Here is a 144,179-nt window from a genome sequence, read left to right on the forward strand (position 1 = left end):
GTTCACTTTCCCATGTCTGATATTGGTATAAATACACCTACTTTCTTAGGTTAGTCTTTGCATAACATATCTTTCTCCACCTTTGCTCTCTACTTTTTTGTATACTCATAATGAAGGTACCTTGCTGTACTCAGAAATACATGAGCACGCACATGTATCTCAAGCCCAAGGATTGGTGGCATACCCTTTATAATAAGCCCAAAACATATCCTGTGCTCAATGTGAGCCTCACCCCAACTTGGCACTGAGCACCATTCTGGTGGCTTAATCTTGCAAAATCCTATGAAAGAAATAGGAGAGAGATCCAAGATGGCTGATCACTAGCAGCTCGGGATTGTAGCTCCCAGTGAAAGCACAGAGAATGAGAGGACGCCACACTTTCAGACAAATTTTTGTTGCTCACGCACCAGGAGATTTCCAGCGGAGGAGCCCCACGGGTCGCCAGCGCGACTCTTGTGGCCGGCGAGGCGGTTTTGCCGCTGCCTTGGTGCGGCAGTTCTTGGTGCAGAGTCAGAAAAGCACCATCAATCATAACGCTGCTGTTTTGGCCGGCGCAGTGCGTTGCTCAGATTTTAGTGCTGGGAATCAACAAGTTGGACGTCCACTCAGAAACCCAGTTATAAAGATGGTAATTATAAAGACCACAGATGGATAAATCTATAAAGAAGGGAAGAAAACAGCCTAAAAAGACTGAGAATACCCAAAATTAGAACGCCTCTCCCTCTACAGGGGATCACAGTTCCTCATCAGCAAGGGAACAAGGCCTGATAGAGAACGAGTATGTTCCATTAACAGAAGCAGGCTTCAAAAGGTGGATGATAAGAAACTTCTGTGAATTAAAAGAACTTGTTCTAACCCAATACAAAGAAACTAAGAACTTTGAACAAAGGTTTGATGAAATGTTAACAAGAATACACAATTTAGAGAGGAATATAAGTGAATTAATGGAGCTGAAAAACACAACACGAGAACTTCACGAACTATGCACAAGTTTTAACAGCCGAATCAATCAAGCAGAAGAAAAGATATCAGAAGTCGAAGACCAACTTAATGAAATAAAACAAGAAGACAAGATTAGAGAAAAAAGGATAAAAAGGAATGAGCAAAGTCTCCAAGAAATATGGGACTATGTGAAAAGACCTGATCTACGCTTGATAGGTATACCTGAATGTGACGAAGAGAATCAATCCAAGCTGGAAAATACGCTTCAGGATATTATTCAGGAAAACTTTCCCAACCTAGCAAGGCAGGACGATATTCAACTCCAGGTAATACAGAGAACACCACAAAGATATTCCTCAAGAAGACCAACCTCAAGACACATAATCGCCAGATTCACCAGGGTTGAAATGAAGGAGAAAATACTGAGGGCAGCCAGAGAGAAAGGTCAGGTTACCCATAAAGGGAAGCCTATCAGACTCACAGGAGATCGCTCAGCAGAAACCCTACAAGCCAGAAGAGAGAGGGGGCCAATATTCAACATCCTTAAAGAAAAGAACTTTCAACCCAGAATTTTACATCCAGCCAAACTAAGCTTCATAAATGAAGGAAAAATAAAATCTTTTGTGAACAAGCAAGCACTCAGAGATTTCATCACCACCAGGCCAGCTTTACAAGAGCTTCTGAAAGAACCACTACACATAGAAAGGAACAACCAGTATCAGCCTTTCTAAAACATACCAAAAAGTAAAGAGCATCAATATAATCGAGAATTTATATCAACTAATAGGAAAAACAGCCAGCTAACATTAAATGGCAGTATTAAACTCACATATATTATTATTAATTCTAAATTTAAATCGACTAAATCCCCCAATCCAAAGACAGACAGGCAAAAAAAGCCAAAACCCATGGGTATGCTGCATCCAGACCCATCTCACAAGCAAGGATACACAAAGACTCAAAACAAAGGGATGGAGAAAGATTTATCAACCAAATGGAGAGCAAAAGTAAATAAATAAATAAAAAGCAGGAGTTGCTTTAAAGCAACAAAGATCAAAAGAAGCAAAGAGGATTGGAGGATCCAAGATGGCCATTTAGGAACAGCTCAGGATTGCAGCTCCCAGTGAAAGCGCAGAGGGTGAGTGGACGCCGCATTTTTATTGCCCACAGACCAGGAAATTCCCAGGAAGAGGAGCTCCACAGGTCACCAGCGTGACTGTTTCGGCCAGCGCAGCTGTGCCGGCCGGCACCGCTGCTTTGCCCTGCACGGCTGCTTTGTCGGCGCCCCGGAGCAGCGGTTCTCTGTACAAAATACATCAGTCCGGGTGCCCTTTTGGCTGGTGATTGGAGCCACGGGAAGTCGCCCATTCGTCTGTTTAAAAAGGGAACTGAGCAGAGAACCAGGACAGTAGATTCCAGGGCAAAAAAAAAAAAAAAAAAAAAGCGCCACAAACCTCAGTGCCTCTGTTTAAGCCAGCGCAGTGAGTGGCCGCAGGGGAAAACAAACAGACCCCAGCGCCTCTTCAACAGGTGACTGGAACACCAACTTTAAAAAGGCTCTGAGGCAGGGAGCCAGGCGATCAGGCTCGGCTGGTCCCACCCCCACAAAAGAACAGCAATCAGGAACTCTGGATTGAGAGTTTCACAGCAAGCACAGCTGAACCCAGGACGGTCCAGCTCTGTGGGGGAGGGGCGTCCGCCATTACCAAGGCAGCCCTCCACGACGGAGGTAGTCGGCCAATGCTAAGGCAGCCAGCCATTGCCAAGGCAACCCGCCACTGCTGAGGCAGCCCACCATTGCCAAGGCAACCCGCCACAGCAGAGAGGCTCTGCCTCAACAGAGGTGGGCCACCATCACCAAAGCAGTTCTAACTACACCCATATAAACAGGACTGCAGGGAAGTTCACTTGGCAGGTGGGCGGAGCCCACAGCAGCTCAGCAAAGCCTCTACAAGCAGACAGTGACTAGGCTGCCTCCTTGCTGGGCAGGGCAGCTCTGAAGAAAAAAAAAAGAAGGCAGCAGCATAACGAAAACTCATAAATAAAGCCCTAAATCCCTGGGACAGAGCACCTGGGAACAAAAAGCAGTTTATGAGTTCTGCTGCAGCAGACCTAAACGTACCTGCCCAGCAGCTCTGAATGAACAACAACAGAGCTCACAGCTCACCATTTGAGCTCCTATAAAGAAGACACCGTCTCCTCAAGCAGCTCCCTGACCCCTATATATCCAAAGAGACATCTCATAAAAGAGAGATCAGATTGACACTAGGCGGGTATCCTTCTGGGACAAAGATAGCAGAAGAAGAAAACTGGTAACAACCCTTACTGTTCAGCAGCTGCTGCAGGTGAACCCCAGGCAAGCAAGGCCTGGAGTGAACCTCAGCAGACCTACAGCTGAGGGGCCAGACTGTCAGAAGGAAAACCAAGAAACAGAAATAACCTCATCATCAACAAACAGAACGTCAATCTGAAAGATTTGAGACCCAATCTGAAAGCCAGCAACTACAAAGTCAACAGGTGGATAAATCCTTAAAGATGGGAAGAAACCAGCACAAAAAGGATGAAAGCACCCGAAACCAGAACACCTCTCCGCCTACAAGGGATCACAACTCCTCACCAGCAAGGGAACAAGGTTGGAGGGAGAACGAGTGTGATGAAATGACAGAATCAGACTTCAGAAGGTGGGTAGTAAGAAACTTCTGTGAACTTAAAGAACATGTTCTAAGCAAATGCAAAGAAACTAAGAACCTTGAAAAAAGATTTGACGACATGCTAACGAGAATGGACAAAATAGAAAGGAATATAAGTGTATTGATGGAGCTGAAAAACGCAACACGAGAACTTCGCGAAGCATGCACAAGTATCAACAGCCGAATTGACCAAGCAGAAGAAAGGATATCAGAGGTCAAAGATCAACTCAATGAAATAAAACGGGAAGGCAAGACTGGAGACAAAAGGGTAAAAAGGAATGAACAAAGTCTCCAAGAAATGTGGGACTATGTGAAAAGACCTAATCTACGTTTGATAGGCGTACCTGAATGTGACGAAGAGAATGAATCCAAGCTGGAAAATACACTTCAGGATATTATCCAGGAAAACTTCCCCAACCTAGCAAGGCAGGCAAACATTCAAGTCCAGGAAATACAGAGAACACCACAAAGATATTTGTCAAGAAGAGCAACCCCAAGGCACATAATCATCAGATTCACCAGGGTCGAAATGAAGGAGAAAATACTAAGGGCAGCCAGAGAGAAAGGTCGGGTTACCCACAAAGGGAAGCCCATCAGACTCACAGCAGATCTCTCGGCAGAAACTCTACAAGCCAGAAGAGAGTGGGGGCCAATATTCAACATCCTTAAAGAAAAGAACTTTCAACCCAGAATCTCCTATCCAGCCAAACTAAGCTTCATAAGTGAAGGAAAAATAAAAACCTTTGGGAACATGCAAGTACTCAGAGATTTCATCACCACCAGGCCAGCTCTACAAGAGCTCCTGAAAGAGGCTCTACACATATAAAGGAACAACAAGTACCAGCTCAACTAAAGGGCAAAACACCCAGCTAGCACCAAAATGGCAGTATCAAATTCGCACATAACAATATTCACCCTAAATGTAAATGGACTAAATGCCCCAATCAAAAGACACAGACTGGCAAATTGGATAAAAAGCCAAAACCCATCGGTGTGCTGTATCCAGGAAACCCATCTCACATGCAAGGATACACAAAGGCTCAAAATAAAGGGATGGAGGAAGATTTACCAAGCAAATGGAGAGCAAAAAAAAGCAGGAGTTGCAATTCTCATCTCTGATAAACTAGACTTTAAAGCAACAAAGATCATAAGAGACAAAGAGGGACATTACATAATGGTAAAAGGATCAATGCAACAAGAAGAGCTAACGATTCTAAATATATACGCACCCAATACAGGAGCACCCAGATACATAAGGCAAGTTCTTAATGACTTACAAAGAGACTTAGACTCCCACACAATAATAGTGGGAGACTTTAACACCCCATTGTCAATATTAGACAGATCAACCAGACAGAAAATTAACAAGGATATCCAGGACTTGAACTCAGACCTGGACCAAGCAAACCTAATAGACATTTACAGAACTCTCCACCCCAAATCCACAGAATATACATTCTTCTCAGCACCACATCACACCTACTCTAAAATTGACCACACAATTGGGAGTAAATCACTCCACAGCAAATGCAAAAGAACGGAAATCGTAACCAACAGTCTCTCAGACCACAGTGCAATCAAGTTAGAACTCAGTATTCAAAAACTAACCCAGAACAGCACAGCTTCATGGAAACTGAACAACTTGCTCTTGAATGTTGACTGAATAAACAATGAAATGAAGACAGAAATAAAGATGTTCTCCGAAACCAACGAGAATGAAGACACAACGTACCAGAATCTCTGGGACACATTTAAAGCAGTCTCTAGAGGAAAATATATAGCAATAAGTGCCCACATGAGAAGCAAGGAGAGATCAAAAATTGACACCCTATCGTCAAAATTGAAAGAGCTAGAGGAGCAAGATCAAAAAAACTCAAAGTCTAGCAGAAGACAAGAAATAGCTAAGATCAGAGCAGAACTGAAGGAGACAGAGACACAAAAAACGCTTCAAAAAATCAATAAATCCACGAGCTGGTTTTTTGAAAAGATCAACAAAATAGACAGATCACTAGCCAGATTAATAAAAAAGAAAAGAGAGAATAACCAAATTGATGCAATAAAAAACAATAAAGGGGATATCACCACAGATTCCACAGAAATTCAAACCATCATCAGAGATTATTACAAACAACTCTATGCACACAAACTAATAAACCTGGAAGAAATGAATAAATTCCTGGACATTTGCCTCCTCCCAAGCCTAAACCAGGAAGAAGCCGAAACTCTGAACAGACCCACAACAAGGTCTGAAGTTGAGGCAGCAATTAAGAGCTTACCACCCAAAAAAAGCCCAGGGCCAGACGGGTTCACAGCCGAATTATACCAGACATCCAAAGAGGAGCTGGTACCATTCCTTCTGAAACTATTCCAAACAATACAAAAAGAGGGAATTCTTCCCAAATCATTTTATGAGACCAACATCATCCTGATTCCAAAACCCGGCAGAGACTCAACAAGAAAAGAAAACTTCAGGCCAATATCCATGATGAACATAGATGCAAAAATCTTCAATAAAATACTGACAAGCCCATTGCAACAGCACATCAAAAAACTTATCCACTATGACCAAGTAGGCTTCATCCCGGGGATGCAAGGCTGGTTCAACATACACAAGTCTATAAACGTAATTCACCACATAAACAGAACCAAAGACAAAAACCACATGATTATCTCAATTGATGCAGAGAAGGCCTTTGACAAAATTCAACAGCCCTTTATGCTAAAAACCCTCAATAAGCTAGGTATTGATGGAACGTATCTCAAAATAATAAAAGCTATTTATGACAAACCAACAACCAATATCATACTGAATGGGCAAAAACTGGAAGCATTCCCCTTGAAATGTGGCACCAGACAAGGATGCCCGCTCTCACCACTGCTATTCAATATAGTATTAGAAGTTCTAGCCAGAGCGACCAGGCAAGAAAAAGAAATAAAGGGCATTCAAATAGGAAAGGAGGAAGTCAAATTGTCTCTATTTGCAGACGACATGATTGTATATCTACAAGACCCCATCGTCTCAGCCCAAAATCTCCTGAAACTGATAAGCAAGTTCAGCAAAGTCTCAGGATACAAAATCAATGTGCAAAAATCACATGCATTCCTATACACCAATAACAGACTTAAAGAGAGCCAAATCAAGAACAAACTTCCATTCACAATTGCCACAAAGAGAATAACATACCTAGGAATACAACAAGGAACGTAAAGGACCTCTTCAAGGAGAACTACAAGCCACTGCTCAACGAAATAAGAGAGGACACAAACAGATGGAGAAACATTCCATGTTCATGGTTAGGAAGAATCAATATCGTGAAAATGGCCATACTGCCCAAAGTAATTTACAGATTCAATGCTATCCCCATCAAGCTACCAATGACCTTCTTCACAGAACTGGAAAAAAACACCTTAAACTTCATATGGAACCAAAAGAGAGCCCGCATAGCCAAGTCAATTCTAAGCAAAAAGAACAAAGTGGGAGACATCACACTACCGGACTTCAAACTATACTACAGGGCTACAGTAATCAAAACAGCATGGTACTGGTACCAAAACAGAGATATAGACCAATGGAACAGAACGGAGGTCTCGGAAGCAACACAACATATCTACAACCATCTGGTCTTTGACAAACCAGACAGAAACAAGCAATGGGGAAAGGATTCCCTGTTCAATAAATGGTGTTGGGAAAGCTGGCTAGCCATGTGCTGAAAGCAGAAACTGGACCCCTTCCTGACACCTTACACTAAAATTAACTCCAGATGGATTAAAGACTTAAACATAAGACCTAACACCATAAAAACCCTAGAAGAAAATCTAGGCAAAACCATTCAGGACATAGGTGTAGGCAAGGACTTCATGACCAAAACACCAAAAGCATTGACAACAAAAGCCAAAATAGACAAATGGGACCTAATCAAACTCCACAGCTTCTGCACAGCAAAAGAAACAGTCATTAGAGTGAATCGGCAACCAACAGAATGGGAAAAAATTTTTGCAGTTTATCCATCTGACAAAGGGCTGATATCCAGAATTTACAAAGAACTAAAACAGATTTACAAGAAAAAAACTAACAAGCCCATTCAAAACTGGGCGAAGGATATGAACAGACACTTTACAAAAGAAGACATACATGAGGCCAACAAACATATGAAAAAATGCTCATCATCACTGGTCATCAGAGAAATGCAAATCAAAACAACATTGAGATACCATCTCACGCCAGTTAGAATGGCGATCACTAAAAAATCTGGAGACAACAGATGCTGGAGAGGATGTGGAGAAATAAGAACACTTTTGCACTGTTGGTGGGAGTGTAAATTAGTTCAACCATTGTGGAAGACAGTGTGGCGATTCCTCAAGGACCTAGAAATAGAAATTCCATTTGACCCAGCAATCCCATTATTGCATATATATCCAAAGGATTACAAATCGTTCTACTATAAGGAGACGTGCACACGAATGTTCATTGCAGCACTGTTTACAATGGCAAAGACCTGGAACCAACCCAAATGCCCATCAACGATAGACTGGATAGGGAAAATGTGGCACATATACACCATGGAATATTATGCAGCCATCAAAAACGATGAGTTTGGGTCCTTTGTAGGGACATGGATGAACCTGGAAACCATCATTCTCAGCAAACTGACAGAAGAGCAGAAGATCAAACACCGCATGTTCTCACTCATAGGCGGTTGTTGAACAATGAGAACACGTGGACACAGGGAGGGGAGCACTACACACTGGAGTCAGTTGGGGGGAAATAGGGGAGGGACAGTGGGGGGTGGGGAGCTGGGGAGAGATAGCAAGGGGAGAAATGCCAGATGTAGGTGATGGGGAGGAAGGCAGCAAATCACACTGCCACATGTGTACCTATGCAACAATTTTGCATGTTCTTCACATGTACCCCAAAACGTAAAATGCAATAAAATAAATGGGAGAAAAAAAAAAGAAGCAAAGAAGGATAGTACATAATGGTAAAAGGATCAATGCAACAAGAAGAGCTAAAGATCCTAAATATATACGCACCCAATACAGGAATACCCAGATATATAAGACTTATAAAGAGACTTAGACTCCCACACAATAATAGTGGGAGACTTCAACATCAATATTAGACAGATCAATGAGACAGAAAATTAACAACGATATCCAGGATTTGAACTCAGATCCGGAACAAGTAAACTTAATTAACATTTATAGAACTCTCCACTTTAAATACACAAAATATACACTCTTATCAGTACCACATCACATCTATTTACAGGCTTCAATGAAATATTGGTTGGCTGCTTGTTTATTATTTTCTTCCCTCATTTTTTTTTCATGTCTCTATTATTAAGCACAATTACAGCCATACCCATTTTTAGACTGCATTCTAGCCTGGGCAATAAAGCAACACCCCCGTTCTCTCTCCCTCTCCCTCTTCCTCTTTCTCTTCCTCTCCTTCATTGTTTTTTTTTTTTCTTTCTTTTTTCTTAGAAAAAAAAAAAAGAAAGAAATACGGGACATGCAGCAAGAGCAATCTTCTTGCAGTACTAGAACCAGGTCCAGTGACCTATCCAGCTGGCAATGGCCCCAGCTAGTCTTAGGCATTGGAGAGAGATTTAGAAAACTTAGAGGCAGGCTCTTGCACAGGGACTGGAGCCCTGACTTGTGGGTAGCACTGAAGAAAGCTATGACTCTTAAGGGTAGCACATGCTGTAGTTAGGCTTAGTCTTCACTCGCTCTGACAACCTTGGTCTTTTTTTTTTTTTTTTTTTTTTGAGACAGAGTCTTGCTCTATCACCAGGCACCAGACTGGCGTGCAGTGGTGTGATCCCAGCTCACTGCAATCTCCGCCTACCGGGTTCAAGCAATTCTCCTGCCTCAGCCTCCTGAGTAGCTGGGACTACAGGCGCACATCACCACACCCAGCTAATTTTTGTATTTTAGTAGAGATGGGGTTTCACTTTGTTGGCCAGGATGGTCTTGATCTCCTGACCTCATGATCCGCCCGCCTTGGCCTCCCAAAGTGCTGGGATTACAGGTGTGAGCCACTGCACCCGGCCAACCTTGGTCTTTTAATTCTCTGGCTTCTTGGTCTCTCAAATCTCAAATGCCTCAGCAGCTTTGTGATGCCTCCAAATAGTTTTTGTCTTTTATCCAGTTGCTCTCAGTAGGAACACTGGTATGCCAAGAGCTTGTCTGTCATCACCAAAAGAAGTTTCTCTAGTAAGATTGTTGTTTCTCCTCCAACGCGTAACAAAACCCAGGTTGACTGCAGGCATCCTTTTTGTGAACAGAGAAGAATGAAGAAGTTCCCAAATATCTTTTCCTCATCACACAGGGATGTGTTGTTTCAGGATTAGTGGCATTGGAGGACGAGGAATGAAGGTAGCTTTCAAAACCTAGACACAATAATCATAAATACCGAATTACCCTGGAAAGCCTTCCTCCCCAGACACCAGCTGGCTGTAACATCTCCACACGGAGTCCTCTGAGCAGGGTCCAGGTGCCACTGCTGCCAAGTGAAGTCCTCAGTCTCATCTTCCAGTGTCACAGGTCCCTGAATCAGCACATGATGGCCCAATCTGCCGTGGTTATCCCTGGGTGATGAGGAAAAGGCATATGAAAACGTCTTACCCTTGGGTGCTGAAAATGTTCAGGGCTGAAAGATTTCTCATCTCTTTTAGACCCTGGAGGAGACATTTGTTCTCTCACTTCCCAAATGAAATGGCCAGACTCTGTCAAAATGTAAATGCACATCTTTGTTGTACCGCACCTGAAACTGCCCTTTTCTCAGTCTTCAAAGACCCCCAATCCCAAGCAGGGAGCCTTAAATGCTGAATCACATCCTTTTACAGGGATCAAGTTACCAAACCAGACCTGATTTTCACATTTGAGAAAGAACAGCATTGGATGTGTGAGAAAAATCTCTAAACTTGTGTCGCTAAGTGAGCAGTAGAGACACTGGAGATGGTGGATGGAAGGAAGGTTCCAGCTTGTGAGGGGGAGATATTGACCCCTTTGGCATGCCATTGACATGCCATGTCTTCCTTTAAAAAAGTAGTCTCTGGTCGTTACGGGACATGGATACGAGTTCCTCAGATGAAAGGATATCTCCACGTCTCCCTCTCTTCCTTGCTTAGCTTTGAGAAAAACCCTGCCACCCTTTCTTGTCCCAGGATCTGATCTCTGCCTCCTTCAGGTGGAGCAAGACTTTCTAGGTCATCCTCCCTTTCCCTAGCCCTTTTCACTTTCCCTCCCACCACTAGTTATCAACTCCATTCCTTATGTACGCAGACATTTATAGATCTGTCCTTTTCCAAGTTTGCAACTTGTACTTCTACTTCCTTTTCTCATTCTTGTGAAAAGGCTCAGGTGTTTTCTCCTTGTTTTATACAACCAAATTCCACCCCACCCCAAAACTCCTCCTTTCAAGGATCTCCATCTGATGGCCCTATCAGTTGTTTCTTTCTGTTCCCCCAAATTGAAGTTACGGTGTTGTCTTAGTCTACTCGCCCACTGCTACAAAGAAATAACTGAGACTGGGTATTTTATAAAGAAAAGAGGTTTAATTGACTCACAGTTCCACAGGCTATACAAGAAGCATGGCTGGGGAAGCCTCAAGGAAACTAACAATCATGGCAGAGAGCAAAGAGGAAAGAGGCATATCTCATATGGCTGGTGCAGGAGGAATAGAGAACAGGGGGAGGTGCTACACATTTTTAAACAACCAGATCTCATGAGAATTCACTCACTATCACAGAACAGCAAGGGGGAAATCCACTCCCATGATCGAATCACCTCCCACCAGGTCCCTCCTCTCACATTGGGGATCACAATTCGACATGAAATTTGGGTGGGGACATAAATCCAAACCATATCAGGTGTCTTTGTTCTCTAGTTGTTTGTTGCTGATGCAAAGAAAAACGATTTCTATAGTTTGAGCCTATATTTAGCAACTTTGCTAAATTCACTTATTAATTCTAACGATTTATCTATAGATACTTTGGGTTTTTATATGTACACATCATCTGCAGAAATTGGAAGTCTTATTAACTTCCAGTCATTACTCCTTTTCTTTTTCTTGCTTTAATGCACTGCCTCAGACCTCCAGTACAATGTTGACTAGAAGTGAGCATACCAGGTGTCCTTGTCTCATTCCCAATCTCAGGAAGAAATCTTTTCCCTGTTACCATTGAGTTTTGCCATGCTTTTTTAAAACACCACCTTCATTAGGCTAAGGAAGTTCTCTTCTATTCCTAGTTTGCTAAGAATTTATATTGTGTTGAATTTTCTCAAATCCATTTCTCTTTAGAGAAAATAATAGATTATGTAATTATTCAGAAAATGAATTTGTATATTCATATACATTTAACACAATATCATCAAAATAATAGATTACATGATCTCTAAGATCATATAACCTATTTATAACATTGACTAAATTTTCAAATTTATTGGCATATTTTTCATAATTCTCTGTCCTTTTAATGTTTATAGAATCTGTAGTGATGTACATTTATCATGGACATTTGAAAACTTGTGTTTTATTTGCAATCAGTCTAGAGTTTCTTGCATATGTTAATCTTTTCAGAGAACTAGCTTTGATTTTTGCTGTTGTTTGTCTTCCAGAGGTCATGAAAACAAATGTGACAGAGGAAACTCATAAGAAGTTAGACACATATGAGACATGAAGAAAATGCATAGGATGTGTGAAGTATAGGTAAGTAAACAAGTTGCTTTTGAGACAGGCAAAATTGATAAGATGTGTTATAGTTAGCAAGTAAGTAACTCGTAAGATGTACTAAAGATAAATAGAATATGGATGAATCTGGAAAGCATTATTCTCAGCAAAGTGCCACAAGAACAGAAAATCAAACACCACATGTTATCACTCATAGGTGGGTGTTGAACAACGAGAACACATGGACACAGGGAGGGAAGCATCACACACTGGGGTCTGTTGGGGGGGACTAGGGGAGGGACAGCGGGGTGTGGGGAGGTTAGGGAGGGATAACATGGGGAGAAATGCCAGATATAGGTGACAGAGGGATGGAGGCGGCAAACCACCTTGTCATGTAAGTACCTATGCAACAACCCTGCATGATCTGCACATGTACCCCAGAACCTAAAGTACAATTAAAAAAATGAAAGTCAGTAGACTTAAAAAAGAATATGATAGAACAAACAAGGGTATTACTTATAGAGACAGGAACACCAACTCATAAGGTATCCTGCCACCTTGGTTATATTATACTTAAATTAACTACCAACTCGTGACAGTCAGTATTGTTCCACTGAACACAGATAAAACCCATCACTGTTCAGGCTAATTGATAAGCTATAAGCTTAGGTAAGCAAGGTATGCAATTAACCTTGAGCACTTTCAGTCTGATTGGGCCCCCTTTTCAAACCTCTACTCTGGTCCTCATAACCAATAAGGCTGATGGAACAAAGACAGACAGAGGCAGGGTTTATGGACATTGCATAACACAGCACTCAGGAAATGTGGTCCTTCATCCTGTTTATACCCTCTCCTAAGTCTGTTAACTTACTCCATCTCTTTGGTTCTTGGTGTATGTTTGTGTGTGTGTGTGTGTGTGTGTGTGTGTGTGTATACATATGTATATTTATTTACATGTATATATGTATATTTTCATTTTTCAAAAAAATTGATTTAATAAACCATGTGACTCAAGCATTTTATATATTTTTATTTATTTATTTTTTTTTTGAGGCAGAGTCTCACTGTGTCACCCAGGCTGGGGGCAATCTTGGCTCACTGCAACCTCCGCCTCCTGGGTTCAAGCAATTCTCCTGCCTCAGCCTCCCAAGTAGCTGGGACTACAGGCATGTGCCACCACGCCTGGCTAACTTTTGTATTTTTAGTAGAGACTGGGTTTCACCATCTTGGCCAGGCTGGTCTTGAACTCCCAACCTCAAGCGATCCACCTGCCTCAGCCTCCCAAAGTGCCGGGATTGCAGGCATGAGCCACCGCGCCGGGCCTGACTCAAGCATTTCAATTTGGTCTGTGAGCCTTTCTATTCTGAGACTTCTGGGGTAGCTTGCGTGGTCGCATATTGAAGACTATCATTGTATCAAGGGAATTTCTCACATTAACAGACCCCAATGGATAAAGAGAAAAGGGATCACAATTCATAGTTTGGACTTTACCTAAAGAAATAGGACAATAATATGAAATAATTGGCTAAAATACTGGGGGCCCGGTATTGAACTGGGTGGTGACAGGGCCAATCAAAGGGGCTGATTTAGGAATCCAGGATAGTTTTGAGAGCCCTAGGAACAAGGTGAAGAAGGAACATAATTAATTTTATTTTAGACATTTTAGTTAAAGCAATAAGACAAATTAAGTAACTGACATAAATAATGTGGGGGTGGGACTTAGGACTGGCCAAGGGGCACAACAGAGCTGATTTGGGGGAGGTGTCAGGGACACCTCTTGCAGTGGGGCCTCTCTCCCTCTGAATATATATAAGTAATAATGACAAAGAGATTGTATTAGTCTATTTTCACACTGCTATAAATACCTGAGACTGGGTAATTTACAAAGAAAAAAGGTTAAGTTGGCTCACTGTTCTGCAGGCTGTACAGGAAGCATGGAAGCATCTGCTTCCAGGGAGGTCTGAGGGAGCTTTTACTCATGGCAGAAGCCAAAGACGGAGCAGGCATCGTATGTGGCAGGAGCAGGAGGAAGAGAGGAAGGAGGTGCTACACACGTTTACACAACCAGATCTCACCAGAAGTCACTAACTATACAGTACCAAGGTGGGAAGGTGCTAAACCATACATGAGAACTCCACCCCATGATCCAATCACCTCCCATCAGACCCCTCTTCCAACATGGGATTACAATTTGACATGAGATTTGGATGGGGACACAGATCTAAACCACATCAGAGATGGAACACAGAAGTGACATTCATTGAACACTGTGTCCAGAACACAGGCTGATCCCATCCCATACACCTGTGATCACTGCAGGGTCTTCAGGGCAACTCCTCTTTGGGCAGAAACCCCAGTGATCACCTCCCACTTCCACCCAACTCCCCATTGCCACCAACACAAGGTCATGCATCAATGAGACCCCAAGACCCTCTAACGTCTGACACCACAGATCCCCATCACCCCCACAGAGTGCACCTCATTCCAGCAGTCTTCCTACCTTGACTGCCCAGCATTCTTGCCCTCTTCACTCATTAGCACCATGCCATGCTTTGCCACTTGCCTGCACTGCTCTTCACCCAACCCCATTTACCACTGTCATTCACACTGTGCCTCATATCACTCCCAATTTCCTCCACTCTGTCCACTCACTACCACTGTACTCCCTCCTTCTCTCCCCAACACTACTCATGTTTACTTACACTCAACTGTTTCTTCTCCATTCACTCCGCTGGATATTTCTCCCATTTCACCCTACTCTTCCCTGTTCACCACCCTTCTGCCCCTCTTTACTCCATTCACTCCCCCACACTTTGCCCTCCGTTACTCTCCTCTCTCTCTTCCTCCAATCCCAGTCCTTTTATTCACATGCTGATGTTCATCTCCATCCCTTCCCCTGTCGGTGCTTCACTCACCTCCATTCACCCATATGTGGCCCATCAGCTTGCCATTTGTGTCCCAGGAAGCAGGAGTTCAAGATCCACCTCAAATGGTGAGATCTGACCCTCACTCTCACCCCACTACAGGATAGCATTCAATGGACCTGAAACCCTAGGAAGAGTCTCTATAAGTAAAAAGGCAAAGTAGCTTTATTTCCAGTGTCCTTGGGCGTCTTTCAAGGAGACTGCACCAGGAGCAAGCCAGTCTGCCCCACATTTCCTCTCCCTGTAAAGGCACTGAATGTAACAAGTTTACCTTACATAGTTCCTAAAGTGAGCCCATGGTTTGTTTCCTTGCAGGATTACTCAGGGAAAAAAGAAGGCCCAGAAGGGCACAGGGAGGGTCTCAGGTCTAACTCCGCACCTGTTTTGATAAAGCCAAGCATTGCCCATCCCTAGTTTTTCCATAGCTTAAGTTGTCCAGTTCCAGCAAAAAGATGGCCCCAGTGCAAAGCCACAGAAGCATGTGGGCCACAAATACAGTAATTCACAAGTAGGACTTCTCGTTCTGAAGTAAACGTCCTATTATGTGGTCTTTGGCTATGTCCATTCAGACCATCACTCTCAATCTGTCTCTCACCTTGGAAAATATCATCAGCACTAGTGTGACCTTAGAGGAGCAAGTCATTCAGCCTCTCTATGGATTCGTGTTTTGTAGCACTTGTAAAAAGTGTTTGTATGATGTAATAAAAATCATTTTGTTAAGATATGGAAAGACATCGGCAGGCTTTAATACAGTATTTTTTCACAGATGTCACTGTGCATACTAAATAAGAAATATGGGGGCCAGGCACAGTGGCTCAAGCCTGTAATCCCAGCACTTTGGGAGGCCATGGCAGGTGGATCACAAGGTCAGAAGTTCGGGACCAGCCTGGCCAATATGGTGAAATCCTGTCTACTAAAAATACAAAATTTAGCTGGGCGTGGTGGCACACACCTGTAGTCCCAGCTGCTCGGGAGGCTGAGGCAGGAGAATTGCTCGAACCCAGGAAGGTGAAGGTGGCAGTGAGCCAAGATCCCGCCACTGCACTCCAACCTGGGGAACAGAATGAGACTCCATCTCAAAAAAATAAATAAATAAATAAGAAATATGTTCCAGTCTCAATTACTTTAGTTACCTAATGTGGTCCCACCTGACCTGAGAATCACTTTATTTGGCAACCTCAAAAAAATAATGCCTATGTGCCTCTGGAAATGACTGAATATCTGTTGTTCTATCTGCATGGTTATTCAATTTATTCACTAAAAAATAAACATTACATTGAGCATATCTATATTAAACGTTATAAAATCCTGTACCTAGACTGTGACTTTACTATAGCAGTAATAGAACAAAATAGCTTTTTAAATGTTTTATTTTTTGTAAAGGTGGTACATCCACATAGTACAAAAAGTACATCCACATTTCCAAAAGCTATGAAAGGATATAGCTGTCTCCCTTTCAATTCCATACCCACAGCCACCACTGCTCCTTCCTCTCCCTAGGTAATCAGGGTTACCAGGTTCTTGTGTCTCTTTCCAGAGATAACTTATGCATTCACAATCAATTATGTACTTACCATTTTTCTCTTTTATATACAAATGGCAGCATATTATACTCACTGTCCTGAACCTTGTTTTTCCTACCTAATAATGTAACCTGAAGGTTATTCCACATCACTACATAAATGGTATCCAAGTTCTCCTTATTTATTCATTTTTGTCTACCCAAGAGTATGCTGTATGAATATACCACAATTTAGGGAACCAGAACCCTGGTGGTGTCATTTAGACAGCTTCCAATTTTTTTTCACAAACAATGCATTAATGAATATTTCTGTATGTTCATCATTTTCTACATATGTGAGTATATACATTCCTAGAAGTGGAATTGCTGGCCCAAAAAACAAATGCATTTGTGGTTTTGATTACTTTTGAATCATTCCTCTTTGAATGAGAAGAGTTTTTCCTGGACTTGATATTTGCTGGAGGTTCATGTGGGAAAAGAAACCAGGGCCACATTCTAAGCAGATCAGTTTTTTTTTTTTTTTTTTTTGACAACAGACTTTTTCCCCCCACACCTGTTAGTTCTTTCTGACTTTACTTCTCCCAAGTCAGCAAATAGGGGCAGCTGTAGAGCTCTTCACAAGGAAAAGTCCCTTCTCTTCCCCCAGCACCCCCATAACTGTTGCTCCCATCAGTAGACTACCTTGTGCAAATATGGCTTGTCTGAGTGACTCCTTCTCAAGGCCCCAGCCTGTTTCTCCTCAGATCCCAAATGGTCTAGGAAACATCCTACCTCCTACCTGCCCACGCACTGTTACCAGTGTTATATCTATGGTTCTGCACCTCGGGATATATTCTGAACCTCAGCCAAGAGTCCTTACCAGTGCTGTCTCACATCTGCAGCCTTGAGCATGCTTGCTCTGAAATCTCCTGCACCAGCGATTCATTTCCTCTGCCTGTGGCAGCCCTCTCATCAGGGTTGCAGCTGCCTCCTAATTTTGTCAGATACAGAGATTACACTTCTGCTTTTTCTCCTGTAGCTTTTGGGTAATGACTGAGATGAAAAGAAGAAAGGCTGACTTTACTCTCATATTTAAACCAGAAGTCAGAACATACTTTTAAAATGTGAATTAAATTGACACAACTTTCCGTCGGTGTCCATAACAGACACTGTTAACTCTCTAATGTGCCGTGAACTTTGACTTTCGAGTGTGGCCTCTTCCATGGGCTTTCTTTCCTGTATGGGTTCGCTGATGTACAATAAGATTTGATTTTTGGGTAAAGGCTTTCCCACATTCTGTACATTTATAGGGTTTCTCTCCAGTATGAGTTCTTTGATGTACAGTGAATGTTGACTTTTCTCGGAAGGCTTTGCCACACTCAGGGCATGCATAGGGTTTCTCTCCTGTGTGCGTTCTCTGATGTATTATGAGCTGTGACTTCTGGCTAAAAGCTTTCCAACATACAGGACATTCATAGGGTTTCTCTCCTGTATGAATTCTCTGATGTATAATGAGCTTCGACTTTTCTCTGAAGGCTTTGCCACATTCATTACATTTATAGGGTTTTTCTTCTGTATGAGTTCTTTGATGTATGATGAGATATGATTTCTGCGAAAATGCTTTTTCACATTCATTGCACTCATAAGGTTTCTCTCCTGTATGACCTCTCTGATGTAGCATGAGGTAGGACTTCTGAGAGAAGGCTTTCTCACATTCATTACATTCAAAGGGTTTCTCTCCTGAATGAGTTCTCTGATGTACACCAAGGTTTGACTTTTGTGTGAAGGTTTTCCCACACACATCACATTCATAGGGTTTCTCTCCTGTATGAGTTCTTTGATGCACAATAAGGGTTGACTTCTCATTGAAAGACTTCCCACATTCAGTACATTTATGAGGTTTCTCTCCTGTATGGGTTCTCTGGTGTATAATGAGAGTTGACTTATCACTGAACGTTTTCTTACACTCATTACATTCATGGGGTTTCTTTCCTGTATGGGTACTATGATGTATAATTAGATCAAGCTTCTGTATGAAAGATTCTCCACATTTAGTGCATTCATAGGTTTTCTCTCCTGTGTGGGTTTTCTGATGGACAATGAGGTTGGACTTCTGAGTGAACGCTTTTCCACATTCATTACATTCATAAGGTTTCTCTCCTGTGTGAGTCCTGTAATGTATGATGACAGTTGACTTTTCTCTGAAGGCTTTTCCACATTCGGGACACTCAAAGGGTCTTTCTCCTGTATGAGTTCGCAAGTGTATAATGAGCTGAGATTTTTGGCTAAAGGCTTTCCCACATTCGGTACATCCAAAAGGTTTCTCTCCCGTATGAGTTCTCCAATGTACAATGAGGTGTGACTTCTTGCTGAAGGTTTTCCTACATGCAGTACATTCAAAGGGTTTCTCCCCATTTTTAATTCTCTGATGTAGACTAAGTCCTTTCTTTCGCCTAAGGCCTTTCCCACACTCTCTATAGCCATAGGGCTTTACTCCAGGATTTGTTTTCTCATACTCAGTATGAAAGAATAATTTTGCACATCCATTATCATATTTACTTTCTGCAGAACTTCTACTAAATAAGTCTAAATTATCCACCATATTATTTCCAAATGATTCATGTTTCTCAGGTCTTTGTATTGAAGCAACAAGGTTTGTACTCAGATGAATTATGTTTCCAAACTCATGACAGTCACGACCACTCTCGGTGGTAATTGTTTTCTTGTCAGAAAATCCAGCTTGCATCAGCAGACATTTACCTTGGTCATCCTGATGCTGCCTCTCAATCTGTTCATTAACTTGACAGACTTCTAGAAAGAAGTACAATAAACCACCTTTATGCTTTGACATTATGGAAAGGACCTTCTTTAGAATTATTCTGCTATATGAAAGCTGATACTATCATCTCATTTTATCAGAGTTCCCAGAGAGAGAGTTTTTTACTGAACTCAAACCTGCTGGTTTTTTTGTTACCAAGAACAATCTTACCCTGATACCTCAGTCTTTCTTACCTCTATTTATACATCATACCTGACTTCCATCAACTCTGAGAAATGTATACCCTTAATCTTCAGTTATCATATAAACCCTTTTTTTTTAAGAGACAGAATCTCAGCTCTGTTGCCAGGCTGGAGTTTAGGAGCAAAATCACAGCTCACTGCAGCCTCGACCTCTTGAGCTCAAGCAATCCTCCCACCTCAGCCTCCTGTAGCTAGGACTGCAAGCATGAGCCACCACATCTTGCTAATTTTTGTATTTTTTTGTAGAGACAAGGTCTCACTATGTTGCCCATGCTGGTCTCAAATTCTTGGTCTCAAGCAATCCTCCTGCCTCAGCCTCCCAAAGTGCTGAAATTACAGGCATGAGCCACCACACCTAGCCAGTATCATATGAAGTCTTAACTGTACCTGACTTACAGAATTTCCATCTAGGTGGAAATATAACAGCATGATTCCAAGACTCATGTCTTATAATAGTAACACTGAATCCACATTCTCAATGAATGAAAGAAAAATCTAGAATGATTAGGATGACAAAAACAAAAAGCTAAAAATATTTGCCCAATCTGGATTCACCTGTGTATCCATCAGAGCTTGCATTCACAGTTCTTCAACACCACCTTCTTTGCTCCTGTCTATACTATTTCCACTAAAAAGTCTGCCTATTTTGAACTCCAAACCCATTCTCATGTTCCATCACTCACATAATCCTGCCTTCCATATTTTGCTATATTCAGAATCTAGATAACTTTCAAGAGGCAGGTCAGTCTTTTCTAAAAAGCTTACTCTGATCATCCTATATAACTTAAATATTTATTAACTTCTAAAGTAGTCAGTCATCTGTATCACTCATTTAAACAGTTAAAATTGCAAAGCTTTGCCTTTAATTTCATCAATTGCAAGCAGCACATTATTTCACAACATTTTAACATTTCTGAATCCAGATACACCTTACAATCAATGTCATAGGTTAATTGGTGGCAATTTTTCTTTCTTAGTGGTATGTCTTTAAATCTATGGTATCTTGAAGTCAATAAAATATGGCAAGTATTTTTTGTACATATGGTGAATTTTTAATCATTTTTTATAGTTTACTTTTCTTCTTAGTTTTCCTCAAATTTTTATATGAAAATTTTCAAGCATAGAAAAAAAGTTGAAAGAAGAATACAATAACTACTCATATTACCACTTAGATTCAATAGTGTTAACATTTTGCTACAGTGATACTGAATTATACAGCTGTGGTTTTTCTTCCTGTGACTTCCTTTCCTTAGCTAGTTAAGCATTAGTTCTTAACCAGAGATGAACAACAAAATCACATGAAGAGCTTTTTACAAAATGCTCTCCATGGGACCCAAGCTCCACCAAAGATTTGCTGAATCTGAATCTTCTTAGGTAGTAAGAAGCAGTATAGCCCAGGGTCCTGGGCTCTCTAGCCCAGGAGAAAATCCTGGCTCAACCTTTCACTTGGTCTATGACTGCAGGCAAGGGATCTAATCTATTTGTATTTTACTTCCCCACCCACAAAGGAATTCTAACAGTGCCCACCCAAATGGGTGTTGAGAGAATTAAATTACTTATAACAGGGCTTGCATGGTACAGAGGAAGTGCTTTAAATTGTTTACTACTATTACTACTACTACTATTATGATTTTTAAGAATCACTACATCACTATAAAGAGTGTCTTTATATATTTAATATGTTCTAGAATAGTAAATGAAAAATGGTGAATGGTGAATAAAACTGTGCATTCACTGTTACCTGAGGCAGAAAACAGGGAAAAACTAGGTGATGGTGGAGGCCATTTTGAGCCACGGGAGAGGGAAGCTGAAGGGTTTTTTAAGTGGGGGGGGGGTATGTTGGGGGAGTGGTATGAGTTTCATCACTTTGCATCTTTTATAGCAAAGAATGAGATGAGATCACTTTCTAAAAGAGAGGGAAAAACAAATTGGAGTGGAGGTTTGAAGGAAGCAATAAGCTGTTATAAGACATGGAATCAAACCTAAGTGTCCATCAAAGAATATCAATGGATAAAGAAAATGTCATCTATTTATACAATGGAATACTGTTCAGCCATAAAAAAGAATTTAATACTGTCATTTGCAGCTAAATGGATAAACCTGGAGGACATTATGTTAAGTGAAATACGCCAGGCACAAAAAGACAAATACTATATGATCTCACTCATCTGTGGGAGCTAAAAGAGTTGATCTCATAGAAGTAGAGAGCAGAATAGTGACCAGACACTGGGAGGTAAAGAGGGGAGGAGAGGATAGGGAAAGGTTGGTAAATGGGTGCAAAGATACAGTTAGGTAGGAGGAATAAGTTTCAGTATTACATTGCACAGCAGGGTGTCTGTAGTTAACAATAATATACTATATGTTTCAGAATAGCTAAAAGATTTTGAATGTTCTCAGCACAAAGAAATAAACATTTGACGTGATGAATATACTAATTTGATTATGACACACTGTATACATGCATCAAAACATCACACTATACTCTATAAATATGTATAATTATGTGTCAACTAAAAATAAAACTTATTAAAATTTTTTAAAAACTGTGCATAGGAAATGAATAAATACATACTCATATAGGCTCATGTTGTAAAAAATGATGGGAGAATAAACCTTTCAATTTTAATAAAGGTTACCTATGAGGAAGGAAGGAAGGGAGTGGAATGGAAAGGGAAAGAAGCTGGACTTTTCTGAGTATACCATGTTTTCTATATTGGACTTTGGAACCAAGTAAGGATTCCTTAATAATGGTAAATATTCTTTCTTCTGCATTTCCTAATGACCATGCTGAAAAGTCTTGATTCTCAATGGCACCAAAATGATTACCTCAATTCATTCAACTCACTATATACAAACAACAGTCTCAAGAAGAATACTAGCAATACTACCATCAGATGTAAGATTAATAAATTAAAAACCTTTAAGTCCAAAATTTGATTTGGAAATATTAATTTGAATATATATTTTTTCTGTAAAAAATGTATACATAACAGTTCCTACCTCTGTCAATGAAAAGGCCTCAAAACAATTCTCTAACCTCTAAATCGTGGGCTTAAAATATTATTTTCCACTAAAAAGAACCAGGGCCCCTTGGAGAAATGGCCAATTCTAGGTCAGAGGCAGCAAATATACAAAAGGAGCCTGGGACATGTTTTAACACCAGAAAGCAAGGAAGCTACCAAAGACTCAGGAGTCAACTTGAGGGAGTTTCCACTGGCCAAAGATGGGACAGCATCATGTGCAATATGGATAATAAGACAATGGATTAAAACATAGAAATGTATACATCCATAAGTCCACAAATGATTCACAAAAAAGACTGGTCACCTTTGGATGATGCTACAAAATCAATTCATTACTTTGAAAACTAGTAAATAAATGGAAAAGCTCAATCACTGAGCCTGGCTTTTCTGTATAATATGTAACTCATGATAGCCAAGTAACAGACGAGAAGGAATTTCTCTTTATAGAATTATTCCAGATAATCAACAAAGAAGGAATAATAGAATATCACCATTTTACAATCACAAATGAATTAATGGATTTAAGCAGTAATCACCAAACCTGAATCTGATCCAGCCTCTACATCAACTAACAAGAAACACAGAGAATTATGTTAAATTCTGCCATGAAGTATTTAACAGCAAAATCCAGAATGTGGAAAACAAAATGACAAATGACCCTTTTTATAGAATGACAAATTTACTTAAAAAAGAAATATTAGGGTAAAAAAAGAGAGATGGAGGGGAACCATCTATAGACTGTAAGAGACAAGAATCTGAGTAGCTAAGAGCACACCCAGCAGCAGATCCTGATTTCTAAATACCATTCCCCCTAATAGGAATCAAACATCCTTGGAGAAGTTGCTGATTCCAGGTCTGAAAAAGAGAATATACAAGGTAAATCTGGAATATACATTTGTGCTAGAAAGTGAAGGACTGCTCAAAGAATGATAGGAACATGTCAAAAGGACAGAGGAGCCAGCCTGAAGAGACTCCTACTAGCCAAATTGAAGACAATTTGAACATGAAAGTGAATAATGACTGCAATGGATAAGATATTGAAAAAATGAAAATTAACTATCTTAGGCCAGGTGTGGTGGCTCAAGCCTGTAATCCCAGCACTTTGAGAGGCCAAGGTGGGCAGATCACCTGAGGTCAGGAGTTCGAGACCAGCCTAGCCAACATGGCAAAACCCCATCTTTACTAAAAATACAAAAATAAGCCAGCATAGTGGCACATGCCTGTAATCCCAGTTACTCGGGAGACTGAGGCAGGAGAATCACTTGAACCTGGGAGGCAGAGGTTGCAATGAGCCGAGATTGTACCACTGTATTCCAGCCTGGGTGACAGAGTGAGACTGTCTCAAAAAAAAAAAAAAAAAATCAACCATCTTGGTAATAACTGATTCAGACAAGAATCATCAGTGAATGTTAAAAGCATTGGGTAAAAGTTTTTGAGGAACAGGGTATTCACACAGTTTGGCAGGTCCTCAAAATGTTAAACATACAGTTCCTTTTATACCACATGGTATAATTCCAATCCTATGTATCTACCCAAAAGAAATAAAAACATATATCACCACAAAAACTTGTACATGAATGTTCACAGCACCATTATCCATAATAACCAAAAAGGAGAAACAAGCAAAATGTCCATCAATTGATGAACAGACAAACAAAATGTGTTCTATCCTAACAATGGAATTTTATTCCTCCATAAAAACGAATGAAGTACTGATACATGGTACAACATAGATGAACCTTGAAAACATGCCAAGTGAAAAAAACTAGACATAAAAGGCCACATTTTGTCTGACTCCATGTAAATAAAATGTCCAGAATAGGCAAAACCATAGAGACAAAATAGGTCAGTGGTTGCCAGGGAGTGAGGGGAAGAGGGAAGGGAGAGTGACTCCTAGGGAGTAGGGGCTTCTTTTCAGTGTGATGAATACCTTCTAGAATTAGGTAGCGGTGATGGTTGCAGAACTCTGTGAATATACTAAAAACTACTGAATTGTATACTTTAAAAGGGTGAATTTATTGATATGTGAATCATATCTCAATAAAGCTACTTTTAAAAACTAGATAACTAAGATGTTTTAAGAAAGCAAATCTAACAAATATCTAAACTGAACAAGAAGACTGGACTCAGGTTGTTCAACCTCGAATTAGAGCATTAGAGTCCAGACTTGTGACTAATATGGGCCTGGCCTCAGATAAGTCAGTGACAGGTGAAAGTCATGAAAGTGGCAGGGCCAGGGGGTCGTGACATTTAAAAGACACTCCTATGGTACAAAAGAATTGTGCAGAAACTTGAAGGTAAGCACCAACTTAAGGAGAGTGATCTGGTGTATGGGGACAGAGGGAGTGTCAGTGTTGTATCTGAGGTGTTCATGTCCCTGTCCTCCAACAGTGCCAAGGGCCAGAACCTTTTCCAAAGATATTCCTGAAAGCCCTGTCAGAGGGCCTCACCTCTGACTAATAGGGTGGAACTTCATGTCCCCAGAACCTGGATCAAAATTCCACATACCTGGAAAGCTCCAAAATGGGATTTTTCCTTCTACCAGGCATTCTTCTACCTCCAACTTGAGGATGAGGTCTGGTTTAGTAACCTGCTGCCCTGTTGATGAGAAATGACAGTGATACTTCCTTGGCTTTCACAGCCTCTGAGACAGAAGAAGTTACATTTTGGGGGCAACACAAGGAACCTATTGCTTGACATAATGGTAAAGTCAAACCATTTAACCTGCGTTTTGAGCTCACAAACACTTTTTCAGGAGAGAAAAGGGGGAAACAGAGAAAGGAAATACCCTCCATTGGAAGCAGTAATCATAAATAGCAAGATTACCTAAGGAAGCCACTCTTACCCACAAAGACCAAGTTGCTGTAGGTCTCCAGCATCACATCTCTGTACAGGGTCCTCTGCAGTGGGTTCAGGTACTGCCACTCCTCCTGGGTGAAAGCCACAGCCACATCTTCGAATGTTACTAGCCCCTGTAATGGTACATTCCTTTTATTTTAACATGCTGACCACTAGGTGATGAGGATAAAATGCAGGGGAACTTCTGATTGGCTTCCTGGTTCATCATGATGACTCAATACTGGATGTCTACTTCATATCAAGTTAGTGATCTACTTTGTGGGAGAATCACAAATCATGGTAAAAAAAACTATTTCATTAAGTAAGAGAATATTTGAGACAATGTCATATCAGCACAAGCATAGACAAACAGTCCAGTGGAACTAAAAAGAGAATCTAAACATGTGTAGACATCTGATTTATGACAAAGTTGGCATAGTAAAGCAGTAGAGAGAAGATGACCTTTTCAATAAATGTGGATGGGTTATTAGGTATCTATATGGGGAAAAATGAAATTTAACCCCTCTAGCCATACATAAAAATTAGCTACAGGTAAATTGTAAATCTAATGTGAGAGGTAAACAATAAAGTTTCTACAAAATAATATAGGAAAATGTTTTCATAAGCTTTGGAATAGGGAAGGAATTCTATAACAAAACATGAAAAGCACTCCTCATAAAGGAAAAGACTTGTGTTATAAGATCAAAAGTACTACAATGAAAAGGCAATAGATGGGGAGATTACTGGCAATATTCATGAGAGATAAAGGTATTGTATCTAGAATATATAAAACAACCCCTTCAAATCAATAAGAAACACACACAAAAGAATGGATAAGAGAAGTGAATAGGTACTTCATTAAAAAGGAAAACCAAATGATCTATGAACATAAGATAATGTACTCAACCCCATTAGCAATCAGGTAAGTGAAAAATCAAGCCACATTGAAACACCACTATGCACCCACAAGAAAGGTTATAATTAAACAAACTAAAATAACATAATATTGTGTTGAAATGAGAACTCTCACACACCATTAGCAGGAATGTAAACTGGTATAATCGTTTTGGCAACAGTTTGGATTACTTACAAAGGTTAATGGTTTGCATACACCATGACCCAGCAATTCTACTCCTAGGTACATATCTTAGAGAAAATCATGTACATGTGCTCTAGAAAACAAGTATAGGGATGTTCATAGCAGCACTATTTCTAATATTAAATCACAGATAAAAACCCAAATGTCCATCAACAGTAGAACGGGTAAACTGTGGCACAGTCATTCAATGGAATGTTGTATAGTAACGAAAATGAATGAATTGCATATTGTGAAGCAGGTTCACCCTGTACTCAAAAAATATGGAAGAAACTCTTTTTAACCTTGGGTGAGACAAGTATTTCTTAGATGTGACAGCAAAATTCAAAAGACACTTATTAAGAGATTAAAAAGATACAGAATGGAAGAAGATATCTGCAAATCAAATATCTGACAAGTAACTTGTATTGAGAATATATATATATAAAAAAAAACTTCAAAGTTAAAACGAAGTGGGCCAAAGAGATACTTCACCACAGAAGATAAACAGATGGCAAATAAGCACACAAAAAGATGCTCAACATCATTAGGCATGAGGGAACTGTAAATTAAAACCACAATGAGATACTACTACACACCTATTAGAATGGGGAAAAAACTGACAATACTAAGTGCTGGTGAGGATATAGAGCAACTGCACCTCTCCTGTCATAGGCAGGAATACAAAACGGCACACAACCACTTTGGAAAACAATATTCCAATTGTTTATGAAGTTAAGCAAATACTACCATATAACCCTGCAACCCCACACCCATGTTTATTTACCTCAGTGAAATACAAACTTATGTAAACCCAAAAGACTGTACATGAACATCTATATAGCAGCTACATTTTTTAATCATCAAAACCTAGAAACATATCAAATGCTTTCCAACCATGGATAAGCAACCTGAAATTCTCCATATAATGTAATACCACTTGGCAATAAAAATGAGAGAACTAATGATTTATGCAACAGCTAAGTGAAAGAAGCCAGACTCAAAAGGCTGCATACTGTATGATTACATTTATGGGAAATGCAAAAAACTAAATGCCAAGACTGAAAATATATATTTTACTTGTCAACAATACTACTTCTCTGGTCAGCAATACTGTACATTTTGTCACATTTCAATGTGCTGGGAGTGTGACATGAAGGTGAACAACAGAAGCTTCATCGCTGGGACCCTCTGAGACCTCACCCTATGCATCACTCCCTTTGGTTGGTTCTACTTGTATCCTTTTGCTATAATAAAACTGAATCTTAAGTACATACTTTTCTGAGTTCTATGAGTCATTCTACCAAATTATTAAACCTGTGTATACTGAGAACCCTTAAGTTCAATCAAGTGTGGAAGAGGAAGTGGCACCACTCACCATCACCTCTAGTGACCCACTAGCAAAATTTTTGCTTCCTGTTCCCGCAACATTATGTTCTGCCGGCCTATAGGTCTTAGCTTCAGAGAGAAGAATGCTGCCACCAGGAGACACAACAATGATTCCATTAAACTGGAAGTTACGATTGCTACCTGGCCACTTTGGGCTCCTCCTACCTGTGAGTCAACAGGCTACAAAGGGAGTAATAGCCTTGGCTGGGGTGATGACCCATACTATCAAGATGAAATCACTCTACTACTCCACAACAGAGGTAAGGAAGAGTATGTGTGGAATACAGGAGCTCCCTTAGGGCGTCTCTTAGTGTTACTATGCCCTGTGATTAAGGTCAGTGGGAAACTACAACCAAATCCAGGCAGGACTACAAATGGCCCAGACTCTTCAGGAATGAAGGTTTGGGTCACTCTACTGGGTAAAAAAAAACACAACCCACTGAGGTGCTTGCTGAAGGCAAGGGGAAATACAGAATGGGTAGTAGAAGGTAGTTATCAATATCAGCTATGACCACGTGACCAATTGAAGAAATGAGGACTGTAATTGTCATGAGTATTTCCTCCTTATTTTGTTAAAAACATGTTTGTGCATGTTTACACCTGTACTAAGAAAATATCTTCATTTTATTTCCTTTTTCCTTTGCCATGTGACATAAGATTTACTGACTTCATGTCAACACTTAAGTGTTGTTAACTTTATGTAATGGCATTTAGGTTAAGAATTAGTGCACTTCCAGTTGTATGAAGGATAGCTGTATTATGTTAGCATAACACAGTACAAATAAATCTTCAAATAAAGACAAATAAGATTTATTTGTGATTTCAGATGTGTATATTTTCAAGGTGACAAGGAATAGACTCACAATGGTTAATACTGAGTGTCAACTTGATTGGACTGAAGGATGCAAAGTATCATTCCTAGGTGTGTCTGTGAGGGTGTTACAGAGGAGATTAACGTTTGAGTCAATGGACTAAGAGAGGCAGATCCACCCTCAGTCTGGGTGGGTACTGTCTAATCAGCTGTCAGGGCAACTAGAATAAAGCAGGCAGAAGAAGGTGGGAGGAGCTGACTTGCTGAGTCTTCCGGCCTCATCTTTCTCCCATGCTGGATGCTTCCTGCCCTCAAATATCAGATTCCAAGTTCTTCAGCTTTTGGACTCTTAAACTTACACCAGTGGTTTGCCAGGCCCTTTGGCTGCAGACTGAAGGCTGTACTGTCACCTTCCCTACTTTTGAGGTTTTGGGACTTGGACTGGCTTCCTTGCTCCTCAGCTTGCAGAAAACTTACTGTGGGACTTTACCTTGTGATTGTGAGTCAATACTCCTTAATAATATTCCCCTCATATATTCATCTATCCTATTAATTCTGTCCCTCTAGAGAACCTTGACTAATACAGAAGTCATTGCAACATAATATACATAACGATTATAAAATGAAACAACATGTCAGAGTTTAGACCAAACATACCAGCCAAATCAGTAAACGTGATTAGGCCTTAAGAAGGCTTATTAAAAAAAGATCTCCAGATTGACACAAGCAAGATCCAGCTGTATGTTGTATACAAGAAATACAACTAAAACAAAGTGATTCAGGAAGTCTAAAAATTCAGATAGGCAATGGTCAACCAGACAAATAAATGGAAACAATAAGAAAGCAGAGGTTGAGATCCTGACATTATCCTTAGTCTAAAAATAAAAGGCATGCAAACAAATTGTGTATAAGGATATTCAGTAGGTTGATTTTCCACACAGTGATGTGGGTGCAGCAATTCTGACTCTACTTTCTATATATTGTAGACTCAACAAATGAGTGAATTATTGATGCTAGGAACCAATGCTCTCACTGTTAAAAAGGAAGGGAGATGCAAATATGCAATGAGGGATGACTAAGATTTCCAGGATCCTGTATGAACTCAAAGTATGTATATATGTGTGTGTGGTGTTCATGTGTACACATATATATGTAGATATACAGATGTAGATATATATGTGTATACACACATCTTTGTCCACTGAAAGGGCCTAGAAGTAATGATGCCCCAGCAGCAATGAGCACAGCTAGTACCCAAATTTTGGTTTCTAAATATAATTATCCATTAACAGGAACAAGAGCTCCTTAGAGAAATGGGTGATTCCAGGGCTAGGCTGGAACATCTTGTGCCAGAAAATAAGAACATGCTCAGCTTAGAAATGGACCAAACCTATCAAAGTCTTAAAATTCCACTGTTAGGACTGATATAGTTTGGATATCTGTTCCTCCAAATCTTATGTTAAAATGTGATCCTGGTCAGATGCAGTGGCTCATGCTTGTAATCCCAGCACTCTGGGAGGCCAAGGTGGGCAGATCACTTGAGGTCAGGTGTTCGATACCAGCCTGGCCAACATGGTGAAACCCCATCTCTGCTAAAAATACAAAATTAGCAGGCCGGGCGCGGTGGCTCAAGCCTGTAATCCCAGCACTTTGGGAGGCCGAGGCGGGTGGATCACGAGGTCAAGAGATCGAGACCATCCTGGTCAACATGGTGAAACCCCGTCTCTACTAAAAATACAAAAAAATTAGCTGGGCATGGTGGCACGTGCCTGTAATCCCAGCTACTCAGGAGGCAGGAGAATTGCTTGAACCCAGGAGGCGGAGGTTGCGGTGAGCCGAGATCGCGCCATTGCACTCCAGCCTGGGTAACAAGAGCGAAACTCCGTCTCCAAAAAAAAAAAAAAAAAATACAAAATTAGCTGGGTGTGGTGGCACACACCTGTAATCCCAGCTACTCAGGAGGCTGAGGCATGAGAATTCCTTGAACTCAGGAAGCGGAGGTTGCAGTGAGCCAAGATCATGCCACTGCACTCCAGCGGGCAACAGAGTGAAAGACTGTCTCAAAAATGTGATCCCCAGTGTTAAAGGGAGGGCATGGTGGGAGGTGCTTGAGTAATGGGAATGGATCCTTCATGAATGGCTTGGTGCCATTCCTTTGGTGATTAGTGACTTTTTACTCCGTATTTGTTCAGACGAGATCCGGTTGTTAAAAAGAGTCTGGAACCTCCCTCCCCCACTCTTGCTCCCACTCTTGCCATGTGACATACCTGTTCCGTCTTTGCCTTCTACCATGAGAAGCTTCCTGAGGCCTCACCAGATACAGATGCTAGTATCATGCTTCTTGTACAGCCTGCAGGACTGTGAGCCAAATAAACCTCTTTTCTTTATAATTTTTTTTAAAGAAAATGTTCAGAAAATTATAGGGGTGTGTTGAAAGGACACAAAAGCCAGCTTAAAGGGACTCTCACTGGCCAACTCAGGGACAACTGAGCATCGAAATAAATAATGACAGTAATATCCATTGAATAAAATAAAAACCCATAAAAGTAAAATAAAAATTTTCTATTCTTGATTATAAATAAATAAAGGAGATAAAAAAGCTCTGCCTCATAGGAAAATGACAATAAATAAAGAAGAAATAATAAGTTAGAAAATTGTTATTTGGCAACCATCACAGTAACTGATTCAGGTAAGATTCATCAATGGATATTAATAGGTGAAAAGTCTGATGAAGAATGGGACATTTATGTAGCCTTAAAGTATCATCCACAAATTACTTATTAATTACAAAGGAAAAATAGTAATGTTACAGTAGAGAAACGTGGCTAGTGAGAGAAACAAGTGATCAAAGTTAATATCATCAAAAGTAAGACAAATTGGGCTGGGTGCGGTGGCTCACACCTGTAATCCCAGCACTTTGGGAGACCAAAGTGGGCAGATCACTTGAGGCCAGGAATTCAAGGCCAGCCTGGCCAACATGGTGAAACCCCATCTCTACCAAAAATACAAAAATTAGCCAGGCACAGTGGTACACACCTGTAATCCCAGTTACCTGGGAGGCTGAGGCACAAGAATTGATTGAACCCAGGAGGTGGAGGTTGCAGTGAGCTGAGATGGCACCACTACACTCCAGCCTGGGCAACAGAGTGAGACTTCATCTCAAAAAAAAAAAAAAAAGAGAGAGACAAATTGACATCATATGCCCTGATGTGATACAACAAGGATACATCGCTTATATTGTTTTCCTGTCAGAAATTTATGATCTCAATCAAACCATGAGGAAACATCAGACAAACCCAAAGTGAGGGACGTTCTACAATATGGATGGCCTGTGTGCTTTAAAAATGTCACAGACATGAAAAACAAAGAAATGCTGAGGAAGTCTTCCAGATTAAAATATAAAGACTATACACTGCATAATAGTATTATATCAATGTTAACTTGCTGAGCTGCTGAGTGTGTTCAGTGTAATTTAATGATATAGAAGAATGTCCTTGCTCTTAAGAAACTGAGGAGTCCAGCTCCAGGGCTAAAACTCTATGTGTGATTTTTAATGCCTGACCAATGACAATTACAAAGACTTCAACTGTCAGGCTTTATAGGAGAAATCTGCCCCCATATCAGACTTGGAATATACTGCCAAGACATTATAGTCTCTAAAGAGACTTAGAGTCCAGGACTCAGGCCCCTCTGGCCAGCCCTGCTCTTACAAATATCTGTATTCCTAGGCCAGGCACCTTCACTGGAGAATGATGATCATTAACTCAAATTTCTTGGTTTGTTCGTGCCACTCCTGCTGATTATTGAGCCAGACCAGAGTAGCCCTCCTCAGGAAGTCAGGTCAACTGGTCCACAACAAAATCCAAAACATAGCTGACAAATTCTCAGGCATTAAGAAAAAAAAAAAAAAAAAAAAAACAGCTACTGCCAAAATAATAAAAATTAATTACCAACATCTACAAATGCATTTTTGCTGATATCTACAATATCAATAAAAATACTAATCAGGCACCCTCCCCTAAACAATCTGGGCAAGAGCCTTCCTCCAAAATCTGGGTCTGGTTACTCAATAATGGGATCTCAGAATAAGAGATTGATAGGCTTCTCACTAAAAAATTAAGAGACAGGTACTGGGCTGCACAGGGCTCAACATACAGCCCCACTAGGGTCTGCACAGTGATGACTAATATAAGACTATCTGAAGTGGCTAGCAGGAGTAAGGTGTCATTATGCCACTGTGTCTGCCATTAACTATCAAACTGTCACCCCTAAAATAAATGCATACATATGTGTGTATGTAGAAATGCAAAGAAAACACATGGACACACACACACACACACACACACACACACACACACACACACATTTATACAGAAATAAAGTAAAAACAAATGTGGGAAAAGGTCAAAAACTGCTGAATCTAGATGAAAGGTATACAATTATTCATTGCACTTTTCTCGAAACTTCTCTACAGGAAATAGCTAGCACATGTGGGAATTTGGTCAACCTCATTAATAAATAAATGAAAATGAGAAATCAACCATCAATTATATGAATGGCAAGGTTTAAAAACACTGATAGGGCCGGGCGCGGTGGCTCACGCCTGTAATCCCAGCACTTTGGGAGGCCGAGACAGGTGGATCACGAGGTCAAGAGATCGAGACCATCCTGGTCAACGTGGTGAAACCCCGTCTCTACTAAAAATACAAAAAATTAGCTGGGCATGGTGGTGCGTGCCTGTAATCCCAGGTACTCAGGAGGCTGAGGCAGGAGAATTGCCTGAACCCGGGAGGCGGAGGTTGCGGTGAGCCGAGATCGCGCCATTGCACTCCAGCCTGGGTAACAAGAGCGAAACTCCGTCTCAAAAAAATAAATAAATAAATAAAAATAAAAACACTGATAATACATGCTTGTGGGGACAATATTCAGAAACAAGCATTCTGTTGCACTCTTGGTGACAGCATGACCTTGTTAAGCCTTTTTAGAAGAGAATTTGGCAATTCTTCTTAAAAATTAAACCAAATTTCTTTATTTCAGCAATTCCAGTTATAGGAATCTGTCCTACAGAAATGTCTCCACAAGAATACAGACATGCACATTCATTCCCTTCCTAACTTTCATGATACAACAAAAGTGAAAACAACCCAAAATTCTATCAATAAGGGACCAAATAAAATAAAAATGATGGTTTATGCTTAAATTATAACTGTTATGGGTTGAATTATGTCCCTCCAAAATTCATACGTTGAGATCCTAACCCCCAATGTGACTGTATATATAGAGAGAGCCTTTAAGAAGGTAATTAAGGTTAAATAAGGCCATAAGGGCACGTCCCTCACCCAAGAGGACTAGTGTCCTTATAAGAAGAGAAAAAGATGCCAGAGCTCCCTCTCCCTCTCCCTGCACCCAAAGAAGAAAGGCCATGTGAGGCCACAGTGAGAAGACAGCCCTTGGCAAGCCAGGAAGAGCAGCCTACTGGTGCCTTGATCCTGGACTTCCAGCCACTACAGCTGTGAGAACACAGATTTCTGTTGTTTAAACCACCCAATCTCTGGTATTCTGTAATGGCAGCCTGAAATGACTAATACAATAATCTTGTGCAATTGTTAAGAAGGAAAAGGTGACAACACTTTGGTTACTCATTTGATGAGTATTTGTTAAATTACCACACTGAGTGAAAACCACAAGGTAGCAAACTGTATATTTACAAGCCTTCCTTGTTTCAAAGAAATGGACATTAGATAGAAATGGTAGATTTCTAGTCCTGACATGATGGCAGACACTGCCCTTTCCCTGCTCTTCCCCACTAAGCACAACTACAAACCCTGGAAGTGATGCAAGAGACAACCAAAGGAGAACTTTGAAAGGAGGAAAGTGGAAAGCACACAGGTTAAGGACCCGAGGACTTAAACAGTGGCAGGACATCTTATGATGCCCCCCATCCCAACACTGGAAGGCAACCTAGGCCCGTGTCTCTAAACCCCCAACCTAGCAACAGAACACAGCTCAGGTAGTCTCTGTCTTCCCCCAAATCAGCAGGAGTCCTTTCAACAACAAGCCTGTGACACCAGCAAAAGAGATTAATCTGGAGCCTTGTTGACAATAAGCAGCCAGCAGAAGTGCTTTTCTTCCCCACTGAGCCTGAGACTTCCCTCCCCTATCTAGACACTCCCTCTCCACTTCAAGACATCTGGCAGTCAGACAGAACAGCAGGGATACCCACACAACAAGCGCCCAGCCAGGAAATGCTCTTCATCTCTGCTGGCCAAAGAACCAGCTCTCTCACTCAGAGAACAGACACCGTGCAGATACAGCAGGGGGAAACTGGACACAACAGGCACCCAGCCAAGGAAGCACTGTTTGTCCCCTGTGTAGTGAATTCCTGGAATTTTATGTTGCCTTAGCATCCACTTTGAATATAAGTTGGACTTTCTTATACAAGAAGCAGGACTCAGTCATCCTTGACACGGTCTCCAGTTCTCCACCTCCACCCTGTTCCTCAATGTGGTTGACTCAGATATCAGCCTTATACAATCGCCTACTGCTGACCACCTCCCTAGGGGACAGCTAGACACAACCTACTTGACTAGCCCCTCTTCCGATCCCCACACCCCGCATGGACTGCACAGCTATGCCGCAGTGACCACCTCCCAGTGACAGCGTGACTCTATGGAACTTGCGCCTGCTTGCTCTAAACTCACCAGTTAAAACTCTCCATGGGAAAGCTGCTTGGGTAATGCCCTAGATCCCAAAAAAGGCTTCATCCCACAGGTCTGTCCTCCCATGCCCCTCTCTGTCCCCACTTGCTGGCTGAGCATGTGTGTCGGAGACAGCTTCCTGTCTCCCACTGGCTCTGCGAGGTGTGCTGCCCTCTTCTGCTTGGACCTGTAAGGAATACGCTGCCTCCGTGACTTCCCGTGTTCTGTTGAGTTGCCTCCTCTGCATCTCACCTGCCCCACAGATGCCCCACCTGAAACTAACTTCTCTCCCGGTCAGGGCTCTCCTAGAGAGTAGCTATCTTGGTAGGAGTAAAGTGGACCCAGATCAGACCAGAGGTACAAGGGTATCTGCCAGAATAAACAGGTTTCCTGGGAGAGGGACACCTGGTCGTGGGTCAGACACAGGCACTAAGCCGCCCACCAGGATAAAGAAGAATCCTCTGAAAGGCACATTTGTAAACACCCGCAATCACATTCCCTGGAGCCCCACCAGGATGGGGTTAGAATTTAAAGCCAAGCACATGATTAAAGGGTTAGAACTTTCAGGCCCACCCCTAGACCTCTGGGGAGGTAAAAGGGGCTACAGACTGAGTTAATCACCAATGACCAGTGATTTAATCAATTGTGCCCTTGTAATGGAACCACCATAGACAGCAGGGTTAGGGAGCTTCCGGGTTAGTGAACACACTGTGTTGCAAGGGTAGCACATACAGAGAGGCCATGGAAGGAAGCTCTGCACCCTCCCATATACAGTTTTACAGAACTATTCCATTTGATTGTTCCTGAGTTGTAGCCATCATAATAAACTAATAATCATAAGTGCTTTCCTGAGTTCTGTGAGTTGTTCTAACAAATTACTGAAACTGAAGGGTACATGGGAATCCCTGAATTTGTAGTCAACCAGGCAGAAATGCAGGCAGCCTGGGCATCTGAAGTGAAGTAGTCTTGTGGGAATGAGCCCTTGGCTTGGAGGTTCTGCACTAATTCTGGTACATACGTAGGAATTTGGGGAGGACACAATTCAGCCCAGTAACAATTTACAAAGACTTAAAGCAGCCAACACAAAAATGCTCCCAGGATTGCAAGTTCTCCTGAGACAAAAAAAATCTCAGCAAAGAAACAGATGTTATAAAAAAGAGAACAAAATGGAGATTATAGAACCAAAAAATACCGCAAGCAAATAAAAACTCACTGAATGAGATCAGTAGTTTAGTGGTGATGACAAAGAACAGAATCAGTGAACCTCAGAAAAGATCAATAGAATTTACTCAATCTGAGAAACAAGAAAAAAAATAAACTGAAAAAAAAAATGAACAGACTTTCAGGAACACATGGGACTATATCAGAAGATACAAATTCATATCACTGCTATTCCAGAAGGAGATGAAGAGAAACAGAATGTGGTTACTAGAGCATTCGTAGAAATAATACCTGAAAACTTCTCAAATTTGGCAAAATACATAAACCTACAGATTCAAGAAGTTGACCAAATCCATAATTCATGCCAAGGCATGGCAAAATTAAGGTTCTGAAAACTACAGAAACAGAAAAAATTTTGAAAGCTACCAGAGAAAAACAATGCATTACCTACAGGTAAAAAAATCAAAACCAAAAATCAACAACAACAACAAAAAAACAATTTGAATGATAGTAGATTTCTCATCAGAAACCATGGAGGCTAGAAAGAAGTGGCATATTTTTCAAGTGTTAAAGAAAAAATGTCTACCACCAATTCTATATCTGGCAAATTTTTCCTTCAGGAATGAAGGGGAAATTAAGACATTCTCAGGTGAAGGAAAACTAAAAGAATTTGTCTCTGGAAGACCTACTCTTAAGAAAATGCCCAGAGGAAGTTCTTCTAACACAAGGGAAGTGATAAAAGAATGAATCTTGAAGCATCAAGAAAGAACCAGGAACAACAGAAAGAGCAGAAAAATGACCAATTCGACATAAATGCATAGGGAAGAGAAAGGGAATCAGAGGAAGGAGTGGAAAGAGAAAGAATGAGAGACAAACTTCCCTAGGGACATTTAGCAAACTGTGAAGATGAGTCCCCTCCTCTCCAGAGGGTGATTTAACCAATCATGTTTTTAGTGTGTAAGATGGAGTCTCGCTCCATTGCCCAGGCTAGAGTACAGTGACGCAATCTTGGCTCACTGCAACTTCCGCCTCCCAGTTTCAAGCAATTCTCCTGCCTCAGCCTCCCGAGTAGCTGGGATTACAGGCGCCCGCCACCACATCTGACTGATTTTTGTTTTCTTAGTAGAGACGGGGTTTTGCCATGTTGGACAGGCTGGTCTTGAACTCCTAATCTCAGATGACCCACCTGCCCTGGCCTCCCAAGGTGCTGGTATTACAGGTGTGAGCCACCGTGCCCGGCCAATCATGCCCTTTTATATGTGCCCGGCCAATCATGCCCTTTTATATTCACATCTTTTTTACATTCCTGAGTAGTTTGGATTTTTATAGGGTGCAACTGTTCCATCTGCAATGAGAAAGAGTTCCATTTCTTTTATAAGACTAGCAGAAGAGAAAAAACTCCCACAATGAAACTACAATAAAAAGATATATGAGCGCACAGCCAACCCTCCCACTGCTTGCGGAATCTGCCTGGCAGTTCAGCAGTATGGCAACTATGGTTTGTCAAAGGACCACAGTGATGATGGTAAAAAGCAGCAGAGGTGGCAGACATGTTTGGTGTGGTGCCTTCTGGCTGGTGCTAGGCAGCTGGAGCACACAGGTACATACCTGGGATCTTGGTCCTGTGGGCAGTGTGGTATTGAGGGAATACATTCTCTTTCCAGGTCCACAAGGGGGTATAATTTCAAAGGCAAGAACTTCCCAGCGCCATAACCTTGCCCCCCACTCCATCTGGGGTCTTAAAGGTCTTTGTTTTAATTTTCACGCACGTGGGAATAATCAAAGGTCAATCACTCCAGCAGAAGTTTAAAGGAACTCCTTTCATTGGCCAGGGGCTTGGATAAGGTGGAAATTCCTCCCAGGTTAAAAGTCCCCCTCTTCCTCACCTCCTTAGATTCCCTCTCTGGGGTCCCCTTCCACTCAGTGTGGAAGCTGCTTTCCCTCTCCGGGATTCCATACTTGGGTCCCCTTCCACAATCCTCACGGAAGCTTTCTCTCTCTCATCTTTTTCTCTCTCTTTCTCTCTGCCTAAATAAATCACTTTCTGCAAAAACTCTTTGGGGTCTGATATTTACTTGCGAGCGTACTGCGCCGTGGTCTCCTCTGCCATTCTTGGGTGAGTGAGAGACCACAAGCCTGGAAAAACATCCTCCTAGGGGAGCTGAGCACTCCCCTGTATCCCAAAACCGGGAAACAGTGCGTCCCAAGCAAGGTGGCAGAAGCCCATTCTACCCTGTCTTTCTCATTGAATACAAGAATAGAGCTTGGACAGAGGCCGGGCGCAGTGGCTCACGCCTGTAATCCCAGCACTTTGGGTGGCCAAGGCAGGTGGATCACCTGAGGTCAGGAGTTTGAGACCAGCCTGGCCAACATGATGAAACCGCATCTCTAATAAAAATACAAAAATTAGCCAGGTGTGGTGGCAGGCACCTGTAATTCCAGCTACTCTGGAGGCTGAGGCAGGAGAATCACCTCAACTTGGGAGGCAGAGATGGCAGTGAGCCAAGACTACACCATTGCATTCCAGCCTGGGTGACAGAGCGAGACTCTTGTCTCAAAAAGAAAAAAAAACTTGGACAGAATCCATGAACTAGCAGTTTTATGACTCTGAAAAGTAAAAAAAATAAATAAATAAAAAATAAAACAGCGGGTAGATTATGGGAAAAGGTCAGAATTTAAAGTGCCACTAAATGGACTGTGAGTTTGCCACTTATTCTCTGCTATCTCCTGGTCCAGGATCAAGGCATCATCAAACCAAGAATACAGCACTGAGACACACACACACACACACACACACACACAGAGAGAGAGAGAGAGAGAGAGAGAGAGAGAGAGAGATCTCAAGAAGCAGCCCTCTAGATCTGGCTTGAAGAGTGGTCAAGAGAATGGGGCACAGTTGGGGGAAGTGTGCAGCATAACATAGTAAGTGAAGTCTCAGTTTTCTGTCAGGAGGAGGGACAAGGAAACCCACAGGGAATCAAGAAGTACACGGGAGATCATGGAGAGGAGTCCACCCCATAAAATCATTTATCCACTCCTGGGCTCACCCTCAAGCTGTACATGGATGGATCAAATCCTACACAGAAAAGTGAACACTTTGAGAACTGAACTAAGGAACAAATCACTGCCTGCCTATGTCCCAGAATGGCCACAGGGTTGCACACAGACAGGACAGGTCTGAATGGCACTGCACAGGTTTGAAAACTGAATTGACATCGAAACCACAAACCACAGAAGGCTGATTAGAACTTGCAGCCTGAACTCAACCAGGCTGCCTGCCTATCACAAACAAAAACATCAACTTTCTCCTCAGGATTTCAATATAACCCCATCTCATAACATCATCTTCAAAATGTCCAGGACATAATTCAAAATTACATGGTACACAAAGAACCAATCAAATCTCAATTCACATGACAGAAAACAACCAACAGACACCATCACTGAGATTACACAGATGTTGGAATTATTTGAGAAAGTCTTTAAAGTAGGTATTATAAAAATGCCCCAAGAAGTAAGGGCAAACACTCTGAGAACCAACAGAAAAATAGAAAGTTTCACCAAAGAAACAGAAGATATAAAGAAGAACCAGCCAGGCACGATGGCTCACGCCTGTAATTCTAGCACTTTGGGAGGCCAAGGTAGGCAGATCGCAAGGTCAGGAGTTTGAGACCAGCCTGGCCAATATGGTAAAACCCGTCTATATTAAAAATTAGCTAGGCATGGTGGTGCACACCTATAGTCCCAGCTACTTGGGAGGCTGAGGCAGAAGAATCACTTGAACTCAGGAGGCAGTGGTTGCAGTGAGTCGAAATTGCACCACAGCACTACAGTCTGGGCGACAGAGTGAGACTCCATCTCAAAAAAAAAAAAAAAAAAAAAAAGAACCAAATGAAAGTTTTGAAACTGAAATAAATCCCCACTTGATGGACTCAACACAACAGAGATAACAGAGAAAAGGGTAAGTAAACTTCAAGGTAAACCAATAAAAATTACCTAATCCAAAGAACAGAGAAAACACTGCAAAAATGTGAACAGATTCTGGGACCTATGGGACAATACCAAAAAGTCCAAAATTTGTATCATCAGAGCTCCAGAAAGAGAGGAGAAAGAGGATCGTACAGAAAAATACCTGGAAGAAATAATTCCTGAACACTTCCCCAAATTTGGCAAAAGACAAAAATCTGTATGTTCAAGAGGCTCAGCAAGTCCTAAACAGGATAACCCCAAAGAAATCCACACTCAGAAATATCATAATCAAAGTGCTGCAAACTAAGGACAAGTGAAAAACAGCATATTATTTACAGGAGAACAACTATTTAAATGACTGTGCATTTCTCATGAGAAACCAGGGCATATAGAATTGGAACAGCATTGTGAAATTTCCAAAAGAAAACAACAGTATACTGAAAAATCTATATGCTGTAAAAATCTCCTTCAGAAATGAAGGTGAAATGAAGACATTCTCAAGGAAGGAAAACCAAGACTGTGTTGCCAGCAGACTTGCTCTGAAACAACTGCCAAAGGCAGTTCTTCACAACAGGCAATTGATACCAGAAGGAAGCTTAGATTATAAACAATGAAGGCAGAACATCAAAGTGGTAAAAATCTGGGTAAATAGAATAGATTATCCTCTTGAGTTCTTTAAAATACATTTGACAGTTGGAAGAGAAATAACATTTTCTGGTAGAATTTTCAATGTATGCAGAAGTAATATTAACACATAAGACAAAAAAACATAAAGGGGAGAGGGAAAAAGGACTTATAAGATGGTAACATTCACATACTCCACTTAAAGAGGTAAAATATTGATTCTAAGCATATTGTGTAAACTTAAATATACACAGTAATTTGCAGGGCAATCACCAAAAAAACTATGTAACTCTGTAAATAGATATAGTAAAAAACACAACAAATAAAAATATAATCTAAGAAAATGTTCAAATAACCCAAAAGAAGGCAGAAAATGAGAAACAGAGAAACAAAAAGGGAGAAAAACTAGAAAACAAATAATAAAGTGACAAATACCTAAATCCAAGTGTATCAATAATTACATTAAATGTCAATGGACTGAATATACCAATTAAAAGAAAAGAAATTCTCAAAATGGATTTAAAAAATATTACCCAACTGTTATGGACTGATAGATTCATATACTGAATCACCAAACCCCAATGTGACTGTATTTAGAGACTGGGCCTTTACAGAGATAATTAAGGTTAAATGAGGTCATAAGGGTGGGGCCCTAACCCAGCAGAACTGGTACACGTATAAGAGAAATGGACACCAGAGCTTGCTGTGTGTGTCTGCAGAGGAAAGGCCATGTGAGAACAAAGCAACAAGGTGGCCATCTGCAAGCCAGAAAGAGTGCCTGCGGCTAAAATCAAACCAGTTAGTACCTTGATCCAGGACTTCCCAGCTTCTGAACTATGAGGAAATTAATGCTGTTTAACCCACCCAATATGTGGTACTTTGTTATGGCAGCCCAAACAGACTAATATACTCATCTACGTGCTGTCTAAAAGAATATACTGGCCAGGCGAGGTGGCTCATGCCTGTAATCCCAGCACTTGGGAGGTCAAGGTAGGTGGATCACCTGACCTCAGGAGTTTGAGACCTGCCTGGGAGACATGGCAAAACCCCATCTCTACAAAAAATTAGCCAGTTGTGCTGGTGTACACCTGTGGTCTCAGCTACTTGGGAGGCTGAGGTGGGAGGATCACTTGAGCCCAGGAGGTCAAGGCTGCAGTGAGCCAAGATCATCCCACTGTACTCCAACCTGGGTGACAGAGGGAGATCTGGCAAAAAAAAAAACAAACTTCAAATACAATAATACATATAGGATAAAAGTAAGAACGGAAAAAAGTATACCATTGAAATGCCAATGAAAGGAAAACTGGAGTGACCATATTTAAGAACAGCCAAAGTAGACTTCAGAGCCAAAACTCATCCAGGATGATTAATGACATAAGGATACAAAAATTCACCAGGTGGGCACGGTGGCTCATGCCTGTAATCCCAGCACTTTGAGAGGCCAAGGCGGGCAGATCACTTGAGGCCAGGAGTTCGAGATCAGCCTGGCCAACATGGCGAACCCCTGTCTCTACTAAAATACAAAAATTAGCTGGGTGTGGTGGTAGGCACCTGTAATCCCAGCTACTTGGGAGGCTGAGGCAGGAGAATCACTTGAATCTGGGAAGTGGAGGTTGCAGTGAACAAGATCGCACCACTACACTCTAGCCTGGTAACAGCAAGACTCCATCTCAAAACAAAAAAAAATCAATTCACCAAAAAGATACAACGCTCCTAAAAGTGTATGCCTCTAACAACAGAGCTTCAATATATATGAAGGAAAACTGATAAAACTGACAGGAGAAATAGGCAAATCTGCAATAATAACTGTATACTCAATATTCCTTTCTCAGTAACTGATAAAACCAGTAGACAGAAAATCAGCAACAATATAGAAGTAAACACCATCAACCAACTGTATGCAATTAAGATATAAAACACTCCACCATAAAAGAACAGAACATACATTCTTTTCTTTTCTTTTTTTTTTTGGAGACAGAGTCTCACTCTGTTGCCCAGGCTGGAGTGCAGTGGTGTGACGTCAGCTCACTGCAACTTCTTGAACCTGGGAGGTTCAAGGTTTGCTTGAACCTGGGAGGCAGAAGTTGCAGTGAGCTGAGCAGCCTGGGCGACAAATAAGACTCTGTCTCAAAAAAAAAAAAAAAGAAGAAGAAGAACAAGAAGGAAATTCTGCCATTTGTAACAATGGATGAACCTGGGGGACATTATGCTAAGTAAAATAAGCCAGGCACAGAAAAATAAATACTGTATGTGCTCACTCACATGCAGGAGCTTAAAAAGTTGTTCTCATAGACGTAGAGAGCAGAATAGTGGTTACTAGAGGCAGGGAAGGGTTGAGGGGTGGGTAGCCAAAGATTGGTTAACAGATACAGAAGTACAGCTGGATAGGAAGATTAAGTTCTAGCATTCTACAGCACCATAGGGTGACCATAATTAACAGCAATTTAGAGTATATTTTCAAATAGCTAGAAAAGAAGATTTTGAATGTTCTCAATACAAAGAAATAATAAATGATACTAATTATCTTGATTTGATAATTACACGTTGTAGACATTTATCAAAACATTCCAGTGCACCCCATAAATATGTATAATTAGTATGTGTCAATTTAAAATAACAAGGCCAGTGGCTCACAGCTATAATCCCAGCACTTTGGGAGGCCGAGACAGACAGATCACCTGAGGTAAGGAGTTCAAGACCAGTCTGGCCAACATGGTGAAACCCCGTCACTACTAAAAATACAAAAATTAGCCAGGTATGGTGGCACATGCCTGTAGTCTCAGCTACTCAGGCGGCTAAGGCAGGGGAATTGCTTGAACCTGGGAGGTGGAGGTTGCAGTGAGCCGAGATCCCACCACTGCACTCCAGCCTGGGCGACAGAACGAGACTCCGTCTCAAAAAAAATTAAAAACTTAAATAATAAAATAATAAAAGAAAAAAAAGAAAGTCTCCTCAACAATTGGGGTTAGAACAATTTAAAATTCACAGGCAAAATAATGAACCCTGACCTAATCCTCATACCTGACTCAAAAATTAATGCAAAAGGGCTGGGAGCAGTGGCTCACACCTGTAATCCCAGCACTTTGGGAAGCCAAGGCAGGTGGATCACCTGAGATCAGGAGTTTGAGACCAGCCTGGCCAACATGGTGAAACCCCGTCTCTACTAAGAACATAAAAAGTAGCCAGGTGTGGTGGGGCATGCCTGTAGTCCCAGCTATTCGGGAAACTAAAGCGGGAGAATCACTTGAACCGGGGAGGTGGAGGTTGCAGTGAGCCGAGATCACCCTACTGCACTCCAGCCTGGGCAACAGAGAGAGACTCCATCTCAAAAAAAAATAATAATAATAATGCAAAAGGAATCACCTAAATGCAAAATCTAAAACTATAAAACTATAGAATAGGAGAAAATCTTCATGACCTAGGGTTAGGCAAAGTTCATAGACATGACACCAAGGGCATGATCCACAAATAAATGATTCATAAATTGGAAATTTTCCAAATTAAAAATTCTTGCTCTGCAAACAACATTATGAGAAGAAAAGGACAAGCAATACCCTTGGAGAAAACATTTACAAACCATATATCTGACTAAGGATATATAAAGAACTCTGAAAACTCAACAATAAGAAAATCCAATTGAAAAATGGGCAGAAACTTTTGAATAGACACTCATCAAGAGGACAGACAAAAAGTAAATAAGCATATATAAAGATGCTTAACATCTTTAACCATTAAGGAAATGCAAATTAAAATCATTATGAGATAAATTACTAAATAAAAAATACTGACAATACAAAGTACTGACAAAAATATGGAACAATTAGAACTCATACACTGCTGGGAGAAATGAAAAACGGTTCAGCCACTCTAGAAAATTGGCAGATTCCTAAAAAGTTAAACATACCCTTACCATATGACCCAGTAATCCATTATTTACTCCACAGAAATGAAAACCTATGTTCACACAAAACCCTGTGCATGATTGTTTAAAGTAGCTCTACTTATAACTGCCCAAAACTGGAAATAACCCAAATATGTCTTTCAACAGGTGGATGGATGAATACACTGTGGTACATTTATACCATGGACTACTATTCAGCAATAACAAAGAAACAACTACTGACACACACAGCTTGGATAAATCTCCAGGGAATTATGCTGAGTGGAAACAAACAAAAGAAACAATCTGAAAAGGTCACATACCATATGATCCATTTATATCACATTCTTGAAATGACAAAATTCCCAAAATGGTGAACAGATTTGTAGCTGCCAAGAGTTTAGGAATGAGTATGGGGGAGGAAGGGCAGTGGCTGTGGCTATAAAGGACAACTTGAGGGATCCTTGCAATGATGGGGCTATTCTGTGCTTGACCGTATCAATGTCAATATCCTGATTTTGATATTGTACTATGGTTTTGCAGGATGTTATCATTAGGGGAATCTAGGAAAAGAGTACATGGGATTTCTCTGCATTATTCTTTCAACTGAATGTAAATCAATCATCTCAAAAAGAAAACGTTACATAACACATGACACCCCACTTACATGACATTCTTGAAAAGACAAAACTATCGTGACACAGAACAGACCTGTCACTGCCTGAGGTTACAGGTTGGGGAGGATATGACTATTAACAGAGTAGCATGAAGGAGTTTTTTGGGGTGATGAAACTACCATCTATCCTATAGATTAGTTATACCATTCTAAAAGAAAAATCAATTACACTGTATGTTAAATTAAAAAATAAAAATGTTTAAAGTGAAAGAAAAAGATGGTGGGCTGCAGGTATCTGAAAAATTTTTGTCTCTTGGGCAAAAGAGAATTCAAAGTCCAACTAAGAAAATTGCTTCAGGAAAATCATGGGAAAGATAAGCAGGTTTCCTAAGAGATTTCATTCCCAAGTTACATTTTGACATGATGTCTCCAGCTCACTGAAGAAAGCTGTAGGACATATCTGCAGGGAAGCATTTATCACCAGGCTGTAGTTGAGGACAATTCCACTATCCACATGAAAACCCAGCAAAGAAACACCTTTAAACACAATTCCAGGCAACCTTGACTTCCCCTGAAGGCTCAGTGTGCTCTCTCCTGATGAGTAAGCTGAGCCAAGGTACTGGTCATGTTTCCCTCTGGCTACCAGAAGGCTCAAAGAGAAACTGACAGCCCAACATTAATATCTGTTACACCCTAAGTCCTGTACACCTCTACATTCTAACTTGGCCTTGATCTGCTATCTCTTATTTTGCCTGATCCTAATCCTTATTTACAAATACTTTCCTATTTTGTGGCAGGGATTTCCACATATTTCATCACACTCACGGTAAAATAGAGGGATGAAAAAACAGGTAACATACTTACCTGGGGTTTGGCCATTTCCTGCTCTTCTTGGGAAAAAGCAGAGATGTATGATGGCTGAGCTGGAACAAGTGGAGAAAAGCAGAGCATATGAAAATACCCCATCAGACTTTCAGTGCCCAGAATTAGCTGCCTAGCTATCCCCTCACATCAGCTGGCCATGAAACCGCCCTCTGGAAGAGTTTGGGCAACCATGTGGTTTTAACAGTCTGTGTATTCTTCACTCTTCATGTGAACCTTGAACACAAAAGGTTTTATATACACATGTATTACATTGTGTACTGACCCAGAAATTGTATTTCTAGGTATTTTCCTTAAGGAAATAATTTATCATCATGTATCATAATTTCTCTGTACATACCCACGTTTCAGCATTGATTTTAATAATGCCAAACTAAAACGATCCTCTAAGACCCATAATGGATTAAAAATGAAATATAAAAGATAAAATGCTACAAAGCTGTTTAAAACGTTATATGGAGCTGCATAGTATCTATGCACTTTATGGTACATGTATCTCAACTAATTATTTTTTAAAGGTATACAAAAAAAAAATTTTACCCTGAATTAAAACTTCTAAATGAAAACAAAGTAGGTTATAAAACTGAGGGAATCCATTTTAAAGCTATATGTTAAATGTTTAAAAGGGATACTCCTATACACACCAAAAATGTCTAACAATGAACGGGGAGGAATTAGTTCCTTTTGATTTTCTTTTCCTCTATTTCTGAATTAATCTATAATTCAAATGTTATTTGTTAAATGCCAAAAACTACACTCTAAAACTATTACTCCAATTACATTTTAGCCCCATCTCCCTCAGACCCCGCACCTACCCCTCTTCCCAGGCCCCCAACTCTGGGTGAGGCCCAGGGTCAGGTGAGACCTTGCAGGTGCCTCTCCTTCCTTCTGCTCACCTCACCAGAGCCCCGCCTTGCCCAGGAGCTGGAAAAAGGCCTTCGGGTGCAGGTTCACTTCGGCCGGAGCATTCACACCAGACCCCCACCTCGGGGCTTGGGCAAGGGGAGAGGGTAAAGGGAGGAGCGGGGCGCGTCTAAAGAGGGGCCTGAGGGATGCGCATGAACCCTTAGCGCAGGTCACTGTGCTGGAAAATGTGTAAAAGTCAAAGTTTAATAAGCCCCATTCAATCCTGCTTAGCCCCCATAACTTTGTTCACCAGCAAGCCCCTAGAACCTCGTCCAATGACCTCTCCGTTCCCCATCACTCAACCCCCAACCCCCACTTCACTCATCTCGCAGAACTCCCCATCACTCAGCCCACGACCCCTAGCACTTGGCCCCTCAACCTCACTCTTTCGACAACAGATTTTCTGCTCGCTGAGGAGAAGACCGTTACAAAACCTGGCCCCAACAAGCACTTCCGCTTCGGGACCGACTCTTTGGCACCGCAGCCTAAAGGGCTGCAGCGGTCGGTTCTGCGCACGCTCAGTGGAGCCTTTGAGACGCCCATCCGCCAATAGTCAACATGGGGCCACGGCGCAGGCGCAAAGGGAAGGTAGCGGTGCTGGTGACGTCACTGCTTGAGGCGAGATGGCCGAGCCCACCGTGTCTTTTCGCTTCTGGGACAACGTCGCTGAGCGGGTGTTTACTTAGTTCTGCAGAGGCCAGCCTTCCTAAGACTTCAGACACCGATTTTCTTAGGGCAGGGCGGGGAGGGGAAGTGACCAACTATAGAAAAAATTCTCGCAAGCGGCAATTTCTCACTTTGAACTTGGAGGGCAGCAACAGGGTTGCAGGTGTAAATGAACGGGAAGACAGGGTGCGTGGCTAAATTGCTCTGCGTGCACAGAGTAGGAGGTAGCAAAAAGCCACTGGCTTCATCCAGTGGCCAGGACTGGGAGTTTACGTTTGAAGGATGGTAGATGGGTATGCACACCAACAAGCTGAAAAATAAACGGCGATGTGAGACGCACACACCAGGGGCGAAAGGGTGTATTAAGTGGTGGCTAACAGGTTGCTTTTTCTGGAGTAGTCTGCGTCAGTGTGTTGGGAGTGTAGGGGGTGTAGGCAGGGGCCAGGTGCTTTAGGACCTTCTTGGCCAGGGAGCTCATATTTCATTCTGGACATAATTCTGGACCATAAGAAGGATCCGATTTGTAAAGACCAATCTGAAGAAATCTAGCATTATATACTAACGTTAAAAATACACATATATTGAGCTGGGTGCGGTGGCGCGCGCCTGTAATCCCAGCACTTTGGGAGGCCGAGATAGGCGGATCACCTAAGGTCAAGAGTTCAAGACCAGCCTGTCCAACATGGTGAAACCCCGTCTCTACTAAAAATGCCAAAGATTAGCCGGGCATGGTAGCATGCGCCTGTGATCGCAGCTACTCAGGAAGCTGAGGGACGAGAATCGCTTGAACTCAGGAGGTGGAGTTTGCAGTGAGCCAAGATCACACCACTTCACTCTAATCTGGGCGACACAGTGAGAACACACCTCAAAAAAAAAAAAAAAAAAAAAAAAAAAAAAAAAAAAGGAAAGCTTCCTAGCAGACAAGAAAGCAAGAAAGGAACTCACATCTCTTGCTCCCTGATGCATCAGCACCTCCTGGATATATGACTTATCCACTCTCTCAATGCATTAGGAGGTAGAAAATAGCAAGGGCTGGACCTTTAGGGCCCATCACAGTCTCACCCCTAAGCATCATCTACAACCACCTTGTACACACACACCTACACAAAGAAGGAAATCCTTTAGAGTTGGTGGGATTGGGGGACAGATGAGCCAGTGATACAGCCCCTCAGAAACTATCCCAGGGCCCACAGTGTGCATGCACAAGTTATGAGGCTAGCTTTGCTGCTGCAGAGCCAGGACCCGCACTCTCTGTCCTGGACATCCTCTACCATCAGTCCCTACAGGTGTGACCTCCTCATACAGTAGCCTAAGCAGCAGGTGGCTAGGTGAAGGAGTGTGAGAAGCTGACAAGTGGCTGGTCCCACCACAGAATCTGCACGATATGACACTCTTACCCAAAGACAATGAGAGAAGCCCCCACGTGGCTAGTGAGTTATCATTACAATTGCTCTTAAGATACATTTTTTCAAGACCACAAAAGTCTTGCCAATTGTGAGCAGTCACTTTGGACCAGACCCAGCAGGTGAAGTTGACAGAGCAACAGCACAGAAGGAGCCAGGTCTTTGGTGACCTTGGAGCCACCACACTGGCCCTGGATTACCTGCCTCCAAAAGAGGAATCCACTTCCCTCCTCTTGAAGCTACTGGTGTTTGTGGTGGGGTTGGTGTGTGCAACCAAATCAAATCCTGAGCGATCCATCAGACTTCTGTGTTGGCCAATGTGAGTGTCAGCAAACAGGAGACACATGGGACTGGTGGGCGAGGGGCATGAATAATGGTGACTGACAGGCACATTGGGAGCAAGTGAGGGCAAAGAGAGGCAAAGGGCAATGGAGTGGAGGTGAATGAGCACCATTGTGGAGTGAATGTGGGTCAAAGTGAGGGAATGACTATGCATTCAATTATGAATGAATTTGAGATTATGATGAGATTAAGTAAATGATTGGAAATGAGCCACAATCTAAGCAGAAAAAAGGTGAAAGTGGGAGCAGACTCTGCATGAATAGGACAACTAAATAGGGTGAATGTGAGTGGAGGTGATATGAATACTAAGGATTAGAGTGTGAAGGAATGGTGGTTTTATGAGGCACAAGATGAATGAAGAGGGGAATTTAGGGATAGAGTCAGAGCGAATGGGGGTAATGTGGGATAGAAAGAGAAGAATAGGGTGCAGGAGGGACAGAATAAAAGAGTGGAGTTGGATATGTGGTAGAATGTGAAGCAGGCCGAGTTTGAGTGCGAATGCTATGAGGGAGGGTGACTAGAGATGACTGGGATTAGACGGGGATAATACAGGGTAGTCTAGCCCAGGAACGTAGGGGTACAGGGATCCCAGTGGGAATCAGCAAATGTGAATGAGCTGAAGAGTGCGCATTGAATGGAGGTGATGTTGGGCAGAGTGAGAGGGAATGAAAGTGAAGAGCAGAGGATGGCTGAAGGTGGGTATTGCAAGGCAGAGAGTGGATGAAGGCAACATGGCCTAGGGTGAGTAAAGCGAGGAAACACGGGGAGCCCGATGTGAGCAAAAGTAACGAATTTGAGGTGTAGTGTGACAGAATGCGAGTACTGGGAGGCAGAATGGCAGGCATGAATCAGGAGCAGAGGATGAGCAAGAAGAGGGTGATAGGGGTTACCATGGGAAAGGATTTAAACGAATGAGGCAGTGAGAGGCAAAGTGAGAGTAAATGGAGACAATGAAGAGAAAACTCAGAAAGAACAGCGACCAAACATAGACTAAGTATATGTGGGTAACTTGAGCTAGTGTTTGGGAGTAATAGGGACAGAGCTCCAGGAAATGGGGGTGTTCCGGGGACAGCATCTGAGAGAATAGAGGTGAAGGAGGGGCAGAAAGGGAGTGAATGGGGGAGTTAACAAGGCCCCAAGTCAATGAACGAAGCTGAAGGCTGGGCCAGATGTGAGTAAGTGGGAGTCATTTGATGCAGAGCCAGGAAATAGAGGTGAAGACAGGAAATGGTCTGAGCGAGAGTGAGTGGGATGAAGAAGGAATATGACATGAGAGAATTTGGGTAATGCTAAGTAGATGGGGAATTGTGATAATATGAGGCCCGGTGTGGGTGAATATAAGTGGTTGAGAGGCAGTGTAAGTGAATGCGGGAACAAAAGACAGAATGAGAATGAAAGTGAAAAAGCAGTCAAGCATAAGAATCTGCATGTAATATGCCATTTGTAATATGAAATGTGGGGCACAGTCCAGTAAATTAGGATGGAACAGCACTTTAAGTTCAGAGAGGTGAACAAGCTACCAAGGATGAGTGCTATGGTTTGAATGTGTCCCTTCCAAAATTCAGATGTCAGACACTTCATCCCCAATGCAACAGGGTTGGGAGGTGGAGCCTTTAATTTCCAGTGCAACAGTGTTGGGAGGCATTTAGATTTCTGTGTTCCGTGTTCCAGAATCTATGACTTAGACATTTGCTCATAGAGCCCAGAGTTCCAGATCACCCCTAATTCCGAACACCACAGGGTAAGTCTGGAGCGAGTCACCTGGGAGGTCTTACAGGTGCCATAATGCAGGCCTGGGGCACTGTGATAGTGACCTTGGCCATACTGATGGTTGTCACTGTGGATGCCAAGATTTATGAACGCTGCGAGCTGGCTGCAAGACTGGAGAGGGCAGGGCTGAACGGCTACAAAGGCTACAGTGTTGGAGACTGTGAGAATCCAGTTGCCCCAAATCCTGCCCATACCCTAAGCCACTCACCACATTCAGATCCAGGCCCCCCCTTGTCCTTTATCACCTCTCCAGGTCAGGGCATGATCCCTTCAGTCACTCACTCACTGACTGTGCTGAGTAGTTTAACTAACTCTAATGTCACCACCATTATTGCCTTCACAACCATCACCTCCATCTCTGCCGTCAACATGATCACTACAATCAATATCATCACTGCTGTTACCACCATGAATACCATCACTACCGCCATCACTGATCCCTCACCAGAATCACCAATATCACCACACCAAACCAAGATCACCACCCTCACAACTGAGATGACAACCATCCCTGTCCTCCCCCGATCCTATCCTTCCCTATTCCCAGGCTCTATACCTATTTCTTGCCTCTCTTCTCCCTGCTCCAGGGCTGTGCATGGCTCACTATGAGAGTGGCTTTGACACCGCCTTCGTGGACCACAATCCTGATGGCAGCAGTGAATATGGCATTTTCCAACTGAATTCTGCCTGGTGGTGTGACAATGGCATTACACCCACCAAGAACCTCTGCCACATGGATTGTCATGGTAAGTCAGCACTGGGGACACACTGAAGCCCTGCCAGGCCCTACTCTCCCACACATGGAGGACAAGGTTGTTTAAGCCATAATCTCCTGCAACAAGAGAAAAATGATGAGAAAAGGAGAAAAGTTGCCTAAGCTGTTAGAGACACCAACCTGTATCCCTACCCAGACTATACTGAGGGGTTGTTTAAGACAGAAGAGCTCAGAGCTCCCAATTCTCACAGAGTGGACCCTGCAGTTTTCTTAGACTCAGGAAAGAGGAAACTTACCTCCGTGTGGAATAGAGACAGAGACTGTCCTAATTTGGGGTTGAGGTTACCCAGGCCCTGAGGAAAGAAGCAGATATGTGGTTCTAGAGACAGAAACAGATCACCTTCATGCAGAAATGACAGAATGTTCCAGATAAGACTGGTGTTGCTGAGGACAAAATAGAATAGCAATTAACGTTGTTCAGTGTTGGCCGAAATGGTGGCTGAGGTTGTCCAAGACAGGAAAAAATGGAGATTGAGGTTATTTAGGGCCAGCTCAAATAGAGGTTGGGATTGTCCAGGACCAGATAGCATGGAGGTTGGAGTTATTCATGACTAGACAACATGACAAGATCATCCAGGATCAATCAACATGAGTTAAGGTTGTATAGAACAAGCTAACATGGTGATTGAGATCATGCATAACCAGCTGACAAGAGAATCTATGTCATCTGGAATTGGCCAACATTGTGGTTGAGGTTCTTCAGGCCCCAAAGAACCCAAAACCCCTGGGCCCTCCATTCACTGTTACCCTATCCTCAATGCACCAGATCATTATGTCCCTCTCTTCCCCTTCAGACCTGCTCAATCGCCATATCCTGGATGACATCATGTGTGCCAAGCAGATCGTGTCCTCACAGAACGGGCTGTCTGCCTGGTAAGTTCATGGGGATGGCCTGGACCATGGGCAGCCAGGGATGGTGTCACTGCCACCCCATCAACCTGTCCACTTCATCCTCTCTCTTTTCTTTCATTTCCCAGGACTTCATGGAGGCGGCACTGTTCTGGCCATGATTTATCTGAATGGCTCAAGGGGTGTGCTATGCAAGTGAAAATTGACCCAAAAAATTATCCATGACTCAGATTCGAAGAGACAGGTTTTATTTCCCTTTCATTCCTTTCTCTTGTGCATTTAATAAAGGATAGTATCTATAAACAATGCAAAAGATGCTCTGATGCCTGACTCTCTTCATTTATTCAATGCCTGGAGGTACCCTCATTCCATCACTTTCTCCATACATTCAAAGGTCTAATTAAGAAATACCAGATCACTCAGGGTGGGGCAGGAAGGAATGACAGGGTGGTGAATCAAGAGCATATGTTCTCCTGGGTTCAAAAACCATCTCTACCATCTACTAGCTGTGTTGCCTTGGAAGAGATACTGAATTTCTCTGTGCCTCAGTTTCCTCATGTGTTGAATAAGGATGATAATAATAGTAACTCCTTGATGGGGTTATTTGAAGGATTAAATGAATTAATATTTGCAAAATGTATAAAGTGCTTGGTACATAAGACAGTTATAGGTTTGGAGATAGAGGAGTGGGAAGGGACAGATGAAAATTGGCTTCCCTTAAAAAGAATCACTCTCAGTTCAGGTCACTACAGGGTCTTTATTTAAGGCAGATGTAGTCTCTTCAGGGACAATGAATCCAGTAGGATTGTGCTTACACAGGAAGCTTAGTGGGAATTAGGAGTTAAAGGTACATTTTTCCCACATCCTCCAACATAACACCATTCTCCCAGTCCCCACACCCTCTTTCATGATCAAAGTCTGAAGTTTCAAATGACAGAGTAGGAATGTAGGCAAAACATTCAATGGACACACACGGTAATAATTTCTTCTTACAGAATGCCTGAGTTTCAGTTTGTGTCTTGAGCAGAGAATTTAGGAATTTGAACTTGCCATTCTTTGCAATGGCCAACACCTTTGGAAGCAGCCACTCCCATTAGGAAGCAGTCCCTCATGTTCTTTGTACTCTTTGGTTGGGGTAGTTACTCAAGTACCTGAGGCCTTGAAGTGTTCATTTCAACCAAGATAATCACAGATGATCATGAAAACAGCCAGCTGCCACCGCATGCCAAGGAATGCTGGAGCCCCCTTCCTTACTGCCAGCTGGATTTCGCCTACCTTCAGCCCCATCCAGCCTAGGTAATCAAATCTCACATCTCCCTGTGGGTCCATTAAGGGTGCCAGCATTTTGTGTACTAATTTCTTATTGTTTTTTTTCTTTCATTTTGTTTCGTTTTGTTTTTGAGACAGAGTGTCGCTCTTTCACCCAGGCTGGAGTGCAATGGCTCACTGCAACCTCCACCTCCCGGGTTCAACCAATTCTCCTGCCTCAGCCTCCCGAGTAGCTGGGATTACAGGCGCCCACTTCCACGCCCAGCTAATTTTTGTATATTTAGTAGAGACGGGGTTTTACCATGTTGGGCAGGCTAGTTTTGAACTCCTGGCCTCAGGCAATCCATCCACCTCAGCCTCCCAAAGTGCTGTGATTACAGGCGTGAGCCACCACACTCAGCCTAAAATATATTTTTAATTATTATTCCTTTAGTGGCTATCTTTAAATCTGTAACTTCCTATCATTTGATAAACCCTTTTGTTCTTGTATGGAACTTAGTCTCCATTATGACAAAATAGAGATTCTTAATAATAGTAGATTTTGTTAATTTTTCTATGAGAGTTTGGTATTAAATCTGGAGACATATTTTCCATGTATCATTTCCAAGGACTATGCTTATTTAATTAATTTAATTGGGTTTCCCTTAATACCTGTGCCTAGATGTATGGTGAGGTTTGCCTTCCAACTTACAGCCCTTATGTCTTCAAGGCCTCAAAAGGCGCCTCTCTAGCTGGTTATCAGCTTGCCAGACTTCTAGAAGAATAATAAACCACACTGTACCCTGTGAATACAGCTTTGTCAGAAGCAGGCTTCTGGTGTGACTGATGTTTCTTTCAAGTTTACATACCAATCAGAAAGAAATTCCATGTACATTTCTTTCCTAAACTCTGAGCTTCAGAAAAAAAAAAAAAAAAGTTGCTCTAATAGAAATTGGAATGGGAAAGTAAAATAAATATAAGTTACTTTGATTGTTTAAGAAAAATTCTTTAGGCCGGGCGCAGTGTCTCATGCCTGTAATCCCAGCACTTTGGGAAGCCAAGTCAGGCAGATCGCCTGAGGTCAGGAGTTCAAGACCAGCCTGACAAACATGGAGAAAGCCCGTCTCTGCTAAAAATACAAAATTAGCTGGGTGTTGTGGCGCATGCCTGTAATCCCAGCCTCTCGGGAGGAACCCGGGAGGCAGAGGTTGCAGTGAGCTGAGATCATGCACGCCAGCCTGGGCAACAAGAGCAAAACTCTATTTCAAAAAAAAAAAAAAGAAAGAAAAATACTTTAAAATTGGAGAGAGGCTGGGCACAGTGGCTCATGCCTCTAATCCAAGCACTCTGGTAGGCCAAGGTGGGTGGATCATTTGAAGTCAGGAGTTCAAGACCAGCCTGGCCAATGTGACAAAACCCTGTCTCTACTAATAATACAAAAAAAAAAAAAAAAAATTAGCCAGGTGTGGTGGCATGTACCTGTAATCCCAGCTACTCAGGAGGCTGAGGCATGAGAATCACTTTAACCCAGGAGGCAGAGGTTGCAGTCATCTGAGATTATGCCACTGTACTCCAGCCTGGGTGACAGAGTGAAACTGTGTCTCAAAAGTACATACATAAATAAAAATAAAATTGGGGCGAGAAGGTAAAAATAGTTTTAGGGAGCCACGAACAGGGGAAAGGGAGATTAGAAGGCTAGCAGATCCAGGATTTGGGGGGAGAAGGACTCAACTAGAATGCAAAGAGCCTTTTAGGAAATCTGGAAACAATTGAGGTGACCAAGAGAATAAGCAGAAGGACGAGGCCAGATTGTGGTGAGGCTAGCTCTTCACCATCTCACTTCAACATCACCGTGAGACAATAGTTCACAAAACTAACAATTTACAGTTAGCAACAAAAGTTCATATCCTTTAAGAAGATATTTCTGAGCTTTCAAATATGTCCAACCCTCACTGACCCACTGCAGTTTCCTTCTCATCACATCCCATCTGCTCATTTCTTTCTTTCTCTTTTTTTTTTTCATTTTTTTTTTTTTTAGACAGGGTCTCTGTCACCCAGGGTGGAGTGCAGAGGTATGATCTAGGTTCACTGCAACCTCCACCCCCCAGGTTCAAGCAATTCTCATGCCTCTCCCTCCCAAGAAACTGGGACTACAGGTGTGGCCACCACACCTGGCTAATTTTTGCAATTTTAGTAGAGACAGGGTTTCACCATGTCGGCCAGGCTGGTCTCAAACTCCTGACCTCAAGTGATCCACCCACCTCAGCTTTCCAAAGTGCTGGGATTACAAACATGAGCCACCGTGCCTGGCCTGCTCATTTCCTTCTTATCTGTACAACTCAAACTTAGGACTTCTCTCTCTGTGATCCAATGTCCTCCCTCCTCCAAAGAGGCAATCACATCTGGTTTGGTCACAGGATACCCTGTAATGGAAAATGATACAAGGCTTGAGCATGTCTGTGTGGGCTTTGGGACCTTAAAAAGTTAGGAAGGTACATATTCATGAGGGTAAATTTCACATGGGAGATGAAAATACAAACACCTTGTTCAGTCTGGAAGGAATTAAGAATCTTTAATCCCTAGAACCTGAGGTCAAAATATTGAAGCACATCAGAGATGGAAATTTATTCTACTGGATGTACCATGCATTACTCAGGGAAGCCATCCTAACCCACAGAGACCAGATGGCTATAGTTCTGTAGCATCACATCTTTATATCTCTCTATAGTTCTCTAGCATCACAGGGTTCTCTGAGGAGAATCCAGTCAGTTTCACTGCTCCTGGGTGAAATGCACAGCCACATCCTCAAATGACACGATCCTTGTAATTGCATGCTTCTATTCAATTGGTTGGATAAAAATTAAAGTGATAATACTTTTTAAAATAAAGGGAATATTATTCAGAGGAAAGCTACTCTTTAATCATTTCAAAAGGCCTTTTCTGAGATATTTGCAATACCTATATATAGCAAAGGACTTTTATGCTAAGGAAACTACAAAGAACTCCTACAAATAATAAGATAAAAATAGATGGATAATCCAATAGAAAAACCAGAAAAAAAGATTTGAACAGGTAATTCACCAAAGAAGATATCTAAATGGCCGAAAAACACATGAAAAGGTGCTCACCATCATTAGTCATCAGAGAAAGGCAAACTTAAACCACAATTAGATATCACTGCATGCCAACAGAAAACCAAAAATATGACCAACAACCTTCAGCTTTCCTTTGAGACGAAGTCTTGCTCTGTCGCCCAGGCTAGAATGCAGTGGCATGATCTCGGCTCACTGCAACCTCCGCCTCCCACGTTCAAGTAATTCTCCTGCCTCAGCCTCCTGCATAGCTGAGATTACAAGCACATGCCACCACAACCAACTAATTTTTATATTTTTAGTTGAGACAGGGTTTCACCACGTTAGTCAGGCTGGTCTCGAACTCCTGATCTCGTTATCCACCTGCCTTGGCCTCTCAAAGTGCTGGGATTACAGTCATGAGCCACAGCACCAAGCCTAATTTTTGTATTTTTAGTAGAGACGGGGTTTCACCATGTTGGCCAGGCTGGTCTCGAACTCCTGACCGCAGGTGATCCGCCCACCTTGGCCTCCCAAAGTGCTAGGATTACAGGCGTGAGCTACCACGCCTGGCCTGGCTTTTTGCTATTTGAGTCCTTCTTCCCTCTTCCCCTAAATCCTGGATCTGCTACCCTTCCAATCTCCTTCCAAATGTTGGCAGGATGTAGAGCAACTGAAGCTCTCATACATTGTTGGTGGAAGTAAAATAGTGTAGGCACTTAACAGATTGGTAGAATCTACTAAAGCTGAACATCTAACATAACATCTAAGTTTTTAACTAATTTATCACATCTGCAAGAGGTAAATGATACACCTAACCTAGGATCCAGCAATTCCACTGTTAGGTATATAACCAATGGAAATGCACACATATGTTCACCAAGACATGCACAAGAATATTCATAGACACATTATTTCTAATAGTTAAAATGGAATATCCACCAGCAGGGGAATGGATTAACCATTGTGATATATTTATACAATGGAATAGTGAATAGTGTGAAAAAAGAACAAACTACTGACACATGAAATAACGAGGATGGATCTCAAAAACATTATGGTAAGTAAAAGAAGCCAGACCCAAAAGAATAATAATGTATGATTCCATTTATATGACTTTTAAGAACTGAAAAAAAATATATGGTGACAGAAATCAGAATGTCATTAGCCATAAATCAAGAGATAGTGATTGGAAGTGGCATGATGAAGGCTTCTGGGTGGCTTGTCATTTCCTGCTTTTTGATCCAGGTACGGGTTACAAAGGTGTTTTCACTTGGCAGAAATTCATTAAACCGTATATTTTATACATTTTCCTGTATATATTCTGCTTCAATTAAAAGTCTGACCCAAAAGATTTTTATCTAAGCTAGTTTTCCATAAAAGGTTTTAAAAAAACAGTAAGAGGGCCAGGTACAGTGGCTCACACCTGTAATCCCAGCACTTTGGGAGACCGAGGCTGGCAAATCACATGAGGCCAGAAGTTCAAAACCAGCCTGGCCAACATGGTGAAACCCCATCTCTACTAAAAATACAAAAATTAGCCAGGCATGTTGGCACGTGCCTATAATCCCAGCTACTTGGGAGCCTGAGGCAGAAGAATCGCTTGAACCCGAAGGCAGAAGTTGCAGTGAGTCAAGATCGCGCCACTGCACTCCAGCCTAGGCAACAGAGCGAGACTCTGTCTCAAAAAAAAAAAAAAAAAAAAATGCCAGATGTGGTGGCTCACACTTGTAATCCCAGCAATTTGGGAGGCTGAGGCAGGTGGATCACCTGAAGTCAGAAGTTCGAGATCTTCCTGCTCAACATGGTGAAACCTCGTCTCTACCAAAAATCCAAAAACTATTAGCTGGGCGTGGTGGTACATGCCTGTAATCCCAGCTACTTCGGAGGCTAAGGCAGGAGAATCGCTTGAACCCGAGAGGCAGAGATTGCAGTGACCCAAGATTGCCATTGCACTCCAGCCTGGGCAACAGAGCGAGACTCCATCTCAAAAAAAAAAAAAAAAAAGTAAGAGAAAGATTTAAAAATCCCACAGGAAAAAGAGTAGCATATGTGAAAGAATTATTAACAAAAAATATATAAAAAGAAAAATAAAAGATACTCAACCTCATTGACAAACACACATAAAAGAAATGAAATATTTTCAACTCTCAAATGGCAAGGATTAAAACCATGACAAGAAGATTAGAAATGGTATTTTCTTTCATTATTATTGGAGGGTGTCAACTTGTACTAACGTTTCAAAAGGCAATTTGGCGATGTCTATGAAAGTTCAAAACGTGCCCACCTTTTGAACCAGATATTCTGGAAATGTTCACCACTGTGTACAAAGAGAGATGACAAGATAAAAAATAACAGATGTTGCTGAGGTTGTAGAGAAAAGGGAATGCTTATACATTGTTGGTGGGAATGTAAATTAATTCAACCATTGTGAAAAGCAGTGTGGCGATTCCTCAAAGAGCTGAAAAGAGAATTATCATTCAACCCAGCAATCCCATTACTGGGTATATACCCAAAGGAATATACATTGTTCTACCATAAAGACTCATGCATGCAAATGTTCATTGCAGCACTATTCAGAATAGCAAAGACATGGAATCAGCCTAAATGCCCATCAATGATAGACTGGATAAAGGAAATGTGGCACATATACACCATGGGATACTATGCAGCCATCAAAAAGAGCAAGATCAGGCCAGATGCGGTGGCTCACACCTGTAATCCAAGCACTTTGAGAGGCCGAGGTGGGAGGACCATGTAAACCCAGGAGTTCAAGACCAGCCTGGACAACATAGCAAGACCGCTTCTCTACAAAAAATAGTAACAATTTTAAAAAGAACAAGATCATGTCCTATGCAGCAACATGGATACAGCTGGAGGCCATTGTCCTTAACAAACTAACACAGCCCAAACCAAATACAGAATGTTTTCACTTATAAGTGGGAGCTAAATGATGAGAGCTCATGGACACAAAGAGGGGAACAACAGACACTGGGGCCTACTCGAGGGTGGAGGGTGGGAAGAGGGAGAGGATCAGAAAAAATAACTATTGGGTATTAGGTTTAGTACCTTGGTAACGAAATAATCTGTACAACAAACCCCCGTGACATGAGTTTACCTACATAACAAAACTGCACATGTAACCCTGAAGCTAAAATAAAAGCTGAAGAAAAAGATAGATGACAAGGGAGATCACTGCCACACTGTAGCAGAAATTACACAAAAGTCCTTCAATATGGGGCCGATTAATAAATCATGGTACATGAATACAAGAAAAAAATGCATCTCTTAAAAATATCTCTGTGTCCTGAGACTGAAATACCTTCCAACAACAAATGTTCATTGAGTAGGGGCTATCCCAGCTATGCCAGTGAGCAGCTGTGCAAGCCCATGCCATTTGCTTATCCACTCTGGTACTCAGCTTCCTTATCTGTAAGAAGTAGATAAAAATGGTACCTACTTCCCAAGGTTATTGTGAGAATTAAAAGTGATCATGCATATATAATGTTTAGTACGGTGTCAGGCCCAGTGTGAGCTCACTATGTGTCGGCTTCTGTTGTGTCACTTTTATTATCATTATCTTCATTTATATTATCATTATCATTACTACTATGACCATTATTGATATTATTCTGGAAAGGGAAAAAGGAATTGCAAACCAGTTTTACATAATGAGCAGATTTTAGCAAAAGGAAGACATTTGCATACACATATATGTGTATGTAAATATAAAGAGAAAGAACAAGGGGGAGAGATAGGTATATAGGTGGAAATTAACCAAATTTATCAGAAATTGGTTATCTGGAATGAGTGGTGATATGAGACTATGAGTTAATTTTCCCTTTTAGATTGTATATTCCTCAAGAGTTTGGATTTTTGGTGTGCCACTTCTCTTCTGTAGGAAGAGAAAAAAATGACAAAATAATATAGACTTCCTTAAAAAGGGCAGAAGGGAAAGTACTGAAAATGCTAAGGGACATCATGAATTCTGAGTTTAGAAAGGAAAAGAGCAGACCTTTGGGTTGCTCAGTCTGTACTGAAATCCCAGATGAGAAAAAACTACATATAGATCAGAAAAGAATTTGAAGGACATGGGGTTTACTGATTCTTCCTGATGATCAAGGTTTTATCCATATATTGAGCCAGAATATAAGAGTTATTTGTGAAGACATGGCTTTGATTTCCTGAAGAGTCACATCTTTTTAGTTCTGTTTTAGCAGGACACCTTTGGTTGACATGAAGACATATTTTAAGTCACAGCAGAGCAATCCTATCCCTGTATTTATCACAAAATTGCTGATGAGGACTTGGCTGACGCATCAGAGAACTATCTTACCAAGGAAATATTTTCTTCTGAGGAAGTGAGTTACCTTCTCTGTATGGGTGAGATAAATAAAGCAAATGAGTTTCTTTCCCTCTATGTTGTGGCTTCTAGGAAGTTCAGAACAATAACTGCAGCTCAACATAATTATGCAGAATCCTACGATCCACATCTAGACAGTTCAATCTGGCCCTGGTTTTGCTCTACTTCCCTATTCCTTTTTATCAGTTTATACGTATCCATTTTATGGTATTAATAATAGTATAATAATATTATTAAATTCATATATAAGACTTACGTATGTGCTAAGCATTGTTGTGAACACTTATATTGACTCAATTGATCTACACAACAACCATACAAGGTAGGTATTATTATTATCATTATCATTAACATCACCATGCCCATTTTACAGTTAGGGAAACTAAGGTACAAAGAGGTTAAATAACCACTCTGCCCGCAGACCACCCGCCTTCTCACTTCTGTTCTATGTGAACTCTGCCCCTCCTCACACCTGGCTCTGATGTTAAGATCCGAATTCTTTTTTTTTTTTTTTTTTTTTTGAGACGGAGTTTCACTCATGTTACCCAGGCTGGAGTGCAATGGCACGATCTCGGCTCACCGCAACCTCCGCCTCCTGGGTTCAGGCAATTCTCCTGCCTCAGCCTCCTGAGTAGCTGGGATTACAGGCACGCGCCACCATGCCCAGCTAATTTTTTGTATTTTTAGTAGAGACGGGGTTTCACCATGTTGACCAGGATGGTCTCGATCTCTTGACCTCGTGATCCACCCGCCTCGGCCTCCCAAAGTGCTGGGATTACAGGCTTGAGCCACCGCGCCCGGCCCAAGATCCGAATTCTTATTCGGGCAAGGTCCCCATGTGTTTCCAAAATCAGTCACAACTTCCTCCGACAGCTACCTGTTTCCGACCTTTACCCTGCGTTAGGTACTGCAGGTCGCTATACTTACTCATGCGCAGTAGCGGTTCCTAAAATCGTCAGCGCTAGCAGCCAAAGTTGTTTTGTGGTTTTCTTTAATTTAATGATTTAAAAAAAATTTAATTGTACACATTTGTGGGGTGCAGAGTGATATTTCAATACATACATACAATGTGTAATGATCAAATCAGGGTAATTAGCATGTGCGTCACCTCAAATATTTATCATTTCTTTGTGTTGGGAATATTCAAAATCCTCTCTCCTAGGTATTTGAAAATGTACAACAAATTATTGCTAACTATAGACATCGAACAGTGCTATAGAATACCAGAAGTTTTTTGTTCCTTTGCTCCAATGATTGTACGTCTTTGGCTGGCAAGAAAAATGGCCGTGCCAGTAAACCAGCTGGTCAAGGGAGCGGGGCACCTTTATAGCCCTTACCATTCCGTACAGGAGAGTAATATGCCTCTTAAAGTTTGGAAAAGATAGAGCTCCAAGAGGACTTTGAAAACTTGGCTATAAAACTGGGTCCCTTTGTGCAAAGCTAGTGACTGGCAAATCATGCCCGTGTTTGAGGAGTTTCAAGAGAACGGGTATGCAAAAATGCGGAGTTCAATACTTACCTGGCAGGGGAGATACCATGATCACAAAATGCGGAGTTCAGGACCGCAGACCACCCCCCCCGCCGGGAGATACCATTGAGGAGATGGGGGAGGCCTGAAATGGTACGGACCACCCTGTTACCAGGAGAAGGGATGCAGAGTTGGTGATAATACATTCCTCTACCGGTCAGTATCTCTAGGGAGAAGGGGAGAACGTGTGAAGCTGGTAGTCCTCTCAAGAAAATAACAGTAGGGAGATAGATACTATTAAGCTAGTTGTGGCGAAGGCTCAGGTTGGTACAGTCCGCCTTGGGAGATACCACTGGTGCAAATAGGGAGGTGTGGTACAATCTGTCCTTGGAGAAAGAAACCAAGAAAGTGACATTGGTAAACATAGGCGCAGGGAGACTTGGAGACAGAAGCCCAGGGATAAAGGGGCCCGGGTGAGGTGGAATCTTAGTCGGAGACTAGGTAAGAAGCCAGGCAAATCTGGTGGTGACCCCGCCAGGCCTACATTCCATCGACCTCCTGGGAACCTGTTGCAGAGAGATTTGAGAGGGCAGAGATTCCAGGGTCCCAGTGCTATGGGCCCCCCCCCAGGCCTAGGGGAATAAACAGGAGACAGACGGTGATCAGGTTGCGGACCCCGACCACTCTGCCCTGTTAATTACATTCTACCAATTGATCACCTGAAAGAAAATGCACAGGTGAGCCCTTTCAGGCTATTGAAATAGGGAAAACTTTCATTAATGAGGAACATCCCCAAGGATGGAGACCTCAGGTTGTATAGAGGCAGGTAAGCAAAAGAGTCATCCTTGAGTCATCAGGACAGATAGAGATAGGTCTTATCTCAGCATATGCAAATACATTAGGGACTACTATGGACTGAATTGCACCCCATCCCCCCCAAAAATTCATAAGTTGAAATCCAAACTCTCAATGTGATGGTATTTGAGGATGGACCCTTTGAGAGGTAATGAAGGCTATATGAGGTCATGCGATGGGGCTTTGGTCTAATGGGATTAGTGCCCTTATATAAACAGACGTCTGTTTATATAAACAGTGAGAGCTTGCTCACTCCATTTTGCTGTCTCCATTTCCACAAAAAACAGGTGATGTGAGAACACAGTAAGAAGCCAGTTGTCTGCAAGCCTTATGGCTTTTTTTATAGAGAGCCCTCACCAGGAACCAAATCAGCTGTCCCCTTCATCTTGGACTTCTTCCAGCTTCCAGAACTATGCCAAATAAACTTCTGGTTTAACCCATCCAGCCTGTGGCATTTTGTTATGGCAGCCCAAGCAGGTAATCCAGGGACTTTTGCAGTTAGCCCTTTGCTGGAACACCCAAGGGAGGCAAGGGTGGTGAGAATTTCATAACCATGACCACTTTCCAGGAGCACAGGACCCACTCAGATATAAAGTAACACCATCACCCCCCTTCCAGCTCACTCTGCCCCTCATGACTCCCATTCCTTTGCACTCTACCAATCATTCACATCTATTCTCTCCCACGGTGCCCCCAATTTCTCCCCATTCAATCACACTGCTATTTGCTTTCATTCATTCTGCCTCATGGCCACCATTCACGCATCTTGTACCCCATATAAACACCTGTTTTTATTGTGGTAAAATATATATAACATGAAACTATTTCAACTATTTTACAGTGTACAATTCAGTGTCATTTCGGACATTCACAGTGTTGTGCAACCATTACCACTATCTAATTCCAGACCATCTTCACCACCCCAAAAGGAAACTCCATCCCCATTAAGCAATCATTTCCTAGCCCCTTTCACCCCAGCGCCTGGCTACCACTTAATCTGCTTTCTGGTGCTATAGATTTGCCTATTATGGATATTTCATATAAGTAGAATCATACACTATGTGGTCTTTTCTGTCTGGCTTCTTTCACAGAGCATAATGTCTTCAAGGTTCATCCATGCAGTAGCATATAACAGTGCTTCATTCTTTTCTGTGGCTGAATAATATTCCATTGTATGGATATACTATACCATATTTGCTTCATCCACTCATCAATTGTAAGATATTTGAGTTGTTTCTACCTTTTGGCTATTGTGAATAGTGCTGCTATGAACATTCATATATAAGTTTTTGTTTGAATAACTACCTGTTTCCGATTATATTAGGTATATAACTAGGAGTGGAATTGTTGGATCATATGGTATTTCTATGTTTAATTTTTTGAGGAACCACCAATCTGTTTCCTACAGTGGCTGCACCATTTTTCTTTCCAACCAGCAGTGTATTAGGCTTCCAATTTCTCCACATCCTCTCCAACACTTGTTGTTGTGTTGGTTTTCATTGTAGCCATCCTAGCAGATGTAAAGTGGTATCTAATTGTGGTTTTGATTTGAATTTCCCTGATGACTAATGACAAATCTTTTCATGAGCTTATTGGTCATGTGTACATCATGTATATCTTCTTTTGAAAAATAATCTATTCAAGCCTTTTGCCCAGTGTTAACTGGGGATTTTTTGGTTGTTAGACTGTAAGAATTCTTTATATATTCTTGATACTAAACTCTTATCAGATTATAATTTTCCCATTCTCTAGGTTGTCTTTTCATTCTCCTGATAATGTCATTTGATACACAAAAGTTTTCATTTTTATTAAGTCCAATTATTCATTTTTTCTTTTGTTCCTTATGCTTTTGGTATCATATCTAAGAAACAATTGCCAAGTCCAAAGTCATGAAGATGGATTCCTTCATTTTCTTCTAGTTATTTTATAGTTTTAGTTCTTATACTTAGGTCTTTGAACCATTTTGAGTCAATTTTTATATATTGTATGGGGTCATGGTACAACTTCATTCTTTTACATGTGTATATCTATTTTTTCCAGGGCCATCTATTGAAGGGACTATCCTTTCCCCCATTAAATGATCTTGGCACCCTAATCAAAAATCATTTGAGCTTCATGGGTTTTTTTCTGGACTTTCAATTCTATTCAATTGATCTGTATGTTTATCCTGGTGCCAGCACCACACTGTTTGGATTACTGTACCTTTGCAGTAAGTTTTGAAATAGGGAAGTGTCAATCTTCCAACTTTGTTCTTTTTCAAGATTGCTTTTCCTTCATCAGCACCCTAAATAGCTCAAACTCCCTGTAAGTGACAAGGAGGAAAAGGGAAGGATTTCTGGTAATCATGAAATAGATAGGGGCCAGTAGGACAATTAACTGGTAACACATTCCTGGATGGTCTCGAGCGGTGGAACTCAAAACTTGGAATCCCATTGCATCAGTTTGGCATGGGATTGCTCTGTGCTGTGTCACACACACTACATTTGTGGGTTTTCTCTGTGCTTCACTAGCCTGGCCAAGCAGTAACACCAGTATTTGAATGAGTCCACTTCATTAGAACTGACTTTTGGGATCAGGTGCGGAACTGCCTGAGGAAGAAGGTTACCCTGCCCGCCTGGGGCCCCACTAGGCAGGGAACTGCTGGGGCACCCACAGGACACTATAAGGCCTATGGACCTGAACACAAAAGGTGGGGGGAGTACACATCTCTGGACTGAGGATGGGCTACCCTGACCCCATGACTGGCTAGAGTGGGAGGAGCCCTGTGAGTTGGCCCTGTGATTTAGGGTACTCTGAGACGCATATGACACGTGAACAAGGCTATAAAGCAACGACGTCAGGCTGATGTCGATCCCCTAAGCACAGCTGGGGAGACTCTTTTGTAAATAGCTAGCATGCCTCTCTTCTTGTCGCATTTGTATTTGCTATTACAGATGACATCATTTCTGTTCCTTTCCGGAGCAGTATCAAGACCCCAGATTTATTGAGGTGGGGCAAAACTGTTACTTCATGTGAATAAAGATGAGATGTTTATATTGCTGTCCCAACCAGGACTCAAAAGGAGGCGGCTGTCCTCTTGAATCCAAACCAGGGGACTCGTGCTGGGCTTGCTCACCGCTGCTTCTCGCCAGAACGCGGCCAAGAGGGTAAGTCTCTCATTCATGTTAGCCACATCAAGCCTGGCTGTCTAATCTATGAGCCACGTGAGCAAATAACCCTTATTGTGCTACGCCACCTTGTGGTCATATAGACTTCTTTCATCAGAGGAGATCAAAAGGCGGAGAGGACCCCGAAGAGGACTGGCGCCCTCTAGAGGATGAGAAAGCTCAATACCACCATGAGAGAGAGGAAATTGACCCCGTCCTTTGCCCGAAAAAATGCGAAAGACACAACAGGGGAGGGACAAGAAGGTGAGGCCATGTCCTTCCTATCTGGAGGAGGAGACAGCCTCTGTATCACCCAGAGGCCCTGCCTGTCCTTAAGAACCTAGCCCAGGAACCAAATGAAAAAGCAGCTGCCTGGCTACAGAGAACGTATCCAACAGAGCGTAGCAAGTCCACCTGACAGGGGCTGAAATGAATCACTTGGCTGCCCCAGGACGGGATGGAAAAGTGGATTCTGCACAATTAGTGCAGAAGCTGGGAGTGGCCCGCAGGAGGCTTCGCACTGCAGTCCATGTGCACCTGGTCGGAGTGGATTTTGCATTTTTATGAATTGTGGTGGCTTGGAGAGCTGCCAACCCTACGCGAGGCCTCATAACCCCCTGGGCAGAACGGCGATGGAAAACCCTAGCTGAGGCCGAAGATGTCCTCCGTCAGCTCGACACATTCCAGCGGGATTATCTGGTGGCAGATGGCGCGGCGTGAGGACTCAACTCCGAGGAGGCTGAATGGAGTGCTTAGTCCACACGGTAGCTTCTCAGGGAGCGCCTGACAAGCACAAGTCCTGCTTCCTGTCAGTGACGGCAAAGGCTAAACAACCCACCAGCCCGTGGCTGCCCTGGATGGAATAGAAACCCATGGAGGACAAACTCACAGCCCAGTGTTGCCTGCAATTGTGAAAACAATGCCCCACCTGGCCCAAATCACAAGGAGCATCACCAGTGAGGCCGCCCCCTCCTAATCCAAATGAACCACCAGCAGCCAGGCCCCCGGTTGAGCGGGAACCCTGAGATGAACAGAAGAGGTCATCTGTTAGTCAGGGTTCTGCAGAGCAACAGAACCAATAGGAGGTGATGCGTCTACATCTATGTGGAGATATACAGGATGTATTATAAGGAATTGGCCCACACCGATCCAGAGGCCCACAAGTCCCAAGACCTGTAGTTGGCGAGCTGGGGACCCAGGAGAGCCGGCGGCACAGGTCCAGTGTGACGACCAGCAGGCCTGAGGCCGAGGAAGAGCTGACGTTTTAGTTCATGCTCCAAGGCGGGAATAAATGGCGTCTCAGCCCCTGCACTCAGGCAGGAGGAGGGGCTGACTCTGACTCACGGAGGGTCAGCTGTCTTGTTCTACTCAGGCCTTCGACTGACTGGGCAGGGGCCCCCCACATCCGGGAGGGAGGTCAGCTTCACTCAGTCTTCCAGAGAAAGGTTAATCTCACCCAGAAACACCCTCACAGCCACACCCAGAACAGTTTGACCCAATGGCTGGGCACCCTTGTGGCCCAGGCAAGTTGACACATAAAATTCACCATCATGGGTCGTATGGAGTCCTAAGGGACAAGAGGATCCCAAATCCGATGTGCTCTGATAAATCGGTGGAACAACACAGCACGAGCCGGAGTGGGGGGAACAGCGTGGCAGGCCTCTGCCTCCGAGGCAGCCTCACCTTCACCACCTGCCTTGATCTCTGCCAGTGACAGGGGCCCACCCCACGCAGATCCCGTGGTTTTGGAAGCAGGCCCCTCTGGCAGATGATCACCCTTTACCACATTAACTGACGTTGGCTCTCAGGCAAATGAATGCCCTGGGCGGGCTCTCAACAATGAGGGTGCTGGAATCTCAAGGAGGGTGCTGGAATCTCCCTCATTCCAGGCAGCATTCAAGTTTAAAGGGCCCTCCCCAGGAGGCGGCCCACTGGGGAGGAGAAGCCAGGAAAGCATCATCACCCACTTCCCATTCCAGTTGGCCCAGGGTTGCTAAAAGACATTTCTGTCCTGGTCGTTGTCCCCAATCCGCCCCGTGTCCCATCGCTGGAATGGGCCCTCTCAGTCAGCGGGTGACTTCAAGGAACAGCCTAAGGCTCCTGAGTGCCGCTGCCGGGTGGGAGCAGGTTAACCAAGCCCCTTCCCCTGCGGGTGTCGGGGTCCACATGCTCCACAGCAGCGGAGGCAAGGCCTGCTGTGCTGACTTGGTTAGGGAAGGGGAAGGAACTCCTACCATCTCGCCTTCCAGCTCCCTGGTATGAGCTGTGCTGAAAGCCACTACTAAAGGGTGAGGCGAACTCCAGACTACGGAGCCTTACACAAGGCTGTCCCCTGGCTTGGAGCGCTTCTACCAGACATCGTCGCCTTAAGCCGACATTCAAAACAACCTGGCTAAATAGTTTGGAGCTAAAGACTGCTGACAGGTTGTGTTCCATGAAAATGGTGAGTCCCAGGACACTCGCCACAATCACCTTCCCCTTTCAGGGTCAACAGGACACCTTGTACTGGTTGACCCTGGGGTCGTTCAGTCCCCCCTGCCCTGACCCGATTGCACACGGGCTTTGCACACAAGACCTGAGTGCTGCCCGCACCCCCAGCACAGTTCGGCTTTGTCATCGCATCCACAACATCCTCCTCACTGAAACCGACCAAGATGTTGTCCCACAGCGATCGCAGTCCTGAATAAGCATCTCACTGAGAGCCAATGGGCGGCTGCCCCTCCATAAGGTCCAAGGCTCCTCCTGGTCTGTTGAATTCAGGGGCTATGTGTGGAACTCAGAAGGGTAAACTGTCCTTTATCCTGTAAAAGACAAGCTCAGGCTGGGTGCGGTGGCTCATGCCTGTAATCCCAGCGCTTTGGGAGGCCGAGGCAGGAGGATCACAAGGTCATGAGTCTGAGACCAGCCTGGCCAACATGGTGAAACCCCGTCTCTACTAAAAATACAAAAAATTAACCGGGTGGGGTGGCAGGCACCTGTAATCCCAGCTATTTGGGAGGCTGAGGCAGGAGAATCACTTGAACCCGGGAGGTGGAGGTTTCAGTGAGCTGAGATCACACCACTGCACTCCAGCCTGGGCGACAGAGACTCCATCTTACAAAAATAAAAAATAAAATAAAAAAGACAAGCTCCCAGAGGTACAGCCTCCCACACTGGCAAGGAAGCCCGACTGTGGCAGGCAGGTTTGGATTCCGGTGCCACCATCTTCCCCACTTCCAATATTTGCTGGGTGCTATCTGTAGAGTCTCCCTTACCTATTCCACTCTCCAGCCGGGACCTGAGCAACAGAGGCCACATAAACACATGGAGGCTGTTACGTCATCTTCCCCACCTGCCCCAACGGTAGGACTCACAGTGAGAAGATCCAGCCGCGTCCAAATTTGCTTCCCGGAGCGTCTGCCCCAAATGCACAGGCGAGCACCTACCCATGGGCTTCTGTAGGCGGCTGCCAGCCTCAGCCCAAAGGTATTCACCGTGAGAGAGGCACCACCTGGCAGCGCCCTAGGCACTTTGGGAAACCGAGGCCCTTCCTGAGACACAGCCCATCACTCTGTACACTGAGATTCCTAGTCTGGCCGGCGCAATGGGAGAAGCTCTCCCTAAAACCGAATCCGCAACAGAAGCCCCTGATCAAAATAGAAATGGGCTCCACAGGCTCCAGCTGAACTCTGCCCTCCTGGAGTGCCACCAGCCCATGAGCAAGTTGCCACATGACCCGCTGGGGAGGCAAACTTGCCAAACCCTAGAAATGCCTCCACCCCCAGGCAGCAAACCACCTTGCCATGAATGTACCTATGCAACAATCTTGCATGATCTGCACATGTACCCCAGAATCTAAAGTACAATAAAAAAGAAAAGAAAAAGAAATGCCTCCACCCCTTGCTCGAGGAGACCAGAAGGAGGAAGACCACAGCACTCTCAAAACAAGAAAAGCAACGCCCTTTCTTTACAGATGGAGGCACATGAGGAATACGGGAGCCAGGCCATGACACCCGCAGCCCGGAACCTCAGTCAACCAGTCCAGTTTCCATGCTGGCTGAGCTGCGTGCAGTACTCCTAGTAACAGACCATGCTCTTGGCAAATATTTCCCCAAGGTATTTCACTGACTCCAGGTCAGAGGCTAATGCGTTGACTACATAGTTTGAGTGTTGGCAAAATCAAGGCTGAAAATACAAGACCCAGACATTTGGGATAAAGAGATGGGGGGGGGCTGTAAATTGCCAAATTCACCCTGTCCTGCCTATGGTTGTGCACGGTACCTTCGCTAACATTAAGCAAGACGCAGAGGAGGCGCAATATCATGCCAAGGACAAGCTAACGAAACCAGCGAAGCAGGCAGGGCTGTGAAGGAGGGCGAGTCCTCAGTCCCTGGGGACAAGCCACCAGACCCCTTCTACCAATGGGCACATGAGGTCAAGGCACTGGGGCACCATGAGGTTGTGAAAATGGGTTGTAAAGAGAGGAGTTGACCCAGCCGAGGGACATTTAAACAAAGTCACTAGGGACCTTACCAGCGCCAGCAATCCAGACATTGGGGCCACCACATAGGAGGAAAAATTTAGAGAGGAGAAGGGCTACATCAAACCTGGCAAACTGAGTCCTTGGGCATCTCCCTGCAGCAGCTGGAACCGTTAAGTACACCTGAACAGTGGTGGATACCTACACGGGCATCTATCGGCTTACCCATGCAAGGCAGCCACCTCTATTCATGTTATTGCGAGAGAATCTGTAGGAAAATGGCGTCCCCAAGTGGTAAAAAGAAAGTACTGCCCATAGGCCTGATCATTATGCCACATGCCTATGCCGTGACTACACCATATTGAAATTCACAATAAGAGACCGCCAACAGGACACTGCCACCCCTGCTGGTGTACACGCCCACACTAGAGACAGTGACTGGCTTTCACAAGACATGGGAGCCCAGCGTTGTTACCACAGCAAAGGAACTTCCAGCTGGTACTTTCATCTTTACCTTCTCCCTCCTGGAGAGTGCAGGGCCGAGCCGCTTCCCTTCCATCCCGATGAGGATCTCACGAGGACCACCCACTAGGACCATCCTCAGCCTGTGTCTCCTCACCCCGTGCAGCAGGCATCTGCAGAGAAAGATGCCCTCATCCCGCCACCCACGTCCTCCACTGAAGTTACCATAGGACACAGCTGGACCTGTTCCCCACACCCAAATGGTTTATCCCTCCAAACCACTAATGCCACTTGAGTGATACCCAAGGGACAATCCAATCCCTACTCCTGGCCACAGATGACCTCTGACTTTAACCCCTATTGTGTTGCTGTGCCCTTTTCTTATCTGAGAAGCTGGTACCTTTGCCAGTGTCAAGTACACATCCACTGATGGATCACCCTACCCTGGTCATCTGTATGCTACTGCTGACCAAGGTATGTCTGGAAATACTATTTCACATGCACCCCACGGGGTAGCATGTGACACGGGGCATCTGAGGATGATGGGAACCACACTGTTGACTCTTTGAGCTGGTCATTCCTACTAACACAACAGAAATCAACCCTGAGGCTAGCATGCCTCCCCCTCTCTCTGCTACCGCAAACAGCACCCATTCCAACTAAGCCAGACTCAGACACCACTTGTGAATCTTGGGTGCCTGATAAGTCCTATAGTGCAACTTTTGCTTCACATCCAATAAAACCATTATTAACAACTGCCATCAAACAGAGCAATGGTCCACACCTATGGAGTCTCATTGAAGGTATGCCCAGAGATACTATGCACCTGGCACTGCAACCAGGTGCTCCTGACTGGTGCAATCAAAGGAAAAATGCTGAATCCAGCCAATACCAGCAAACCCTAAGGATTACAGAGATCAAATTCTGGCTCTTACAAATCCCTGGGGTGATGATAAGTGTAAACCCTGCCTCCAGTGTACACCCTGACAACTCCTGGCCTCTTTTTCTACTTCTCATAGTGATCTCTGTCCCCCTCCAGTACCAGCCCTACTTGCTGAGAAAGAAATTGCACTAACCAAGTGGCCAAGGGCATCTTTCCGTGAAGCCTCTCCCCAGCCTCTTCAATATATACAAACAAAGCTATGAATGTTACACCAAGTTATCTGCACCAAGGCATGTCTACAATATCAGGGATTACAACCAGTTTAGGAATTCTTTCCTAACTTAACCTCACAATACCAACGGCCAGTTTTGCATCACACTCAATGGAAATGGGTACTATGCTCTGCAACAGTTGCAACACTGGCTGCCCACAGTGAGCCATCAAAGTTCTGGGGGTTACGCAAAGACAGTTCTTACCAAAACCCATATTTGGGCTGGGCGAGGTGGCACACACCGGTAATCCCAGCACTGTGAGAGGCCAGGCTGAGGATCACTTGAGCCCAGAAGTTCGAGACCAGCCTGGGCAACAAAGTGAGACTCCCATCTCTACAATTTTTTTTTTTTTTAGACGGAGTCTCGCTCTGTCGCCCAGGCTGGAGTGCAGTGGTGGAATCTTGGTTCACTGCAACCCCTACCTCCTGGGTTCAAGTGATTCCCCTGCCTCAGCCTCCCAAGTAGCTGAGACTACAAGGGCATACCACCACACTCGGCTAATTTTTTGTATTTTAGTAGAGATGGGGTTTCACCATGTTGGCCAGAATGGTCTCGATCTCCTGACCTCATGATCCGCCCTCTTCCGCCTCCCAAAGTGCTGGGATTATAGGCGTGAGGCACCGCACCCGGCCACAAATTTTTTTTTTTAAATTAGCGGGGTGTGGTGACACCGCCTATCCCTAGTTAGGAGCCTGACACAGGAGGATTGCTTGAGCTCAGGAGTTTGAGGCTGCAATGAGCTATAATCACATCACTGTACTTCAGCCTGGGCAATAGAGTGGGATCCTGTCTCTGAAAAAGGAAAAAAAAAAAAGCCACATTTGATCCCCTGGAGAAATCTAACCACTCTCTACATGGGACTTTCTCCACTCAAATTGGCAACTAAATGTTTACACCACTTGCTCCCAATGGGTCACCCCAGAGGCTATTAAAGCTATACAAATGGCAGGGCGCAGTGGCTCATGCCTGTATTCCCAGCACTTTGGGAGGCTGAGGCAGGCAGATCACTTGAGGTCAGGAGTTGGAGACCTGGCCAACATGGGGAAACTCCATCTCTACTAGAGATACAAAAATTAGCTGGGTGTGGTGGTGGGTGCCTGTAATCCCAGCTACTTGGCAGATTGAGGCGGGAGAATCACTTGAACCCAGGAGGCAGAGGTTACAGTGAGCTGAGATGGTGCCACTGCACTCCAGCCTAGGCAACAGAGTGAGATTCCATCTAAAAAAAAAAAAGTTGTACAAATGGCTGCTCTAGAACAGTTTTCCCAAGGATGAAAGGGATGGAGCAATTGACCCCCACAATTGGGAATTCCCAGTCTCTTAAACACAGGACAAATATGGCTCAAACATAGAATACAATTAATGTCTATGTTTGAAATAACTTGGATGCCCCTGTGAAGATACCATATGCGAATACCCCATAGTACAGATTCTACTTTGGTATGGGGCTAAATTAACAACTTTTTAAAAACTGCTCAGAACACTTGCAAAGTTTATCCCATACCCATGGAAGAACAAACATGCTATTTAATATTGGCAAGTGGCAAGAAACTCGGATACCAATGCACACCGATGAGAACAAAGAGGAAAATAATAATTGCCCACCAAACCGAGCATGCACAGATATAGCCTTAGCCACAGCCATCCACAAATGGCAAATTTAACGGCATGCTTGCTTCTGCCAACCTGATTTTAATCCACATGGTGTAATTCCTCTCTTCCAGCCAAGCTCCCCAACAAACATCACTTATCAAGATGAGCCTAATCCCCTGGCTATAGACATCCAACAGCAATGTCCAGAGGTAAATCTCATGCAAATATGTGGACAGTGGTGGGCTGAGCCCATAACCAACTGAGCTGACCCAGGTGCTGAATATGAGGTGGGTAACATGCACGTTTGCTTTCCTATAACATTATAAGCTCCTATTAACACCACCTGGATTTGCCCTAAGCCACACAAACTTCCCTTCATAGGAACAGGGAATACAGGCAGCAAAGGGACCCTGGTGAACCTGTAAGGGAATCAAAGGGCTTATCACAAGCTTCCCCTTATCTGACACCGTTATACTTAATAGTAATAACTCATAAAACATAGCTTTTTTTATTAAAACAATAATATTAAGCTAATCTTGTTTGCCAAAGATTTACCTAAATTATGCAACTTGAATTTTTAAAACATTTATGTTAGGTTTTAGGGAATACTTTTTCCCCCACACTGGAAGCATTAGAAGTTCAGAATGTTTTTCCTGAGAGTTTTGGGGTTTTTAAGGAATTTTATAAATTAATTTGATAATATCATCCAGAGGTAGAAAAATATCACATATGCATCAAATAAATACATAAACATGTATTTATTTGATGCATATGTGCAAATAAAGGTGCAAATAAAGATCTTACAGCTTTCATTCTAAAGTTTTAACCACGATCAGAGCAACAGAGTTGGCTCTTGTCTTTACCCCTACTTCGTATTTTTGTCAGAATTATGTTTCTGGCAGATGGGACAAGTTGAGGTTTACCTATTCAATATGAGGGCTAAAGCTTCCCCTCAATATCTGTGGAGGAGACTTTTAAGATTTTCTTTGCCCTGATGTGTAATCTGATGGATGTTGTGGACCGAATGTTTGGTGACAGACCAAACAGACACCCAGCAGCCATCTGGGTATCTCCAAAGAGGACCTGAGTAGATAAAATATCCAGTCTGTTTCCAGTTAGGTTTTTCAGCCTCTGGTTCTTGCTTTTGGGGTCCCTGAGCCCCTCAAGAGTCCCCCAGTGGTGGCAGAGGGACTAAGGCGCTAACGACTATAGGGAGTTGAGGTACTGGTTTCAGAAGGGAAAGGTCTGGCAGGGGGAGACAGGTGGAGGAGGTAGATGTATGAATGGGGACACATCAAAGGATCCAAGGAAACTGAAAGGGAGATCAAAGGTGGCAAGAGAAGGAAGGAGGAGGGGAGCCCAGGAGAAGGGAAAAGACTTAGATGAGCTAATTTTTGGAGATCTCAAGTTCCCTAAAGCCGCTACTGAAATTCCAAATTGTCTCTGGTAATTCTTTGGCCATTCATGAAAATATTAGACTGAACCAGTATGTAGTAAACAGGAAAGAAGAGGAGGGAAGGCATCTAAGAGAACGAGTTCCCCATGGGATTAACAGATAATAAGCCAAGATTGAATCGCCAAGGGAACACTTCATGTAATCTCCATGGCAGAAAGCCCAGAGAACTCCCACACATGATTTCTGGGATGGAGTCAAGTGAACCCCCCACCCCATGCAATCGCCAGGGATTGAGGAGCTGAGGAAATTCCCACATAAAATCCCCATGTTTGAGATGCCAAGAAAATTATTATGCATAATCCCCCAGTTTAGGGAGCCAAGAAAAAAACAGAAAAGGCCTCACAGAAAGGGATAAAGAAGTCTTTTTGCCAGAAAGAATAAACGTAACTCCTAACTACCACATTACAACAGATAAACCTTCAAAGTACTGGATTAGATTAGGAAGTATGACTCGCCACCAAGGATTCCTACTTTTCCAGGCAAAAAAAGACACAAAAATACTGTGTCAAAGGGTCCAGGAAGCCAGCAGGGATACCTGGGTGAAGACACAGGGTCAGAGGGAACAGCCAGCACTACATCTGAGTCATGCCAGCATTAGTATTCAAAGAAACACAAATCAGGATTTAGTAAGAAGAGACTTTTATTTAAAAGGATTATAACAAGGGAAGGAAAAGCACTATTGCAGTAGGGAGAGGAGGGTGATTACAATAGGAAGAATGCTGTGACTACAAGGTCTGCAATGCTCTCAAAGCCAAACAGAAAAAGGCTTTTCTTTTATAGAGGAAGAAGGAGGAAAGCAGAGATAAGCAATCTTTGGAAAGGAGGCTGGACAAGCAAGGGGCATGCCCCAGTTCTTTGTGTTCAGGTTTAAGGACAAGCAGAGGGTAAGCAATGGGCAACTGTGAACCTTTGGTCAGGGTAGATGACACTCTCCAAGGCTTACAGCCAGCCAGGTACACCAAAGAGACAAACAAATCAAAGTCTTCTCCCTTTCTGATCTTTTCTCCTGGCTTTCCCCAACTAAATGGGCAGACTGGGAGCAAATAGGCTATGAAATCCTAGTTTATGGCTTATAAGACCAAGAATCTTATACAATTCTTATAGGTTGCTTTATCACTGGCACCAAAATCAGTTATTATGAAATAACATACAACTAAGATTATAGGCCCAGCGCAGTGGCTCACGCCTATAATCCCAGCACTTTGGGAGGCCAAGGCAGGCAGATCACGAGGTTAGGAGTTCGAGACCAGCCTGACCAATATGGTGAAACCCCATCTCTACTACAAATACAAAAGTTAGCTGGGTGTGGTGGTGCATGCCTGTAATCCCAGCTACTCAGGAGGCTGAGGCAGGAGAATCGCTTGAACCCGGGAGGTGGAGGTTGCAGTGAGCCAAGATTGTGCCACTGCACTCTAGCCTGGGTGACAGAGTGACACTCAGTCTCAAAAAAAAAAAAAAAATTATAAAGCCACCTGGGCCCAGGGTATGGATTTTTATTTTTATGAATTTAGCTACTTAGTTATTTGTTGAGACCCCCAGGCTGGAATGCAGTTGCACAATTATAGCTCACTGCACCAGTGTCACCCGAGCTGGTCTCAAATTCCTGGCCTCAAGCAATCTTCTCAAAGTGCTGGGATTACAGGTATGAGCCACTGTGCCAGGCCCACAATGCTTTCATATATATGTGTGTATAGATAGATAGATAGATAGACAGATAGATAGATAGATAGATATAGATACAGATAGATATATATAGATATAGATATATGAGCCAAACATGGCCTCTATGTATTAACCCCCAGGTTATTTCTTCCCTGAAGGTTGAGATCCATTCATTCAAAGGCCCACCAGTGCCAAACTTAAATATTTGCACATCCAATTATTTGTTAAACTAGACCAAAGAGGAAGATTTTTTTTTTAGCAATTTACAGCCTGCCTGTTTTGCGTGCTGTGCTTCACAAAATTTCACCCCACATCTGTTAACAATAGATAAGCCCTGGGCCATAAAGACCCCAAGCCTCTATTGCCCTTATGAGCTGTCTGACCCAATAACTCCATGCTGCTGGCTAAGCAACATCACCTAGACACATAAGTCTCCTCTCTGACCCTCATCTCCCCTAAGAATTCCTTGACTTCCTTCCCTTCTGAGTAACCTCTGTACAGACTCCTGCTGTGAGGGACTTCTGCCACATACAAGCCTGTCAAGGCACCACCCACTAAAGCTGTGCATGCTACTGCCACCTCGTGGTTATATCATTTTCCTCCATCGGCCCCCAAATCCCTCAAACCACCTACATCTCTGGCAAAATTGGAATTGATAGTGAATACAGCTGTATTACCTAGTGGTAAAATATTAATAGCTCAGTAGTTCCATACCTATGTAACCCTACCCCATATGAATGGGAATGAACTGAGGGGGGAGGCACTTGCTAGACTGGCATTACTGACAGAAATCCGGGTCAGTACAGTGACTGAACCTAACATCCCTTCCAAAGGCAAAAAAGTTTGGATAGAAATAATTGACAACTGGAGAGAAAAATAAATGGTAGTTGAGGGGAAATGAATGAATAAATGGTTTATGCAATGGGGGAAATCCAGTATTACACTAGTGCCTCGAGAGAGGCTCAGATCAAGAGAATATTGTCTCCTCCTAGCACAATTATGCCAGATGCCTAAAAGGTGAAGCCTTATGTCTGCTGAGACTACCTTTCCTTTTGGAAACTGGCAAGGTTTAATGGAAACCTGTAAATCTCAGTGACATCATTCTGGGAGACATTTTGGTTACATCATCTGATGATGAACTGGACCAATTGTTGATGACTGAGTGAAACTCGACATGCCAGTATCTTTCTACTCTTGTCAAAAGTATATCGTTTGGGGCCGGGCACAGTGGCTCACACCTGTAATCTCAGCACTTTGGGAGGCCAAGGTGGGCAGATCACCTGAGGTCAGGAGTTCAAGACCAGCCTGGCCAACATGGCGAAACCCCGTCTCTACTAAAAATACAAAAATTAGCTGGGCATCGTGGCAGGTGCCTGTAATCCCAGCTACTCAGGAGGGCTGAGGCAGGAGAATGACTTGAACCCGGGAGGCGGAGGTTGCAGTGAGCCGAGATTGCACCACTGCACTCCAGCCTTGGCAACAGAGCGAGACCCTGTCCCAAAAAAAAAACAAAAAAGGTATCATTTGGGAAGGAATTTCTAAGAGCTACACTCTGCCAGGCTGTCGGGCTGCATGGTGTAAAAGTCCCAGCAGACTGATTACTGTGTAACTATAGACCTTAATGATAGAATGCTTAGAAAGGTCCCTGGTCTTAGACAAAATATAGCAGCAGCGTATCTGACATGCTCCAGTTAGCCATGCACAAATGTATATCACCCTTGTTTTGTGGATGGAAAGTTATCAGGTTGGTGCAAAATATTGCAGTTTTACATTACATTAAAAGTAATGGCAAAAACCGCAATTACTTTTGCACCAACCTAATATTAACCAGAATAGAAAAAAAAAAATGGGTTTCCCATAGGATTAAAGAAGTAGACATCAGGTGGTAGGCTCAAATTCCCTAGGGAAATGCCCCACCCTGAGATGAGGAAGGCTATGTGAGCCCTTATGTCATACCTTATGTCATACTCAGACTAACTTACATCTAGATGTGATTACCAATCATCTAACCCTGTTATGGGGATCCCAACATTTTGGGATACACAACATGTGTCCTAGCTGCACTCAGGCCAGCAGTGCCCAATGGCAACAACATGCATAGTGGATTAAACAACGCTGATTCATGGAACAGAAAAGGGCTTTAGGGAAGCTAGGTGCTGGTCTAGGCATTGTGGGACAAGTTGAATTCGCTTTTAAGGAGAAGTAGCACTCAGAAGATGTATTAACTAGAACGCGTAGACTAAAGGGATTCTCTTCCAAGAGAAAGACAAAGGATGGGTGTCAGCCTGGAAAGATAATAAGGCTTTAGTGAAGTGGGGCAGGCAGGCTCAACAAATAATGCTGGGTAATGCTAGGATCCAGTATTGGGAAAGGGTTTGTACCCAGACGCAGCAGGACCTCTTGACTATTTTAATACAGATGGAGGCCAAAGTGGCCATAAGGACACCTGTGTCCTCCCCATAGAAGGGAGATGGGAAATCAGTCTCAGTGCAAGCCTGTGGATTGAGACAAGATGATGGATTTTGTCCTCAATTGTCTTAGAACCCAGAATTAACCAAGTTATAGCTAATTGTAATAATACTTGTCAGGAATAATATCTGGCATATGCACAAGTGCTGAGTCTGTTAGGACGGTTTAGCAAATACCTCTATAATTCTTACTGACTTGAATCCATATTCTGACCATACTGTGATAGGGTGTAACACTGGCGTTGTTAATAAGATTCAACTGTTTTATATGAATAACTCATGCGATAATACAGATATTAATAATCAAATTTATTGGAAGATTGAGTTAAAGCTTATTGAGGATGTAATACTGATGGGGAGTCACTGGTCTGAGGAAAAGCTAGATTTAGCTAACCATCAGCTACTTTTTATCCTAAATAGTTCGGTGTAAATTTATCATAAGGTACAAATAGCAGTAGATCAAGAGGGTAAATAAACAATGAAATTAGGCCAGGCACAGTGGCTCACGCCTCTAACCCCAACACTTTGGGAGGCTGAAGCAGGTGGACTGCTTGAGCTCAGCAGTTTGAGACCAGCCTGAGCAACATAGTGAAACCTTGTCTCTACAAAAAGTACAAAAATTAGCTGGGCATGGTGGCACATGCCTGTAGTCCCAGCTACTTGACAGGCTGAAGTGGGAGGATCACTTGACTCCAGGACGCAGAGGTTGCAGTGAGCCAAATCTTGCCACTGCACTCCAGTCTGGGTAATAGAGCAAGACTGTGTCTCTAAATAAATAAATAATCAAATTAGTATGAAATGTAATGGTTTTGTAAGATGGATTAGTTGTCTATTTAAATCTACCCCTACCCTACACTGGCTCTTCCAAATGTTAGGAATATGCAAACAGATACTATTGCTATGTCTAGTATATGCTGTATTAAATACTAAACTAAATGTAAATGTTCAAATAAATTTTATCATTTTGCTGTAAGAGAGCCTAGGCCAAGGGCCAGAAGAGTGGACTTTGCAGTAAAGTGTTAACTCAGCAGGCCTAGGCTGCCCAAACCCTGCACATTTCAAATGTCTTTAGAATTCACCCTGGACCAATTCCTAAGAAATAATCTCTGAGCCCTTGGAATATCTTGCCTGATAAGAGTCTCTTTGTATACCTGAAATCTTGGAGCAAGACAAATAGTTTATGCTAACAATGTAATCTATATAAATGCGTATTTTTGTATGCTTGGGACTTTGGGTCACACTATATCACTTCGACTTCTGGCAAGCTGGGGTCTAAGTGGCTAAGGTCAAGTCATATGGCTATTCCATGCCTACAGAACTGACCCCCAATAAAAAACCCTACACAGCAAGACTCAGGTGAGTTTCCCTGGTTGGCTATACTTTATACGTGTTGTCACATATCATTGCTGGGAAAATTAAGTGCTATTCACATGACTCTACTCAGAGAGGATAACTGGAAGCTTCTACCTGGTTTCTCCTGAACTCTGCTCTAATGCACCTTTTTTCTTTGCTGGTTTCATCTGTATCTTTAGCTATAATAAACCATAACCATGAATACAATTTTTCTGAGTTCTGTGAGTTCTTCTAGTAAATTATCAAGTCTGAGAGTCGTCTAGGGGACCCTCAACACAGGATTCCCTATTTGGTTTTCCACACAACAAAATAGAAAAAGGAAAATAATTGAAAAACAGGCATCAGAGAAATTTAGAGAGAATAAAGAGATAATAAGTTCGCGACCAGCCTAGCCAACAGGTTTAAGACCAGCCTGCCCAACACGGTGAAACCTCGTCTCTACTAAAAATACAAAAATTAGCCAGGCGTGATGGTAGGCACCTATAATTCCAGCTACTCAGGAGGCTGAGACTGGACAACTGCTTGAACCCAGGAGACAGAGGTTGCAGTGAGCTGAGATTATGCCACTGCACTCCAGCCTGGGTGACAGAGGGAGACTGTCTAAAAAAAACAACAAAAAAAGAGAGAGTGTGAGATTAATGGCTCATATAACTTTACTTTTATATAAACTGGACATTTGTCTGTGAAAGGGGCAAACATCATCGGCTACATGATTTCATTCTCCATAAAGAGAAAATAAATCAACTTCTTAGGAAGTAAAAATTTCCAGGCTGGGTGTAGTGGCTCACGCCTTTAATCCTAGCACTTTGGGAGAACAGAGCAGGTGGATCACCTGAGGTCAGCAGTTCGAGTTCAGCCTGGCCAACATGGTGAAACCTTTCTCTACTAAAAATACAAAAAATTAGCCTGACATAGTGGCATGCACCTGTAATCCCAGCTACTCGGGAGGCTGAGGCAGGAGAATCGCTTGAACCTGGGAGGTGGAGGTTGCAGTAAGCCAAGGTCACATCACTGCACTCCAACCTGGGCGACAGGGAGAGACTCCGTCTCAAAAAAAAAAAAAAAAAAAAAAAAAAATCCAGGCACTTAGGCCTAAGAAATGTGATTGTTGGTTCTTTCTAAAAGTCAGTAGTGATTTTCACCTCAGGATTCTCCCAATGAAACTGTTTTTAAATTTTTCTGGTAGATGCTTGCAGAGCAGAGAGTAGGATTTCCTGGTTTTCCATGTCTTCTTTGCTGTTTTCTCTGTTTGTGAGTTCGTGACCAACTCAAGGCAAATTCCTTCTCCTACACTCTTCCACTAAAAGTCTTTATTTTTTTCTCCCTACAAATATGATCTACATGTGGAGAAAAATATGTAAACAACATAAATAGGTAAACATTAGGAAAGGAAAAGCATCTATAAACGGACAAGGAAAATCCTCGATAATCTAACTTCTGATTCCCAACCCAACCTATACACGATGATCTGACTTGAAACAGATCCTAACAGACTTTGTTTACTGCCCACCCCATATCCACAGGTGATTCCTTGTTCCCTATCTTGGTTTACTTTCATCCATACCATCACCAGAGGATGAATACTTATACACACAGAAACACACACACAGCAAAAACATATATCTCTCTATATATATATCACCTTTTATTACCCATGTCTCCACAAAGCAGGAACTATTTTCATTGGTAATTAGGTTTCAAAATATGAATTTGGGGAGTATACAAATGTTCAGACCATAGCATCCACTATTGCTACCCCTTCACTTTGAGAGTATCTGCCAAACCAAGATTACTGAAGCTGCAATTCTCAAGAACATGGCCTGCTCAAGGTGGGTAAAGACTGCTGACATAAATCTGGGAACAAAAATGGCTTTAACTTCAGTGAAAGAATAAGCCTGAAATAAAAACACCTCTGCCCAAGGGACTGAGCTATGGTTTGAATGTGTCCCCTCCAAAATTCAGATGCTGCCAATGCACTAATATTAAGATGTGGGGCCTTTAAGAGGTGATTGGGCCACAAGGGCTGCTCCCTCACTAATGGATCAATGCCCTTTTAAAAGAAGATTAAGAAGATTCATGAAGTGTTCAGTTAGCTCACTAGCTTATTAGCTTGCCCTTCTGCCTTTTGCCATGTGAGGACATGGCAAGAAGGCCCTCACCAACCCAAATGCTAGTGCCTTGATCTTGGACTTCCCAGCCTCCAGAATAGTAAGAAATAAACTTCTGTGCTTCATAAACTACCAGTCCCAGGCATTCTGTTGTAGAGGTACAAAGTGAACTGAGATAAATGATAAGGGAATCATCCATCTAAAATCTTGGCACTGAGTAGAAAGGTAAAGATGTCCTCTGAACATTTATAGCCACTGGCCTGCCATCATGCCTCTTTGCAGTTTAAAATCTCCCCTTTCAGGTACTATGGATTATCAAGATTAAGGATATCTGGATTATGCTTAGCTTCCTGAAAACTCTTTGGGAGACTCCCTGTCTTTGTTATCCCCTGGAACAAAGTAACACATTCAAAACAGTACAAATGAAATCAGGACCACATGATGAAGGGTCAAAAGACAAAAAAGCAATGAAAACAAGATGTACAACAGGAAATTTGCTGGGAGTCCTAAGACCAAATAGATTTGTCATACCTATAAACAAAACTGAGCTAAACAATAGGATTTGCCTATTAAAAAGTAGAATACTCTTAGATTGGACCACAATGTCTACAGAAGTTCTCAGATTAAGATACATAATCCAAATATACCCATAATAAACCAGAAAGAGAGATTAATTTAATTAGACATTAAACTAAAGAAGTTAGAAAAAGAAAAATGTTTAAAAGCAGATGGAAGGATTTTAGTGAAATAAAAGCATAAATGAATAATTAGAAAATAGAAAAATGGCAAAAATCTAAGAATGGCAATACAGGTGAGGGAGAGTAAAAGAAATAAAATATTAGCATTTGTTTACCTAATTGAGGGAAAAAAATCACAAATACACTCTATGAGGACTATGATGGAGAAATAGCCACAGGTATAAAGGAAATTAATCATGAGACTACTTTACCCAAAACGATGCAAAAATATTAAAAACCTTGAGAAAATACATGATTTTTTAAAATTACAAAGAATCCATATTTCTACATCTATATATTGATATATCAATATCTCAATCTAAATGCATATATAGGCCAGGTGCTGTGGCTCATGCCTGTAATCCCAGCACTTTGGGAAGCCGAGGTGGGCAGATCACCTGAGGTCAGGAGTTCGAGACCAGCCTGGCCAACATGGCGAAACCCCATCTCTACCAAAAATGCAAAAATTAGCCAGGCCTGGTGGTGGGTGCCTGTAATCCCAGCTACTCGAGAGGCTGAGGCAGGAGAATCACTCAAACCTAGGAGGCAGAGGTTGCAGTGAGCTGAGATCATGTCACTGTGCTCCAGCCTGGGTAACAGAGTGAGACTCCATCTCTAAATAAATAAATAAGTGCATATGTAATCTAAACAGAAAAATATGATGGAAGAGAGAAAGATGACAAACAGATACCCTTCAAATCATGCACCATGCCCAAATAAATTCACAGGAGAATTCTATAAAGCATTTAAGGACCAGACAACACCAACGTAGTGCTAATTCTTCCAGATGTATTTATTCTGTGAAAGGGGCTGAGATAGTTTGAGGGTGAGCAAATCGATTCCATATTTATGGTGTTGAAAGCATTCTGAGGGCTTGACCAGATCATTCTGTGGCAGGAAGATCATATGTACTGACGAACATATGAGTCTATTCTACAGTTGAGAAGTTGCCACCATTTCTCTTTAATGTGAATTTTCCCACGCACAATGAGGACTGACTTCTGGGAAAAGGCCTTCCCACAATCAGCATATATACAAGGCGTGTTTCCTATACGGATTCTGATGCCCAGAGAAGTATACATGTTGGCAGAAGGCCTTCCCACAGTCACTGCATCTGGAGGGCTTCTCCCCAGTGTCTTCTCTGATGTGTAATCATCTGTGATTTCCGGAAAAAGTCATTCCAAACTCAGTACATTCAGGGGATTTCTCCCTAGGATGAGTTTTCTGATGTATAATGAGTGGAGACTTCTCACAGAAGGCTTTTCCACATTCACTACATTCATAGGGTTTCTCTCCAGTATGAGCTCTCTGATGTAGAATGAGATGTAACTTCAGGGAAAAGGCCCTCCCACACTCAGTACACTCATAGGGCTTCTCCCCTGTGTGAACTCTCTGATGAATAATGAGGGGTGATTTCTGGGAGAAGGTTTTGCCACATTCGCCACACTCATAAGGTTTCTCCCCTGTATGAATTCTCTGGTGTATGATAAGAGGTGATTTCTGAGAGAAGGATTTTCCACATTCAATACACATATAAGGTTTCCCTCCAGTATGAAGCCTTTGATGGCCAGGGAGGTGTGAGATCTGAGAAATGGCCTTCCCACAGTCAGTACACACGTAAGGGTTTTCTCCTGTATGAATTCTTTGATGTCCCATGAGGTGGGACTGTTAGCAGAAAGTTTTCCCACATTCACTACACTTATAGGGCTTCTCTCCAGTATGCGTTCTCTGATGTATAATGAACTGTGTTTGCCGAGGGGAGGTCTTCCCACATTCAGTACATTCATAGGGTTTCTCCCCAGTATGAGTTAACCGGTGTCTAAAAAGGTGAGATGTCTCACAGAAGGCTTTCCTGAATTCACTGCATTCAAAGGGCTTCTCTCTCATATGAACTCTCTTATGTATAATTAGATGTGACTCAAAAGAAATGAAAATAATAACAAATAGATGTGACTTCTGGGAGAAAGCTTTTGGACACTCAAAACATTCAGAGGGTTTCTCTCCAGTGTGGACTCTGATGAACAATGAAAGGTGACTTCTGGGAGAATGCCCTTCCACACTCAGTACTTTCATAGGATTTCTCCCCAGTATGAATCCTCTGATGCACAATGAGATTTGATTTCTCACTGAAGGCTCTCCTACAATCTCCACATACATATGGTTTCTCTCCAGTGTGAATTCTTTGATGTATAATGAACTGTGACTTCTTGATAAAGCCTTTCCCACAGATACTACAAACATTGGGTTTCTCTCTGGCTTGAACTTTCTTATACTGAATATGGGCTTGCTTATGACTGAGAACTTTTTCACATTGACTATCTCCACAGGGCTCCATTCAGTATGAATGAAGCCTTCCTTCTCAGGTACAGAACAGGAAGCATTATAGCTAGGTGGTCTCCCACATCCAAATCTCTCAATGGGGTCCTTTCTTGCATAGCTTCTGTTATAATTTAGTAAATCTGAACTAGACTTCAAGCTATTTTCACACAAATCAAACTTATGGAATTTTTTACTTGAAGGAGCAAGGTCTGTGCACCGATTGAACATTTTCCTAAATGCACTATATTTGGAATCTGTCTCCTCAGTCAGTGTTTCATGGCTGATGACTGTGACCGGCTTCAAAACTCTCTCTTGGTTTCCTTGATGTCTATCTATTTGATTATCAATATGCCAGATTTTTAAAACAGAGTACAGTGAATTATCCTCTGGGACTCTTTCTAGTATTTCCATTTGAAATAAAAGTCCTCCAGAAATGATCTGCTGGGAAGATTTAAGGCCTTTCTCTCTGTCTGAAGGAAGAAGGAGGCAAAATCAAATAGACACACACACACACACACACACACACACACACACACACACACACACACACACAGTTGGCAATGAACAGAGGTACTAGGAAGGTGTCTGTTGTAGAATGAATATTATAAAGGAGGCCTGATACATTTTAAGGAAGAAAGAAGGTAACTGATGTCAAGGAAGAAGAAGATCCCCTCTTGACCATCTATCCAATTCTCACTTGCCTGGGTAGACCCACCTTGACAACTCACTGTCTTTGATCCATGGGTCCATTCCGTGTTCCACCTTAAAGATTACATCTGGTTTTATACCTGAACACCCTGTTAAGAGAAAATTGTAGTGGCTTTGGCCTTGGCAGCTCAGAAATTCATGAAGAGAAGCACTTGCAGGGACCTCCCAGCCAAGTTGGATCCTTAACTCACGCCACAACACAAAAATAAATTCTAGATATAACAAAAGTATAAACATGAAAAACTAAAACTGTAAAAGAACACATTCTGTTAAAGAAATATCATAAAGGTCATGATATTGACAACCCTAAAGAAGGATGAGTAGGTTTGATTCGTTGGTACAAAGGGTATCTGCCCTTACCCACAGAGACCAGACGACTATAGGTCTCCAGCATCACATCCCTATGCAGGGTCTTCTGAGCAGGATTCAACTGCTGCCACTCTTCCTGGGTGAAGTCCACAGCCACATCCTCAAATGTCACTGGTTCCTGTGACAAGCAGAACATTCCTGTACAATCTGCTTGTTCTGGTGATTTTTACCACAGCAATACATGTAGAATGCCTACTTTGCACTTTGCCTAGCATACTTTATGATAGAAACAATGTAAAACCCTGCCATTAGCAAGAATAGTTAGTGGAACAGAACAGTCTAGAAATAGATACAAATAAAAACAGGAAATTTAATACATAATAAAGGTAGTATTTTAAACAGATATGGAAAAACAGATTATTCAAAACTGGAGAGATATCAGAAACAAAAAATGTAACTGGATTTCCTACATCACATTAAACACAAAAAGAAATTCAAGATATGACAAAATTTTAAATGAAAAAAGAGAAACTATAAAATAAAGACAGGAGAGGTTTTAAAAAATAATCTTTGAGTAGAGAAGACTCTTCTAAGCATGTCCCAAAACCCAGATGCCACAAATGAAAACACTGATAAACGTGACTACTTTATGTGTTACATGACAAAACAGATCATAAATAAACTCAAAGGACACGACTAGGGAAAAATTATACACACAACAGATAGGATGGACAAAAAGCTAATTTCCTCCAAATACAGAGAGAGCTCCTACAAAGCAAGAAGAAAAAGACCAATAACTTTTTTTTTAAATGGCTGATATGGTTTGGCTCTGTGTCCCCACCCAAATCTCATCTCAAATTGCAATCCCCACTTCTCAAGGGAGGGAGGTGATTAAATCATGGAGGCAGTTTCCCCCATGCTGTTCTCATAATAGTGAGTGAATTCTCTGAAGATCTGATGGTTTTATAAGTGTCTGGCATTTCCCTTGCTGGCACTTCTCTCTCCTGCCACCATATGAATAAGGTCCTTGCTTCCCCTTCCGCCATGATTGTCAGTTTCCTGAGGCCTTCCCAGTCATGTGGAACTGAGTCAATTAAACCTCTTTCCTTTATAAATTACCCAGTCTTGGGTATTTCTTTATAGTGGCATGAGAACATACTAATACGATGGTCAAGGACATGACAATCAATTCACAGAAAAGAAAACGCAAATGTTTTTTAAACATGTAAAAAGATGCTCAACTTCACTCACATGAAGATAAATGCAAACTAAAACAAGACACCATTTTTCCCTTACATATTATCAAAGATGGGCATTTGATAAGTCACTGATCAAATGCTAAGACTGTGGGAGAAGTCACAGTGACTTAGTGTAAGTTAGTGAAGATGTCAAGAAATGCATACTCAAATTGTCTGTGTATACAATATATTTTGAAGGCAATTAATTTGGCAATACCTGCCAAAATTTATAATGTACACATCCTCTGACTTGCAATTTGGTTTCTAGAAGTTATATATACATAAATATTCATAAATGTGACCAAATGACATATGTGAAGACACTGCTCTACAGTATTATTTATTTATAATAGCAAAAGAATGGAAAAAACCTCATGGGAGGTTGGATGAATAAATGATGCTACAATCCCCATAAGGGAATACTATATGCAATTATAAAAAGCAACAGGGAAGGGGCCAGATGTGGTGGCTCACGCCTGTAATCCCAGCACTCTGGGAGCCCTAGGCAGGCAGATCACTTGAGGTCAGGAGTTCAAGACCAGCCTGGCCAACATGGCAAAACCCTGTTTCAACTAAAAATACAAAAATTAGCTGGGCGTGGTAATGCATGCCTGTGGTCCCAGTTGCTTGGGAGGAGGCTGAGGCAGGAGAATTGCCTGAACCCAGGAGGTAGAGGATGCAGTGAGCCGAGATCATGCCACTGCACTCCAGCCGGGGTGACAGAATGAGACTGTCTCAAAAAAAAAAAAAAACAGCCTGGGTAACATGGCAAAAACTCCTGCCTCTACAAAAAATTAGCCAGATGTGGTGGCACATGCCTGTAGTCCCAGCTAGGAAGGCTGAGGTGAGAGGATCACCTGAGCCTGGGAGGTCAAGGCTACAGTGAGCCAAGATAGTGCCATTGCACTCTATCCTGGCAACTGGCGTGAAACCTTGTCTCAAAAAAAAAAGCACCAAGGAAGCTCTACATTAATTGATATGCCACGATATCTAAGATAACGTAACGTTAAGCGGAAAGAAAACATTCATTCACTCAGCAAGCGGTTATTGAGTACCTAGTGATTGTAGGAACTGGGGATACAGCAAGAAAAAAAAAACTGGCAAAAACACCTTCCCTGAAGGAGTTTATATTCTGGTGAGGGCAGACAGACAAAAAGGTTGAGAGAGAAATCACCACCTGGCAAAAAAAAAAAAAAAAAAAAGGTTTGCAATGTGCACTTCAAGATCATTCATATACAAAAAGCTCCTGGAAAACAATAAGCAAAGACAAGGAAAGAGGGATTCACAGAGAAATACAAAATGGAAAATAAATATGCGAAAAGATGCTGAATCTTATTTAATCGCTAAAGAAAAGCAAATGAAAATGAGATATAATACTCATAAAAATAACAGGAAAGAAAAATACAGACGATGGCTAATGGTGGCAGGAGGGAGGGGGAACGCTGGAAATAGGTGGGCTTTCTTGTAAACAATTTGTGGTCACATATGTAAGCTGATTACACAGTATTGAAATACAATTTGGGCCAGGCATGGTGGCTCAGGCCTGTAATCCCAGCACTTTGGGAGGCCAAGACAGGCAGATCACCTGAGGTCAGGAGTTCAAGACCTGCCTGATCAACATGGTGAAACCCCGTTTCTACTAAAAATACAAAAATTAGTCAGGTGTGCTGGTGGGCACCTGTAATCCCAGCTACTCAAGAGGGTGAGGCAGGAGAATTGCTTGAACCTGTGACACCGAGGAAGCAGTGAGCTGAGATCACACCACTGTACTCCAACCTAGGCAACAGAGTGAGACTCTGTCTCAAAAAATATATATATACAATTTGAAAAATACTCTTTAAATTTATGAACATGTGTGCCTCTGACCTAGCACACTCATGCCTAAGAATGTGGCCTACACAAATAATTCACAAATATAAAAAGATGTCTTTATAAGATCATTTTATTTGTGACTTCACTGCTTTAGAGTCCTGACTAGGCCATGTACTAGCTGTGTGAACTCTGTGCCTCACTTTCTTCATCTGAAAAATGGGAATAACAATGATACCTAGTACAGAGGGTTCCTGGGTAAATTAAATGAGTTAATTCCATTATATTTTATTAATAGCACTGCCTAGCATACGGTAAGCACTGGGCAAATAGTAGCTATGATTCTCATTATTACTATTACTATTGTATATTTTATGCCTTTTTTTTAGAGAGAAGGGGTTTCACCATGTTGGCCAGGCTGGTCTCAAACTCCTGACCTCAGGTGATCCACCCACCTTGGCCTCCCAAAGTGCTGGAATTACAGGCGTGAGCCACCATGCCCAACCACTATTGTATATTTTAGAAATAACTATTTTACAGCCCAACAACAAGGTTCTGGTATCCTGCAAACATTAAATGGATATTTAATGGACATTAATTTGACAATGTAGATTAGAGGACAGCAAACTATGGCCTGCAGGCCAAATTTAGCCCATCATGTGTTTTTCAATGGCCTGCAAGCTAAACTGGTTTTACATGTTTTCTTTTGAGACCGTCTTGCTCTATCACCCAAGCTGGAGTGCACTGAAACAATCTTGACTCACTACAACCTCCTCCTCCAGGGCTCAAGTGATTCGCCCACATCCGCCTCATGAGTAGCGGGGACCACAGGTGCATGTCACCATGCCCGGTTAATTATTGTATTTTTTTGTAGAAATGGGGTTTCGCCATGTTGCTCAAGCCGGTCTAGAACTCCCATCTCTAGAACTTGGCCTCCCAAAGTGCTAGAATTACAGGTGTGAGTAGCTGCACCTGGCCCAGTTTTTACATTTTTAATGATTGAAAAGAAGTCAAAAGAAGAATAATATTTGTGACACATGAAAATTATATGAAATCCAACCTTCAGGTCCATAATAAAGTGTTATTGGATCACAGCCAAGCTCATTGGTTTACATAGTGTCGATAGCTGCTTTCTACTTAAAACAGCAGATTTGAATAGTTGCAACAGGGACCGTATGGCCCATAAAGCCTCAGATACTTCTGTCTGTCCCTCTGCAGGAAAAGTGTGCTGACCCCTGACTTAGATGAACTGGACAAAACACTTGAAAATTACAATTTACCAAACCGGACATAAAAAGAAATCGAAAATCCGAATGGTAGTATATCTTTTAAATGAATTGAATATATCATTTAAAACCTTCCCACAAAGAAAACTCCATATCCTGATGGCTTCACTGGGGAACTCTTCCAAACATTTAAGAAAAAAATAGGCCAGGCCCAGTGGCTCACACCTGTAATCCCAGCACTTGGGGAGGCCAAGGTGGGTGGATCACCTGAGGTCAGGAGTTTGAGACCAGCCTGCCCAACATGGTGAAACCCCGTCTCTACTAAAAATACAAAAGTTAGCTGGGCATGGTGGCGGGCACCTGTAATCCCAGCTACTTGGGAGACTGAGGCAGGAGAATCGCTTGAACCTGGGAGGTGGAGGTTACAGTGAGCTGAGATTGTTCCTTTGCACTGCAGCCTGGATGACAAGAGCGAAACTCCATCTGAAAAAAAAAATTTAAGAAGGAAATAATAACAATATTACCCAAATTTTCCCAGAGAATATAAAGAGAATACTTTCCAAAATGAGGCCAATGAAACAGGATGTCAAAATGTGACGGGAACGATACAAGAAAGTAAAATTATAGGCCCCTATGTCTCATAAACATAGTAGTATAAACCCTAAACAAAATATTAACAAGGGATTGGCTAGATCATGATGATGATGATGACAGGAGCGCGTGGGGATAAAAGACAGATAAAACAAGCTTGGCTATCAGTTGATAATATTTGCAGATGGGTAATTACAAAGGGGTTCACTAAAATCTCCACTTTCGTATATGTTTAAAATTAAAATTTTCCGTAATAAAATGTACAAAAACTAAATTTTTAGAAAAGAAAGAAAAAACTAAATTTTAGGAGAAAACAAAGTTGCAGAACAGAACAGAAACAGTGTGTGTATTTTTCATGTGCGGTAAAGAAAAAATGCGTGACAATAAGATGACTTTCACACACTGACACATGCATCTACACGCATAGATGGAGTTATACATGTATAAAGAAAAGAGATCCTCCTCAAACCAGATAATGCTAGTTATGCCAGGGAAGGAGGCAGAGGTGAGGTTGGAGATATTTCACTTTCTTTTTTTTTTTTTTTTTTTAACTATATTGTTTATGTTCTTTGCCCCATGTATCAGATTACCTTTGCAGGGAGGGGGGAAAAAAACCAGACTGAAACTGGAGGAGCAGAGAAGGAACTGGCCTTGAGTTGGGTCGAGACCCCACAAACTCTGAGATGACAGTAAAGCAGCCATAAACCAGGAAACTCTCCCACTCTCCAAACTCCTGCCAGAGAACTTTAATCACAGTCACTTTAGAACTACTACTGACAATGCCACCCTGAACTGAAGACCACTGGCCTTCAGGAAAACTCAGTAACAAAATTTCGTAGGTTAAAGTCCCAGAAATCTTGACTTGCTAAGGAGCTGGACTGATTTCTCTTTGTGGAGAATGAAGATTACATAGCTGATCATGTGATGTTAACCTTTTCACCGGAGCTGCCAGGAGGCGCATAGTCAAAATGTTTAGCTCAGTTTCTATGAAGTAAAACCAGATGATCTGCGTATCTTCACAGCAATTTTGCCTGTTGATCTTCTACTCTCTCTAAATTTCTCTAATCCTTATTTTCAACTAATTGCTCTTTCCCATTGTGTTGTGGGAAAACCAAGTGGCAAACAAGTAACTTACCTGGGACTCAATCATTTTTTGTTTCTCTTTGGAAAGCAATTGGGGGCGGGGTGGAGTGCAAAGAGTCTTCAGAGCTGAAGCTGAGTTAACCACTCTTCAATAGCTGGATGTGACAATGTGTTGCTTGTTAATTCATCGGTGACTTGTGTTTCTCATCTGAGCTGTAACTCCATTTCTGGAACTTTGTCCTAAGGTAATAATCATGGATGCGTACAGATATTTAACTTCAGAAACCTTCAACACAGTTTTGTCTTTAACATCATATTATTGAAAATAACGTAAATGCCCAGCACTAAAGAATGGGAAAATTATGGAAGCTCCAAAGGCTGGAAAGGCAGGTAAAAAGCAACACTCTAGATGATTAAAAGCAACACTTAAAAAGCAACACCCTTAAAAACGACACTCTAGATGATTAAAAGAGGCTACGGAAACATAGCCAGCAAATGTAAAGTATGGTCTTGTCTGGGTCTTAATTTGAACAGACAAAGAAATTTTTAGATAATCATGAAAGTTGGAACCCCGACTAGATATTTGATAACATTAAGGAATTTAACCATTGATTATCTGAAGATACTATTGTTAATTATTTTACCTTAGGGCAACAAAATCGACCTTTAAGGCTTTAATTTTTACATAATAAAGCGTGTATAGATGAAATGATGTGTTTGGAATTTGTTTCAAAATAATAAAGACTACACATGTAGTCATTGAACTATATACAGGTCGGGTGCAGTGGGCCAGCACTTTGCAAGGCCAAGGCGGGTGGACTGCCTGAGTTCAGGAATTGGAGACCACCCTGGGAAATATGGCGAAACCCCATCTCTACCAAAAAATGCAAAAATCAGCTGGGCACGTTGGTGCGCACCTATAATCCCAGCATGTTGGGAGACGGAGGCAGGCAAATTGCTTGAGCCCAGGAGTTCAAGACCAGCCTAGGCAACATAGGGAGACATCATCTCTACGAAAAATACAAAAAATTAGCCTGTCGTGGTGGCACACACCTGTAATCCCAGCACTTTGGGAGGCTGTGGTGGGCAAACGAGTCCAGAAGTTTGAGACCACCCTGGCCAACATGGTAAAATCTGTTTCTACTAAAAATACAAAAATTAGCTGGGCGTGGTGGTGGCGCCTGTTATCCCTGCTACTAGGGAGGCTGAGACATGAGAATCACTTGAACCCAGGAGGTGGAGTTTGCAGTGAGCCAAGACTGAGCCACTGCACTTCAGCCTGGGCAATAAGCAAGAGAAGGAAGGGAGGGAGGCAGGGAGGGAAAGAAAAAGAGAGAGAGAGAGAGAAAGAAAGAAGAGAAAGAACAGAGGGAGGGAAGAGAGAGGGAGGGAGGAAGAAGGAAGGGAGGGAGGGAGCGAGGGAGGAAGGAAGGAAGGAGGGAGGGAAGGAAGGAAGGAAGGGCGGGCATCCTGGAGGAAGAAATGAGAGGGTGGCCTAGATGAGTACTTGAATAACTTTTTCTGTAAAAGAGTCATATAGTAAATGTTTTAGATTTTGTGGGGTCTGTGGTCTCTGCTGTAACTACTCAGCCCTGCCATTGCAGGTTGAAAGTAGTGCTATACAATACATAAACTAAAGGTGCTCACTGGCTGTGTTCCAAATAAAACATCATTTTTGGGCACTGAGATTTGAATTTTACATCATTTTCATGGGTCACAAAATATTATTCTCCTTTTGATTTTTTTCCAGTGATAAAAAGTATGAAAACCATTCTCAGCTCATGGTTGTATTTTTTTTTTTTTTAAAGCAGCATGTGAGATTTGGCCCACTGCCCAGTTTCCCAACCCCTGGTCTAGATAAAACAAGATTGGCTGTGAGTTGATGACTGATGAGACTGGGTGGTGGGCATAGTGGGGGTCCATTATACAATTCCCTCTATTTTGTGGATGTTTGAAAATTTCTATAAGAAAGGTTTATATTTAAGTATTACCATAGAAATTATCTAAGTAGTACTATGGAAATTAAGTTAATGGCATGGAAATATCTCTGTAAAATGAAGAAAAGACAGAACACAAGAACGTGTTCCTAACTGTTTAATAACAGAATAACAGGCCAGGGGTGGTGGCTCACACCTGTCATCCCAGTACTTTGGGAGGCCAAGGCAGGAGGAATGCTTGAGTCCAGGAGTGCGAGGCCAGCCTGAGCAACACAGTAAGACCTCGTTTCTACAAAAACTAAACAGAATTAGCCGGGCGTGGTGGCACACACCTGTAGTCTCGGCTACTTGGGAGGCTGAGGCAGGAGAGTCACTTGAACCCAGAAGGCAGAGGTTGCAGTGAGCTGAGATCGTGCCACTGCACTGTAGCTTGGGCGACAGAGACCCCATCTCAAAAAAAAAAAAAAAAAAAAAAAAAAAAAAAAAAAAACAAAAAAAAAAAAAAGACAACCTGATCATGCATTTTTAAAGGGGGGATAACTGCCCCCCAGGGGGTAAAAACTTATTTTTTGGAAAAAAAAAAAAAAAAAAACCTTAGATATTACAATGGTTTGTGGCCCTCCAAAGCTCAACTCTACCTAACAAAACCTTATTCCTGACTGGGCGCGGTGGCTCACGCCTGTAATCCCAACACTTTGGGAGGCCAAGGCAGGCGGCTCACAAGGTCAGGAGTTCAAGACCAGCCTGCCTGACATGGTGAAACCCTGTCTCTACTAAAAATACAAAAATTAGCCGGGCGTGGTTGTGCGTGCCTGTAATCCCAGCTACTCAGGAGGCTGAGGCAGGAGAATTGCTTGAACCCGGGAGGTGGAGGTTGCAGTGAGCCGAGATGGCGCCACTGCACTCCAGCCTGGGTGACAGAGCAAGACTCTGTCTTAAAAAACAACAACAACAACAACAAAAAAAAAACACCTTGGTATTTAATTTCCTTCACCAGACTTTGGTATTACATGAACAGCAGTAACCTTGAGTTCAAGGAAGATTCGTGAAATATATACAAAATCAGTGCATCAATGCTAAAAAACTATGGCGAATAGGTAACAATCAGGTATTAACTCACTTCTCATCCCAAGCCTCACAGAGTAGGCCCTGCTATTATCCTCATTTCGCAGCGGGGAAACTGAGGTCTAGAGAGGTTTCATGAGTTGTCCAAGATCCACTGCCAGTGATTTAGAGTGAGGTGGCAGAAAAACAAAAAGTAAAGAACTCCTCCCAAGCTGTCCTGGCACTAAGATTTTCAGAGCTGCAACTCTAACTGCTTCTGGATGCCCTAAGAAATTAGTTCTCCTCCTAAATTCCACAGGACATTGTCTGTTTTTTAACTGAAGAATGTGCTTTACATTTCAAAATTAACTTAAAATCTTCATATTTAAAGCCATAAAATGAAAAGAGAAGCCAAAAACTGGAAAGAGATATTTGCAAAACACATACCACTACTGAAGGAGTGGTCTCAGGATATCTAAAAACAATTCCTGGCTGGGTGAGGTGGCTCGCACCTGTAATCCCAGCACTTTGGAAGGCCAAGGAAGGTGTATTACCCGAGGTCAAGAGTTTGAGACCAGCCTGGCCAACATGGCCAAACCCTGTCTCTACTACAAATACAAAAAAATTAGCCAGGCGTGGTGGCGGGCGCCTGTGATCCCAGCTACTGTAATCCCAGCTACTGGGGAGACTGAGGTAGGAGAATTGCTAGAATCCGGGAGGTGGAGGTTGCAGTGAGCCAAGATCATATCACTGCACTCCAGCCTGGGTGACAGAGCAAGACTCTGTCTCAAACAAACAAACAAACCAACCTACAAATCAGTAAGAAAAAGGCAGAGAGCCCAACAGAAAAATGAACAAAAGACTTGAACAGGCCCCTCACAAAAGAGGCGCTCCAAGTAATGAATCCATATAAGAAAAGGTGCTCAAATTTACTGGTCATGAGGGAAATAAAAATCAAGCCACTCTATCGAAATGTCGGCACCACAAGAGCAGAGATTTTTGTTTACCCATGGACATATTATTGATCTGAAAGGGCCACCCATCATGGAGCCCACAGAATGTCAACACTGACCCCACACACTCCCATTGTTGTCCCCATAGACTCTCATCCCTCGCTCGGATCCCCAGATCCATTCATCCCACGGACCAGCATCCCTCGCCCTACAGACCACCCCTCACTCGCCCCAGACTCCCTTCACTCATCCCATAGAAGCCCCATCACTCACCCTACAGACATCATCAAACACCGCACAGATCCCCATCACCCTACAAACTTCCAATCGCGTAACCCACATATTGTTACCCGTGGTCCCACAGACTCCCCTCTCACTGTTCTCCACGTCACTCAGTCCCCTCCTTAGCCCCTCCACTTGTCCGCATCCAACACTCATCACTTAGACCCCTGCACTCAGCCAGGCCCCTCATCTCGGCTCTGCTCACAAGCCGGGCTTGGCGCCCCCCCCGCCTGCCCAAATGCATTCAACATCCCCTGAAAGGCCATTTGCCTTCCAGTCCTCCCGGGAAGATTTCGGGGTGACGCGGAAGCTTATCTTTCGCTGCCTCCGAAACAGCCGCGAAGCCGAGCTCTAAAAGTAACAAAAATGGCGTCATTCCGCCAGCGCCAGGACCTCTGTCTCTGGCCGTGGCCTCGCACTGCTTCTGGAGGCTCCCATTCCAGCCAAAGGAGAGGTGCGTTTGGGGTTCTGGGGGGAGTCCCCGTGATATCTCCGAGTTCGGGTATTCAGAATTGGTCCTATGAAAGCAGTGTGAGTCTTGGAAGGGCCGCGACTGTCCCGGGCGGGTGAGTGGGCGTTCCCGGCCACCAGAAGAGACTCGGCCTGAGCAAAGGAGTGGTTGGTGACACGGCCGGGTGAGAAGGGGGGAAAATGGAAAGGCGGGACAGAGCACCCCCCAGGGGGTTCCTCTGCAGAAGCGGATTACTAAAACGTCTGAAGAAAGGGAAGAGACCTTTGACATGACGCAGCCACTCAGGGTGCTCACACACACCCGCTCACCTCTCCCCACCTGGCCTCAGCGCCCTCCCGCCCTCCTATTGTTTCTTCTAGGCGATAGGACCCGCCCCATCTGTCACTCACTGCCCACCCGGTTCTCCATTGGCTCCTTTGAACATGGAAGGGCCCGCCTTCACTTGTCATTCACAGCCTGGACTTCTGCTCGCCTTAGTTCAAGCAGGCTCATATGGCCTTTTGCAGCCCACATCACAACTAAGAGTTAATAGAGTCTCAAAGGTTCGAGGTAAAACCTAAGGGACACTGGTTTTAGAAGACTTAACACAGGGCTGGATTGGAAGTCAGCCCGGAACAGGATTGCAGAGTTAACAAAGGTTCATGTTCTTTTTTTTTTTTTTTTTTTTTGAGACGGAGTTTCGCTCTTGTTACCCAGGCTGGCGTGCAATGGCGCAATCTCGGCTCACCGCAACCTCCGCCTCCTGGGTTCAGGCAATTCTCCTGCCTCAGCCTCCTGAGTAGCTGGGATTACAGGCACACGCCACCATGCCCAGCTAATTTTTTGTAGTTTTAGTAGAGACGGGGTTTCACCTCGTTGACCAGGATGGTCTTGATCTCTTGACCTCGTGATCCACCCGCCTCGGCCTCCCAAAGTGCTGGGATCACAGGCGTGAGCCACCGCGCCCGGCCATGTTCTATATGAAACAGGAGCTCTGATGGTTGCAATAGTTAAGAAAGTCCTAGGATTCAAGACCTCTACCAGTGTGTATGGATGGAGAAAACATTAACAGATACCCTGCTTGAAGATCAAACCAGAGGGGCACTGGTGGTGGAGTAGTAACCCAATTCCAGAGTTATTTCAGAGGAGCCCTGAATGGAAGGTTAATTTAGAAGACCCAAGTCTGAGTGACAGATCACAGAGCCATTAAAGGTGGTGTAGTTAACAGAGGCCCAGAATTCGCAGCCTATACCAAAGGGGATGATGGTGGAAGAATTATTCAAGGCCTGACTTCAAAGTCAAACCAAATGGCATTCATGATAAATATGTTAACTGAGGGCTGGGCATGGTGGCTCACGCCTATAATCCCAGCACATTGGGAAGCCAAGGTGGGAGGATTACTTGAGGCCAGGAGTTAGAGACCAGCCTGGCCAACACGGCAAAACCCTATCTCTACTAAAAGTACAAAAAATTATGGCTGGGCATGGTGGCTCACGCCTATAATCCCAGCCCTTTGGAAGTCTGAGGCAGTCTCAAGGATCACTTGAGACCAGGAGTTCGAGACCATCCAGGCTAACACAGTGAAACCTGGTCTCTACTAAAAATAGCTGGGAGTGGTGGTGCATGCCTGTAATCCCAGCTACTCGGGAGGCTGATGCAGGAGAATTACTTGAACCCAAGAGGCAGAGGTTGCAGTGAGCCGAGATTGCGCCATTGCACTCCAGCCTGGGAAACAGAGTGAGACTCCATCTCTAAATAAATAAATAAATACAAATACAAAAATTAGCTAGGTGTGGTGGTGCACGCCTGTAGTCCCAGCTACTTGGGAGGCTGAGGCATAAGAATCGCTTGACACCGGGAGGCAGAGGTTGCAATGAGCCAAGATCGTGCCACTACACTCCAGCCTGGGCAACACAGCAAAATTCCATCTCAAAAAGTAAAAATTTTAAAAAAGATTAACTGAGGGCCGGGCACAGTGGCTCACACCTGTAATCCCAGCACTTTGGGAGGCTGAGGTGGGAGGATTGTGTGAGCCCAGGAGATCAAGACCAGCCTGGGCAACATAGTGAGACTCCATCTCTATAAAAGTAACCATTAACTGAGGACTGGAGTTGGGGAAAACAGGAGAAGGGGCACAAGTAGCTAAAGAGTCAGCACAGCTTTGATTTTCTGTACACACCAAAGAACCATAGATGGAGAGGACTTAACTGAGGCCTACAGTCAGTGTAGAGATCTGAGGGATGCCGGGCGCCGTGGTTCACTCCTGTAATTCCAGCACTTTGGGAGGTCAAGGCGGGCAGATCACTTGAAACCAGGACTTCGAGACCAGCATGGCCAACATGGTGAAACCCTGTCTCTACTAAAAATACAAAAATTAGCCAGACACCATGGCGCATGGCTGTAATCCCAGCTACTTAGGTGGCTGAGGCATGACAATCACTTGAACCTGGGAGGGGGATGTTGCAGTGAGCCAAGATCGCGTCACTTTACTCCAGCCTGGGCAACAGAGCGAGACTCTGTCTCAAACAAAAAACAAAAAACAAAAAAAGACCTGAGGGCCAGTAATGGGGAAAGAGTTAACAGATATGCAGAAAGATTCACATGTAAATTGCTCTGGTAATGGAAAAGTGAACAGACCCTCGAGTTTAATACACAGACCTGGAATTGTTAATTTTCCACCCTCAAAACCCTGAATTCTGTCTCTAGATCAAAACCCATTAATAGTGTAACGGATAACAGATTCCCAAGTTCAAGGTAAAATCAGGGGTTGATTTTAGACCCCCAGGTTGGAGAGCACAGATAAGAGACTTTGATGGTGGAATCACTAACAACGCTGGGGTTTGAGGTCAGGTCAGTTAGATACGGATAGGGGAAGAGTTCAGAAGGACGTGGTTTGAGTATAGACCAGATGGTTATCAATGGTGGAATATCTCAAAGATGCCTCTATTCATTTCCTATTGCTGCTCTAACAAATTATCACAGACTTACTAGCTCAAAACAACACAAATTTATTATCTTACAGTCCTGCAGATCAGAAATACGACATGGGTTTCACTCGGCTCTCCCTGCAGAGGCTCAAGGAGAAACTCCATTTCTTTGCTTTTTCAGCTTCTGCTAGAAGCCACCTGTGTTAGTTGACTCATGGTCCCTTCCTCCATCTTCAAAGCTGGCAGTGTAGCATCTTCACATTTCTCTCTGACAGTAACCTTCTGCTTCCATCATCATGTCTCCTTCTCTGACTCAAACCCTTCTCCTTCCCTGTTTTTTGTTTTTTTTAATAGAGACAGGATCTTGCCCTGTCACCCAGGCTGGAGTGCTGTGGTGTGATCAGAGCTCACTGTAACCTTTAATTTAGGGGCTCAAGCGATCCTCTCACCTTCACCTCTAGAGTAGCTAGGACTACAGGCACACACCACCGTGCCCAGCTAATTTTTTAACTTTTTGTAGCGATAGGGTCTTGCCATGTTGCCCAGGCTGGACTCCAACTCCTGGCCTCAAGAAATCCTCCCAACTCAGCCTCCCAAAGCACTCCCTCCCTTTTATAAGGACCCTTGATTACATTGGGCCCATCTGGGTAATCCAGGAAAATCTCATCTTAAAATGCTTAATAACATCTGCAAAGTTCCTTTTGCTATGTAAGGTAACATAGTCATAGGTTCTAGGGGTTGGGAGAGGGACATCTTTGGGGGACTATTAATCTGTCTACCACAACACCCAATGTTTAAGTCAAACCAGAGGGCCAGTGGGGGTGGAAGGTTTAATTGAAGCATAGGGTATTAACAAGAGAAAACTATCAATGGTTTGAATCAGATTTGAATTCATGTAAGATGGGCATAGGTGAGGTGATGGGCATAGGTGAGGGGCTGTTATGTCAGAATTGCTTCAAAGGCCTGGATTCAAAGTTAAAACAAGGAATTTGATGGAATCTCAACAGAGACCCTGAACCCTGGATCAAAGCCCCAGGAGCACTGAAACATTGGTGGTTAAAAAAAAAATGTTAACAGAGGCCCAGGTTTAAAATCTAGAATATAGACACATTAATGATGGAATACTTAACAGAGTCCTGAGTTTGAGGTTGAAACTGAGGGTCCACTGGGTACAGTGGCTCACATCTGTAATCCCAGCACTTTGGGAGGCCGAGGCTAGCAGATCGCCTGACGTCAGGGGTTCGAGACCAGCCTGGCCAACATGGTGAAACCCCGTCTCTACTAAAAATACAAAAATTAGCTGGGTGTGGTAGCACCTGCCTGTAGTCCCAGCTACTCCAGAGGCTGAGGCAGGAGAATCGCTTGAACCTGGGAGGCAGAGGTTGCAGTGAGCCGAGATCACGCCACTGCACTCCATCTCAAAAACAAACAACAACAAAAACAAAAACTGAGGGTCATTGATGATTAAAGACTTAACAGGGCCGGGTGCAGTGGCTCACACCTGTAATCCCAGCACTTTGGGAGGCTGAGGCAGGAAGATCACTTGAGCCCAGGAGTTCAAGAACAACTTGGGCAATATACCAAGAACCCATCTCTACAAATAAAAAATTAAAAAATTAGCCGAGGGCGGTGGTACCTGCCTGTAGTCTCAGCTACTCCAGAAGCTGAGGCAGGAGGATCACTTGAGCCCAGGAGTTTGAGGCTGCAGTGGGCTATGATTGATTGTGCCACTGCACTTCAGCTGGGTGACAAAGCAAGATCCTAAAAAAAAAAAAATAGCAGCTGCCAGATTCAATGTCAAAAAATGGGAACATTAATGCTAAAATCTATAACTGAGCTCTAGGTTTAATATAGAAATCAGAGTGGGAAAACTAATGGTGTTAAGAAACCTGGATTTAATTCACTAATCAGAGGCATTAATGGAGGAAAACATAAAAAGAAGTCAGGTTTGGTTTTCATGCTAGAAATGAGTTGATGATGAAATAGTTAACAGAGACCTAAGTTAGACGCCCCAAAAACTGGGGCAATAGGGGCAGAAGCATTAACAGAAGTAGGCATAAAGAGAAAACTGAACAGGCTGGGCACAGTGGCTCATGCCTGTAATCCCAGGACTTTGGGAGGCCGAGGCAAATCACTTGAGGTCAGGAGTTTGAGACCAGTCTAGCCAACATGGCGAAACCCTGTCTCTATTAAAAATACAAAAATTAGCCAGGCATCGTGGTACATGCCTGTAATCCTAGGTACACGGGACACTGAGGCAAGAGAATCACTTGAACCCGGGAGGGGGAGGTTGTAGTGAGCTGAGATTGCACCACTGCACCCCAGCCTCGGTGACAGAGTGAAACTCCATCTCAAAAAAAAAGAGGCAGAGAAAACTGAACAGAGAACCAGGTGCAAGATCAGACCTGAGTGGCAGTGAAGGTGAAAGAGTTAACAGAGGACCAAGATCAAGGCTCAGATCTGAAGACAATAGACGGTAAAAATCTGACCCAAGGCCCAGATTCAATGTGGAGAAGAGAGGACACATAATCTGCTGTGTAGCCCTAACTAAAGCCACAACCATGTCTAGACTTCATTCGTGTCATGTAGTAGCCTCTGTGGACTGAACTGTGTTCCCTCAAAATTTGTATGTTGAAGCCCTAACACCCTACAAGACTGCATGGGAAATACGGCCTTTAAGGAGATGATTAAGGTTAATGATGTCGGACGGTGGAGCCCTGATTGGAGACAAGAGACTCATGAGATTCTCTCGCTGCTGTGTGCTGATAGCATGAAGGCAGCCATCCACAAGGCAGAAAGAGAGGCTTCACCAGAAACCAAACCTTTCTAGAACCTTGATCTTGGACTTTCCAGCCTCCAGAACTGTGAAAAAATAAATTTCTATTGTTTAAGCCATCTATCTATGGTATTTTGTCAAGGCAACCTGAGCAGACTAATACAGTAGCTATGTACATCTTTAAGATTTTGCACAAATATGTGGGAAACTATGTATGACAGGACCTCTGGAAGCTAAGGATTTTCATGATGATCAAAACCCTTCTCAATAATTTTCTGATGCATCTCTCTAGACACATCCACAGGAATTTTTAAAAATAAAATGTTTAGGCAGAGCACAGGGGCTCACGCCTGGAATTCCAACATTTTAGGAGCCCAAGGCAGGAGGATAGCCTGAGCCCAGGAATTGGAGACCAGCCTGGGCAACACAGTGAGACCCTATCTCTACAAAAAATGTAAAAATCATCATAATAATAAATAAAATGATTTTTACAAAAATTGTTGATGCAGTAAGTAATGCTCTTCATGCATACTCCTGGATTCTAGACCCAGAGCTTCTGATCCAATAACTCAAGGATTAGATCCAATAATCTGCATTTATGTTAATGCTTCATTTGGCAATCATTTCAAACTTACAGAAAAAGTTGCAAAAATAGTACAGAGAACTCCCACACACCCTTCATCCAGACTCCCCAAATGTGATTATTTTACCCCATTTTCTTTACATATATATAACATATATGTACATATATATGTATGTATATATGATAGAGCGATAGATAGAATTTTTTCTGAATTATTTAAAAGTAAACATCATCTGGGAATGTGGTTTATGCCTATGATCCCAGCACTTTGGGTGGTCAAGGTGGGAGGATCACTTGAGCTCAGGAGACCAGCCTGGGCAACATGGCAAAACTTCATCTCTACCAAAAATACAAAAAAATAGCCAGGTGTAGTGGCACACACCTGTGGTCCCAGCTACTCAGGAGGCTGAGGCAGGGGAACCACTTGAGCCCAGGAAGTGGAGGATGCAGTAAGCAGAGATCACAACTCCGCATTCCAGTCTGGGCAACTGAGTGAGACTCTGTCTCAAAAAAAACAAAAAAGAAAGAAAAAGGAAAGAAGGAAGGAAGGGAGGGAGGAAGGGAGGGAGGGAGGAAGGAAGGAAAGGAAAACAGTAAATGTCCCTAAATACTAGTGTGTTTTTGCTAAAGAAAAACAAAGAAAACAGGACATTGCCTTACATAACCACAATATAATAATCAAAGTCAAGAAATTAACATTGATACAACACAATTATCTAATCTTTAAATATTTTCAGGCCAGGCACAGTGGCTCGCACCTACAATCCCAGCACTTTGGGAGGCCGAGGTGGGTGGATCACTTGAGGTCAGGAGTTCCAGCCTGGAATGCATAGCGAAGCCCCGTCTCTACTAAAAATACAAAAATTAGCTGGGAATGGTAGTGGGCACCTGTGATTCCAGCTGCTTGGGAGGCTGGGGCAGGAGAAGCTCTAGAACCTGGGAGGCAGAGGTTGCAGTGAGCCGAGATCACGCCACTGCACTCCAGCCTGGGTAATGAGAGTGAAACTCTCTCAAAAAAGCAGAACAAAACAAAAACAAACAAACAAACAAACAAAACTATTTAAATGTGCCAGTAGTCCCAACAATGCCCTTTACAGCAAAAGAAGACTGTTTTTCTGTTCCTGGATCCAGTCCGGATTATGCTTTGCATTTACCTGCCTCATCTCCTCAGTCTCCCTTAATCTGTACTTTCTTCCTCTTTTATGACATTGGCCTTGTTTGAAGGACATAGGCAGGTTGTTTTGCAGAATATATCTTGGGTTCACACTGACATCTCTGATTCCAGTCCAAGGTCTCAGGATTATTCTAGCCTTACCTCCTTTCCAGATTTGCAATGCCTTTCTCAGACAGTGAGAAACATGGCTCTCATTATCTATATTTTACTCATTTGCTCAATCCTCATATACACATAGTCTCAGAATTCCTAACCATACCCCTGTGTAAAATAAATAAATAAATAAATCACTAACTAAAGTACAACATTTGACTGAGCATGGTGACTCGTGCCTGTAACCCAAGCACTTTGGGAGGCCGAGGCGGGAGGATCACTTGAGCCCAGGAGTTCAAGATCAGCCTGGGCAACACAGAGAGACTCCATCTCTATTAAAAAAAATAAGAATAGGCCAGGCACAGTGGCTCACACCTGTAATCTCAGCACTTTGGAAGGTCGAGGCGGGTGGATCACAAGGTCAGGAACTCAAGACCAGCCTGGCCAAGATGGTAAAACCCTGTCTCTACTAAAAATACAAAAATTAGCCGGGCATGGTGGCAGGCGCCTGTAATCCTAGCTGCTTGGGAGGCTAAGGCAGAGAATAGCTTGAACCCAGGAGACAGAGGTTGCAGTGAGCTGACATCAGGCCACTGCACTCCACCCTGGGTGACAGAGCAAGACTTTGTTTCAAAAAAAATAAATAAAATAAAAACATACAATATTTGTGTGCAGTCATTTTTGCTTTTTGTCTTATAGTATCCAGTCAAAATAACTGTTTCCCAAAGCTACTTAATTATTTTCTTCCCCATGCCCGTTAGCGTGGTTATGTTATTCATTTGTAATATGCTTAGGTTCCTTTGTTTCAGTTTATGTTCCATTTTGGGTCCCCCCAATCCTAGTTTATTTTAATGTATTTATGTTTTCACCCACTTCCTCACTTTCCTATATCTACTTTTGGAATGTGTGCAACATTACTATACTCCTAAAAGAGGCAAAACCATACCAAAAGAATAAAAGTGTTCCTCCCTGCTCACTCCTACTTCCCATTCCCTCCTTTCCACCATGTTCCATCCCATTCCCTTTAGGTAACACATCTCGTTCATTATTGTTTCATGTGCAAGCTCAGGGTGAATGTGCTGGGCCCTGGGAGGTGGATTCCCATGATTCCATGCTCCAGTTCCCTTCTGCAGTAAATGTATCCAAAGTCCTGACTGCAAATGTCCATGCTTTTTAGATTTCCTGGGTATAATGTATTGAAGAGGGTGGGGGAATTCGCCTGAGTGCATGGTTGTGGGATCACCCAGAAATTAAGGAGTTTCACCATTTTATTTAGTTTAGGGTTTAAAAAGGTAAAGTGTGCTCTATATAGCTGCAGGAAACCAGCCAGTTGCATGGCAAAAATGATGCCATCTGAAGCAAACCTACCATCATGGTCAATGTTTGAGTCCTGCATACCAAGGTATTCTGCAACAAGGTTTTTAAACAGTTCCTGTACTACACATAACCTTAATAACAATGCTTATTTAACCTCCCCAGTTTTCTTTCTTTTTTCCTTTTTTTTTTTTTTTCGAGACAGAGTCTCACTCTGTCGTGCAGGCTGGAGTGCAATGGCGTGATCTTGGCTCACTGCAACCTCCGCCTCCTGGGTTTAAGCGATTCTCCTGCCTCAGTCTTCTGAGTAGCTGGGATTACAGGTGCCTGCCACCACACCCGGCTAATTTTTGCATTTTTAGTAGAGACAGTGTTTCACCATGTTAGCCAGGGTGGTCTCAAACTCCTGACCTCAAGTGATCCACCCGCCTCGGCCTCCCAAAGTGTTGAGATTGCAGGCGTGAGCCGCTGTGCCTGGCCTCCCCAGTTTTCAAGAGTTTTGGCAAGGAAGTCTAAGACCAGACTGGCTGGACATGGCTTCACTCTAAAAGCATGCTATAGAAAGGATACTTTCTGATGAGCAGATGCAAGGTTTCACCCTCTTAGAGCTCCCTGAGACATGGTTTCTATTCCTAAGTCCCTATTAAATATTTCTTTCTGGCTGGGCACGGTGGCTCATGCCTGTAATACCAGCACTTTGGGAGGCCGAAGAGGGTGAATCACAAGATCAGGAGTTCGAGACCAGCCTGGCCAATGTGGTGAAGCCCCATCTCTAACTAAAGATACAAAAAATTAGCCAGGCATGGTGGCAGGTGCTTGTAATCCCAGCTACTTGGGAGGCTGAGGCCGGAGAATTGCTTGAACCCAGGAGGCGGAGGTTGCAGTGAGTCGAGATCGTGTGATTACACTCCAGCCTGGGCGACAGGGCAAGACTCCATCTCAAAAAAAAAAAATTCTTTCTGAGAAACTGGGTCTGTCAGCCACATGCTTCAGCCTTTAGAGGTGGGTTTGCATATACCAGCTGTTGTGGAACATTTGCTGAGCCAGGCAGGAGCTGAAGAACCAAAACGTTGATCCTTTTGTGGTTCCTAAGCATGATGATTGGGTGTTCATGTGCTTATGTGAGATGTGCCTCTATCAAACTTTGTTACAACATCAGCACATTATTCATCTGATATGAAAAAAAAAGAAAGAAAGAAATGGCTAAGGGGAATGAAGCATCTGTGCGTGAAATCCCAGAGTGGCCAACATCTATGTGGGGTGGTATTATACCTCTGTTAGTTGCTTGTGGACCTCCGCATGAGTAGCGGGACATCCCAAAAACGCAGAAGGAATTACTACCTGAAAGCCATATAGTGCACTGTGGTAGGGGAGGATGGTGGATAACCTATCCAGTGGGCTAGCCACTTCTCTGGGCTGTTCATTTGGCATCAGCGGCCCAGCTAGCAGCAGAAGCGAAAACTAAATGGCTAGGGGAAGAATTGCAATGAGAAAAAGACGTGTGACTTTCGACTTCTCTCCTTGCATCTCACATAATGAAGAAAATTGACGACCAAGAGAACAAAAATTAAAACCTTAGCCTGTAGATAGATTGGTCCGCAAAGGAGGAATGAAATGGAAATGACCAGAAATCAGAGCTGCCATACCTAAGCCCGATTGGGATGTGAAAACTTGAAATCCCTGGGAATGTTGCAGAGAGGAATATTCCAATGACATAGAAGTCATAGCTGGATAGGGGAATGAAGATCATTGGCAAGCTCGCCCCTCATGCACAGTGAAAGCTGAACAACTCCAGCAAAATGGGAGTCGACCAATCCAGGAGACTCTCGCTATCAGGGTATATCACCCTCACTATCACTATCTCACTGCGACAGAACTCATAAAGATTGCAAAGATGTTTAAACAACCACCTAAGGAACCACTGACCTCTTGGATGGTCCGATTGTGAGACACAGGGTTTTTCTTTAGCTGAGAATCAAGCAGAGAAAAATGAGTAACATCATTACCCATCCAGCCCTGCGGTGACACCTTTATAACCCAGGAAGAATAATCTTGTGGAATGGATTATTCTAGCTATGAGAGAGGCTTGGCCTAATGAAAAAGATTTACCATGAGGGACTACCTGCTGGTGGTCAATCAAATAGGCCCTGGGGCTTCTCTGGGAATTAGGAATGAGGCAAGCCTGATAGAGCAGTTTGTACTGCCAGGGTGAAAAAGAAATTGCTACAGCATGCACCAAGAGAATGCTATGGCCCTTTGCTGTCTTTGTTCAGGCCTGGAGTGGAACAAGATGCGTATGATGTGGGACAAGCCATTGCAAATTTGGAAAAAACTGAGCAAACCAGGCACGGGGTAAGCTTGGGAACCCGATGAGGGCTAGCAAAAGGGAAAAAGAAAATCTCACAGCAAGAAAGACGAAAAAAAAGGAAAGGGACAGAGATAAGAAGCACATGTTAAGTAAATGTGGCATGATTTACTGGGAGCAGAAACTCCCTAATAAAAAATAGACAAACAACCTACTGCTGTATTAGCAGCCTCATAGAGGAAACTACAGCCTGAACAGCCATTTCACTGCTTCTTTTCTGCCCCTCCTGCAGAAGAGGAAGACTCGACCTCTTCTTGTAATGCCCCAGCCTATCAGGGTGGATCCCACCCAGGCTCCAAAATTAGTAGGGCTGAGGTTAATCCCATGTTTGACCAATAGGGGGCGACCAGAAGCCCCATATTGAGCTCATCATTTTCTGGTCCTGAGAAATAAGAAGACAATTGCCTTACTAGATACCGGGATGGAATGTACTTTAATCCATGTACACATTCAGAAAGACCCCTTGGTCAATGTGCTGCCATTGATGGTTATGGGGGACAAAAGATCCCGGTAAAAAGGACTTTAATACATCTCAGTTTGGGGAAAGTGTCCCCTGCCCCATATATGGTGTCTACTTCCTCTATTCCATAAAATATTTTAGGCATGGATATTCTGTTAGGAAAGACTGTGTAAACCTCAGTGGGAGAATTCAGATTAAAGGTGGGTATAGTACAGGTATTCTCAGAGGAGGTCAAAATGGAAACCCGTACAATTCTCTGGCCCTAGGCAGGCTGTCAATGTTAAACAATACAAATTCCTGAGGAGCATGCTGTAGTAAGTGCAGCTATTGAGGAACTTAAAAGGTCCATATTATCTGGCCAGCTCAAAGCAAAATTATCAGTTCCATCTGGCCTGCATGCAAACTAGACCGTTCCTGGCTGATGACTGCGGGTTACCGGAAATTGAACAAGGAAACCCTGGCTATACAAGCTGCAGTTTCTTAAATTACTCAGGTAGCCAACCACATCGTGTCTGTCCTGGGTGCACATCACACTGTCTTAGATTTGGCTAATACCTTTTTCTGCATTCTACCGTACAAATAATCACAAAACGAATTTGCTTTTACCTGGCAACGTTTCCAGTGTACCTTTCAAGTGTTGCCCTAGGGCTATTTCACACTCCTACAGTTTGTCACCTGATGATAGCTAGAGACTTGTCTTTGTTCTCATTCCTAACTTCTCTTTTTTGGTCTTCTTATATTTATAATATGATGTTAACCTCTGAGATGTTCATATGTATTAGGAAAGTCTCAGGGCATTGTGCAGTCTTCTGGAACAAGGATAGGAAATCAACCCTTCAGAAGATCCAGGGCCCAGGGCCTGCAGTGAAGTTTTAGGGGTTACACAGTGGGGTAAGATTCCTTTGATATTGGGTACATTAATGGACAAAGTCCAATAACTTCCAACTCTGAAAACAGCAGAGAAATCCAAACATTTGTGGGTCTTTTAGGATATTAGAGAGCATTTATCTCACCCTTAGCCCAATGTTTGAGGCCACTATATGGACTTATTAGAAAAAGGACACATTGACACTGGGACACATCGCAGCAGGGAGCTTTGAGCAGGCTAAAGTGCCAGTATAGCAGGCAAAAGCCTCAGGCACCCCTTTAGAAGGAGTAGCAATGACTTTGGATGTTACTGCTACTCCTGTGGGCAAGAGTTGGGCCTTATGGCAACCACAGTATGGTAAATCAATCCCTTTAAGATTCTGGTCACATTTATGGAAAGGAGCAAAACCGGATACTGAAAGAGGAGATTCTCCCTGACCCCTTCATAGGCCTTATGATGGGGTGCCTTGCTTACTCAGCCCATAGCTCTCAACTCCTTGTGGGATGGGGAGCATGCAGGTGAGCAAATGTAAGAGCCAGGGCAAGTGCTTTTGGGTGCTGGCAGGAGCAAAACACTGTGCATGCCCCAAGGCAGTGTCTAAGGGTGATAAAACACCTATGGCCTCCAAAGCCCCAGAGGCCATGTGTTACAGTGAACTCTTTTAGCTTTACTGTCTGCAGATGGCTTAAGTAAGTGTTTAACAGCTCAGTGGACCCTCTGCCTTTTCGTGACGGCAGAGGGTTAGTATGACAGCCCTTTGTATCCCGAGCTCTTGTCCAGCGTCCAGGAAAAATCAGATTGCACAAACGATTTGAAGGATAGCAAATGCGGGGGATTTTATTGCCGATGGAAGTGGGCTGTGAACAGGAAGAGGAGCTGGAAAGAGGAAGCAGTGGGAGGGTATTCTTCCCTGAAATCTGGCCGTCTTTGGCCAGACTATTCTCCAAAGTCCTGCCTTCAAGCCATCCCTCTGAAGTCAAACTGCTTCTCTCCAATGTTCAGCTGCTTCTTTTCTTCTCCCCTTCTCTGCTCTCTGCCAGTGAAGCGTGGGTTTTTTATGGGTACAGAATGGGGAGCAGGGTGGGCCAGGGGTGGTTTTGGAAAGGGCAACATTTGAGCAGGAAAATGGGGATGTAAAGTTCTCACTTTGGGCTGTGGTTCCAGGCTTGAAGGCGGGGCCCTCGACAGGAACTCCACCCTTTTCTGCCTAGAATTTCTCGGCCTCCTGTCCCTATCAATACTCTCCCATTGAACAAGGGCTAGCAGTGTTTAATGCTTTACAGCAGGTGGAGTCATTGGCAAAGACCCTTCCCGTGACTGTGAGAACCGGTCTACCAATCAAGGGATAGATAGAAGGATTATTTAAATCACCCACCTCCTTTTAAATCTCAAACATCTACTTTGAATAAATGGCATGCCTATTTGCAACAATGAAGTGTCCTGGTAACCAATCCCTTACGGCCAGAATCGCATGCTGTGTTAGGCCTTGTTACATGTGAGCAACCAACCTCTTTGCCCCTTCCTACTCCAGTGCCTAGCACAATAAGAAAAGGAGTGAGCATCCCTGACCATGCTTGGTATACAGATGGCTCCAGCAAGGGAAGCCCCTGTACTTGGACCGCTGTTGCTATGTGACCACAAACTGATACAATCTGGGTTGATATTAAGTACCCACCACAATGGGCTCAGTTGCAAGCTGCTTGGTTAATAATCACATATAGGCCCTGGCCCCTGGCTCTTTGCACTGATAGCTGGGCTACATTCAAAGGCCTAATTATGTGGCTAACCCGGTGGGAACAAAAAAAAATGAATGTTTATGCACAGACCCATATAAGGCATAAACATGTGGCAGGACATACAGAGAAGCGGCAACACCCTGCAGCTGATGAAAGAGTTGGTACGTCACGTAATGGTACACAATAGGACTCAGTTCCAGGAAATATAGAAGCTGACACTCTAAGAACAATTAGAAGCATTGTGCTGTCACAAGCCAAGGAATAGAGACCTGGGTACATAACAAAAGTAGTGATAGAAGTGCAAGAGTAGGCTGGGAAATAGCCAAGAAGGCAGGATTGCCCTTAAAATATAGCAACCTCCCAATAGCTTTTAAAAATGTTGATATGGTTTAGCTTTGTGTCCCCACCCAAATCTCATGTCAAATTGTAATTCCCACATGTCAGGGAGGTGACTGGATCATGGGGGCGGTTTCCTCCATGCTGTTCTCATGATAGTGGATGAGTTCTCACGAGATATGATGGTTTAAAGGTGTTTGGCAGTTCCCTCCTTACTCACTTTCCCTCCTGCCACCATGTGAAGAAGGTCTTTGCTTCCTCTTCACCTTTTGCCATGATTGTAAGTTTCCTGAGGCCTCCCCAGCCAAGTGGAGCTGTGAGTCAATTGAGCTTCTTTCCGTTATAAATTGTGCAGTCTCAGGTAGTTCTTTATACCAGTGTGGAAATGGACTAATACAAATGTTTACCACATTCTTTTTTTTTTGGAGATGGAGTATTGTTGCCCAGGCTGGAGTGCAGTGGCATGATCTCCACTCACTGCAACCTCTGCCTCCCAGGTTCAAGTGATTCTCCTGCCTCAGCCTCCTGAGTACCTAGGACTACAGGTGCGTGCCACCATGCCTGGATAATTTTTTGTATTTTTATTAGAGACAGGGTTTCACTGTGTTAGCCAGGATGGTCTCGATCTCCTGACCTTGTGATCCGCCCACCTTGGCCTCCCAAAGTGCTGGGATTACAGGCATGAGCCACTGCACCCAGCCTACCACATTCTTGATTGCATCCACACTGTATACCATATCATGCAAGGCACACTGATAGGGCTGTCTACCCTATAACAGATCAGCAAGTGAATTTTATATATATATATATTATATATATATATATAAAATATATATACTATATATATTATATATACTATATATAATATATATAGTATATATATTATATATATATATATATCTTGACTTTTTCTAAGTCAAGACAAAAAGTATGTATTGGCCTGTGTAGATACTGCTACTGAACTGCTGTAAGTTTGTCCTTGTAAGTGAGCTAATCAAGCCAGTACTATTAAAGGTTTAGAGGCTCTCAGTACTATGTATGGATATCCTTGACACATTGACAGAAACCAAAAGATCCATTTTGCTGGACATGATGTCCAGGACTGGGCCAGGAAACACAACAGATCATGGCACTTTCATCTCCCATGTAACCTCCAAACATCAGGGTTAACAAAAAGGAAAACTGGTCTTCTGAAAGCACAAATTCAAAGTTTCCTGGGGAGGCCGGGCGCGGTGGCTCATGCTTGTAATCCCAGCACTTTGGGAGGCCAAGGTGGGAGGATCACTTGAGGTCAGGAATTCGAGACTAGCCTGGCCAACATGGCGAAACCCCATCTCTAATTTAAAAATACAAAAATTAGCCGGATGTGGTAGCATGCACCTGTAATCCCAGCTACTCGGGAGGCTGAGGCAGGAGAATCACTTGAACCTGGGAGGCGGAGGTTGCAGTGAGCTGAGAGCATGCCACTGCACTCTAGTCTGAGTGACAGAGCAAGACTCTGTCTCAAAAAAAAAAATTTCCTAGGGAAACCTACGGTATTAGTCCATTCTCACATTGCTATAAAGAAATACCTGAGACAGGTCGGGCATGGTGGCTTACGCCTGTAATCCCAGCACTTTGGGAGGCCGAGACAGGTGGATCACGAGGTCAGGTATTCAAGACCAGCCTGGCTAACATGGTGAAACCCGTCTCTACTAAAAATACAAAAAAAATTAGCTGGGTGTGGTGGTGTGCACCTGTAATTCCAGCTACTCAGGAGGCTGAGGCAGGAGAATCTCTTGAACGCGGGAGGTGGAGGTTGCAGTGAACCAAGATCACACCACTGCACTCCAGCCTAGGTGACAGAGGGAGACTCCATCTCAAAAAAAAATACCTGAGACTGGGTAACTAGAAAAAGGATTCATTGGCTTACTGTTCTGCAGGCTATACAGGAAGCATAGCAGCTTCTGCTTTGAGGGAGGCCTCTGAAGTTTCTGATCATGGTGGAAGGCAAAGGGGGCACAAGCATCTCACATGGCAGGAGCAGGAGCAAGAGAGAGACAGGGAGGAGGTGCCACACACTTTTAAGCAACCAGATCTCATAAGAGCTCACTCACTGTTGTGAGAACAGCATGAAGGGGGTGGGGTTAAACCATTCATGAGTAACCCATCCCCTTGATCCAATCACCTCCCACCAGGCCCCACCTCCAACACTGGGGATTACAATTGGACAAGAGATTTGGTGGAGATATAGATCCAAACCATATCACCTATCACCTACCTTGCTAGAGTGGATGCATGTGTTATCTGCAGGCTTTATTTATTTAACTTCAGCCAAAGTGGGGATGCTTGCTCCATATGACTGGTTAGGACCACCGTAACCCTAGCCTACCACTGTTTGCATACAGGTAACTGAGAAGACTGCTTTGCTCCCAAACCTGGGTGACAACCAGCATATTTTGCACACAACGACACTGACAGATACTCTATCAGGGGAGAGGACACTGCACTGGGGCTTAGAATGGCAAATACCCCCAGGCTGGATAGGCTTTTTCCTGCCATAGATGGAGAAATATTCTCAACAGTTAGAGTGGTTCCCATTTATCCTATTGAATACTAGACCCATGATCACCCACTATAAATGGTCAGGGGAAACAGTATCCTAGGCAAACTAACACAGGAACAGAAAACCAAATGCCGCATGTTCTCACTTGTAAATGGGAGCTAAACACTGAGTACACATGGACACAAAGAAGGGAACAACAGACACCAGGACCTACTTAAGGGTGGAGGGAGGGAGGATTGCAACACTACCTATCAGGTACTAAGCTTCTTGCCTGGGTGGTGAAATAATCTGTACGCCAAACTCCTGTGACATGCAATTTACCTATATAAGAAACCTGCACATGTACCACTGAACCTAAAAGTTAAAAAAAAAAAAAAAAAAGCACAAATTCAAACTTTCCTAGAGACACCAACCTTGCAAAGGTGGATGAATATGTGATCTGAAGCCCTTATTTCTTTAACTTCACTCAAAGGGATGAGGTGCCTGCCCCACAGGACAGATTGGGACCTCCATTCCCCAAGCCTACTGTTGTTCACATACGGGAACTGCTTTGCTTTCAGATCTGGTTGACACCCACCATATTTTCTGCATGAAGATACTGACAGACATTCTACCAGGGGAGGATCCGGATAGTGTACTGGGGCTTAGAATGGCAAATACTCCTAGGCTGGATAGGCTATTTCCTGCCAGAGAGGGGGGAATATCCTCAACAGTTAGCATGGTTCCCATTGATCTTATTGAATACTGGTCCCCGATCACTCGCTATAAATGGTCAGGGGAAACACGCATACCCCATGGTAGGTGAGCTCTCTAATGTGGTGTACTCTCAATCAAATTACTTTAACCACAGCTTCTGACACTTCATCCCCTGGGCAACATGGATGGCATATGGCCCCATTCCCTTTACAAAAGCCAAGAGCTGTCTCTATACTAACTACTCTAAATGAATGGACTGATGTCATTCTAATAGATGGAGAAGAACTTTCCTTGCAAGTACCCACTAAGTTTGTTTCCTTTCATCCTTAATTGTCATGTTCTGTCAGTACTATCACCAGTTGCCACCTATGGGCCCAAGACTATGCTGCTGGCTCACAGAAAAACATCTGTTGGGGCCAGGCACAGTGGGAGGCTGAGGCAGGTGGATCACTGGAGCTCAGGAGTTCGAGACCAGCCTGGCCAACACGGTGAAACCTCATCTCTACTAAAAATGCAAAAATTAGCAGGTTGTGGTGGCAGGCACCTATAATCCCAGCTACTCAGGAAGCTGAGGCAGGAGAATCACTTGAGCCTGGGAGGTGGAGGTTGCAGTGAGCCGAGATCGCACCACTGCACTCCAGCCTGGGTGACAGATCGAGACTCCGTCTCAAAATAAAAATAAAAAGATATTGGTTGGATATCCAACCTCAGGCCACTCTTCTGTGTTTGTGGCATGCTGTGGTGGGTATCTCCCTTCCAAGGACAAGATTGGAGAGAATATATAACATAAATGACCAATTTCTCAGACTGAACACCCATTTTGAATGCCTTAGTTGTTACTGGCTTTATCACTGGCCTTGGTCCTGGGGCACCTGGTGGCAGAAGCTACTTCTTGGTTTAGGTGCTGTGCTCCTGTGTTGCTTATTATCCTGGTTTTGCCTTTATTGTTGCTGCAGCGTCTCCCTCCAATGAAGCCAGTGAGCTGCTGCTACGGCTATATGATATCAAGCACCCTCCCTCTAGATCCAGGGACTATCAAGGAACAGATGGGCAAGTGAGATTGCGAGGACCAGTACTGAGGAGTGGAGTGTAGGTACACAGCCTGCTGCATGGTTGGAGTGATTTCATCTTGAAGGGAAAACATTATGATGACAGATGTTTGACTCCCGCATACCAAAGTATTCTGCAACAAGGTCTTTAAACACTGCCCGTAGCACAGATAACGTCTCATAAAGATCCTTATCTAATCTCTCCGGAGGTCAGGAGTTTCCACAAGAAAGTGTGAAGTATGGCCAGGTGCTCATGTTTTAGCCTGTGTCCCAGATTTCTCAGCAGATGGCCTAAGCTACTTCCCTATAGAAAGTATACTTTCGGCCGGGCGCGGTGGCTCACGCCTGTAATCCCAGCACTTTGGGAGGCCGAGGCAGGTGGATCACTTGAGGTCAGAAGTTCGAGACCAGCCTGGCCAACACAGTGAAATCCCATCTCTACTAAAAATACAAAAATTTAGCCAGGCATGGTGGCTCGCGCCTGTAGTCCCAGCTACTCGGGAAGCTGAGGCAGAAGAATCGCATGATCCCAGGAGGCAGAGGTTGCAGTGAGCCGAGATCGAGCCATTGCACTCCAGCCCAGGCGACAGAGTGAGACTCTATCTCAGAAAAAAACCAGGATACTTTCTGGAGGATGGGTGTGGGTTCCACCCTCTTGCAGCCACTGGAGACATAGCTTCTGTTCATAGGTCCCCATTAAATGTTTCTTTCTGAGAAACTGGATTTGTCAGCCTCTTTGGCCTCTCAGTGCCCTTGGCCTTTGAGTGTAGGTTTACATAGGCCTGCTCACCACGGAACAATACCAATGTGGCCAATATATTGTCGTTATTTCTAGAGCAATTACTACAACAGTAGAAAATAAAATATTACAAAGTGTTGTCTTCCTGTCTTCCTTCCTTCTTTTCTTACTTTTTGAGATGGAGTCTCACTTTATCACTTAGGCTGGAGTGCAGTGCCATGATCTCCACTCACTGCAATCTCCACCTCCCGGGTTCAAGCCATTCTCCTGCCTCAGCCTCCTGAGTAGCTAGGATTACAGGCACCTGCTACCACGCCCAGGCAATTTTTGTATTTTTAGTAGAGATAGGGTTTCACCATGTTGGCCAGGGTAGTCTTGAACTCCCGACCTCAGGTCATCCACCTGCCTTGGCCTACCAAAGTGTTGGGATTACAGGCATGAGCCACCGCGACTGGCCTGCTGATCTCTTTCTGATGCATTCTTTCCATCTCCATCTCTCTAAACCCTCTCTAACAGACTCTCAGACTTTCCTCTCCCTCCTACACGCTCTTCCTTTTCTTTTGTCTCTCTATGCTCCTCATCTCTTGGTTAAAGATGTTGGCTGCTACCTCTCTAGCCAATGTCCAAATCCTAATGCAACAACAAACATGGCTAGTGACATCTGCCTTTAAGTACTTGTCACATACTGAGGGACTCCAGCAGGGTCCTAACACCCTGCCAAGTCACCTGTGCATCATCCACTTCCAGCCTCCAGTGAAACAATCCACTATAAACCACCTCTGGAGACGTGGCACCAACTACCAGGGAGGCAGCCAGCGAAAGATGAGGAACTCTCAGCATCTTATTTCTGCTCGGGACCAAGGTTCCTGAACTGGAAAGGGCCCATCTGCCCAGCCCTCCCCACCACCCCTACAATACTGCAGGGTTTCACAAAGATGTTTTTTTTCACTACTGACACCTACAAGCTTCTCACTTTTGTGAAACAAACATTGTAAAGGTTTTTTTTTTTTTTTTTTTTTTTTTTTTTTTTTTTTTTTTTTTGAGACGGAGTTTCGCTCTTGTTACCCAGGCTGGAGTGCAATGGCGCGATCTCGGCTCACCGCAACCTCCGCCTCCTGGGCTCAGGCAATTCTCCTGCCTCAACCTCCTGTGTAGCTAGGATTACAGGCACGTGCCACCATGCCCAGCTAATTTTTTGTATTTTTAGTAGAGACGGGGTTTCACCATGTTGACCAGGATGGTCTCAATCTCTTGACCTCGTGATCCACCCGCCTCGGCCTCCCAAAGTGCTGGGATTACAGGCGTGAGCCACCGCGCCCAGCCAAGAGGAAATTTTTTAACTCATATTTTTTAGTTAGAAAAACACCATCTTGGGCTGGGCATGGTGGCTGTAATCCCAGCACTTGGGAGGCCAAGGTGAGCAGATCACATGAGGTCAGGAGTTCGAGACCAGCCTGGTCAACATGGTGAAACCCAGTCTCTACTAAAAACACACAATTTAGCCAGGCATGGTGGCACACACCTGTAATAGCAGCTACTCAGGAGGCTGAGGCAGGAGAATTGCTTGAACCTAGGAGGCGGAGTTCAGTGAGCGGAGTGCAGTGAGTCAAGATTGCGCCACTGCACTCCAACCTGGGTGACAGAGAGACTCAGTCTCAAAAAGAAAGAAAGAGAGAGAAGGAAGGAAGGAGGGAAGGGAAAAGAGAAAGAAAGAGAGAGAGAGAGAGAGAAAGAAAGAAAGTAAGAAAGGAAGGAAGGAAGGAAGGAAGGAAGGAAGGAAGGAAGGAAGAAAGAAGGAAAGAAGGAAAGAAAGAAAGAGAAAGAAAGAAAGAAAAAGAAAGAAAGATCAACAGAGGCAGAGACAGAGTGGGCTACTGTGCTTGGTAAGGCGGGATGGAAAGTCTCCTGCCTGAGGCACACCCACCCAACTAACAGGTGAAACTGGAGCGAATCAATGAGGATGTAAGTCAGGGATCTGGTTACTCTAGCATCTCTCTGTAGGACCCCTTGCCCTGCCATCAGTCCCACTTAGATCCCCGACTGTCCTTCCTCCAGGACAAATTCACATATCTAGTGGACTCCACGGAGAGCCCTCCCAAGGCAAAAAGTCAGGAACTGCAGGCAAATGCTTCCCTCCCACTGCACAGGCCTGGGGAAGACTGGGAAGGGGCTAAGGGAAGTAGAGAAACTGCCCTCTCTGCCCAAGAGCAACAGACACATCTGCAGGGCAGGAGTGAGGGACCCACATCTGACACACTTGGGATTGGGCTTCGGAAAGTATCCCCTCCCTGTGCTGTTTGTGTCTCAGCAGGTGATTTTGTCCAAGCCTCTTCCCCCAGGTACCAGGATGTACCAGCTGCACTAGCAGGTTCAAAGGCCTCAGGGGACAACCCTGTGTCCCAGATTTCTCAGCAAATGGTCTAAGCTACTTTGCTTTTCAGCTCTGCAGGCTGAAAGGAATTACCCCTAGGGGCCAGGGGCCAATGAAGCTGTGGGAACTTCTGGGCCAAAGGAGGAAGAGCACTTGATGAATTATTCAAGATTTGATGGATATTGGCATCTGAATTTTGCTATCGGCAGGCAGTGCAGATCTCAACGTTCACCTGAAAAAGATGCTGAGCCTGGGCACCAGTGCCACCACCTTTCAAGGATGCTGTGCTTGGTGGTCCGGCTGGGTTGGGCTGCTGTCATAGAAACCCAAGTTACACAGCCCCACTAACACATCGGTTTTGCCAGAAGGTTCAGGCCATAGGGCTGGGCCACCATCTGGACATTAAGCCCCCAGGTGCTGAGGAGGTTGCTGATGCAAAAAAAAGGAGCAGCAAGGTCACTGAAAGTAGAGAGTGTTTCAGCCAAGGATGCTCATAAATTCAGTCCTTCACTCAGCCCACCCTGCCTATCCTTCAGAGGCTCAGCTGAGAAGCTATTCACCTCCACTCCCATTCTTCCAGTCTCTGGACTAGCCCAGTTTCACAGAAACGCCTCCTGAAATGGATAATCTGATTCCACACCATGAATTTATCCTAGCTTGATAAATCAGCTAGAAAGCCTGATTTATCAGCCTAAGAGCACCAGGAACAAACCCGTAATCTGACAGTGCCAAGCTTATTAACCCTTTGCAATGAGGGAGGCTGCACACCAGAAGGACCATGGAATGTCTCACCAAACAAGGAAAGGATAAAGATCTTATAGTGTCCAAGGAAAGGATGAAACTTATGTGAAATTATGCAAACCCTGCCACATCTGCCCATGCCATGTTGTCTACCAAGTTTACTAATTGTGAGGAGCACATCTGTGTATCTACTTCTAACGCAGAGTTTCTCAGTCTCAAAGCTATTGACATTTTATGCTGGATAATTCTTTGTTGTGAGGGCTGTCTTGTTTAGCAGCAACTCTGACCTCCACCCACTAGATGCCAGTGCACTCCCAGTCCCAGCTATGACAAATGAAAATTTCCTAGACATTGCCAAATGTCCCTTGGAAAGCAAAATTACCCCTGGTTGAGAACCACTGCTCTAATAGTTTATTGATAGTGGTAGTGAGTATAAGTAAAAGGTTTTGTGGAATGGCTTCTATTTTTAGGAAAAAAAAATATTAAATGAGGGGCACATTAAAATAACAAATTTGTGGTTAAAGGTAAGCTCATTGTTAAAATTAAAAAATAATTTCAGCCAGGTGAGGTGGCTCACGCCTGTAATTCCAACACTTTGGGAGGCTGAGGTGGGCAGATAACAAGGTCAGGCGCTTGAGACCAGCCTGGTCAATATGGTGAAATCCCGTCTCTACTAAAAAATACAAAAATTAGCCGGGCGTGGTGGCAAATGTCTATAGTCCCAGCCACTTGGGAGGCTGAGGCAGAAGAATTGCTGGAACCCAGGAGGCGGAAGTTGCTGTGAGTTGAGATTGCACCACTGCACTCCAGACTGGGAGACAGAGCGAGACTCCATCTTAAAATAATAATAATAATAATAGTAGGTCAGGCTCAGTGGCTCACTCCTGTAATCTTAGCACTTTGGGAGGCCAAGACGGGAGGCCTGAGGTCAGGAGTTCAAGACCAGCCTGGGCAACATGGGGAAACCCTGGTCTCTACTAAAATACAAAAAATTAGCCAGGCGTGATGGTGCATGCCTGTAGTCCCAGCTACTCAGGAGGCTGAGGCATGAGAATTGCTTGAACCCAAGAGGTGGAGATTGCAGTAAGCCAAGATTGCGCCACCGCCTTCTAGCATGAGTGACAGAACGAGATCCTGTCTCAAAACAAACAAACAAACAAAATAGTCGGCCCAGCACAGTGGCTCATGCCTGTAATCCCAATACTTTGGGAGGCCAAGGTGGGCAGATCACTTGAGGTCAGGAATTTGAGACCAGCCTGGGTAACATGGTAAAATGCTGTCTCTACTAAAAATATAAAAATTAGCCACATGTGGTGGCACTCACCTGTAGTGCCAGCTACTTGGGAGGCTGAAGCACTAGAATCTCTTGAACCTGGGGGCAGAGGTTGCAGTGAGTTGAGATCACGCCACTGCACTCCAGCCTGGGCCACAGAGCTAGACCGTGTCTCAAAAAAAAAAAAAAAAAGCATTTACGATAGCATCAAAAATGTGAAATACCTAAGGTTCAATTTGACAAAGGATGTGCAAGACCTGTACACTGAAAATTACAGAATTGCTGAGAGAAACTAAGACCCAAATAAATGAAGAGCTATACCTTGTTCATAGGCTGAAAGAGTTGATATTGTTTAGATGTCAATTCTCCCCAAATTTAATCTATGGGTTTAACACAATATCAATCAGAACTCTACCAAGATTTTTGGTAAAAATGGCAAGCTGATTCTGAAATTTATATAGAAATGCAAAGGATCAAGAGTAGAAAAAACAACTCTTAAAAGAAGGAAAACAAAGCTAGAGGGTTTAACACTACCCGACTCAATAATTATTACAAAGCTGTAGTAATCAACACTGTGTGATACTGGTATTAAAATCAAATAGATAAATAGAGCAAAGTAGATACTCCAGACATAAACCCATACATATATGGACAGCCCTTTTTTAAGGTGCAAAGGCAGTGATGAAGAAAGGATAGCCTTTTCCACAAATGGTGCTGGAACAACTAGATAGCTTTATGCAAAAGAATGTGCCTGGATTTCTACCTCACACATCACATACAAAAATTAACTCCAAATGGATTTTAGACCTACATGTAAAACCTAAGCATATAAAACTTCTAGAAGAAATGACAGGAAATAAAGTTTGTGACCTTGGATCAGGCAAAGATTTCTTACATACGACACCAAAAGCACAACCCAGAGAACAAATTGATAAATTGGATTTCATCGAAAGAAACAAACAAAAAATCTGCTCTTTAAAGGACACAGTTAAGAGAATGAAAAAAAAAAAAAGCCACGTGTTAGGGAAAAGAATTTTTGTAAAGCATGTAACCGTTAAAGGACTTGTATCCACAATATAGAAAGGACTCGCAAAACTCAAATATAAGAAAGTAACCCAATAAAAAAGCCAAAAAGATTTGAGCAGAAAATATATAGATAACAAATATGTACATGAAAAGCTACCCAACATCATTGTCATTAGAGATATATAAAAATATAAAGATATGCCGCGATACACTCATTAAAATGGCTAAATTTAGGCCAGGTGCAGTGGCTCACACCCTAGTCCCGGCACTTTGGGAGGCCGAAGCAAGAGGATCACTTGAGTCCAGGAGTTCAAGATCAGCCTGGGGCAACTTGGTGAAAACCCATCTCTACCAAAAATACAAAAATTAGCTGTGCATGGTGGCTCATGCCTGTAGTCCCAGCTCTTCAGGCTGGGATGGGAGAATCGTTCAGACCCAGGAGGCAGTGACCCACTGCACTCCAGCCTGGGTGACAGAGCAAGACTCTGTCTCAAAAAAAAAAAAAGGCCAATGATAGCAAATGTTGGCATAGATGTGTGGGAGCTGGGATTCTCATACACAGCTATTTGGAATGTAAAATGGTACAAAGGTATTTTAAAAAACCTTTACAGATAATAACAAAATCTCTCCAGTGATGATCTATTATGCCAGAAATACTTCTAAGTTGGCCAGGCATGGTGGCTTACACCTGTAATCTTAACATTTTCGGAGGCCAGGGAGGGAAGATTCCTCGAGGCCAGGACTTGAGACCAGCATGGACAACATCTGCCTCCCTGTCTCTACAAAAAATAAAAATATATGTAAAAAAAGAATGAAAGTCTAAGTTATTGAACCATAAAACTGGCAGATATATTTTTCTTTTTCTTTTCTTTGTTTTATTATTATTATTATTTTGGTTTTTGTTTTTTGGCTCTTTTTTTTTTTTTTTTTGATACGGAGTCTTGCTCTGTCGCCCAGGCTGGAGTGCAGTGGCACAATCTCAGTTCACTGAAACCTCTGCCTCCCAGGTTTGAGCAATTCTTGTGCCTCAGCCTCCAAAGAAGCTGGGATTACAGGCACATACCACCATGCCCAGCCAATTTTTGTATTTTTAGTAGAGACAGAGTTTCACCATGTTAGCCAGGCTGGTCCCAAACTCCTAGCCTCAGGTAATCCACCCGCCCTGGCCTCCCAAAGCGCTGGGATTACAGGTGTGAGCCACTGTGCGCAGCCTGACAGATATATTTTTCTGATGTCTTACTTGACAGCAATGGTTTACCTTGAGGAAGACAACACCATCGCCCACATCTTGGGTTTTCCCACTCTTTTCAAGTGATATAGTTGCTATTTGTGCAATATTTCATCAGTGTAAAGTTTACTTCTTTTTTTTTTTTTTTTTTTTTTTTGAGACAGGGTCTTGCTCTGTTGCCTAGGCTGGCATGCAGTGGTGCAATCTCAGCTCACTGCAACCTCTGCCTCCCAGGTTCAAGCAATTTTCCTGCCTTAGCCTCCCAAGTAGCTGGGACTACAGGTATGCGCCACCACCCCTGGCTAATTTTTGTATTTTTAGTAGACAGGGTTTCATCATGTTGACCAGGCTGATCTCGAACTCCTGGGCTCAGGTGATCTGCCTGCCTCAGCCTCCCAAAGTAGTGAGATCACAGGCGTGAGCCACTGTGCCTGGCCAAAGCTTACTTCGAAAAAAAAAAGAACTGAGAATATATTATGGATTGGAATAATTTGGGGCTCAATAAATAATATTCTTGGGTAATCATGGGGAACTCCAGGAGCTACATAATGCTGGCCTTTTTTTTTTTAAGATGGGGTCTCACCATGTTGGCCAGGCTGGTCTCGAACTCCTGGGCTCAAGTGATCTGCCCACCTTGGCCTCTCAAAGTGCTGGAGGATTACAGGCGTGAGCCACCAGGCCCAGCCAATGCTGGCTTTTTCATCCATCCATCCTTGGGTCAGAAGGTCCGCAGCATCCTGGGTCCCAGGGTAGGCCCTGCCCTTACACAGAGATTTGTTGCCACCAACAGGGCAGAGGGTCTCTGCTATTCTCTGTGGGAAAGTGCTGCACAAAAAGATCTCTACCATTCTGGTTTCTCACACCACAGTCTGCAGCCCTGACAGTCAGCAAGTCCCTCCACACAGCTGGCCACAGACTTTCCTGCCTGTAGATGTGTCCCTGTCATTTACACATGCTCTCTGCAGACACTGGAGTTTAGAATCTTCTATGGTGGAGAGTAGTGTTATGGGGAAGAATCAGCCAGACAGGTCTTTGTCCTTCCTCTATGTTGACTGTTTAACTTTGGACAAATCTTAGTCTTGGCATGGGGCAATAAGGCCATCTATATTGCATGTTTCTGGGGATTATGTTTTACGACTCCCTGTGAACCTGAAACAGAGCAGGCACAGAGTATTATTCTCATGTTTGTGGTTTAATAACAACAGCTAATTTTTTTTTGATCACTCACTATGTTCCCAGTCCTATGCTAAGTGCTTTGCAAGCACACCTTACAACAGCCCTGTGTGGGAAGTGCAATCATTGCCTCATTTCAGAGGAGGAACTGGAGGGCCTGGGAGGTTGAGTGACCTGTCCAAGGTCATCAAATGTTAGGGCTGGGAAGTGAACTCAAGTCTGTGTGACTACAGAGCCCATATCCCTCCTGTGTTAGTCTGTTCTCACACTACGATAAGGACATACCTGAGACTGGGTAATTTATAAAGGAAAGAGGCTTAATTGAGTCAGTTCCACATGGCTGGGGAGGCCTCACAATCATGGTGGATGGAAAAGGAGAAGCAACGGTACATCTTACAGGGTGGCACGCAAGAGAGCATGTGCAGGGGAACTCCCCTTTATAAAACCATCAGATCTTGTTAGACTTATTTGCTATCACAAGAACAGCACAGGAAAAGCCTGCCCCCATGATTCAATTACATCCTACCAGATCCCTCCCACGACACATGGGGATTATGGGAGCTGCAATTCAAGATGAGATTTGGGTGAGGACACAGCCAAATCATATCATTTCCCAACAGGCTGGACTGCTTACCACCCCACGTGGCCTCAAAGAACTCGTCACTCCTTTACAAACCCAATCACCCTAGAACTTTAGAACAATGTTTCTGAGTTACTCCTTGTAATAGGCTAAATAATGACTCCCAAAGACATTAGGGTTTAATCCCCAGAACCTATAAATATTACCTTATTTGAAAAATGGTTCTTGGCAGATGTGATAAGTTAAGGATATGATTATTAACAGAGATTAACAGAGATTATCTAGACTATTTGAGTGGGTGTACTGGTCAGGGCTCTTCAGAGGACAGAGCCAATAGGATATATGTATATATAGAAGGGAGTTCATTAGGGAGAATTGGCTTACATGATTACAAGGTGAAGTCCCATGATAGGCCGTCTGCAAACTGGGGAAAGAGAGAAGCTACTTACATAGCTTAGTACAAATCCAAAAGCCTCAAAACTAGAGAAGCTGACAGTACAGGCCCTAGTCTGAGGCCAAAGGTCCAAGAGCCCCTGAGAGGCTGCTGGTGCAAGTCCCAGAGTCCGAAGGTCAACAAACCTGAAGTCTGGTGTCCAAAGGCAGGAGGAGAGGAAGCCGAGAGGAAGAGAGAAAGCAAACAGACTCAGCAAGCAAACTGCTGTTCTTCCACCTGCTTTGTTCTAGCTGCACTGGCAGCCAATTGCATGGTGCCCATCCACACTGAGGGTGGGTCTTCCTCTAACAAACAGTCAAACACTGACTCAAATGTCAGTCTACTCTGGCAACACCCTCACAGACACACCCAGAAACAATGCTTCACCAGCCATCTATGCAGTCCTTAATCTTGTCAAATTGACACCTAATAGTAACCATGACAGTGGGCTCTAAATGCAATCACGTGTATCCTTATAAAAAAAGAGGCAGAGGGAGATTTGAAGAAGTATACAGAGGAGAAGACAATGTGAAGATGCAGGAGAGAGAAATTTGGCCTTCAAGATTGGAGTGACTGATATAGTTTGGATGTTTGTCCCCTCCAAATCTCAGGTTGAAATGTGATCCTTGATATTGGAGGTGGGGCTTGGTGGGAGGTACTTGGGTCATGGGGGCAGATCCCTCATGACTGGCTTGGTGCCCTTTGCACGGTAACGAGGGAGTTCTCACTGTTAGTTCACACGAGAGCTGGTTAAAAGAAATGCCATTTGACCCAGCAATCCCATTACTGGGTATATACCCAAAGGATTATAAATCGTTCTATTGCCGGGCGCGGTGGCTCAAGCCTGTAATCCCAGCACTTTGGGAGGCCGAGGCGGGTGGATCACGAGGTCAAGAGATCGAGACCATCTTGGTCAACATGGTGAAACCCCGTCTCTACTAAAAATACAAAAACATTAGCTGGGCATGGTGGTGCGTGCCTGTAATCCCAGCTACTCAGGAGGCTGAGGCAGGAGAATTGCCTGAACCCAGGAGGTGGAGGTTGCAGTGAGCTGAGATAAATCGTTCTATTATAAAGACACATACACACATATGTTCATTCTGGCACTGTTTACGATAGCAAAGACTTGGAACCAACCCAAATGTCCATCAAATGTGGCACATGTACACCATGGAATACTATGCAGCCATAAAAAAGGATGAGTTCATGTCCTTTGCAGGGACATGAATGAACCTGGAAACCATCATTCTCAGCAAACTGACACAAGAACAGAAAACCAAATACTACATGTTCTCACTCACAGGCGGGTGTTGAACCATGAGAACACATGGACACAGGGAGGAGAACATCACACTCTGGGGTCTTTTGGGGGTGGGGGGCTAGGGGAGGGATAGCAGGGGGTAGGGAGGTTGGGGAGGGATAACACTGGGAGAAATGCCTGATATAGGTGACAGGGGGATGGAGGCAGCAAACCATCATGGCATATGTGTACCTATGCAACAATCCTTCAAGATCTGCACATGTACCCCAGAACTTAAAGTACAATAAAAATAAATAAATAAATAAAAGAGCATGGCATCTCTCTTGTTCCATCTCTTTGCCATGTGACATGCCTCCTCCCCCTTCACCTTCCACCATGATTGGAAGGTTCCTGAAGCCCTCACTAGAAGCAGATGCTGGTGCTATGCTTGTACAGTCTGCAGAACCGTGAGCCCAATAAGCCTCTTTTCTTTATAAATCAACTAGTCTCAGGTATTCCTTTATAACAATGCAAAATGCACTAAGATGGTAATACCGTCAGAAGCCAAGGAATGCCAACAGCCACCAAAAGCTGGAAAAGGCAAGAAAGGATTCTCACCAGACATGGTGGCTCACACTTGTAATCCCAGCACTTTGGGAGGCCAAGGTGGGTGGATTGCCCGAGCTCAAGAGTTTGAGACCAGACTGGGCAACATGGTAAAACCCTGTCTCTATCAAAAATACAAAAATTTAGCCTGGTGTGTTTTTGCATGTCTGTGGTCCCAGGTTCTCAGGAGGCTAAGGTGGGAAAATCACTTGAACCTGGGAGGTGGAGGTTGCAGTGAGCCGAGATTTCACCACTGCACTCCAACCTGGGTGACAGAGTGAGATTCCCATCTCAAAAAAAAAAAAAGACAAGAAAAGAAAGGATTTTTCCTAGAGCCTAAGAAGGGAGCATGGCCCTTCTAACACCTCGTTTTTGCCCTAGCAAAACTGTTTTCAGACTTCTGACCTCCAGAACTCTGAGAGAAGAAATGTGTGTTGTTTTCTGCCACCAAGTTTGTGGCAATTTATTACAGTAACCACCAGAAGTTCATGCCAATTTTGGCACCTAGAGGGGGAGAGCTGCTGTAGCAAATACCTAAAAATGTGAAGGTGGCTTTAAAATTGAATAATGGCTAGGTAGGAGCCAGAAGAATGTTGAAGAACTTGATAGAAAAAGCCTCAATTTACGTGAACAGGCTGTTGGTAGAAATGTAAACATTGAAGGCAGTTCTGATGAGGGCTCAGAAAGAAGTGAGGAACATGGGAAAGAAAGCCAATATCATCTTCAAGAACACAGACATCATCATAAGCAGAATGCTGATAGAAATAGAAATATCAAAGGTGTGTTAATAAGGACTCAGAAGGAAATGAGGAGCGTGTTATCAGAAACCAGAGGAAAGGCAACCCTAGTTATATACTGATAGAAAACTTAACTGAATGGTGTCCTACAGTTATGTGGAAAGTAGAAATTACAAGCAATGTGTGTTATTTATCTGAAATTCAAAGAGAAATTGTAAGTGATGATCTTGGATATTTACCTAAAGAGGTATTACAAGCAAAGTGTTAAGAGTATGGCCTGATTTCATCTTGCTGCTTATAGTAAAATGTGAGAGGAAAGAGATAAACTGAGGAAAGGGCAATTAAGCAAAAAGGATCCAGGACTTGATGATTTGGGAAATTCTCAGCCTATCAAGATGGCATCACGCCTGTAATCCCAGCACTTTGGGAGGCCGAGGTGGGCAGATCACGTGGTCAGGAGATTGAGATTACCCTGGCCAACACAGTGAAACCCAGTCTCTACTAAAAATACAAAAAATTAGCCAGACATGGTAGCACATACCTGTAGTCCCAACTACTCAGGAAGCTGAGGCAGGAGAGTCGCTTGAACCTGGGAGGTGGAGGTTGCAGTGAGCTGAGATCACACCACTGCACTCCAGCCTGGGCAACAGAGTGAGACTCCGTCTAAAAAAAAAAAAAAAAAACCTGCAAAAGACACTAAACTTAAGAGAGGCACTGTCAGGAATCATGCTGTAGAGACAAAGTCAAGAATGTTTGCTAGTGCTGAAGAGATTACGCACGTGACTCAAGGAACTCTTCCACTGTGCTCAGCCATAGCCAGTAATAGAAATGATATTATCTGGAAAAGATACACAAAGGACCTGCTAGTCTAAAGGTGTGAATCCCTATGACATACATTCTGAGAGGAGGGCCATAGGACCAGAGGGAGAGCTTCAAGCTACAGAGGATTATTCTGAGTCCTTGAAACCAAATGGAATTTGTCCTGCTAGATTTCAAAATGGTTGGAAGCAGCGACTGCCTCCTTTCTTCCATTTTCTCCTATTTGAAATGAAAATATCTGTAACTACTAGCCTACACTTGTCCCGCCACTATATTTTTGGAACAGATAACTTGTTTTCCAGTGTCACAAATTCACAGCAGGAAAATTTCGCTCCAGGATGTTTCGTAACCAGAGTCTCGCCCATACCTATTTTAGATGAGGAGATCTGATACTTTTGAGCTGATCGTATTTGGATAAGATATTGGACTTCAGCTAATGTTGCATGGGTTGAGACATTTGAGGATTTGGGGATGGGGTGCATGTATTTTGCATGTGGGAGAGATGTGAATCCTTGGAAGCCAGAGGGCAGACTGTGGTAGACTGAATAATGCCACTCCAAAAGAAAGCCACATCGTAACCCCTGGAACCTGCGAGTGTTAACGTACAACAACGAAAGTGATTATGTTAAAGATCTTGAGATGGGGAGATTCTCCTGGATGATCCGGATGGGCTCTAAATGTAAGAATGAGTGTTCTTATCAGACTGAGGCAAGGAGATCTGACACAGACGTAAGAGAAGAAGGCAGTATGACTGCCATGGTTTGAATGTCCCCACCAAAACTTGAGTTGAAATTTAACTGCCATTGTAACAATATTAAGAGGTGGAGCTGTTAGGAAATGATTAATGCCATTATCACAAGAGTGGATTCGTTATCATGAGACTGGATTTGTTGTAAAAGAGAGCTTAGGCACATTTTCTCTGTCTGTCTCCTGCACTTGCTTTTGTTTTGCCTTTCATCCTTCCAGCGTGGGACAACCCTCACCAGTTACCAGCACCACACTCCTGGACTCCCCCCAGCCTCTTGAACTGTACTCCAAATAAACTTCTATCCTTTATAAATTACCCAGTTTGTGTTACTATATTCCATTATAGTAACAGAAAACAAACGAAGGCAATGACCATGGAGATAGAGTGATGCAGCCACGTATTAGTCCATTCCCACACTGCTATAAAGAGGTGCCCGAGCTGGGTGCAGTGGCTCACACCTGTAATTCCAGCACTTTGGGAGGCTGAGGCAGGAGGATCACCTGAGGTCAGGAGTTCGAGACCAGCCTGGCCAACATGGTGAAACCCCGTCTCCACTAAAAATACAAAATTAGCCAGGCATGGTGGTGGGTGCCTATAGTCCCAGCTACCCAGAAGGGTGACACAGGAGAATCTCTAGAACCCAGGAGGTGGAGGTTGCAGTGAGCAGAGATCGTGCCACTACACTCCAGCTTGGGTGACAGACAGAGCAAAACTCTGTCAAAAAAAAAAAAAAAAAGCAGAACTGCCCAAGACTAGGTAATTTATAAAGGAAAGAGATTTAATTGACTCACAGTTCCGCATGGCTGGGGAAGCCTCAGGAAACTTATAATCGTGGCCAAAAGTGAAGAGGAGAGGAAGCAAGGACTTTCTTCACATGGTGCCAGGAGATAGAAGTGCAAGCAGGAGAAATGCCAGATGCTTATAAAACCATCAGATCTCATGAGAACTCACTCACTGTCACAAGAACAGGATGGGGAAACCTGCCCCATGGGGATTTGTAATCCGTAGGGATTACGATTTGAGATGAGATTTGGGTGGGGAAAAAGAGCCAAACCATATCAAGCCACAAACCAAGAAATGCTGGCAATCACCAGAAGGTGGAAGAGGCAAGGAACAGATTCTCTTCTAGAGCCTCTGGAGGAGTACAGCCCTGCTGACAACTTGATTTCAACTCAGTGAAACTGATTTCAGATTTCTGGCTTCCAAAATTGTGAAAGAACAAATTTATGTTGTTTCTGCCACAAAGTTTGTGGTAATTTGTTATAGCAGCCGGAGGGAATTTGAGGTGACTGTAAGGAGTTATGTAAATTATGTTAAAGAACCTTTGCAGTTGTAAGATGCATTCATTCATTCAACAAATAGTCGAGGCAATATAGAAGAGTAATTAAAAGCACAGCCTTTGAGACCGGGCGTGGGGTGGTTCACTCCTGTAACCTGTGTTTTGGGAGGCCAAGGCAGGAGGATTGCTTGAGGCCAGGAGTTCCTTCCAGATCAGCAGGGGCAACATAGCAGGACCTCATCTCTACAAAAAAAAAAAAAAAAAGTTTTAATTAAAAATAAATACATATATAAATAAAAGCACAGACTTTGGACTCAATTCATCTTGGGGGTGAATCCCAGCTGTGTCACCCACTGACTATGTGACCTTGAGCAGATTGCTTAATTCTCTGAGCCTCAGTCTCAACATCTGCAGACTGGGGATGATAATAGTATTTAACTCAAGGGAAAATTGTGGAAATTAATAGGAAGATGCACATAAAGGGCTTTGTGCTGAGCACAAGAGCCATTGCCCTGTCCCTGCACTAAGAGAGCTCACTGTCATTCTGGGAGAATCTTAGAGAGATCAGGGCTGTTGATGGAAAGCCTAGGGAGAAATGGGGACTTGTTGGAAGTGCTAGGGATGAGGGTAGGAGAGACTTTCTAGAGAAATTGACTTATGAGCTCCCTGAGGAACACAGTAAGCCCTAATTACATACCCTTTTTAATACTATTATTGTACATATTATTAGTATCGATGGGTAAAACATATTTCTGGTCCTTTGGTCTTCTAGAAAAAAACATATATGGAAGTGTTTTTTTTTAGGTTTAAATTTCTTTAAAAAAAAAACTTTTTAGGCTGGGCGCAGTGGCTCATACCAGTAATCCCAGCACTTAGGGAGGCCAAGGCGGGCGGATCACCTGAGGTTGGGAGTTCGAGACCAGCCTGACCAATATGGGGAAACCCCGTCTCTACTAAAATTACAAAATTAGCCTGGCTTGGTGGTGCATGCCTGTAATCCCAGCTACTCAGGAGGCTGAGGCAGAAGAATCACTTGAACCCGGGAGGCGGAGGTTGTGGTGAACCGAGGTTGTGCGCCACTGCACTCCAGCCTGGGCAACAAGAGAAACTCCATCTAAAAAAAAAAAAAAAAAAAAAACTTTTTATAGAGATGGGGGTTTCACTGTGTTGTCCAGATTGTTCTAGAACTCCTGGCCTCAAGTGATCCTTCCACCTCCTGCCTTAGCCTCTCAAAGTGTTGGGATTACAGGCATGAGCCACCGGGACTGGCTCATTTAAATCAATCTTTCTTTCTTTCTTTTCTTTTCTTTTCCTGTCTCTCTCTCTCTCTCTCTTTTACACAAGATCTTGCTCTGTGGCTCAGGTAGGCAGCAGTGGCTGGATCATGGCTCACTGCAACCTTGTACTCCTGGGCTCAAGCCATCCTCCTACCTCAGCCCCCTGAGTAACTGGGACTACAGGCACACCACTCCGCCTTGCTAATTTTTTATTTTTATTTTTTTGTAGAGATACATTTCTTTTTCTTTTCTTTTTTTTTTTTTTTTAGACAGGGTCTCGCTCTGTTGCCCAGGCTGGGGTACAGTTGCATGTCATGGCTTGCTGCCTCCTGGGTTCAAGCAATTCTCCTGCCTCAGCCTCCCGAGTAGCTGGGATTACAGGTGCCCACCCACCACCACACCCGGCTAATTTTTGTACTTCCAGTAGAGACGAGGTTTCACCATGTTGGTCAGGCTGGTCTTAAACTCCTGACCTTATGATCCACCCACCTCGGCCTCCCAAAGTGCTAGGATTACAGGCGTGAGCCACTGCCCCAGTCACCAAATTTCTTTCTTTTTTTTTTTTTTTTTTTTTTTGATACGGACTCTCAGTCTATCGCCAGACTGGAGTGCAGTGGCGAGATCTCGGCGCACTGCAACCTCTGCCTCCCAGGTTCAAGTGATTCCCCTGCCTCAGCCTCCCAAGTAGCTGGCATTACAGGCATGCATCGACACGCCTGGCTAATTTTTTGTATTTTAGTAGAGACGGGGTTTCACCATGTTGGCCAGGATGGTCTCAATCTCCTGACCTCATGATCCGCCCGCCTCAGCCTCCCAAAGTGCTGGGATTACTGGTGTGAGCCACTGCACCTGGCCTGCCAAATTTCTTGTTACAACAGAGTTCCTAGGAAAAATTCCATACCTGAAAAAGTTAGAAACTGACAGGAAGAATTTAAGATCGCAACCTGCCTCATACACACTACTTATTGAAACTAGATAACAAACGCACGGGTGGGGGGGTGGGGTGCAGGGGGAATGGAAAGAGAAAATCGGCGCCTAAGTACTCTGATTTTGGAAGAATCGAAAGAGAAAATCAGACCATGCGTACTCTGAACTTGGAGTAGCCAATCCCAAGAGACACTTTAGGCGGGAAAATCAGAGCATCCTGTCCCTGGACCCTGGACTGACAGACCCCACACCTGCTGTGCTTGTCCCGCCTACTGTTCTGACTTCTGATTGGCCAGATGGAGTTCACTCCCCACCCTGATTGGTCCATCATCTTTGGGCGGTGACGTTGCAGAATATTATCTCCTCCTACAGCCACACTTTGCCGCCATTTTCTCCGACCTCGCCACTTGCTGCAGACACCGCTTTCACTGTTGCAGACCTTGCCACCGCTGCTTTGTCTCTGAGGTAGGTTATCTTTTAGGAACACCCTAGATGGGCTAAGGGGGGCAGATAGAAAAGCGGGAAGCCTCTTGAGACCCCTCAATTGCTTTGGGTTCTGGAAATCTTGAGCACAAAGACAGCTAGTCCTCTAGCCTTTCAGGACCGCCATGATGGAGGATCCTCCCGCCTCGGCCTCAGGTCTACAGGCCCGTGCCATCCCAGTCCCAAGAATTTGTTTTTTGTAGTTTAATAGAGACGGGGTTTCGCTTTGTTGGTCAGGCCAGTCGCAACTTCCTAGGCTCAAGCAATCCTTCCACCTCGGCCTCGAGACTACCGGCACGCGCCACCCCGCCCGTGCTGTTTCAATTTTTTAAAGTAGAAATGGGGTTTCGCCATGTTAGCCAGGCTGGCCTTGACTTAGGGGTTCAAGCAATCCTCCCGCCTCGGCCACGGAACTGCAGGCGCGTACCACCCTGCCCCCCCTAAGGTTTTTTTTTCGTTAGGTGAGTTGTTACACAATCCTTAGCAGATCCTGACTTCCATGGCCACTGTCCTGCTTATTTTGTTATTTTTTTAGTAGAAACGGTTTCGCTATATTGGCCAGAATGGTCTCGACCTTCTAGTCTCAAGCTGGCCTCCTGCCTCGGCCTCAGGACTGCAGACATGCACCACCCTGCCCATGGCTTTTTTTTTTTTTTTTTTTTTTTTAGTAGAAACGGTTTCACTATGTTGGCCAGGCTGGCCTCAACCTCTTGGGCTCAAGCGCTACTCCCACCTTAGACTCAGGACTACAGGCATGTGCCATTCCGCCCCTGCTACTGCTAGTTTTTTGTTTTGTTTTGTTTTTGTTTTTGTTTTCTTCTGTGGAGATGGGATTTCGCTGCGTTGCCCAGGCTGGTCTCACCTCCTGGGCCCAAGCAATCCTCCCACCTAAGCCTTGGAACTACAGGCCGGAGCCGCCGGGCCCACGGTACATTTTTTTTGTTATTGTTAGTAGAAATGGGATTTCCCTGTGTTGGCCAGGCTGGCTTTGACCTCCTGTCTCCTGGTCTCAAGCAATCCTCCCATCTCAGCCTTGGGACAATAGGCAAACACCACCCTGCCCCTACTAATATTATTTATTGTTTGTTTGTTTATTTATTTATTTTTTGAGACGGAGTCTCACTCTGTCGCCAGGCTGGAGTGCAATGGCGCCATCTAGGCTCACTGCAACCTCCGCCTCCCGGGTTCAAGTGATTCTCCTGCCTCAGCCTCCCAAGTAGCTGGAACTACAGGCGTGCACCACCACTTCCAGCTAATTTTTGTAGTTTTAGTAGAGACGGGGTTTTACCATGTTGGCCAGTATTGTCTCGATCTCTTGATCTTGGGATCCCCCTGCCTTGGCCTGCCAAAGTGCTGGGATGTTAGAGGCCTACACTACCACCCGCAGCTAATTTTTTTTTTGTTGTTTGTAGAGATGGGGGTTTTGCTGTTTCCCAGGCTGGTCTCGACCTCCTGGACTCAAGTGATCTGTGTGCCTCAGCCTCCCAAAGTGCTGGGATTACAGGCCTGAGCCCCCTGCACCTGGCTGATTGCTGCATCTTGAAATGCCCCACATTCTCTCCAAGTGATGGCGCGCTCTCACAGTCTCAGAGATTCTAGCTCTCTTTCTCCTAATAATTTACACATAGTCCAGTAATAGCCTCTAAATCCATTCATATTAGCAATGTTCATTTCTCTTCAACAGAACAGAACCCCCCATCGCTCTGCCTGATCAGATCCATCACCAGAGAGACCATGTGATCTCTGGGACTCACTTTCCTTCCTTTAGTGAGTTGAGGTGTCAGAACGCCCCCACTCAATAAAATTACACAGTCATGTCCCTGCCTCCCCAACAAGGGCCTGTACATCTTTTAGGGTAAGTCTGTCTCTAGGGAAACAACAACAACAGTAGCCAACCCCGTCCCAAAGACTCAAGGCTGCTTTGCCCTTAGGAAAGCTGTCATCCCCAATCAATACTTCTCCCAGAGACCCTTGGCTCCCTGTTTTGATCTGACTTCTCCCCATGTCCTTACTCGGGAACAGATAAGCCACAGATGGAGAAATGCAGCACCTGACTCCAGGTGACTGTGGCCGGCCTTCAGTGATTTCCCCCTCCACAGGGCCTTTAACTCAGGCTGTTTTTCTCTTGCAGGTCAGACTGCTCCCGGAGCCATGAACGGAGATGACAGCTCTGCAAAGAAACCTGGTGATGATGAGCAAATATCAGAGAATAAACGCAAGGTGAGGTGACCTGGAGGGGCAGAGTAGTGGCACAGGGGACAGTATAGGGTGACCAAGTTTCTGAGGAGGGGAGGACAGAGGTGCTGGGGACAAGGGGCAGGGTCTCTGGGAGATCTGGGCCCTTGGTAGTCTCCCACCCTCGCTCTGTCATCACCTAGCATCCTTGAGGACAAGTCTGTTATCTGGCACTACATTTGGTGACTCTCAGTCCATTCTGGAAGGTGGAAAGAGAGCCAGCCAGCAATATTGAAGCTAGGGAAGATCACCCGTGCCATCTTCCCTGTGGCATCAACCAGGAGGGATTACCATCCCCACATCCAGCACAGAGGAAGCGGTTCCCCCTGGATGGCAGGCATGCCTAGCAGAGTGACTGCCAGAATTTCTTTTCCTTTTTATTTTCTAGGCCTTTGATGATATTGCCCAATACTTCTCTAAGAAAGAGTGGGAAAAGCTGAAATACTCGGAGAAAATCACCTATGTGTACATGAAGAGGAACTATGAGGCCATGAGTAGACTAGGTAACAGAAAGTTCTAGATACAGCCAAGTCTGGGGACACATGAGCATCCCTTTTCCTGCTTTGGCTACTTCTCAGGCTGCCGAAAGTACCCCACATTTTCCTTTTGTGCAGGGAAAAATCCCAAGCCAGCTTCTGGGTGTTCTGCTCCTCTGTAGCCTGTCAGGGCTGAGGGTAGGGACTGGCCAGTGGAGCTCATACCTGGACCTGCGTGGTTCCCCCGTAGGCGTCTGTTCTGATGAGCACAACTGTCCATGGCATCCTGGCCCCCACCCTCGGCTTCTCTCTCTCTCTCTTTTTCTCTCTCAGCTCCTGTCTCTCTCTCTCTCTCTCTCTCTCTCTCTCTCTCTCTCTCTCTGTTTCTCTCTCTCTCTCTCTCTCTCTCTCTCTCTCTCTCTCTCTCTCTCTTTTTTTGAGTCAGAGTCTCACTCTGTTACCCAGGCTAAAGTGCGGTAGTGCAATCATAGCTCAAGTGCAGCCTCAAACTCCTGCAGCAATCCTCCTGCCCCAGACTCTGGAGTAGCTGGGCTACAGGCATGTGCCACCATGCCCAAATAATTTTATTTTATGTTTTGTAGATATGGGGGTCTTTATGTTGCCCAGGTTTGTCTTTAGCTCTTGGCTTCGAGCAGTCCTCCCGCCTCAGCCTCCCAAAGTGCTGGTACTACAGACATGAGCCACCGCGCCAGGCCTAAGCTTGTCTCTTAAGGAATAAGAATTTTGCTTCTTTCTAGGTTTCCAGGTCACCCTCCCACTTTTCATGCGTAATAAACAGGCCGAAGACTCCCAGGAGGATGATTCTGATAGAGACTCTAACCCCGGGAATCTGGGTGAGTAGATGGGAAGGGCTGGAAAGGGTCTCCTCAAGCCCAGCTGCTTTTCTGCTCAGCTGCCTGGGAGAGATCCTCAGGCATTTGCCTCCTCATACACATCAGGGCTGAGTAAAAAAAAAATGCATTCAGAAAGTTCTACAGAGGCCACTCATATAAAATTCTAAAACATGCAAAACAAGAATATGTATTACTATGGATAATAAATAAGTAAATGGTAAATGTATTAAAACATAAATGTGAATAAAAAGCCATCAAACTCAGGAGACTGGCTGTAAGTGGAGGAGGGAGGGTAGGGATTGGTGAGGTCTGCACAGACAGCTTCAGCTGTGTCTTGTTTATAGTGGTTTTGGTTTTTGGGTTTTTTTTTTTCTTTTCTTTTTGGTTTTTCTTTTTTTTTGAGATGGAGCCTTGCTCTGTCGCCAGGCTGGAGTGCAGTGGCACAATGTCAGCTCACTGCAACCTCCGCCTCCCGGGTTCAAGCGATTCTCCTGCCTCAGCCTCCCAAGTAGCTGGGATTACAGGCACCCGCCACCACACCCAGCTAATTTTCGTATTTTTAGTAGAGACAGGGTTTCACCATATTGGTCAGGCTGGTCTCAAACTCCTGACCTTGTGATCTGTCCGCCTCGGCCTCCCAAAGTGCTGGATTACAGGCGTGAGCCACTGCGCCTGGCTTGTTTATAGTGTTTCTAATATTCTGAATAAATAAATCAGATCTAACATAGTTGTGGGATAATGTTGAGATCTGACTGGACTCAATATTATTCCACATACTTTTCTGTGTGTTTGAAATACTTCTTTTAGGCTGAGCACGGTGGCTCATGCTTGTAATCCCAGCACTTTGGGAGGCCGAGGCGGGTGGATCACAAGGTCAAGAGATCGAGACCATCCTGGTCAACAAGGTGAAACCCCGTCTCTACTAATAATACAAAAAAATTAGCTGGGCGTGGTGGCACGTGCCTGTAGTCCCAGCTACTTGGGAGGCTGAGGCAGGAGAATTGCTTGAACCCAGGAGGCAGAGGTTGCGGTGAGCCGAGATCGTGCCATTGCACTTCAGCCTGGGTAACGGGCAAAACTCCAACTAAAAAAAAAAAAAAAAAAAAAAAAAAATGTTAAAAGTGAAAAGAAAATGCTAAAAGTATAGATCCGCCAAAAACTTCCAGAGTTTGTTTCATTAACAGCATGTAGGTATTGATAACTTTCTTACGATGATAAACACATTATGTAACAAAGATTGCTGTTTATCTATATTTTATCAAAACCAAATAGTCTTCTCTTTCCCAAACAACCCCAATTCTCCATGTTGAGCTTGGAAGAGGGTTTGAAAAGTGATCCCTCATCCAACATACAGAGAGCTTTCCCACTAGTCAGTGAGCAGAGATGATGTAGGGTGAAAAAAGACAGATTCCAGGTTAGAGATCTTTGTGCATTTCAGTATATAAAGGGGACATTTGTGTTTACTTGCTCTTCTGCTCTGACAACACATTATAAGACAAGGTTAGAATGTCCCAACTGTCTGGTAGACCTATTATTCCCCAGGTAAACAAGCCAGATTCTACAATCTCCCATAATCACTAGTAAGAAGTCTGAAAATTCAGTGCTTGAGTATCTGCCAAGTTTCTGACATTAAAGGAGTGTCTTTCTACTGAAAGTATTTCAGAGCCACTGGACTAAATCATCCAGGGTTCATCACACATTTCACAGCTTAATTGACATAACAGATTCACCCATTTTAAGTGTACAGTGATTTTTAGTTGTTGCATATCTTGAGTGGATACAGTTCAGATTCCCAACCAATTTAATCATTTGGGGAAAAGTAAAAGACATGTAATGGAATAAGATGAGACTGTGATGGGTTTAGTCCCCATTTGCTAAACGATGAGAAGGAAAATTCTGAATTGATGCCACAGGTAAGTGCACCAACCATTGCTAAAGATAACTCAGAAGCAAATCTCAACTCCTCAACAATGAGTGGACTCGTAACCCTCTGCTGCAGAATACCCTGATGCTGTGGAAGTCTCTCTAGAGTTTGGAAATATTTACCAACAAAGAAAAATTCTGATATATTCTCTTTCAGTTGAACGTCGTACGATGACTTTTGGCATGTTCCAGGGACTCTTCCCGCAGGTGAGTATCTCCCAAATTTAAAGTATCAGAGGACCTTTGTCCCTCCATGGTTGTGAACACTGGTAAGAGTGGAAGAATATCAAAAATGCCCTCACTGCCTCCTTCTCCCCGCGTTTATCACAACACCTGGTGTAGCATCGATGGCTTGATAATACTAACAGTTGTGATGGTTAATACTTCTTTTGTTTTCATAGTGATCCAGATATTATTTTAAGCGGTTCACATGGATTAATTTATTTAATCCTTAAGAAAACCTCCATAACGTTGTTTCTATTATTATCTCCAAATAATGAGTCACACACTTCAGTTGTCATCTGTATAAAATCCATGCGACTTGGCACAAATCTTCTATTTCTCTGAGCTCCAGATTCCTGGTCCATGAAATGGAAGTAAAAATCATAGTTAGCCAGGCACCATGGCTCACATCTGTAATCCCAGTACTTTGGGAGGCTGAGGTGGGCACATCATGAGGTCAGGAGATGGAGATCATCCTGGCTAACACCATGAAACCCTGTCTCTATTAAAAATACAAAACATTAGCCCAGCGTAGTGGTATGTGCCTGTAGTCCCAGATACCCCAGAGGCTGAGGCAGGAGAATAGTTTTAACCTGGGAGGCAGAGGTTGCAGTGAGCCGAGATTACGCCAGTGCACTCCAGCCTGGGCGACAGAGCAAGACTCTTGTCTCCAAAAAAAAGAAAAAAGAATCGTAGTTCATGTTATAGATCACAGTTATCAGCAAAATCATAAAATGAGGCTATCGTGGTAGAGAGAGATGTTAAATAGTTTACCTGAGACACAGTAGCAGTGATAGTCTAATCCAGAGCTCCAAGCCATTTAAAGCTCCTTCACGTTTTCATTGGTTGATGAAGTTCAGCTGTTGCTCACTAGGGCTTTACCCCGTAGGGCCTGCTGGTGCTTCCATTTAGACACCCACTCTGCAACAGAAAGGACCAGCTGGCCTCTGCTCTGTTACCCAGGCCATTCACATGAATTAGGAATCACTTTCACTATTGCCCCTCCCTACTGTGAGCTGCTTGAGGGCCTTGTCTGCACCTGGGGCATCTGGGAAGCCCCAGTCCCAGCCCAGGGGATCCCTCAGAGGCCGCTGAATGAGTGACCCCACAACTGCAGATTCAACTCTTAGAGAGTCAAGGGATCTGGGAGTTGGGTTGCCAGTGTGGAGACCGAATTCAAAGAAGGGTCATGAAAGATAATAACTTTTATTATTACTACATTCAAACAGTGTTTACAAGCTCAGAGGGGACTTTCCCTTAGCCTATTTTACATGTATTGTTTCACTATTTCATAAGTGAGGAAGCTGAATAAAGTACCTTGACATTGTTGGTCAGTGACACATCCCAGTGCAACCAAAGTTGGTATGGGTGCCACCTCAGTTAATTCCACATTCACTGTTGGTGCCTTGGTAGGTGGTATGCCATATCCGGTACTGTTTTCTTTGCTGCCTAGACTAATTTCTGCAAACCATTTCTTTGCCTCTCCCTTCCCTGTATTCATCTCCCTACACCATCTTTTCCAGCAGTGTTTTGTCCCCTCTCTCTGTTTTTGCGTTTACTCAGCAGCTGTCTACACGCTTATATGGGATACCTTGTATTTTATAGAAGCTCTTCCTTTTGTAGACCTTGTGAATTTTTAGAATGCTATTCTTTTCCAAATCTTCTGTACACCACACTCTCAATGACATGGAGATTTTTGCTGTTGGCAAGGATGTCAGTCTCAAAAGTGTGAAGATAAGCATTCTAGCCCTGGAAACCCCATTTGTTTAGGCCATTCTTTTCCCTTCTAACCTCCCAGGTTTCTCCTAATTTAGGTATGTATAGCTCTCCCAGCGTTGTTGAGAACATTGATTAAGGTAATGCCTGTGAAGACACTTTGTAAGCTCTAAAGCACTATAGAAATGCCACTGATACTGTTTATGTGTGACCTTCACATTACAAAGCTCGTGCCCAGGGAGCCACCAGAGGAAGAAAATTACTCGGAGGCAGTGCCAGAAACATCTGGCACACAAAATGATGTGAAACCGCTGTGCTACCCACAGTGCACCCCGATGTACTCCTCCGGAAAGCCGAGTACCTCTGAGAAGATTAACAAGATAACTGGTAAGAGGAAATAATTTGGGAACAACCCCTCTGGCTTCCCTGGCTATGTTGAGGTGTGTGGATTGGGTGTGTGGCGTGGACCCCAGACAAGCCTGGGCCCGGGCTGGGCTGAGGAGCTCTCCGAGCTCCAGGTGAGATGTTAGACATGACTTCCAGAGACACAGACTTGAGTTGTCATCCATATAAAAAAACCACGTGACTTGGGGCAAGTCTTCTAAATTGTTTTGAGCTCCAGATTCCTAGTCCATAAGATGGAAATAAAAAATCATAGTTGATAAATTGTTTGGAGGCATTAAATTAAATCTCGAAAGCCTGATGACATGAAAGGTGCTCAAGCAATTCTATCTGTGATAACCTGGGATCATATCTTACTCAGTTCAATGTCTGATAACCAATACAGCCTCAGAGATATTGCAGGTTCGGTTCCAGACCACTGCAATAAAGTGAGTCACACATTTTTTTTCGCAGTGTATAAAAACATTATGTTGACACGATACTATAGTCTACCAAGTGTGCAATAGCATTATGTCCAAAACTGTACATAGCTTAATTTTAAAATAATTTATTGTTTAAAATGCTAACAATCTTCTGAGTCTTCAGTGAGTCACACTCTCTTTGCTGGTGGAGGGTCTTGCCTCGGTGTTGATGGCTGCTGGCTGATCAAGGTGGTGGTTGCTGAAGGTTGGAGTGGCTGTGGCAGTTTCTTGAAAACAATGAAATTTACCACATCGATTAGCTTTCCCTTTCATGAAAGATTTCTCTGTAGTATGTGGTACTGTTT

The 144,179-nt window shown here is 43.5% G+C and overlaps 3 protein-coding genes, 1 long non-coding RNA gene, 1 other non-coding gene and 1 pseudogene across 12 annotated transcripts; 4 read left to right on the forward strand and 2 right to left on the reverse strand.

Moving 5' to 3' along the window:
• Positions 1-16,572: 16,572 nt before the first annotated feature.
• On the reverse strand, positions 16,573-48,151 carry ZNF182 (zinc finger protein 182). 8 transcript variants are annotated; one of them, XM_032258573.1, is made up of 6 exons: positions 48,004-48,151; positions 47,615-47,802; positions 46,701-46,759; positions 25,621-25,747; positions 25,284-25,373; positions 16,573-19,542 (listed from the first exon to the last, which is right to left on the reverse strand). In XM_032258573.1, the coding sequence occupies exons 3-6, from the start codon at positions 46,713-46,715 to the stop codon at positions 17,912-17,914; spliced, it is 1,863 nt and encodes a 620-aa protein (XP_032114464.1). In that variant the 5' UTR covers positions 46,716-46,759; positions 47,615-47,802; positions 48,004-48,151; the 3' UTR covers positions 16,573-17,911. The 8 variants fall into 8 exon arrangements, with proteins under 8 accessions (XP_032114464.1, XP_032114461.1, XP_032114465.1 ...); XM_032258570.1 differs by having other exon boundaries at positions 25,621-25,705; positions 46,701-46,934; positions 48,009-48,144; XM_032258574.1 differs by having other exon boundaries at positions 25,621-25,705; positions 47,534-47,802; positions 48,009-48,144.
• A 3,515-nt stretch (positions 48,152-51,666) lies between these two features.
• LOC116536758 (sperm acrosome-associated protein 5) lies at positions 51,667-53,745 on the forward strand. Its single transcript, XM_032258576.1, has 4 exons — positions 51,667-51,965; positions 52,393-52,551; positions 53,375-53,453; positions 53,558-53,745. Exons 1-4 carry the CDS (start codon positions 51,821-51,823, stop codon positions 53,652-53,654), a joined length of 480 nt encoding a protein of 159 aa, XP_032114467.1. The 5' UTR covers positions 51,667-51,820; the 3' UTR covers positions 53,655-53,745.
• A 10,135-nt stretch (positions 53,746-63,880) lies between these two features.
• LOC116536759 lies at positions 63,881-67,988 on the forward strand. Its single transcript, XR_004262786.1, has 3 exons — positions 63,881-64,316; positions 67,486-67,580; positions 67,699-67,988. It is a non-coding gene; the product is annotated as an uncharacterized LOC116536759 (long non-coding RNA).
• Positions 67,989-85,802: 17,814 nt separating this feature from the next.
• ZNF630 (zinc finger protein 630) lies at positions 85,803-98,919 on the reverse strand. Its single transcript, XM_032258577.1, is given in 7 exon segments — positions 85,803-87,050; positions 87,052-87,370; positions 87,373-87,822; positions 88,054-88,149; positions 88,421-88,547; positions 94,369-94,556; positions 98,524-98,919. Coding segments are annotated over 6 exon segments (2,001 nt in total). The 5' UTR covers positions 94,384-94,556; positions 98,524-98,919; the 3' UTR covers positions 85,803-86,056.
• A 10,004-nt stretch (positions 98,920-108,923) lies between these two features.
• On the forward strand, positions 108,924-109,027 carry LOC116536824. The gene has a single exon (XR_004262811.1). It is a non-coding gene; the product is annotated as a small nucleolar RNA U13 (small nucleolar RNA).
• A 28,709-nt stretch (positions 109,028-137,736) lies between these two features.
• Positions 137,737-144,179, forward strand: part of LOC116536709 — an 8,028-nt pseudogene continuing 1,585 nt past the window's right edge.

Source organism: Sapajus apella, unplaced genomic scaffold, assembly GCF_009761245.1.
Source record: "Sapajus apella isolate SASKATOON/1434 unplaced genomic scaffold, GSC_monkey_1.0 scaffold103, whole genome shotgun sequence".
Taxonomy (NCBI): domain Eukaryota; kingdom Metazoa; phylum Chordata; class Mammalia; order Primates; family Cebidae; genus Sapajus; species Sapajus apella.

Excerpts from the sequence above, each read along its gene's own strand:
- LOC116536758 (XM_032258576.1), top strand. The coding sequence starts at position 51,821 with ATGCAGGCCTGGGGCACTGTGATAGTGACCTTGGCCATACTGATGGTT. Across the intron at positions 51,966-52,392 it reads AGGCTACAGTGTTGGAGACT|GGCTGTGCATGGCTCACTAT; the intron begins GTGAGAATCCAG and ends TCCCTGCTCCAG. Across the intron at positions 53,454-53,557 it reads CAGAACGGGCTGTCTGCCTG|GACTTCATGGAGGCGGCACT; the intron begins GTAAGTTCATGG and ends TTCATTTCCCAG.
- ZNF182 (XM_032258567.1), bottom strand. The coding sequence starts at position 46,802 with ATGGGGTATTTTCATATGCTCTGCTTTTCTCCACTTGTTCCAGCTCAG. Across the intron at positions 25,748-46,700 it reads AGGAAATGGCCAAACCCCAG|GGGCTAGTAACATTCGAAGA; the intron begins GTAAGTATGTTA and ends GTACCATTACAG. Across the intron at positions 25,374-25,620 it reads CAGCAACTTGGTCTTTGTGG|GGCAGCAGGTTACTAAACCA; the intron begins GTAAGAGTGGCT and ends TCTCATCAACAG.